We start from the raw sequence: 101,389 nt of genomic DNA, 5'->3' as shown, positions 1-101,389 counted from the left end.
TCAATTAAGCTTTAACAAATTTATTTTTTATTAGTTTAGTAAAGAGAAATCCTTATTTACTTTTTTTTTATTAATATTTTTACTAAAAGTTTTTGAATATTATTAAATATAAATAAAGATATTCAATTAAATCAAATGGCATACTTTAAATTAATACAAGGGTCATGAGACCAAAATGAAGTCACCACTATCCTATCAATAAAGTTTCACATATCTAAGATGCGTTCTTTTGTAAATAATGATAATATTATCAAAGTTTTATACATTTTTTTATTCATCCCAGGTTTTTCAAACCGGGTTTCAAATCAGGTTTAACTTCTGGTTAGAGTTAAACCATTTAACATCCCTAATTAAGGTTTAAAGAAATTTCAGCAGAACTCATGCACTTATATATGTGTACGACTTGTTTACATTTAATTATAAAGAAAATATATTTTTTTTTGTTTGTATTTATTTTTTTTAAAAAAATTCGGTCTTTTAAACCGAAATTTGTTTGTTTGTTTGTTTTTTTTTAGTTTTGTGAACTGAAATATTTTTTTTTTAAATTTTATTTTTGTTTTTTTTTTAAAAAAAATATTTATTTACTTTTTATTTGCGGAATTTTGAACTATTTAGTCTCTAAAAATTTAAATTTTTATAATTGAAGTCTTGAAAATCTATATAAGAAATTTAGCATTGGCAAAAAAAATCTTCATTTTTGTATATTATTTTACTAAATACTTTGTTTGTTTGTTTACGCTTTAAATATATTTGAAATAAATTACATTTAAAATATTTAAAATGATTTGTCCAAATCCTAAAAATGTCTGTAAGCCTATGACATTGAGACTGAACCAATTAAAGGTAATGTGTTACTCATTCTCCTTACCTTGTAAGTTTAAATAAATAACTTATGTTCCCTAACTAGTAGTAGTATTTTATCGGGGCTTTTCCGCTATTCCTTTGTACTACTGGGATACCTTCGTTTATTCAAACATTATTATTTATAAGGCCATAATTTTCAATAATCAAATATGAAAGAAATTTATGCTCAGTAATGTAGTTGAGAGAATAACCATGCATCGATACTTAACAGCAGAAGAACAAGTTTATTAGTCGATAAAGCTACTAATACTGGATCAATCGGTGTGAAGAGTATTGTTTATGCAAAGAATGTAAGTAGCCTAAAGGATTCACCTTTTCGGTATCAATGTAAACATAAATAGATGGAGAAGACATTTACCTAAAAACTCAAATATCACAACAAATTTATTTTATTACAATTGAAATAAAATAAAAGTTTGATTAGTCTTGCATAAATATGGTATTATCAAAATGGGTATATATGGGTGGTTTATCTCAATTTTGCAAAAAATAATAAAAGATGAATAATCTTAGTAGTTAAGAATAAAAAGAATAAAATACTTGAAATTTATTATTGTCCAATCTATCAAACGTGACTATGGATATTTTAATATTAAAACATAAACCAACTATGATTATTGGTTATTCGACTATTCGTTGGGATATTACAAAAATAATGGAATTTATATTCGTATTTCGATGAACTTATGGGAATACTGATGTTATTGTCAAGCCTTCATGTTATTTAAATCTTAGGTTAATACATACCGACAGTTATTTTGGTCATATTTAACACTAAACTTCTTTCCTTTTATAATTATTATGTATCTGTTTTATATTTTAATTGATTTTCGTTTTCTCGTCATTCATGGTCGTATGGAAAAATTAATTTTCACTTATCTAATTATTATTATTATTATCGAGTGCTTTCATGCAACAGTACTTTTCGTTTTCCATTTTTTAAAATGATTTATTTAACATTATAATGCAAAAATTTTTATATTTTGTTGTTGACGCAGGTTGGTCAGAATTACTGATAATTTCCTTATTTATTTAAAATTAAAATTTAACGCACATAATTTTAGTTTAATTTAGTTCATATAAATTCATAATAACATTAATTAAATTCAAAAGTACCATTATACTATAATGAGTAATACAAGTACTGTAAATGGTAATGAATTTGTTTTTTGAAGTTCCATTTTGGGCGTAACGTAAAAATATTTCATGCAATAATTAAAAATCCAAATATGAATTTTTAAAATTTTAATACCTTCGGTATTTCCTTTCTTTTAGTGGATAGAAGTTCCTGTTGGAATTTTATATTGCTTTCTTTAGATCAGTGAAATGATATCGAGATAGTACTAAATCAAAAATATCTAAATAAATAAAATAATCCGTTATTCTATTAATAATACGAGTTATCACTTATCGATTTATCGAGCCACAAAAAACTTCAGTTCCATAAAGACAATAATGTTTCAGCATAAGATTCTTTGCAAGTAAATATAAATAAATGAATTTTTCGTCGGTAACTTTTGTTAGAATTATATACAAAAGGGTAACTTTTAATACAGAAAGTAATACAGCAATAACTTATAGGTCGAAATTAGGAAGATTACTATAGAGTTAAAAAGTATTATATAACTACTATCTCATTGTAATCGCTAATTACAATCGGATGATTCCGTGATCGGGATAATCCGGGATACAATGCACGTTTCTTTTCTTGGCGTCCAATCATTATATATCAGTACCGTGCGTAGAATGAACCAAAATACGTAGAGCCAATAGAAATATGCGTGCCGATCGATTTTTTAACCAAATATTTGGAAATTACCGAAATATTACCGAATTAGTAGAAAGTTTAAGCGGGATAACGAAATTTATTTATTTTATTTTTTTTACGTTCATTCTCTATTCTAAGCCTTGTGGCTACAAAATCAAATTACGTGCAACATATACTATAAACCACTTTTTCCTGCTATGCATGGATCCCATGTGTACAACATTAATAGTACTAGTAGCTTTGATTCAGTTTTATGTCTGTAATATTTGTTTATTATTTATTTAACAAAATTCTTTATAACACAGAAAAATATGGATCTTATATTTATTTAACAAAATTCTTTTTCTGGAATTCCCCCGAAACATTAAATTAAGGATGTTCATAGAACACAGAAAAATACGGATCTTACGATATATATTGTATCGATTTTATTTGATCGGCAAACCGGGTATAACATTTTTACAGAGCTTACGTAATTAAATGATTTCCTTCAGCAATATATAATTTTGTCGTACTTTATTTAAATTCATTTTTTCACCTTTCTTGATAAAAACGCAAAAAACAGCCACGTAAATTTTCCAAACTATTCGAAATATTAATTTGAACTCAATTGTGTGTGTGAACAAAAAAAAAATAATAAATTAAATAATAAAGCGTTTCTAGCTTATATTGTAACAGTTGAAAATCAAAAAAAAAAAAATTTATAATTTCGTATCTCGCTTATCGTATCTTACTATTTCCGAGACGCGTGTAATAAATTTTTTAAATTTTGTGCTGCGATAAATTCATGAAAATGAAGCACGACATCTTAGATACAATATTCTTTTCGCTGCTCATGTAATGTGATGCGGATTTCTGTGAAACTTTTAGATATCAAGATAAGATGGATTAAATAGATCAACATAGATATTAGCTAAAACGTAGTATTTGCTACTAAAAAAGGGTAAGTATAAAGTATAAAATAAATATCAAAGTACAAGAATTAATCAAAAACTGAGTAATTTTAGTCGCATTTTCGGAAAATCTTATTTTTGACAAATGAAATAATCGAATTTGGAAATCTTTGGAAATTATTAATCATTATTTGCGTATTGTTTATTCATTCAATATTCACATGTAAAAAAATGCGATCAAAATGCGATTACTTCGTGGGCATTCTTGACGTTAAAAAAAATCTATTATTTCAATGGTTTCATGGGCATTATTCCTAAAGATTGTTTTTTTCAAAGTTAATATAGTTAATGTAGTTTAATGTAAATATTTTCAGAGATAATTACGTAATTTCGCATTTTATACATTATGTATTAAGATTATCCCTATTACTGGTTTCAGAAATTTTCGTGCACTACTACTTGTGTGTCATGCAAGAGGCAAATCTTATTAAATAATCGTTGCAATGTTACACCTTTTTTAATATCACACCAGATTTATTTGTCCTATAAACGGCGATAAAACAATATGAAGTACGAACTTATTGTATTCAAATAAACTAATTAAATTGATTAAACCTTTTTTTTTTTCCTGACAAAGCTGATATAAATAAATGCTTTATGATAGAAAAAAAAATAATAAAAATAATAATAAAAGCAAACTTTTACCAAAAACTAATAAAAGAAAAAAATAAAGCTGGAGGTCATGCGTTTGTTCGATCCGACCCTCGAGTCTCAGGATTTCACTATAAATAGTGCACCATATGGAAATTGTCCAGAATGTAAAAGGCAACGAACTTCCGCTGCATGGTGCAAAAATTGCGATATTGCAAATTTGAAAGGAAAATTTAATAGTTGGACCAGCGGAAACTCTATGATAGATGAATTCATCCAGTACACTCAATTAAATACAAACGATAATACGTACCTTGAGTGGATTGATTTTAATCAATTCAATTTAGTTAAGAATACTAATAAACGAGGTGTTTTTAGCTCAATTTATTCCGCAATATGGATGGAAGGCCCAAGCTGGATTCTGGACGAAGAAGCTGAAGTATGGACTCGTAACGGTCCAGTCAAAGTCATCCTAAAACGATTAGATAATTCTCAGAACATAAATCAAGAGTTCGTAAATCAAGTAAGTGTGTAAATAAAAACGCCAAATGGCTGAAAATTTTCATTATTGGTCAAACTTAATTATAAATTTAATTGGCTAAGAATTTGTTTAACCAAAAGTTATATAGATATTATAAATGCCTGCAAAGTAGATCACTTGCAGATTATTTTGGCATGACTAAAGATCCGACATCGTGTTACATGTTCGTCATGAGATATTATGAAAATGGGAATTTATATTCGTATCTTGATGAATCCACAAGAGTCCTTTGCTGGAGAGATATTATAGATCTATTATGGACCATATCAGCTGGTCTTAATTTTATTCATGAACGCGATCTTACTCATGGAAATTTACACGGAGGGAACATACTGGTTGAGGATAGCGAAATGGATTCAATAGATGCTAAAATTGCAGACACAGGATTACACGGTCGGGTTGATAAACAAATATCTAAACAAATTTACGGCGTAATACCTTTTGTTGCTCCTGAAATCTTTAATGGATACACATTAACTAAAGAGTCTGACATATACAGCTTCGGCATGATCATGTGGATGTTATCAGCTGGTGTACGCCCTTATTGTGATAGACCTCATGATTCACAACTTATACAAGAGATTTGTTCAGGAACCAGACCGAATATAGTTAGTGGAACTCCACCTGTTTTCACCAAATTAATGTTACAATGTTTAGATGCTGATCCATCCAATAGACCGACAGCATCTCAACTTTGCGAATGTTTAGGAAATTGGGTCACAACAATATGCGACGATCCTGATCCATCGGATTTATCCAATCAATTTAACGTTGCCGAAGAAATTAAATTCTCAAGCTTAGAACAATTGCACTTTAACACTTTACCATGTCATGAAAGAGCTATCTATTATAGTCGACTGTTAAATATTTCGGAACTTTAAAAAGGAATACATCGTAGTACAAATTTATCTTTAGCATAAATAGAATATTAAAATCGTTAATAAATTGAGGAGGAAAAGAATATGCCTTGATTGAAAAATATTATTTCGTAATCCGTTCAACCGCCGATTCGTTACACCAGAGATTCCTTTTCTAAAATTCGTTTTATTCTTTTTTTTTCGTTTTATCATTATTCATAAAAATCACAAAGTCACAACTTAAATCGTAATTTTAACATTTATGGTAAATCTTATTTTGGGTGTTGTTATGAAATTAATTATGTATTTCTCACCTTTAAGGATCTTTAACACAAAAATTAAGATTAATTTGATAATTTTCGGTCTCATCAATTAAAACTTTAAGTTAATTATCCCTATAAAAAATTTTTATTCAGCACACTCCGATTTTTTTCCGAATGTTTTGAAAATGTTCCGAATATTACTGAAAATATTCTGATTATATTGCGAATGTTGTTTTAGTCAAATTTTAGGAATTTAACATAAATGAAAATTTCTAGAAATATTCCGAAAATAATCCAGTTTTATATTTAAATTGAAAATACTTCGGAAAACAATTTCATGTAGATCACTTAATAAATTAGTTAAATTAAAAAGTTTATCAATATAAGTGGACGCGTTTAAAAACATGTATATAAGTTTAAAAAACGCGTTTAGTTTTAATCTATAGAAAAAATAAGCTCGCAATAAATGATCATTGAAGTATAAAAGTATAAATAAAAGCGTATCTTTGCTTTTTAGAACTTAATTCTTATTATTTTTTTTTAATATTACTACTACAATAATATTTATAAAATATTCAAAAAAATAAAAAAATTAACATATTAACAGTAAATATAAAATTATAACAGTAAGCAATATTATTTGAGTAGTAGTTCGAGGATAAAGATTTATTGAAATTTTTAAATATTCTGAATTTACCATAATATTACTTTTATTTAGATATTATAACAAATTTAGAATAAGCTGCTATGATATGATGATCGCCAACTCCAACGCCTATTTCTACTGTTATACCATCAAATACTCCTACAGCAGACATTATAATTAAATACAAAAAATGTTTCAAATATAAGATTAGTGATAAAATTATATTAGTAATATTAATAATACGGTAATTGTTAGTTTCCACGTGGTTTAATACAAAATCCTATTACCAAAGAAGAATGAAAAAATGAAATGACCAAAAGAGGACTGGAAAGATTTTCTCTATTTATCATATGATACATATTGGACTTATCGGGCAAGTATTAATTTTACATTTTGAGAAGTCTTCGTGATAACTGAAGCTAAGTGCTATTTGTGAAAAAGGAAAATATGCATCAGAACAAACTTTGGGTAAAATTCAAAATGTCATTAATAATGTAAGTTATATATTTATATCATCCATATTCTTAAACCTAACTAACTTTCTAAACTGTTATTTAGTTTAAAACCAATTTTCCAACATTTCCTATTGACTTTGTTTTGCAAAAAATGACTGAAATATCATTGGAAATTAGGGTAATTATTTAGTAATACGTTATTATTATGTACAATTTTATCTGATATTAATATAAATTTTATAGCTGAAACTGATGAACGCAAGAGAAAAGTTAAAGAAGCTCATTTACAAGGTATTGATCCACCTTCCAAACGAAAAAATATCACTCCCCTAATCTAAAACTCAAGAAAACAAGGCCAAATTCACGAGCACCAATTCCTGATAAATCATCATCAAGTATTGATATTAATGTCCAATTGTCCTCACCCGAAGTTATTAAGGAGAAATCTGCATCAATTCCTTCTAAACAATTATTGAAGCATCTTCAAATGTAATTCTTACTGAAAGAAGAGCTGATGTTCAATTAGTAACTTCACAAATACAAGGATTCAAGAAATTCCGGTAAATTTATTTTTTGTTAGTGTTTATAATATTTATAATATTACAATTTATAATTTAATAAATATAGGAGGCAATAAAAGTTCAACTATAATGACGAGATCAAGTTCAACAAAAGAAAAAAACAACTAATAACCAAATTGCTACTCGCAAAAATCAAAGAAAGCAAAAAGATAGAATATTATTATTCATATACTCATAGATAAGTACTTTCAGATAATATCTAGAAAATATAAATATAAATAAAAAGTACTTGTAATCTGTAATATTCAATAAATTTTTTTTCTGAGTACTTTCGGATAATATATATTGTAAAACATCTGACAATATTCCGGTTACATTCATAAAATTTACCGAGCAATTTCGGGTAAAATCTGTAATTATCATTCCGAAAAGTGATCACTTTCCGTAGTAAAATCGGAAAATAAAAATCGGAAAATTTTCGGAATACATAAACCAGATAAAAATCGGAATACATCCAAAAAAAATTTTTTATAGGGTATTTAACGAAAAACGGAAAAGTTCCGCGTTATAATATGAATAACAGATGTATGAAATAAACATTTTTATGTCCTATATATCATATGTCAAAAATTTAAATATAAAAAATATAAAAAAAAATAAGTCGATAACAAATTTAATTTATTCAGTTACCATACCCTATAAAAAATTTTTCAGAGAAATGATCACATGCCTAAGTTTCTTCGGAATAAAAACTAGGAAAATGATCATTTATCGGAGTTTTTCCAGAAGATTTTTATAGGGACAACTGAAGTCTAGAACAGAAGTTTATAGACTGGGAACGGGTCAGTTTGAGAAAATTAATGAAAATTAATTTCGATCATAATGATTTTTTTATTTTTATTTTTATTTTTAAAATATAGACACGACGGGAACTTTACAAAATAAAGGTAAAACATAAACTAAAAGTCTAATAAAACCTAAACTACATGGAAAGTCCAACCACCCGAGAGTGATCGTCCTGCTCGTTATTTATGAACTAAATAACATTAAGCATGACCAATGTCGTGACGAACTAAAGAAAAATAAGACAACCCTAAAAAAAAAAATTAATAAGATCCATATTTTACTTTCGGCATTTAAGCCGCCACCTGTCAATAGTACTGTTATAAGTGGAGTGATTCACACTATTCTAAATTGTTTTGAAAGTATGCATGTAAATACACATTAACATAGAAATTTGAGGTAGATGTATAATGTGTAGATGCATGAAAATATAAAAGGAACTATCCTAATAAAAAGTGACTCATTATAAAAATAATAAAAAAAAGAAAAAAATAAAAGACTAAAAAAATTATTTAGTACTAGGACCAGCGACCGGGGAGTCAAATGAGGAACCGTTTGCATGCCAAGGTCTTTTGATATATGTATGTTGTAAGGAAGGTCTGATATGACTGTAAGTATAATAAAAGGATTGCAATATACTATCAAAAAAACAGGCATTGATAGTAAAGCATCTAGATATATACAGAAAATATCTAAGTATAAACAGTAAATATACCAAATTTTGAAATAGCAGTTATTTTAAAATCTAGTATATTTTCTATTACATCTGAATATTTTCAGTCATACCTGTATATTTTCTGGATTTTTTTTCTATAAAGACATATAGGAATGTTATGACACATGATATCATATAGTAATTTATATTTCATGCTAATATAATTAAAGGTATCACCAGTGGTAATTATCACTACCAGTAATCTTACCACTTTAATTTTGGCGAAAAATTACAAATTGGTTAAATACTGGTTTATAATTTTGGCTAAAGTTAAAAATACTAATCAACAAATAGTATATTAACAAGAATTTTGCTAACTTTCTCTCTGGGAGATGTCACCTAGGTGACATCACCTGTACTAAAAAATAACTATTATAACTGGAAATTTTATTTTTAAAATGACATCATCAAATTTAATAACTCCAGCGAACCCAAACCTTATCCTAATCCTAACACCTAACCATAATCCTAATCCTAACCCTAATCCTAACCCTAACCCTAACCCTAACCCAATCCCTAACCCTAACTCTAACCCTAACTAATCTACATGATTTAATTTTACGTAGGTGATGTTACCTGGGTTAAATCACATGGGGAGAAAACTAGTCTTATACTATTAACAAATATTGATTTTAATGTTAACTATAATAACAAAAAACAAAGTAAAAAAATTAAAAATTAAAATTCTGGCATTTTTCTAAAAATGATAAAATTATCTGAAAAACAGCTTTCTAATTTAATATTCATCTTATAAAATTCAAAAAATTAGACTGGTGAAAACACTAGTGGTAATATTTTGATATTCTCTAAAATTAATACTTATTTTGTACGTTAAAAAAAAAATAAAGTTAATATTGGTTAACTTATTGAAAAAACAGAAATTTAAAAATTATTATCAAACTTGCTTTCTAATATGGTTCTCATAAAATTTACATATATTTAAATATTTAAATTTAACTTATCTTTTATTAATAAGTTACATCTTGATGTTATAATTAAAAAAATAAAAAAAGTTGGCTCAATGAAATTTTTTTATATTAAAAAAAAAAATATTAAAATAAATAGAATAAAGCTTAAAAAATAAAAGTTTACAAAGTGGGTTTAAAAATCTCATATACTATTGATTCAAATTTTAAAGATACGATTGAAGATAAAGAATCATACGAATAATTACTTATAATTAATGAACATCTAAAAGAAACGAAATATTCTATAATCTTTTTTGAAACGAGAATAATCTATATACATATTATAATCTTTTTATATATTATATCATAAAACAAATTTTTTATCATAACCTTATATATTCATGAAGAAAACGAAAAAGTTTGAATATAATCATTGTCGTCGAATTAGATTTTCTTTTTGCAAGGAATTTCAAATCGTCATTATGACGAAATGTTAATTAATTCAGGAAAATACAAGAGTCTGCTCGTATAAAAAGCTTGGGGATGGATTTTTTGTTGTTGAAATTTATTTTGCTCTGAATCTGAGAATTTTTTCTCTTCAGCAATATTAAATTGGTCAGATAATTCAGATGGTTCTGGGTCATCACAAATAGCAATTGTCCAGCTTCCTAATAATTCAGACAATTTAGATGCAGTAGGACGTTTTGTAGGATCAGGATGCCAACATTGTGTCATTAATTGAATATAAACTTTTGGAGTTCCATCAATAATTTCAGGGCGAAGACCAAAGCAAATTTCATTAGCTAATCTGAGATCATGCGGTCTATCGCACCATGGACGAGTACCCGCGGAAAGAGTCCACATAATAATTCCAAAACTATAAATATCCGAAGCCATCGTTGGTAGATTTCCCTTCAAGACTTCAGGAGCAACATAAGGAAGAACTCCATATATTTTATTGGTACCTTTTTTGTCAATTGGACCATGTAATCCTACATCCGCGATACATATATTGACTGAGCCTAGTTCATTTTCAACCAATAAATTACCTCCATGAAGATACCCATGAATTAATCCATTTTCGTGAATATTTTCAATCCCACCCGATATCCCCCAAAGCATATCTACAATATCTCTCCAACACAGCATTCCTTGTGCTTTATCAAGATATGAATGCAAATCTCCATTCTCATAATATCTCATTACGAACATGTAGTTTGAAGTAAGATCTTTTGTAATTCCATAACAATCTGCAGTATTTCCGCTTTGTAAGCTTCGATGAGATTCATAAAGCTATAAAAAATTATGTAAATTAAAATAAACTCATAAAATTCAAATATTCAATGATAAATAAAACACTTTAAAACTATATATTACTTGTTTAAAATATTCTTCACTAATATTTTGTGAATTGTTAAGTCTCTTAAGAGCAACTTTTACAGGTCCATTACGTGTCCATTTTTCAGCTTCTTCATCCCATACCCATCTAGGACCTTCCATCCAAACTGCTGAAAAAATTGTGCTAAATGCGCCTCCTTTATTTGTGTCTTCCATGAGATCAAATTGGTCGAAATTAACATATTCCAAGTAATCCACACTTTCATTCGCGTGCAACTGTGTGTGTTTAATAAAATTATCCATATTAATATTTCCACTCGTCCAGTTTTTAAAATTATTTTTTAGAGCATTAATTTCACAATCTTTACACCATCCAACGCTACTTCGTTCCTTCCCACAATCTAAACATTTTCCAAAGTCAATATTCGACTTTGTTTTTGACTCATTCTTAATAAAATCCATATAATCTTCCCCATTTTCATTTTGTCGAGAAGACATATTTAGGCATTCTAAAAAAAAAAAAAATTTGGTAAGTTACACAAGCCATTAAAAAATTGATTTATAAATGGTTTGTTTGTATATTCAATTCGCGTCCGCTTCACACTCATATGTATATTTATAGTGAAATATTACTCCTGAGAGGATCTACAGATCCATCTTATCTATATGACCAAGTTATTGGGTGAATATTATATCATCCGAGATTGCTTTGCATCTCAGCCCTTACCAAATAACTAAAATATACAGTGTACATCGGGTGTGTCACCAAATATCACGTGGTGCTGCGAGAGCGGACAAAGTACAGACTTGACTTAATATCGTATTAAACATATGAGGGGTTAAGTCAATCACATTTACGTTATGCACGGAAGTTATTTCCATCACGCAAGATGAAAATACAAACAAACCAATTTTATTTCTTAAACACAAACTTATCGGAAATTAAATGGAAAACTTACAATTAACAAAAATGTTTAGTTTTTTTTTTTAATGGAAGAGGACAGAGGAGTTCAGCTCTGAGCTTAATGGATAATTTTTAGCTACTTTTATATGTTTTTTAAGCCTTCACTGTTAGTGACACATGCAAGTTTAATTAAATTAATCACGCTGTTGTTTTGTTGATCATACGTGCGTAACAAAGATCGATAAATTTCTTCTAAATTTTGTTCCAAAATTTGTCTCTTTAACTTTCCAAAAAAAAAGAAAAAATTTACGTTTAATTAATAGTGGTAATGGTATAATAAATACTTTTGCTGTTTTCAATGTTTTCAATAAAAAAAAATTATCAAAAATTTTTTTTTTTTAAGTTGTAGACTATTAAAACGAAATCTGTAGGATTTAAAATCATATATTAATATGATCAGCATCCGTAATAGTGCATTTCATATGAGTGAAGCATTCTAGCGAAGGTTGTAATGGGGTGAGTGCTTAAAAATTGTTATGTGCAGGAATCTTCAAACTGTCAAAAAATCATCACCATAGAATTAACTACTTTTTTTTAAACAGGTATATAAATTGTATTATTTTGTGTTACTAACTTTAAAATAATCTATCAACTATCACGCGATTACGTCAAAAAATTCTCATGAAGTTCACGTGAACTTAACTAATTGATGAACGAATGATATTTTTAAATTGGCACATGCAAAGAAAAAAAAAATTCTTTTTTCGATATTCATTCTAATTAATTAAATGCAAGAGTTTATTGGTGAAAGAATCATTGTAATAAAATTTAGAACGATAAACAAGATTAATTAGCATGTTATAATTGAAAAATTAGATTAGATGATTTTTGTTTCATGAATGAATACGAAGGTAACTATTTCTGACAAATATTGCATTAAAATTAACGTTATGTCGCGTAATAGAAATTAAGTGATAAGTAAATATATAAATATTTTTCATTCATACTTTCAATAAATAGGTCAAATAGTTGACCTGTTTGTCGTTTCGAATATTTTCGACCTATTAATAGAATCTTTCAAATAATAAACTTTGTGAAAATTATCTGAGGACAGCATTTCAAGCAACGGAAGTGAATCTTTGATTAGAATCACGACAAATTTGATTCATTCGCTTTAAATGCTAGACTTAATGAAACTCAGTCTTCACATTTTCATACTGAAAACAACGAAATCTGTATTAGATAATCTGTAAAATTATTTAGGAATACTTAAACTTTATTATATGAAAAAACATTTGAATCTATTTTTCATATGACATCAGGCATGGAAAATTGTATTCATTACATGAAACAATTATCTTATTATCTTCATTTTTAATGAAATACCGTAAAGCCCTTCATAAAGCTAAAACAAAATATATGCGTTGTTTCATAATAATATAAATCGATAAAAGATTCATAAATTAATCTTATATTTTTATCCAAATTAATTTAATTTGTATATGTGTTACTATTTATGGTTATAATGATTTTCCAAAAAAAGTTACACCATAAGAACAAAGAAAAATTATTTCTTTGTTTAATAAAGAATTTAAATATGTAATTAATTTATCAGTAATTAATTATTCATCATTTGACCTACCCATTTCGTTTAACAACACTATAATTAAATTCGAGATTATTCTTATTCAGCATGTAATTTATATAGATGTATCATTCAAGTAGATAATATTAAATGAGTAAAAAACCAACAATAATAATCAGCTTAATTGTTTTATTTATGGTAAGTTATAATTGGAAATCAAAGGAATTTTCTTGAATTTTTTGATTCTTTTTTTTCTATATTTGAAAGTCAAATATCAATTGGTATATTATTAATACACCATTCACGTATTGTACAATTTGATTTTGATTCAGCCACATAAGCCGTATGAATAAACAGGCCGGTTAAATAAATTAGCCGTATATTTAATCAAATTAATACTTTTTTGAATAAATGAATTGTTTTAAAAATTTTCTTACAAATGTTTGGCGTAGAGGTTGGAACCGATTAACGTTAATCGATTAATTAATCGGTTAAGGCGGTTAATCGGTTAGAAGTATCAAAAAACGGTTAATCGACTAAATTAACCGACTAAATTAACCGATTAATTAACCGATTAATTTAGTCGGTTAAAATACTATGCAGATCATTTTCTCAAATTAAATGATTTTTTATCCCGAAATTTATAGATCGGGATATTTATTTGTTCACGTGAAGATATTCTGTATAGATGATTGGGATGATTGGTAACACAATATGCAAAATATTATGGAACCTGAAACGGAACAAATTATAATAGTTTCAAATTTTAATTGGTTTCATAATTCTATCAATTATTAATTTTAAAAATAATAAATATAAAAAATATAGCAATGGATTATTAAAATAATCAAATCAATATTGCTTAACTATATATAGTATAATCGAAAACGTTTGATTCACGATTTTATTAAAAGGGTATGTCGATCATTATTTATTTGATAAACGCAATGTTATTGATTAGATTCACATTTTTTTGTAAAAAAAAAAATTATCTGCAAAAGAAAATTCTAAATATTTCATTTTAATTAATTACAGTCACATTAAACTTATAGTTATGATGAATAATCTAATTTGAAAAAAGATACGATTATAGAAAATTTGATCTCCAAACAAAATTAATAATACTTGGATGAAGAAATTGTTTAAGTGTAGAAGTTTTTTATATTTACGATCAACATATTGCTGCTATGCTTCTAGCTTCCCCTATAAATTTATTTCTTGTTATGTAATAACTTACGCAATTGTGGACATGTGTTCCGCAAGTTCGAAGTTTTTTTGTAAATTTTTTTTTTAAAAAAACACTATTCATGAAATATAATCTCCCATCTACAAATCTGTGAATTCGCAGCCCAAAGAAATTTTAGAATTTTTTATATTAACCGGCCGGTTAATTAACCTATGTCCCTTGGCTAACCGGTTAAGGTTTTTACCAACTTCTAATTTGAACTCAGCTAAGTTGCCAAATGTTGGGTAAATAAATAAATAAATCAGTAAGTAAATAAAGCAAATCATAGCCTTTTCGTGCTTATTATGTAAAAGACAAAATTTATAAGCTTATCGATTTATCTCCGAGCCGTATTGAGATATGCACGCCATTTTTTTGTTTATCTGATGTGCATTGTACAACAAAATTCAGTTTTTTACTTTTTTTTACTTTCACTGAAACGTAATACCTTTGTTTACAGAATTTTTTTTATATAAACTCTGATGTTTCTTAAAAATTGCTTCCATCTAAGTACAATATGGATAATATGGATAATAATTTATGTTATGATAGACAACTATTTACCATGAATTATTCTCAACCTACCTCAACCCATTCTTACAACTCTTTCAATATGACAACTAACGAATCACTTGATTTTTCTATCGATATTGCCGCAGCTCAACCAATTACGCAACATCAAGTATCTTCGTTAGGAAATGTGATGAATATTTCTGATTCATCATGTAATACTTATAATGCAACAAATCAAGTTACTATGCAATATCAACAGACTTTGCCAGTTATGAGTTATTTAAAATTTTATCATTTCTATGTTAATATTTTTTATCTCGTAACTTGTAAAATTATTTTACAAGAAGATTCTTCTTTTAACAATCATGATCGTTACAGTCACGAGTTCTTTTATAAACATCCAAACTATCCTTCCACAAGATATCATGTTACTTGCAAATCACTTCCAAACTGTTTAGTAGAAAATATTTTAAATGATGAAATTTGTGGAATGAATTTTGATGTCGAATTATTATCATTAAATCAAAAGTTCAATCTTGAACAAAGCTTGAAACTAAAACTCTTCCATCGAATGCATTGTAATAGAAATACAAATTCATTTTATAATGGCGTTGTGGATCATGAAATGATAACACAACTCGTTTCAGTAGCAGACATGTAAGATTACAATGATAGTAATTGTTCAAGCAAAGATCATACTCACCAAGATACAATTGGGTTGAAAGATAATGTCATTCATTCACAACAAGACGATTTCAATACTTTTGCACTTCAGCAAAATAATTTCGAAACCACTCATTAATTTAAATTTTATTATACTTGTATATTTACTTAGAAATATGCTATCCACCCCTAAAAAATTACGTAATAAATGTCATGATCTTTATTGCAATACAAATTATTTGCTTTACTAAAACCATCGGTAAATTATGGTAAGAAAAATTGGCCTAGATTAAAAAATGTTCCTAATTCTTTTAATTCATTTTAACACCGGTTATTATAACTTTCTAATTTCGTTTTTTCGTTTCGTCATATATATGAGGAATCACAAACTTAGTTTTATCGTAATATTGTTATTTAGAGTGTCGTTTATATGTAATTAATTATGGATTTATAAGATTTTAACATAAAAATCAATTAAGCTTTAACATACTGTATTTATACAAAATTTATTACATTAAAAGTTAAATCTATTATTTTATATTACAGTATTAGATTTTGGCGAATCCTTATTTGCTTTTTTTTGAACTTTGTATTAACTTAATTCATGCAAATTTAATAAAGATATTCAAATGACATCAATTTACAAGGGGCAAGGTTACACATGTTAAGAGTCATGAGATTGAACTGAAGTCTCATATACAACATATCAAACTGCGTACAGCAAAAATTATTTTTTTTATCTCTTAATTTCCCCTTTTTTTATTTAGTAACAACAGCCAGAAATATACGCATTTTTTATTTTTGTAATAAAATTAGTGATAAAAATTTTGTAACTTTTAAGGTATTTTAAAGAGCAGATACAGTTTATTTAAAAAAAAATTATTTACCAATCACTTATAGGAGACCTTACTTTCCTTTCGATTTATATTACTAATCAATTATATAATTGTGTTCAACCAAGAAATGGTTTTTATTTACTATAAAGAGACTCTTTTTTTAAAAAAAAATGATTCTTAAAAAAATAAATTAAAGGCTTACGCAAAAAAAATCAAGTTAAAAAACTGGATTATAATCCTGAATTTTCGTCTCGTTCACTGAGCCCTTCTGGGTCTCAAGATGAATCTCAATCTTATGGTAATTGTTCAGAATGTAAACAAAAACGAACTGCAGTAGCATGATGTAAAAATTGCGATATAGCAATTTTTAAAGAAAATCTTTGTAGCTGGACCAGCGGAAATTCTATAATTGATGAATTTATAAGGGATACTCAATTAAATGCTAATGAAAAGACGAACTATCTCGAATGGATTGAATTTGATCAATTTGATTTAGTTGAGAATATTAATAAACGAGGTGCCTTCAGTTCAATTTATTCGGCCGTTTGGATGGAAGGTCCAAGGTGGAATTTAGATGAAGAAGCCGAAACATGGAATCGTTATGGCCCAATTAAGGTTATATTGAAACGTTTATGAGCCTTAAATTTATAAATCAAGTAAGTACATATAACATTAATTAACGAATTTTGAGGTTTCCGCAACAGACCGCAAGCCAATCACGAAATTGATTATATTCATAAGTCCGGATATAGCCTTTTATATCTAAGAATAAATTTTAAATTATGCCCAGATAGTAATTAAATTGTAATTGGTGTACTCCGGATCTGTAGAGATCGGCACGCATATACTATAATATATATTAGCTAATATTTTGGGGGGTTAAGCAAAATCTTACGAAACACAAAATTAAACATTTTTATTGGTTAAAATTATATTTATAATTGGATATTATTGGTTAAAAAAAAGATCTTACTTGGGTGGGGGTATGAAACTAATATTAGCTAATATATGACGCTGCCCTTTGCACTACGTATCTTTTCAGGGCCAAAATTACTACGTAATTCTACGCAAACTCGGATTTGACTCACTTAGTGATCGACATTCTGATCATTTAAGTGCCGTATGCATTATGAACGCCTCCGAATTATCCGGAATCATCCGATTGTAAAGGTCTTCTCATTTCTACTTACAATAAGATAAAGTTATTATTTATTATAAATTAATTACGGTTAATTACTTTTTAACGTAATCCTCCTGTTTACTAATGTGACTATATAGGTTATTGCTGTATTACTTTATTACCCTTTTGCATATAATTCCGGCAAAAGTCATAATAATTGCCGAACGAATAATCTGACGAAAATTCATTCATAAATATTTACTTGCAAAAGAATCTTGTGCTAAAATTTATCTTGTCTTTATTGGAACTGAGGGTTGTTATGGCTCGATAAATTGATAAGTGATAACTCGTATTATTAATAAATATACGAAAACGTAACGGATTATCTTATTTATTTTAATTTCTTTAGATATTTTTGATTTAGTACTATCTCGATATCATTTCACTGACGGACTGACCGTATTGATGGAAATATAAATATATGAGAATTCCAATAGGAACTTCTATCTCACTAAGAAGAAATGAGATATCAAAGATATTAAGAATTATATTTGAATTTGTAATTGTTGCATGAAATGTTTTCCGTTACACCAACTCTAACTGAAACTTCCAAAAACAAATTCATTACCATTTACAGTATGCATCAATGGTACTTTTGAATTTATTATGAACCAGATTAAACTCAAATTAAATTTCCAAGCTCAATAGTTTTTATAGTTGAACAATTAATGTATGATATCTACAATAAGGGACTCCCAAGATAAATTCTTATTTCATAACTTATAATGAACATGCAACATGATGTCGAATCTTTAGTTATGTCAAAACAATCTGCAAAGAAATTATTGACAAAATTTTTATAACCAAAATAAAAATTCTCAACCATTAGTGTTTATTTAAAATTAGGCGGCTGTTATTCGTCACGTAATGTTATACCGGAGAAAAATTACGTTATTTATTAATACCGGATTTATTAGAAATTTACCAGAAAATCCAGTAAAATTAGAATAGATTTTTCACGCTGTAATTTACAGTATCCGAAGCACGTGTATACAGTCCAACTCGCTTTACAACGAATTTTGATTTAACGAATTTCTTAATATAGCGAACCTTCGGTGTTGTACCAATTTTATCATATAAAAAAATCATGTTATACCGAAGATTATTAGTAAAATGCTGTATACCGATTAACGAAGTCTATAACCAGTATATAATTTAATATAACGAAGATATTTTGTGTGACATGCGTTATCCATAATACAAGTATTATACAATTTACCGCAATATACAAAATTTTCCTGAGTTATACCAGATTTTTATATCATGTTAACGAATTTTCTTATAACGAAGGCCTGATTTGCTAAACCACTCACTTCGTTATAAAGCGAGTAGACTGTACTCCGTTGCAACTTGCGTTCACTAAAAACTACGATAATGGTTACAATTTTCGTACAAGTATAGTGCTGATCGTCTGTAACAGGTAAACATTATTAATTGAAGTAATTTGTAACTGAAAACTTTACCAACTTGAGTATAGAACCATGCTTCTCTTTGTCATTTATTAAAGTTGAAGTTTTACTTATTATTTATATATATATATATATATATATTTTCTTTTCTCTCAAATATAAAATGAACCAAGAGAAATACGCACTTCTTTCTCGTCCTACACAAAATCATAATACATTGAATTCATCAGAAATTGATATAAGTCCTGAAACTCCACTTCTACCACAAAACCAGCGTCATCATGGTACTGGACCAGTTTTAAGTGAAATAAAGATACCGTTAGAAATTTCGATTATATTTACGTGATGTACTATTACGTTTTTTTACAGTTTATCTTTATCCTTGTATTTCTTTTCCCTTTTTTGACTATTTTTAAATATAAAGCTATACCCGATTCAAATGATTAAATTTGATCCTAGATCTTATATGACTCCAATAGATAATGATTTTGGTGAATTCAATGTATTATTAGATGGTCACTTACATACAAAATTTTCTGATGGTCGAATGAACCCCGAGCAATTATTAAAATGGGCAATAGGTAAAAATATATTTATTTAATGGATTTCTTTCTTTTAAAAATTTAAAAAAATTACAAAATATTTTCTATTTCGATAATTAATAAATAGCTAATGGATATAATGCTATAATTGTAAGTGATCACAATAATATTGAAGGTGTTTCAGAAGCCCCCAAAAAAAATAAATTTAATTCTTAATTATATTAAAATAAATTCGTTTAACTAATTATTAATAACATTAACCTTTTTTTTATTAGAATAGTTCCTGTCAGCTCCATATGCAGTTTATTGGTATAAATGAACGGTAGATGTTTCTCCAGATTTTCCTTCAGATGAAAGGTTAGAAGAAATAATAAATCATGTTCATAAATTAGGTGGTTTGGTATCTGTAAATCATATTCCATGGAGTAACAGTACTGAATGGGGACAAGTTGGAGATCATCCTTCAAGAGAGAAACTTCGAGATATGATACTCGTTATTTAATTAGAATCTGGATTTGTGTAATAATTGTAGTAATTTTATTAATTTAAAAATATGATATTCTTTATAATAGGGAGTTGATGGACTCGAAGTAGTAATCAATGGATATACATTTTAACTGGCAAACATCATATTTGTTCGTATAATAAAATAATATGTTAATACTTACAGGATCAGATAGTATACATTCTCCAGCAAAGAGAACAAGTTTTTTTTATTTGATGCAACAGGAATAAGACCCAAAGAAGAACTCAGCTTATTATAATTTGTTGCCAATCACTTTACTAGCAGATTATTGGACATCATTTTATTCTAAAAGTAAAGAAATGTATTGTTTCAATATACTTTTTGTCATCAAAGAAAATTTCTCTGGTGTCTACATGTTATGAAATTGGAAGAATTTTGTTTATTAAAGGATATGAATAATTTCTATGTGGAAATTAAAAATGGTAATATAGGGAGAAATGAAAATGAAGAAGAAAGGCAAGTCGATTTAGTTGATATCTAGATTTTTTTTTAATTATAGTTGTCTAATTTTTATGTATCTTAAAATAATTTACTAAAAAAAAATCTTTTTTTTTTTTCATCGTAATCAATTACGATGAGATAAGCGTCGCTGTACTTATGCTTTTTTTAATGCCGAATGGTAAGTTTAGAAATTATGTAATGATTACTCATTTTATTTTTAATATTATTTTATAAACAGTATGTATATAGCCAAATTTATAGTCACCTTATCGTTAGTTCTTTTTTATATTTTAAATAAACTGAAACTGCAATTTAAAATATTTAAAAGATAAAAAAATTTTATTAATCTTGAAATAGTAATAAAATGAAAACCTAAATAACAAACTGTAAGATTCATTATGATAAAAAAAAGAATATTTTCTTTCTTAATATATAAAAATAATTAATATCCTCAATTATAAATAATTTAATTTCTCATTCAAAATAGCAATTTTTTTTAATTTTAAGAAAATTTATCTTAGCATTAAAAAATCAATAATATTTTCATATGATTTAAAATTAAAATGTTTTTAAAAAATAAATAAAAATAGTAATAAAATTATTTATTTTTTTTTAATAATTCTATTTTATTATTTGTTTACAGGATTTTATTTTTAATTTTTAATTATTTTTTTTTACTATAAACTTTACGATTTTGGGGGGTATATTTGTATCTTATAATAAATAATATGATTCAAATAAACTATTAGAGAAATTTCATCCCTAAAAAATTTATCATGAACAGTTAAGAAAAATAGGTATAAGTTTAATATAACTAAATTTAGATAAATAACCTAAAATTATTTGTTAAATTTGATTTACCCCTGGCTCAGGGGAGGTACACAATCTTTCTTCAATGATTCTAAAATTCATTGTTTTATTACTATCGGGGCAATTCCTATACATGCGGTTTAAAAAAGTGAATTAATTATTAATTATGATTCTTTTTAATGGGAAGCCAAAGAATTATCTATAAAAAAAATTACTAAAAATATGACACGTATTTCAAAGATCCAGATTTCGGCCGATCATTAAATACGATCTCGATTTTTTCATATTCTTTACGGAAAACTAATTGATTTCAATGATTTCAATGTCAAATTACTTTTAGTTTAAACTTCATAAGTTAAAATAAGTCTTACATAAATGTAAATGAAAACTAATATTACTGCGATATAAGAATGAGCTTTTACCTAAAATGTTATTTCTAACTTTTTAACTACTAAATAAAATAAATCTATTATAATTAATTTAAAGCAATGATTGCAATTCTGTGCATGGCAGTAAAATTCTGTAAAAGGAAAAATTATAACGAATCAAAATTTTACCTTCCATATACCAACAAATTTATTGTTATATAACAAATTACGGCATCAATTATTAATTGTTAAGCCCGATATTAATAATATTAATAATGTTAGTTACATAATAATCCTTTTACTACTTGTTGATTTATCAGAATTCTCTTAAATTATAATTATGTATGAAGCAAATTTTTTTATTTAAACACTCGTTTTTCAAAAATAATTTGGTAAGTACAAATTTTTAGAAAATTTGAGCCGACCAATCGTGTTTTACTCCGCAGTAGATTAGAATTTATTTTTTACATAGATTTTTTAATTTTAAAACATAAAATAAGTATGATTATTCGTATCTTGACGAATTTATGGGAATACTTTTCTGAAGGGATATTGTAGAGATTTTAATGTACAATTATTTTGTTCACAATTAACGCTAAACTTTCCTTTAATATTTATAATATACTTGTTTATATTTAAATTAATTTGCGTTTTCTCGTCATTCATGTTTGTATGGAAAATTATTTTTCACTTATCGTTATTATTACTTTTATCGAATACTACTTATATGTAACATTAAAATTGATTTATATACTGTATATAAGCCGACACAATTTTCGTTTCCTATTTTTTAAAACGATACTTTGACGCAAATATTATTTAATATTCGTTTGAAATTTTATTTACATATTGATTTTTTTTTAGAAACAAATTGGCAACTATTCTTTATCATGTGCAACAAATTATTTATTATTTTGCATTACTCCTTGGTTTCTCACCCTTTTTTTAAAAACCTGTATATTTGCTTGTTGATCGGATGATTTTTCCGGCTCCCCCCCCCCTAAATAAATTAAAGGGATTTGTTTTTACCCTATTATTAAGCAAATTACGTAATGTGATCGCCAAGAAATGGTTTTTTAAATGGATTATAATCCCGAATCTTCGTTTCGTTCACTGAACCCTTCTGGGTCTCAAGATGAATCTCAATCTTATGGTAATTGTTCAGAATGTAAACAAAAACGAACCGCAGTAGCATGGTGTAAAAATTGCGATATAGCAATTTTTAAAGAAAATTTTTGTAGCTGGACTAGCGGAAATTCTATAATATGTAATAATACAAATGTAAAAATTACTGATTAAACCTATATCATTACTAAATTTGAAATAATTCATATAAATTTAATTCTTCATTTAACTACTTTAATATTATCGTACATTAAAAATAAATATTATTTGCGTATTGTTTAAAAAACAACCTTGTTCATTCAATATTCACATGTAAAAATGCGATAAAAATGCGATTACTTCGTGCAGTTCGTGGCATTCTTGATGTTAAAAAAAATCTATTATTCCACATGGTTTCACGGGCATTATTCCTAAAGATAGTTTTTTCAAAGTTAATGTAGTTAATGTAGTTTAATGTAAAATATTTTCAGAGGTAATTACGTAATTCCGCATGTCTACATTATGTACTAAGATAATCCCGTTCACAGAAATTTCGGCACATACGTACATGTAAAAGGTAAATCTTGTTAATAATGTGTCCAACCATTAAAATTTTTGTTTGATCCGAATTTTACTTAATCCGGCTTGAACAATAGAGAATAGATACTCATTGTTAGTCCAAGGAATGATTTTTGATTATTTGTTTTACGTATAAATTCTATACGATTGAGGATGTTGGGCTTTTAGAGCCTTCTTTTATATTTTTTTTTTTCGAAGAAAAAAAAAATATCTGTAAGAGCAATTTTTACCGAAAAAAGAAAATAAAAGAAAAAAACAAAGCTGGAGGTCGTGCGTTTGTTTGACTCGACCTCTGGGTCTCGGGATTCTGCTATAAATAGTGCAAATAATAAAGCTCTATCATACGGAAGTTGTTCGGATTGTAAAAGGCAGCGAACTTCTGCTTCTTGGTGCAAAAATTGTGATATTGCAAATTTGAAAGAAAAATTTCATAGTTGGACCAGTGGAAACTCTATGATAGATGAATTCATCCAATATACTCAATTAAAAGCAAACGACAGCACAGACTACCTTGAATGGATTGAATTTGATCAATTCGATCTGATTGAGAATACTAATAAACGAGGCGCTTTTAGTTCGATTTATTCTGCAATATGGATGGAAGGACCTACTTGGAATTTGGACGAAGAAGCTAAAGTATGGACTAGTAATGGTCCAATTAAGGTCATATTAAAACGATTGGATAATTCCCAGAACATAAATCAAGATTTCGTAAATCAAGTAAGTATGTAAATAAAAAACGCCAAATGGCTGAAAATTTAAATTAAAGTTTATTAGTTTTATTGGGCTAAATATTTTTTTAATCAAAAAAGTTATACAGATATTGTAAGTGTTTGCAAAGCGGTTCACTTGCAGATTATTTCGGTATTACTAAAGATCTGACATCGTGTTACATGTTCGTTATGAGATATTATGAAAAAGGAAATTTATATTCGTATCTTGACGAATCCATGGGAATCCTTTGCTGGAGAGATATTGTAGATATTTTATGGGCTATATCAGCTGGTCTTAATTTTATTCATGAACGTGGTCTCATCCACGGGCATTTACATGGAGGGAACGTACTGGTTGAGAATGAAATGTATTCGATAGATACTAAAATTACAGACACAGGATTACACGGTCCTGTTGATAAACAAATATCTTCTAAACAAATTTACGGCGTAATACCTTTCATTGCTCCCGAAATCTTTAATGGATACACATTAACCAAAGAGTCTGACATATATAGCTTCGGCATGATCATGTGGATGTTATCAGCTGGTGTACGCCCTTATTGTAATAGACCTCATGATTCACAACTTATACAAGAGATTTGCTCAGGAACCAGACCGAGTATAGTCAGTGGAACTCCACCTGTTTTCGCTAGATTAATGTTACAATGTTTAGATGCTGATCCGTTCAATAGACCAACAGCATCTCAACTTTACGAACGTTTAGGAAATTGGGTCACAGCAATATGCGACGATCCTGATCCGTCGGATTTATCTAATCAATTTGACATTGCTGAAAAAATTAAATTCTCAAATTTAGAACAGTTACATTTTAGCATTTTACCGTGTCATGAGAGAGCCATCTATTACAGTCGACCATTAAATTTTTCGGAACCATTTCTTTACGAAAAAATATAAAAAAGGAACATATTGTATATCGCAACATGAATCGCTATTATCGTTTATTTTTTTTTGCATAAATGGAAATACTAAAATCGTTAGTAAAATCGCGGGTAAGAAAAAAATTGGCTTAGATTGACATCCTAATTCGGTTTTACGCCGATTCGTTACACTATAAATTCCTTTCCCAAAATTCGTTTTATTCTTTTCATCATCGTTCATGAAGAATCACACACAAACTTAAATCGTAATTTCAACATTTATAGCAAATGTTTATTTATATCGAGTGTTGTTATGTAATTAACTATGTAATTTCTCACCATTTTTTTAAGATTTTTAACACAACCAACAATTAAGATTAATTTGACAATTTTTATTCACGTTAAATAAAATAACAATACATTCTCTAAACCGAATTGTTTGAAAAGTTTCCGCGAATAACAGTTGTGTGAAATAAATATTCTTGTGTCCTATATATGTCAAAATTTTAAATATGAAAATGTAAAATACGTGTCCTACAAAAAGTTTTTTATGCTAAAACGGGCTCATTGGCTGTTATAGGAGTGGGAATATTAACACAAAGTTAATCTGTCAAAAATTATTTATCTCAAACAAAAACAATGGTATTTTAAACCTATTGTTATATTGAATGCACTATCTTGCTTTATTGCTTTAATAAAAATAGATTAATGTTTCGATAATCTTTGCTAATCTTGCTACTTTAAATAGTTATGGTTAACGTTTTTATATATGGATAAATCTAATTGTAACAACCTGTTACGCGTCTTATTTGTAACAACCCAATTTTATCCAATTAAAATTTAAGATCAGGTGTAATTGTAAACAAAAACAAAAGATCAGTCGTGTAACTAAGACAAAAGAATTTTTTAAAAAATTTCAAGAAACTGCTTATAACTTAAAATTTTGTCTATGAAACTGTCTTAAGTACATTAAGTAAAAGTTTTCCAAATTAAATTTTGCATATAAAAATTTTATTTGTGAAACACATATTAAATTTATTATTAAAAAAAAATAAAAAAAGGATGTTACAAATAAAATATGTAACAGGCTGTTACAAATACATTTTTTCTTTATATATTTATAGTATTCTATCAAAGTTATAGTTAATAGGTGCTCTTATTGTATATTTAGTATGTTATTTAAAAATAATAATAACAAGATGATGAGATAATCATGCGCGTAATTTAATAAATATGATGTTAAAAAGTTATTTTGTATGCTATCATTTAAACTTATTTTGATCATATTCGTACTAAAACTTTAGTACTAATGGACACCGACACGTTTACTATAAGATTAATATGCAAATAAGTTGTTTAGAATATGGTTTTTGCAAATAACTACACGCTACATTAATGCGTAAGAATATGTGTAAATAAAAAATCTACTTAAATTATATTATTTATCTTTACAAAATTTTTTAAGGGCGGGTGTTGAATGTGCACGAGTTATTAATGACATTTTCAAGGCGCTTCCTAAGTTTTAAGATAGTTGTTTACTAATGAATAATAGTGAAATATATTCTCGTTTCAACACTTTTTACGAGGGGAGACATAAATAGACGGTATTTTTAACCCGAATGTCAACAGAGGCATCCATACCAAATCTACGCGAGGCCATCAAATATAGTCCATACCGAGACGGGTTGTTTATTTTGGAATTATTTGGATTAGAAAATTATTAAAATTAAAAACACAGTATAATATATAAAATCAAACAAAAATGTCATAAAATTATTGTTAGTAGTTATAGTTTTAGCATAGTATATTAGTTTAGTATTAGTATAGTTTAAGTATTAATTTTTATTAGTACTTCCATAAATAATATGGAGTTAGTAGATATATTTATACTATGTATTCCTTTTAATTTATAATATGAACCTGTTTACATTGAGATAAATAAAAGAATGCGCGTTACTAACATTACTAACAAAAAAAAAAATTATATTTATATATTATATAATCCAGTTGCTTACAGCTACTAACTAATCTTAACATTCTGCAGGTTAACTAGTACAAGCTTCAGGGGTTATTTGATGTGCATGCGCTTAACAGCTATTAATAAGCAATTTCTTATTGCTTATTCACGAAATCCGAAGCATTATAATCACATGATTATCTATAATCAACGTGTTACACCTGATCCTAATAAAATTGGCCATAAACGTGAGTTTGCCTTATAGTCCAATCACAAAAAAATTTGCCTTTAAATAAGCGACGTCAAACTATTTTATTGTCCGGATTCCGAAATGTTAGCGAAGGACATTCTGCTTAGACGATTTTGTCTACCATCCGCTGACGTCGCTTTTTCCTATTTTTGACTCCTTTTTTTTTGTATTTTATTGTGTTACATATCATCATATCTATTTTTCATAATTTCTTTTTTGAAATAAAAAATTTTATTCCGTGTTTTTTTTATTACATGTTAATTCCGAAAATGTATCATATTCACGGAGTTTTTACAGAAATTATGGTTAAAAGAATAAAGAATAAAGGAATACGCTCCCCAAAAAGAAGTCCATCATTAACTAGCATTCCCTTTAAACAACCAATTATAATATCAAAAAATTGTAAGAAACCAGAAATGAGTTTCATAGGGACGACCATATACTATAGCGAAATAACGATGTTCTTGAAAGACATATTCGTACTTTGATTAGAAAATTTTCGCAGTATAATTGTGACTACAAAGCTGTGGGAAGGCGGCTAGATGAGCTTGGTTATAAAGTAGTTTACCAAAACATAATGCTTACTGGGAAGATGGAAATTTTAGTAAGAAAATGACTCAAGCGGCTTGTAAAGAATTCCTTCAAGAAAATGTAGTCATTAAATAGCCTAAAAAACTATGGTATTTTAAACATAATATAGAAAAAACGATTACCACGAAATCCTGATGAATTGCAATAGTATATGATCGAAAAATGGAAGAGTTTTTTGGTTGATCAATGAAAAACGTATCAGCTTTTGATTGAAAGGATTCTTTATTAATCTATTATACATCATCAACAGTTCTCAACAAAATCAAGCTTCGGTCCTCCTACATTCTCAAATTATTTTTCATCCGCTAACGGAAAGTCTACTTGTAGGAATTTTCTCAAGAAACAGCATATATCGAATAAGCATTTAATTCACCATACCTTCGGATAAATATAAGTTAAAGGATGATGAAAGTAAGTGAAATCTATTTTTCATATTGAAGTAAATATTTATAATTATTAGATAAAAGTTTGACGAAATTATAATAAATGAATGTGATGCAATCATTGCTAAAAAAAAAGAATTTTCAATTACATTAAAGAAACAAAGAAAACAACACAAGGAATATTTATATCTTTAGGTAGCAGTACGTCGTACTGTAAACTTAAGTATGATTAAGATAAGATAGTAATACGTTCTACTGTAAAGTCTAACTATTTCACTAGTAGGATGAGTAAATCTGACGCGTGTTCTCTTTAAAAAAGATGATGAAGTCATGACAGTTGGGGTGTACCATCGACTAATTAGTAAATCAAAACTTACAGTATGTAAAGTATCATAAAAGTTTATTATTAGAGATTTTTTTTTGCGATCATTATAATTTATAGTAATCCCTGTTAAATTCACACGTCCATAACTCTATATTCTACTTATTGTTTCATTCCAAATTCTGTAAGAACGCTCCAAATAGCTGTTTTTTTTTCATATGATACTTCCCTTTTCAAGAAAAAATAATTAATTCAAGCCTTTTTAGCTTTTTTTAGATACTTCTCAATAAGAAAAAAAATGTTTTTCTTTAGTATTTTCAAAAAAAAAGCGAGGTATTACGTTGTTCTGTGTATTTGTCTAGGTCCAATTAACGTACGGATCAGGATCGTCACAAATTAGTTCGTAGATCCAGAGAAAACAAGTTGAAATTCCACTGACCGATCCTGACCGATCTCTTCTATAAGTTTCGACTTATGAGGTTTATTACATTAAAGGCTGATAACATCTCAAAGCTGTGAATATCAGATTCTTTGGTTAATACATGTCCGTTAAAGAATTGAAAAATACCGTATAACACTGACTATAGTATCCCGCGGGTCTTTTACAATTTATCCGATCTAAAATTGAATAATACCCGTGGGTACCTTGAAATTATTAGCAAATTTATATTTGAATCTTGACGAATCTACGGGAATCCTTCGTTGAAGATATTATAGACATATTATTGCTAATATCGACTGATCTTAATTTTATTCCGTCTCGTTTACGAACATTTCAATGATATTTCATTGTACCATCTAGCCATTACATGGAAGAAACATATTAGTTAAGGAAACTGGATTGCATGAGTCTGGACAAATTTTGACGTATTACCGTATACCCCATATCAATTGTTAGTTAAAAGATTAAATTTTTATTATCCATCAAATGAAATTTTGTCATATTTTTATTTAGGAAACAAAATAACAAAAAGGTTGTAAAACGTAATCACTAATTGTTTTATAATTTTATAATTTATTTTTATTTTTTTCACAGACTTCAAATTTAAAAAAACGCCTAGTTATACAATAACAAGGTAAGACGTTTAAAACTTACCAATTTGAGTATAGAACCTTTCGTTTATTAAAATGAAGTTTATACAGTCAAATGTACTAAGAAACTCAAATTTATAGTTACTAGCTTTTTTATCGTTATTTCCTTTATTTAAATAAACTCGATCATCTTTAAAATGGTAACAAAAAGAAAAACTCTAAAATTTTTACGACTTTTTTTTTATTAAATAATAATAATAATAATAATAATATGCGCGTAATTCTAACTTATTTAAATAAATTAAAGTAACCACTGCTGACCAGTGGTTCATTTAGTAAAATTATTCCATATATTGGAACTTTCTTGATAATCTTAACTTTTACTTTTCTACATGTATGTTGAAAAAAAAAAAATACAATTTCTACGCAGTTTAATATGGAGTATGAGGCTTACTATTTATTTTCTTCTTGATATTTAAGTAAAATGATTTACAGTATCATTTGATTTTGAATAACTTTATATAAATTTCAAAACTTAAAGCAATCATAAAATGTTAAATAAAATTACAATCTTAATTCATAATTAATTACGTAATAACATTCGAGAAACATAACTTATAACTAATATATTACGATGAAATTAAGTTTGTGATTCCTCATATATTATGATAACGAAAAAAACGAAGTTAGAAAAAGAAAATTCAGTAATAATAATCAGCGTTAAAAATGGATTAAAAGAATAGAAACCTAATTTTTTTTTTAAATCTAGACCAATTTTTTCTTGTCATAATTTTACTACCGATTTTAGTAAAAGTAGTATATATTGTATTTTTTTTAAAAGCGAATACGAATATAGATAATAATCAAATTGTTCTCTGCATTCGAGATCAATCTAATATCTATATCTATATAATAATTGTTTTGTGCGTAACCGTAACGTGTTACCTGTGTCACTTGTTACATAGCGTGTTATTAATTGGCTTAGCTACGTCTCGCTTTTTTTTTACATGTAACGAAATTAGGCATTTGAGTAATTGAGTTATATGTATATATACCGTTGCAAAAGCAACGGGTTAACGGCTAGTATAAATATAATAAAATTTTGAATTAATGAGTGGTTTCGAAATTATTTTGCTGAAGTACAAAAGTATTGAAATCATCTTGTTGTGAATGAATGACATTATCCTTCAAGTCTTCAACCCAATTGTATCTTGGTGAGTATGATCATTGAATGAAAAAATGGATCTAAAATAAATTACGCGAGAATTTATATTTTATTTAGTAAAATTACTTTGTAAACATTAATAAAAGCGGAGAAAATGTACTCTTTAGACATGATTCTCACAATTGCTAATTAGAGAAATTAGAAATGTTTAATTTATTTCATAACAATACATGTATTCTTTAATATTTCATTTTCTGGATTTGTAAAAATAAAATTTTAGGTATGTTTAATTCTAGATATCATTTTCGTAAGTGTAACGTGATTTAGTTCGTCACATGGTTTACTACAAGGGATTCTGGTTCTGTACTGCGATCCTATAAAAAAAATTCCCAAAAAATTTTTAGTTGTAATAAAAATTCCTTTAAGAATGTTCACTAATTTGTCTAGATTTAAACAGAAAAAATTGTTTCTTGTTTATTTTACTGTAAACAAAAAAAAATTTTTTGTTCATCATAAATTCGTTAGTTCGCTCTTAAGTTAAACAAAAAAATCATGTCATTGTTGACAAATCAGTTAATCATATATAGTATATCATACCAGCTTACTAATTTACCAAAAAGAGAATTTTTTTTGATCGGTCTTATTAGACCGATCGGTTCTAATCGGTCCGGTCGGTCCGGACCGGTCCGTTAACACCGGCTACAAAAACGTAATGTATATAAAACACTAGAAATTGTAATTTTTCTTTAATTTTAATTACCATGCAATTAATAGATTTGATTCATTTGTTTACAAAATTAATCATTTTAGCTTAATTCAGAATTTTACGTCCGTAAAATTTAAGTTTATTATATATTTAATAAAATTCTTTTTCTGGATTTCCCAAAACCTTCTTTGTGATTTAAGGTTGTTCAGAACACAGAAAAATACGGACTTATGACATATACACTGATTACTGTACTTCATTTTATATTCATTTTTCATCTTTTTTGATAAAAACACAATAAACAGCCACGTAATCTTCTAAAAAAAAATCGAAATATTAATTTGAACTTAATTGCGTTGTATAAACAAAATAAATAAATAAATAAAGCATTGCCTTTTCATGATAGCTTGTAATATAACTATAACAGCTGTAAGATCATAAAGAAGAATAAATCCTATAATAATATTATTATTATATGCGTGTAATAAATTTTAAATTTTATGCTACGATAAATTTACACATCTTAGATAAAATATTCTTTTTTTTTTTCCACTGCTCATATAATGTGATGATATAATGTGATGCGAATTTCTGTGAAATTTTAAGATACCAAGATAAGATGGCGATGATTATCAAGAACAAAAAAAAAATAGATTTTTAGATATTGCTACTAAAAAGGCTAGGCTAGGGGTAAATATAAATTAAATAGACATCAAAGAACAAGAGTTAATCATAAACTAAATTATTTTAGTCGTATTTTTAATCATCAAATTTGGGAAATCGATTAAAAGAAAGGCTTTTAAAAGTTTATTAATATAGTTAATGTAAAATATTTTCAGAAGTAATTACGTAATTTAGCATTTATACATTATTAACTCATGCACTTATATATAATACAAGAAGTTAACGCAGCAGTAACACAAATAGATCAGCAGAATAGTTTCCTTTATTAAAACGCGCCTTATTTTATTTCGGTTTTGTAAAAAGTTTATTTCAAAAATTTATGATAGAAAAGCAGAATAAAAAAAAAAGGAAAACAAAACCGATAATATATTTCATTTTTTTTTGATCAATAACTGTTCTGATCTGAAAATGCAAACTGTAATTCGTTAAATTTTTTTCAAATTATTATCAATCTTTAGCATGAATAAGTAGTAACTTATACTAAAATCGATAAGGTTAGGCAAATGACACGGATCGTTACACCGAAAATATGTCTCCTTGTTTTTTTCTTAGTGTATTTTTCTTTTTTCAAATTATTCATATGATATCTGTAATTTTTTCTTTTTTATATATATAATGATAAAACCAAAAATCGTATCCTGAGAGAATATATACAAATATTTTTTTTTCTTTATTCTCCATTTCATTTTTACATAATAGATAAATCTTCGAGTAGTAATACTGTATTTATATTTTAAGTAACTATTCTCGTATGGATGAAAATTTACAACAATCGTTTATTTATAATAATTCCGGCATTGAAACTGATGAATCATTTGATTTTTCTACCGCAATTCAACAAACTACGCAAAGTCAAGAATCTTCAATAACGTCTCATAGAAATATGACCGGCATGTCAAATACATCATATAACTTTGCTACTTTCGATGTAGCAGCACATACTATGCAGTATCAGCAGATTTTACCGAGTTTAAATTATTTAAAGTTTTATTATTTTTTGCCAAGTGATGTCAATTTTTATCTTGTAATTTGTAAAATCATTTTACAAGATTCTTTTAATGATCATAGTAATCATTATGATCATGAATTTTTTTACCAGCATCCAAGTAATCCCTCTATAGGATATCATGTTACTTGTAAATTACTTTCATACCCATTGGTAGAAAACATTTTGAATAATGAAGTTTGTGGAATGAATTTTGATACAAAACCATTGTCTTTAGATCAAAAATTCAATCTTGAACAAAACTTGAAACAAAAACTTTTCTATCGAATGATCTGTGATAGAAACACAAATGATGTTGGGAATAATGAAATGATAACACAAACCGTTTCATCAATGGCAGACAATCAAAATTATAATGATAGTGATTTTTCAAGCAATGAACATATTACTCACCAAGATACAAATGGACTGCCAACAAGAAGATTTCAATAATTTTAAGCTTCAACAAAATAATTTCATATAAATTCGTATTACGTATTATAAGCACAATATATAATTGGCTTTTAAGTAAAATTATGGTAAGAAAAAATTGGCATAGATTAAAAAGAAAAGAATTTTCCAATCCTTTTAACCTAATTATAACGTTAATTATTATAACCGAGTTTTTTTTTTCTAACTTCGTTTTTTTTCGTTGAGGAATCACAAACTTAATTCATCGTAATGTACTAGTAAATATTTTTTAGAGTGCTGTTATGTAACTAATTATGAATTTCTAAAATTTTAACACAAAATTCAATTAAGCTTTAACAAATTTTATTATTTTATTAGTTTAACAAGAAATCCTTATTTATCTTTTTTTTTTATTAATATTTTTACTAAGATTAAGTTTTAAATATTACTAATTATCCATACAAATTTAAATAAAGATATTCAATGACATACTATGAATCATTATCTAGGGGGTAAATGATCATAACATATCAATAAAAGTTTCACAAAATATTCCATCCCATTTTATAAGATGCAAAAAAATGAATATTGCGTTGAACGCTTGAAGGAGATAGCAAGATGTGGTAAGAGAGAACGGAATTATAAATATATTTTCTTTCAACTGTTATGTTACAGGCACGAAAAAGAAATGCTTTATTTTTTTTATCCAATTGTTTCAAATTTTTTTTTTAGAACTAGATGTAGCAGGCATGTTTTATCTTACCGATTGTTTTGTTTTATCAAATGTTCTAATATCTAATAATAAAATTTTTTTTGTAAATAATCACAGGTTGATCCCAAACAAAACCGAACTAGTTTAATTATATCCCAAGTTTCAGAATTTCATTGTTCATACATTTACGTGTAACATTGCTATAATTTATAAAGAAAATATTAAATTGATTTTTTTTTCCTTTGGAAAGTTTATTGTTTTTTTTTCATTTTTGTGAGTTGAAATGTTTTTTTTTCGGTTTTTTGAGCCGAAGAATATTTTGAAAAGTTTCTTAATATTTTATTTTCTAGGCGGATGCATCATAATATATTCAAATCATTTTATTTACAAAAACCTTAGAGATGATTGTCTAAATGTTCACGCCTGAAAAATACAATCAATTTTTATATTTTTAAATTTACAAAAAGAGAATTTTTTTTATTTTTTTATTTGTGGAATTATCCATATAAGGAATTTATTTAAAATGACTAAATGACAACTTCAAATGGCATTTGATCGAATGTGAAATGCCTTTACCTTATAAGTTTAAATGTTCTATAAATAGTATTTTATCGGAGTTATTTTTTTGTACTATTGGAGTACTACATCGATGGATTATGCATAAATTTTCAATAATCAAATATGTAATGTAGATGAGAAAATAACCATGCATAGATACTTGACGGAAGAACAAGTTTACAATCAAAATTAAAGAACGATGTGAAGAGTATTGTGATGTAAAGAATGTAAGCAGCTTAAAGCATGATTAAATACATAATTATTATGTTAGTACAATAAACTACTAAGTTTTATAAATAAATAACTCATACGGTGTCCCAAGTACTTTTATAACTATTCTAGTTAGTTCATAACTTCATATGATAAATAAGATAAATTACTGTAAATGGGTTTTTTAAGGGTTTGTTGTGCCGATGAGCGTTTCTTGTTGGAATTCTTTATCGAGATAGTACTAAATCAAAAATATCTAAAGAAAATAATCCGTTACGTTTTCGTATATTTAATAATATGAGTTATCATCAATTTATCGAGCCATAACTCAGTTTCATATAGACAAGATATATTTCAGCACAAGATTCTTTGAAAGTAAATATAAATAAATGAATTTTTCGTCTGTGACTTTTGTTAGAATTATATGCAAAAGGGTAATTTTTAATACAGAAAGTAATACAGCAATAACCCATATACAGTAGTCACACTGATAAACGGGTTGGAATAGGGCCCCTGAATACGCCACAGTTTTATTAATGAACTTCCGCGGACAAAGGTCATTTCCGTACAAATCCGTACGTTAAACTTCAGGCCTTATATTTATCTGTACACTGAACTTTTTTTTAATAATCATATTTCAGAAACTTCATAAAAATTTTTTATATTACTTTGAATATTTGAAATTTCTTGACTATTTTTTTTTTTTGATTTCATCAATGCTTCATTTCTAACTATGTTAGCATTTTTGAACGAATTTGAATTACTTCATTTGCCGAGATTCATATTTATGATTAAATTAATTGACAAAAAAACGATAAAAAGTATATTTATATGTACGTCAAACCCCTAATTCGGGAGTAAATCTGTACGCGGAGGTAAAAATTTATTGTAAATTTGTACGTGGAGGCAATTTTTATTGTAAATCATTGTTTACTAAACTTCGGCAATCAGATGATTCCGTAATCGGGATAATCCGGGATACACTGCACGTTCATTATGTCCAATCATTATATAGATCACTAATATCAGTACCCGAGCAATATCGTAACATTATAGAATGAACCAAAATATGTGTAGATCCTTCATTTTTTGATAATTCCAGGCGGAATTACGTGATTTTTGCCCTGAAAAGATGCGTAGAGCTAATATTAATATGCGTGCTGATCTTTTTTTACCTATTGTTCGGAGTCTTGGGACCAAATATTTGGAAATTACCAAAATATTACCGAATTTTTCTGTAGAAGCGGGATAAGATTTTATTTTTTTTTACGTTCATTCTCTATTCTAGGCCTTGTGGCTAATTACGTGCAACATATACTATAAAACACATTTTCTTGCTATGCAGATAATATATTGGATCCCACTCATGTGTACAACATTAATAATTTTAGCTTGATACGTTAAGTTTATTATGTATTTAATAAAATTCTTTATCTGGAATTCCCCAAAACCTTTTCTAATTTAAATTAAGGTTGTTCATAGAACACAGAAAAATACGACATACATTATATATGTATCGGTCGGCAAACCTGGAATATGTTAACATTTTTAGAGTTTACGCAATTCATTATTTTCCCGATAACAACTAAGGCTCCGAACTCCGAAGTATTATCCTTAAGTAAAATTCAATAATATAATTTTGACGTACTTTATTTTAAATTCATTTTTTCACCTTTTTGATAAAAACACAAATAACAGCCACTTAAAATTCCCAAAAATTCGAAATATTAATTTTAACTCAATTGTGTTGTGCAAACAAAAAAAAAATAAACGATAAATCAGTGATGCGAATTTATGTGAAACTTTTAGACATCAAGATAAGATGGAAAAAAAATAGATTTAACATAGATATTAGTTAAAACGTACTAAAAGAAGGGTAAGTACTATAAAGTATAAAATAAACATCAAAGTACAAGAATTAATCAAAAACTGAATAATTTTAGTCACATATTTTCGGAAAATCTTATTTTTGACAACTGAAATAATCGAATTTGGAAATCTTTGGAAATTATTAATCATTATTTGCGTTATTGTTTAAAAAAACCTTCAGTTGTTCATTCAATATAACGTAATGCGTAATGTAAAATATTTTCAGAGGTAATTACGTAATTTCGCATTTTATACATTATGTATTAAGATTATCCCTATTACTGGTTTCAGAAATTTTCGTGCACTACTACTTGTGTGTCATGCAAGAGGCAAATCTTATTAAATAATCGTTGCAATGTTACACCTTTTTTAATATCACACCAGATTTATTTGTCCTATAAACGGCGATAAAACAATATGAAGTACGAACTTATTGTATTCAAATAAACTAATTAAATTGATTAAACCTTTTTTTTTCTGGCAAAGCAACTAATAAATCTGATATAAATGCTATATGATTGAAGCAAGATGTCGCGGCTTTCAGAGCCTCTCTTATATATATACATATATATTTCGAAAGAAAAAAAAATAATTGTATAAAGCAATTTTTTTTAAAAAAAAAGAAAATAAAATAAAAAAACAAAGCTGAAGGTCATGCATTTATTCGATCCGACCCTCGAATCTCAGGATTTCACTATAAATAGTGCACCATATGGAAATTGTCCAGATTGTAGAAGGCAACGAACTTCCGCTGCATGGTGTAAAAATTGCAATATTGCAAATTTGAAAGGAAAATTTAATAGTTGGACCAGCGGAAACTCTATGATAGATGAATTCATTCAGTACACTCAATTAAATGCAAACGATAATACGTACCTTGAGTGGATTGATTTTAATCAATTCAATTTAGTTAAGAATACTAATAAACGAGGTGTTTTTAGCTCAATTTATTCCGCAATATGGATGGAAGGCCCAATCTGGATTCTGGACGAAGAAGCTGAAGTATGGACTCGTGATGGTCCAGTCAAAGTCATCCTAAAACGATTAGATAATTCTCAGAACATAAATCAAGATTTCGTAAATCAAGTAAGTGTGTAAATAAAAACGCCAAATGGCTGAAAATTTTTATTATTGGTCAAACTTAATTATAAATTTAATTGGCTAAAAATTTGTTTAACCAAAAGTTATATAGATATTATAAATGCCTGCAAAGTAGATCACTTGCAGATTATTTTGGCATGACTAAAGATCCGACATCGTGTTACATGTTCGTCATGAGATATTATGAAAATGGGAATTTATATTCGTATCTTGATGAATCCACGAGAATCCTTTACTGGAGAGATATTGTAGATCTATTATGGGCCATATCAGCTGGTCTTAATTTTATTCATGAACGCGATCTTACTCATGGAAATTTACACGGGGGGAACATACTGGTTGAGGATAGCGAAATGGATTCAATAGATGCTAAAATTGCGGACACAGGATTACACGGTCCTGTTGATGAACAAATATCTTCTATACAAATTTACGGCGTAATACCTTTTGTTGCTCCTGAAGTCTTTAATGGATATACATTAACTAAAGAGTCTGACATATACAGTTTCGGCATGATCATGTGGATGCTATCAGCTGGTATACGCCCTTATTGTGATAGACCTCATGATTCACAACTTATACAAGAGATTTGTTCAGGAACCAGACCGAATATAGTCAGTGGAACTCCACCTGTTTTCACTAGATTAATGTTACAATGTTTAGATACTGATCCATCCAATAGACCGACAGCATCTCAACTTTGCGAATGTTTAGGAAATTGGGTCACAACAATATGCGACGATCCTTATCCATCGGATTTATCCAATCAATTTAACGTTGCCGAAGAAATTAAATTCTCAAGCTTAGAACAATTGCATTTTAACACTTTACCATGTCATGAAAGAGCTATCTATTATAGTCGACTGTTAAATATTTCGGAACTTTAAGAAGGAATACATCGTAGTACAAATTTAAATAGAATATTAAAATCGTTAATAAAATTGAGGGTAGGAAAAGAATATGCCTTGATCGAAAAATATTATTTCGTAATCCGTTTAACCGCCGATTCGTTATACCAGAAATTTCTTTCTAAAATTCGTTTTATTATTTTTTTTCGTTTTATCATTATACTCAGCTCAACAATGCGCAAGTTGCTTTGAGATGAAGAATATAAGAATTTTGGTTATTTTTAGTTAAATATAAACGTTTTGAGTAGAAAATGTATTAAGATTTTTTGACTTTTTTTTGACAAAATAATTATGGACAAAGTGTTTGCCTCGCGGGTGCGTCATTAAAAATCTTTGCAGAATCACAAAGTCACAACTTAAATCGTAATTTTAACATTTATGGTAAATATTATATTGGGTGTTGTTATGAAATTAATTATGTATTTCTCACCTCTAAGGATCTTTAACACAAAGATTAAGATTAATTTGACAATTTTCGGTCACATCAATTAAAACTTAAGTTAAATTGTTAACATTTCTATGTCCTATATATCATATGTCAAAAATTTAAATATAAAAAATATAAAAAAAAAAATAAGTCGACATAACAAATTTAATTTATTCAGAAAAATGATCATATTTCTGAGTTTCTTCAGAAGGAAAATTATCATTTATCAGAGTTTTTTCCAGAATTTTTTTATAGGGATAAGTTCTTTTGATAATATTGAATGAACTATCTTGCTTTTATTGTTTTAATAAAAATAGATTGAAGTTTCGATTATCTTTGTTAATCTTTACTATTTTTAAATAGTTAAAGAGTTTAACGTTTTTTATATATTCATAGTATTTATCAAAGTTATAATTGAGAGGTGTTCTTTATTAATATATATTTAGCATGATATTTAATAATATCAAGATGATGAATGAGATGATGAGATAATAATGCGTGTAATTTTTAGACATGATGTTAAATGATGATACAGCCGTTTGGCATTTTATATATTTCCGTTAAACATATTTTAATCACATCCGTACTAAAACTTAAATGGCTACATTAAATGTGCATAATCGATAAGAATAGATTTTCATGTGTAAATAATGTATAGTTATCTACTTATATTATATTATTTATATTATATTATTTATATTATATAATCATTTTGTTTATACAGTCAACTAATCTTAATTTATCATCTGATGATTTGACAGGTTATGTAGTACAAACTGTAGGGTTAGGGAATATGCAGCTAATAAGTCGTCTAACGTGTAAATTATCCAATCAATTTTAAAATGACGGTTGTTAAAAATCCTTGTTTACAAAATAAGCGATTCCAAGCTATTTTTTTTTAAAAGAAATTCATCATTAACTGTTATAATATCAAGACATGATGCACAGAAGAGGCAATAGTCGGCCAAACAAAATATGAATCATTAACATGTTCTTAAACGGCATATTTGTTAAAATAATTTCAATATATTTACGTACTTTGGCTAGAAAATTGTCAAATGTACCTTACAAAGCTGTGAGAAGGCGACTAAATTAATGAGCTTGGTTATAAAATGTTTTACCAATTGGGACACTAATGTTTATTATGGCAGTTCAGATGGGTTCAAAAATCAATTAAATAACTGTTAGAAAATTACATTAGTTGTCATGAAATAGCGTTCCAGTTATTTGAGAATACAATTAAACAATGATATAAGGGTTTTAAACCAATTCGGCCTCTTCCTAAAATCGACAAAAAATCTTGACATGGGAAAAAATATTTGTTTTGCCTTACACAAATTATAGATTCAAAATATTAAGTCGAAATTTGCAGAATGTTTTGGATAAGATAGAAATTTCAATATATAAATCCTGTCGAGATGTTAAACATAATGTAGAAAAACGATCATTATGAAATACTAATGAATTACAACAATATATGTGAGAGACAATCCTAGAGTTTTTTGAAAACTGATATCAGTTTTAATTGGAGTAAAAGGATTCCTTATTAATTTTATAAAATTATATCAATGAAAGGTAAGTTTTCGAGTTTTATTGCCCGCATTGTATATGAAAACTTTTATTCAGTTCATATTAAATATTAATTTTATAGATTTAAAAGATGGTATAGACATCAATAATATACTAGTAGGATTTTCTCAGTAAGAAACAACATACTATGTCAAAAAGTAAAAATTTTTTATCGTATTGAATTAATTAATGATACGATACGATAAACGTTGTGGAACTTTGCAGCTATGCTTTTTAATGCTAAATGTTAAGCTTAAAGAGATTACGTAATGTTTACTCATTTCTTTCTTCTTTCTCAAATTGGTCTAAAAAATAATTTTTATATATATCATATAAGTTATAACATTGCGGCGGATTTATGAAATTTGGCAAAAACCCTGCGCCCTCGGGAATTAAAATTGATTTACAGAAACATTAACTGGAAAAATTGGTTAGATAATGGGAAAATTGGTTAGACGCAAGATTTGGGATACAAAAAAATTTTTTAGAGCTCATTTTTGACTGTTCACTAACTTGAATAGAAATTTGGTGACTAAAATACTGTTAAATATTTATTTAATTTGACATGACGGACAAATTTTGGGGTATTTCATAAATCCGCTATGATGATACGGTTAAATGTACTAAGAAACTCAAATTTATAATTACGTAAACTTTTTATCGATAGTTTCTTTATTTTAAATAAACTCAATCAGCTATTTAAGTTAAAGTCTTCCAAAAACTTTTACGACTTTTTATTAAAAATAAAACAATATAATAATCACAAATTTTAAAAATTTTTTTATGGGGGTGTTACGCTATGATCACACTAAATTGAAACCAGCGATAATATTTTCTATTTCTTTATTTTTAATAGAATCTATTTAATATTTTATTGATAGTGTACTTACTGTATTGGATTCATTTTGATAGTAAAGGTCCATATGAAAAAGATGATCAACGCTACATATTATTTATCTAATATTGTTTGGATCCTGAATAAATCATTTAAAGCTATATACTAACAATACGCTCAATGTTTATCATGATCATCAAATCGATCTTTAGATCAGCTACTTTATTTTTTTGATCGGCGGAGGCATCAATATAAATAATATATATGTACTGATCTCATCATATCATATCCACATACATACGTGTCGCATTTAGTAATAATGCATTGTATTTAAATTAAATTTTCAAGACGTCATCTCGTAGATGATTATCGTTTTTTTTTATGATCGTTGATTTTTTCCTAAAAAAAAAAATAATTAAAATTAAAAATAAAATCCTGTAAATAAATAATAAAATAGAATTATTATATTTGAATAAAAAAAAAATAAATAATTTTATTACTATTTTTATTTATTTTAAAAATTTTAATTTTAATCATATGAAATATTATTGATTTTTTACTGTTAAGATAAATTTCTTAAGATTAAAAAAAATTGCTATTTTGGATGAGAAATTAAATTATTTATAATTGAGGATATTAATTATTTTATATATTAAGAAAGAAAATATTCTTTTTTTTATCATAATGAAACTTACAGTTTGTTATTTGGGGGTTTTCATTTTATTACTATTTCAAGACTAATAAATTTTTTTATCCTTTATTAAATATTTTAAATTGCTGATTCAGTTTATTTAAAAATATGAAAAAGAACTAACGCACGAAAAGGCGACTATGAATTTGGCTGTATACTGTCTATAAAATAATATTAAAAATAAAAATGAGTAATCATTACATAATTTCTAAACTTATCATTCGACATTAAAAAAGCATAATCTCATCGTATCACTAATCAATTGATTATGATTAAAAAAAAAAGATTTCTCTTTAGTATGAAATTATTTTAAGATACATAAAAATTAGACAACTATAATTAAAAAAAAATCTAGATATCAACTAAATCGACTTGCCTTTCTTCTTCATTTTCATTTCTCCCTATATTACCATTTTTAATTTCCGCATAGAAATTATTCATATCCTTTAATAAACAAAATTCTTCCAATTTCATAACATGTAGACACCAGAGAAATTTTCTTTGATGACAAAAAGTATATTGAAACAATACATTTCTTTACTTCAGAATAAAATGATGTCCAATAATCTGCTAGTAAAGTGATTGGCAACAAATTATAATAAACTTTGGATAAACTCTTGATCTCATTCCTGTTGCATCAAATAAAAAAAACTTGTTCTCTTTGCTGGAGAATGTATATCCATTGATTACTACTTCGAGTCCATCAACTCCCTATTATAATAAATATCATATTTTTAAATTAATAAATTTACTACAATTATTACACAAATCCAGATTCTAATTAAATAACGAGTAACATATCTCGAAGTTTCTTTCATGAAGGATGATCTGTCAACGTTCCAACTTGATATCCCCATTCAGTACTATTACTCCATGGAATATGATTTATAGATACCAACCCACCTAATTTATGAACATAATTTATTATTCTTCTAACCTTTCATCTGAAGAAAAATCTGGAAAATCATCTAGTACCGTTTCATTTATACCAATAAACTGCATATTGGAGTCGACAGGAACTATTTAAATAAAAAAAAGGTTAATGTTATTAATAATTAGTTAAATGAATTTATTTTAATATAATTAAAATTAATTAAGAATTAATTTTATTCTTTTTTTACCTATATTCCATTACTGGCATTACAGTGACCGAATCATTAATTATATTTTGCACGTGAAATTCTTTGGGCTACTAAAGCACCTTCAATGTTATTATGATCACTTACAATTATAGCATTACATTCATTAGCTATTTATTAATTATCGAAGTAGAAAATATTTAAAATTTTTTTTTTAAATTTAAGAATTAAATAAATATATTTTTACCTATTGCCCATTTTAATAATGTACTCGGAGTTCATTCGACTATCAGAAAATTTTGAAAATCATTATCTATTGGAGTCATATAAGATCTAGGATCAAATCTCCGATTAAATTCAATATCAGAATAATCATTTGAATCGGGTATAGCTTTATATTTAAAAATAGTCAAAAAAGTGAAAAGAAATACAAGGATAAGGATAAACTGTGAAAAACGTAATAGTACATCACGTAAATATAATCGAATTTTTAACGGTATCTTCATTTCACTTAAAACTGGTCCAATACCACCACTCAACCGATGACGCTGGTTTTGTGGAGGTGAAGAAGTTGTTGGTAGAAGTGGAGTTTCAGGACTTATGTCAATTCCTGATGAGTCCAATGTATTATAATTTTGTGTAGGACGAGAAAGAAGTGCATTTTCCTCCTGGTCCATTTATATTTGAGAGAAAAAATAAGTAAAACTTCACCTTTACGAAAATAAAGCCATTATCGTAGTTTTAAAATATAATAGTGAACTAGTTACTGCCCGTTGCAGTTACACGTGACTTCTGATACTCTATTCTAATTTTACTGGATTTTCTGGTAAATTCTAATAATCCGGTATTAAATTTTTTTCCGGACGAATAACAGCTGCCTAATTTTAAATAAACACTAATGGCCGAGAATTTTTATTTTGGTTATAAAATTTTGTCAATAATTTCTTTGCAAATTGTTTTGGCTTAACTAAAGATTCGACATCATGTTGCATGCTTATTATAAGATATGAAATGGGATTTATCTTGGGGAGTCCCGTATTGTAGATATCATGCATTAATTGTTCAAAATTTAATTTGAGTATTTGAGTTTAAATCTGGTTCATATAAATTTGTTATAGCATTATTTAAATTGAAAAGTACCATTGATGCATACTGTAAATGGTAATGAATTTGTTTTTTTGGAAGGTTCAGTTAGAGTTGGCGTAACGGAAAATATTTCATGCGACAATTACAAATTCAAATATAATTTTTAATATCTTTGATACTTCATCTCTTTTTAGTGGAATAGAAGTCCTTTTGGAATTCTCATATATTTATATTTCTATCAATACAGCCAGTGAAATGATATCGAGATAGTACTAAATCAAAAATATCTAAAGAAGTTAAAATAAATAAGATAATCCGTTACGTTTTCGTATACATATTTATTAATAATACGAGTTATCACTTATCAATTTATCGAGCCACAACAAACTTCGTTCCGTAAAGACAAGATAAATTTCAGCACAAGATTCTTTTGCAAGTAAATATTTATGAATGAATTTTCGTCAGATTATTCGGCGGAATTAGCGGAATTATATGCAAAAGGGTAAATAATGTAATACAGCAATAACCTATAGTCACATTAGTAAACGGGAGGATTACCATTATAGAGTTAAGTATTTAACCGTAATTAATTTACATTAAATAATAACTTTATCTTATTGTAAGCAGAAACGATGATTCGGGATAATTCGGAATACATTGCACGTCTCTTGGCATGATCGACATTCCGTGGTCGTGTAGATCATTCCTTTTTTGATAATTCCGGGCGGCATTACGTAATTTTGGCCCTGAAAAGGTACGTAGATCTCTTGTTACTCGGGTAAATATTACCAAATTTCGGTAAGTTTAAGCAGGATAACAAATTATTTTTTTTTCCTCGAAAGCGGATACTGGATACAAAATCAAATTACGTGCAACATATACTATAAAACACATGTTTTCTTAACTATGCAGATAATAAATTGGCATTTGTGTACAGCATTAATAATTTTAGCTGTGATCCCTGTCGCACTAAGTGTCACCCATGATCACCTTCATACTAATTTTTAAAAATTGCAAGTGATTAGCTGTTTATAAATGACCGGGAATCTTCGTTTACTTATTTCCCGGGCCCCATATAGATAGCCGGGAAATTACTAATTTTAGTTTATATTTAATGAGTGACACGCTCCAAGGAATTACCCATTTATTTCATGTGAAGGGGCCTATTATTCCCCCATGAAATAAAAATACTAATATTTAAGTTTTTTATGTATCTAATAAATTCTTTTTTCGGAGTTCCCCGAAAACCTTTATAAGTTAAATTAAGGTTGTTCATAGAACACAGAAAAATACGACATATAACTTCGATCGGCAAACCGGAATATATTAACATTTTTAGGGAGAGTTTACGCAATTCACCGATAACAATTAAGGCTCCGAAGTATTATCCTTAAGTAAAATTCAATCATATAATTTTGACGTACTTTATTTTTTCACCTTTTTGATAAAAACACAAAAAACAGCCACGTAAAATTGCCAAAAATTCGAAACATTAATTTTAACTCAATTGTGTTGTGTAAACAAAAAAAAAAGAAAAAATAAATAAATAATAAATCATTGCCTTTTCATGCTAGCTTGTAATGTAACAGTTGAAAAATCAAAAGAAAAAAATTATAATTCGTATCTCTTATCGCTATTTCCGAGACGCGTGTAATAAATTTTTAAATTTTGTGCTGCGATAAATTACTCGACATTTTAAATACAATATTCTTTTTTCTCTCGTTGCTCATGTAATGTGATGCGGATTTCTGTGAAACTTCAAGATATCAAGATAAGATGGCGATGATTATCAAGAAAAAAAAATAGATTTAGATATAATAAAACGTTTCGAATTTTAAGTGTTTTGCTACCTAAAAAAATGGTAAACATAAAGTATTAAATAAACAACAACAAGAATTAATCATAAGCTAAATAATTTTAGTAACGTATTTTCGGAAATCTTTTATTTTTGACAACTAAAATAGTCGAATTTGGAGATCTTTGGAAATTGATTAATCATTATTTGCGTTATTGTTTAAAAAACCTTGTTCATTCAATATTCGCATGTAAAAAGTGCGATCAAAATGCGATTACCTCGTGGCATTCTTGACGTTAAAAAAATGTTGCTATTTCACATGGTTTCATGGGCATTATTCCTAAAGATAGTTTTTTCGTAGTTAAAGTAGTTAATGTAAAATATTTTCAGAGGCAATTACGTAATTTCGCATTTATACATTATGTATTAAGATTATCCCAATTACAGGTTTCAGAAATTTCGCCAGCACTCATGCACTTATATGTCATGCAAGAAGCAAATCTCGTTGCAATGTTACACCTTTAAAGATTTTTTTTTATTATTATTACATACACCCTTTAGATTTATTTGTCATAATTATAGAAATCTTATTTAAACTGCGATAAAAAACAATATGAAATACAGACTTATTGTACTCAAATAAACTAATTAAATTGATCAAACTTTTTTTTTCTGGCAAAGCAGCTAACATATCTAATATAAATGCTTTATGATAGAATGTCGCGGCTTCCAGAGCCACCCTTTTATTATTTTTTTTTTCGGAGAAAAAAAAATAATAAAAGCAAATTTTCCAAAAAAGCAAATAAAAGAAAAAGCAAATAAGCTGGAGGTCGTGCGTTTGTCAGAACCGGCCTCCGGGTCTCGGGATTTCGCTATAAATAGTGCAAATAATAAAGCTCTATCATATGGAAATTGTCCAGATTGTAAAAGCCAACGAACTTCCACTGCATGGTGTAAAATTTGCGATATTTCAAATTTGAAAGGAAAATTTTATAGTTGGACCAGCGGAAACTCTATGATAGATGAATTCATCCAGTACACTCAATTAAATGCAAATGACAGTACGGACTACCTTGAGTGGATTGATTTTAATCAATTCGACTTAGTTGAGAATACTAATAAACGAGGTGCTTTTAGCTCAATTTATTCTGCAATATGGATGGAAGGCCCAAGTTGGAATTTGGACGAAGAAACCGAAGTATGGACTCGTAATGGTCTAACTAAAGTCATCCTAAAGCGATTTGATAATTCCCAGAACATAAATCAAGAGTTCGTAAATCAAGTAAGTATATAAATAAAAACGCCAAATGGCTGAAAATTTTTATTATTGGTCAAACTTAACTGTAAATCTAATTGGCACAATTTGGGCTAAAAATTTGTTTAACCAAAAAGTTATATAGATATTATAAATGTTTACAAAGTGGATCACTTGCAGATTATTTTGGCATGACTAAAGATCTGACATCGGGTTACATGTTCGTTATGAGATATTATGAAAATGGAAATTTATATTCGTATCTTGACGAATCCATGGGAGTCCTTTGCTGGAGAGATATCGTAGATATGTTATGGGCAATATCAGCTGGTCTTAATTTTATTCATGAACGTGATCTCATTCATGGAAATTTGCACGGAGGGAATATACTAGTTGAGAACGAAATGGATTCAATAGATACTAAAATTGCAGACACAGGATTACACGGTCATGTTGATAATCAAATATCTTCTAAACAAATTTACGGCGTAATACCATTCGTTGCTCCCGAAATCTTAAATGGATATACACTAACCAAAGAGTCTGATATATACAGCTTCGGTATGATTATGTGGATGCTATCAGCTGGTGTACGCCCTTATTGTGATAGACCTCATGATTCACAACTTATACAAGAGATTTGTTCAGGAACCAGACCGAACATAGTCAGTGGAACTCCACCTATTTTCACTAAATTAATGTTGCAGTGTTTGGATGCTGATCCATCCAATAGACCAGCAGCATCACAGCTTTGCGAATATTTAGGAAATTGGTTTATAGCAATTTGTGATGACCCTGATCCATCCGAATTATCAAATCAATTCAATGCCGCAGAAGAAGCTAAATTCGCAAATAGAGATAAATTAAGATTTAATATTATACTGCGTCATGAAAATGCCATTTATTTTAGTCGCCCGTTATTACATTCCATATATTAATATTATATACTGGAAAATATATTAAAATCATTGTCTAATTTTATTCGAGTAGTTGTTCAGGAACCGGACCAAATATAGTTAGCGGAACTCTACCTGTTTTCGCTAGATTAATGTTACAATATTTGATGCTGATTCATCCAATAGACCAACAGCATCTCAACTTTACGAATGCTTAGGAAATTGGGTCACAGCAATATGCGACGATCCTGATCCATCCGAATTATCAAATCAATTTGATATTGCTGAAGAAATTAAATTCTCAAATTTAGAACAATTACATTTTAACATTTTACCATGTCATGAAAAAGCTATATACTACTGTCGACCATTAAGTTTTTCGGAACTTTTTTATATGGAAAAATGTAAAAGGGGATCGTTTATCGTATCGCGAATTCGTTATCATTCATCTTTTGCATGAATACAGATACTGTCGTTAGTAAAATTACGGTAAGAGAAAATTGGCCTTTATCGAAAATACCTTTATTTCCGTTTAACACCGGTTCGTTATATGTAAATTCCTTTTCTTTGTTCCTCCAAATTTCGTTTTATTCGTTTCTTTTTTCGTTTTGTCATCATTCGTGAAAATCACAAAATCACAAACTAAATCGTAATATTAATATTAACATTTATGGTAAATTCTCTTCGAACGTTTTTATGTAATTAATTATGTAATCCACACAATTTTTTAAGAATCTTCAACAAAAATTTAATTAAGATTAATTTGACAACTTTTCGTTCACGCCGAATAAAAATCAAAATTTAAATCTATTTTTAACTGAAAATGGAAAAGGTCCGCGTTTTACTAAAAACTATATCAATTTACTCATTTTTATCAAGAGTATCAATCTAAGCTAATTGTAGGAATATACGTATTATCTGTGATACAATAAGATTAACATAATCTGTTTATATCTCAAAAGACAATGTTATCTTATCCCATATTGTTATCATTGATAATATTTAATGAGCTATCCTGCTTTTATTATTTTAATAAAAATATATTAAAGTTTCGATTATCTTTGTTAATCTTTACTATTTTAAATAGTTAAAAAGTTTAGTTATAATTAGCATGATATTACTAATAATAACAAGATGATAATTAAGATGAGATAATAATGCGCGTAATTTTTATAGATATGATGTTAAATGGTGTTAAATGATGATACAGCAGTTTGGTCTTGATAATTTATATATTCCCATTAGACGTATTTTAATCACAACCGTACTAAACTTTAACGGCATATTAAATATTTATATTATTTATGTTATATAATCATTTGTAGTATAAACTTCAGGGTTATCTGATATGCATGTGTCAGTCACGGGATATATTTTTTTCTTTTTTTTATTTTTATTTATTATTTATTATTAGTTTATTTTTAGTTATGTTACATAGAGATATTTTTAGTTATTTAACGATTAGATAAAATCGGAAGCTTAGCGGTGGGAAAGTGGCTGACGGAATTAAAGGTGGCTTAATAGACAAATACGACCAATCGCCACATTTGGCCGGGAGGTGCGTGAGATTGGCCGGGTGGCAAATCTGTTCGATAGTCAGATTCGCACCAGATTTTTAACGATTTAAAAAGGACCGATGGGTGAGGAGTAGTTTTGAGCAGTTCGTGTAGGTTGTATTTTCAAAAGATAGATATACAGATATCACAGAGCGCCGATAGAGGCAGTAATATCGTATTTTGTTCAAGTGTTAATAAACCCGCCTGTTTGTTTCCGATTTATTACAACTCGTTTGTTTCTTTAAAGTGTTTATTATCTTTTATTGACCTTTTGTTACATATTGTTTTATTACTTATACACCATTTAAGTCCGATTATAAACAGATTAATATATACACGTTTCACTTCGTTATCATTTATTTATCAATTGCTTATTGTTTGCACATGCATTAACCGATTTGCTTTAACGCCTGATATCTAATGAACGTCATATTACCCTGTCATTTGTTAACCGATCCTTATATTTCTTTCTGTTACCTGACCGAACGCCAAAAACCGGTGGTAACACATGCGCAGTTTTTTTTTTAAAAGTTCAACTCATAAATTTTTATAATAAAAAAGATATAAAAACGCGAGTTACAACAATAAAGATCTAGCTAACTAGTTACTAAATAGTTGTGGGGGGAAGATTTAATTGCTCTACGAGGCTATCTAAGTCCCACTGCCGACCCATAACAACTTTCACCCACCTATCCGATGGACTACCGGAAGACATATCAACCTTAATAGCGTTATAACTAACAACTACTACTCCTTAAAATAACTACACTACTACTAATAAATTAAATTCTATAAATTTACCATAAGAAAAATAACAAAGCTGATATGCATGCGCATAACAGATAACAGTAATAAGTAGTAAGTTTTCTAAAATTTATCTTATTATCCCTTAATCATGACAAATACAGTAAATGGTATGAGGTTGGGGACGCATTTATTTCACCGAAAATCGTCTCACCGACAATCAACTTACCGACAGTCATTTCACCGACAGGGTCGTTTCACCTACAGTTGTTTTACCGACGATCATTTCACCGACAGGATCATTTCACTGACAACTAAAAATATCAGTAAAAAATACAAAAAAAAATAGCATTATAAACAATTTATTTATTTATTTTATTTTATTTTATGGATAGTAAGGAGAATTACAATGAAAATCACATCACTATTCTAACGAATAACTTCAGTTTGTCCAAATCAATATGGAGCGGACCCTTACTAGAAAAAAGAAAAAAGAAAAAAACTATTCAGGGCTCCGACCAAGCCTGAATAGACAAGAACAAGAAAGGTTCAGGATAATCTAGTAGTAGGTTGTGACAACGATTTGTAAAAAACTACTATACATAAAACAATCACGTAAATGATCCGTATTTTTCTTTCAAACCTAATGGTTGCCACCTGTAAATACTGTCAGAGGTGGAGTGGTTCACTCTATTCTAAATTGTTAAAAGGTTTAATTTAATCTACTATAAAAGGTATAAAATGACTCCTATGGATGAAATATAAAAAATATTACGTTAATAACGAAATATCTAAAAAAAAAAATAAACATGATTAACCATTGTTAATCCTTATTGCTAGAACCAGACTCCCCATTTTTTTACAATAAAAAACCATTGAATATTAAATTAATAATTGTGGCTATGTTATCGAATTACGGTAAAAGATTAAAATTCGGTGAAATGATTTTCGGTGAAATATACCGAACCCATGAGGTTGTGCCATCGTAGGCGTAATGGAAAAATATGCAAAGTTCAAATATAAATTTTTAATACCTTTGATATATCTATTCTTTTTAGTGGATAGAAGTTCTTGTTAGAATTCTTGTATTTTTAATATTCCAATTAATACTTTTTTTAGGTCAGCGAAATGATATCGAGATGGTACTAAAACAAAAATATTTAAAGGAATTTAAATAAAAAAAAGATAATCCGTTACGTTTTCGTATATTTGTTAATAATACGAGAGTCACATTAAATTCAGTTCCATAAAAACAGGATAAATTTTATAAATTTAAATTTCATAATATACTAACACAAGATTCTTATATAAGTAATGATGAATTTGTCGGAATTATATGAATAGGGTGCTTAATTATAACTTTTAATACAGTAAAGTAATGCATTGGTAAAACAGGCTGGAAAAATATTTAACCGTAATTAGTAATTTATAATCTAATATAACTTTATCTTATTGTAAGTAACAATGAGTCATGAGAGAAACTTTACAATTGGATGATTCCGTAACGGGATAATCCGAGATATACTGCACCGTTTTCTTTGTTACGAAGTTCTCAGAACTTCGATCGAAGCAATGTAGGGACCATTACGTTGCATGATTTGCTAAATCATTGCCACCGGATGGTATGCGAAGGGTAAATTGTATTAATTAGTAGTTAAAAATATATTTCCCAAATTCAAAATAATAATAATAAAATAAAAATTTTAGGAAAGAAATTAAATTTTAGGTAAATAAATTCAAAACCTATTTATGTGAAAACAAAATTATAATCGAACCAATAAAAATCAAATAGAATTAATTAAAATAAGAAGAACGAATTAAATTAATTCTTTCCAAAAGAATAATAGAACCAATTAAATTAAAAATCAGATGGATTAATAAAATAAAATTTCCCCAAAAATTGGATTTAGGTCTTCCTGACCGCTTCGTTGTCAGAATAACCTTTTGTACACATGTGATCTACATTACTAAAATAAGAAAGTAATTCCTTAGTAGTTAACATCATCCCGGAAAAAGAATCTTATTACTAAAATAAATTCTCCAATAGTTTAAGGTCATTTCGGATCGCAGTAAATTTAAAAATTAAATATAATACTGCGCCAAAATTAATCAAATAACGTGTAGATCCTCCCTTTTTTGATGATAGCAAGTGATATGTATAATTCGGGCCTTTGTAGCCACAAGACTTATTTCCGAGGTGAACGTAAAAAAGAATAAAATTAAATTTCGTTATCCCGTTTAAACTTTCTACATATTTAATTTGGAATCATTTCTTTAATTTTAATTATTATGCAATTAATAGATTGGAATGTGATAATTTTAGCTTGATTCAGAATTTTACGTCTGTAATACTATTTAATTAATAAAATTCTTTTTCTGGAATTCCCGAAATCTTTTTGTGACTTAAGGTTGTCCATTTTTTACAGGGCTAATTATTTTCCAGAGAACAATCCTGAATCCTGCCTGATCTACTGCAAGAAAATTTAATCATATAATTTTGACATACTTCACTTTATCATATCAATTTTTCATCTCTTTTGATAAATTGCCATGTAAAATTCCCCCCAAAAATTCTAAATATTAATCTGAACTCAATCGTATTGTGTAAACAAAAATAAATAAATAAATAAATATACTGTATTGCCTTTCGTGCTAGCTTTTAATGTAACAGTTGATAATCATAAAGAAAAAAAAGCTTATAATATTATATCTCACTTATCGCATTTGCTATCTGCAATGTGATGCGAATCTACTCTGTGAAACTTTAAATAATTTTAGTCATGTATTTTCGGAAAGTCTTATATTTTTGACTATTGAAATAGTCGAATTTGGAAATCTTTGGAAATTGATTAATCATTATTTGCGTTATTGTTTAAAAAACCTTGTTCATTCAATATTCACATGCAAAAAATGCGATCAAAATGCGATTACCTCGTGGGCATTCTTGACGTTAAAAAAATCTATTATTTCACATGGTTTCATGGGCATTATTCCTAAAGATAGTTTTTTTCAAAGTTAATGTAGTTAATGTAGTTTAATGTAAAATATTTTCAGAAGTAATTACGTAATTTCGTGTATTAAGACTATCCTAATTACAGAAATTTTCGCCAAAACTCATGCACTTATGTGTATGCACAAATGTACATCTTTAAATAATCATTGCAATGTTACCTTTTAAGATTTTTTTATTCCACCTTTTTAAGATTTTTATTTGGTCCTATAATTATCGAAATTTTATTTAATAAAACAATATGAAGTAGGACTTATTGTATTCTATGAGCAGATATTTTTATGCCAGAAGTCCACTATCTTCAGCGGGGGATCTGCTGTTTTTTGGCAGGTCCTCCGCTATTTTGCAGCAGTGACACAAATAGATCAGCAAAAAAGTTTCCTTTAATACAACTAATTAAGAATAAATATCTAATTTAATAAAAAAAAACGCCAAATGGCTTGTCGGTTGATATTTGCTCGAGATATAAGAAATAAAGTTTAAAAGTTTATTCCAAAATTTAAAAATCTTATGATAAAAAAGCAGACTGAAAAAAAAGGAAAACAAAAACGATAATATAATTTCTTTTTTTTTGATCAGTGATCTGAAAATGCAAACTGCAATTCGTCGGATTAATTTCAAATTATTATCAATCTTTATCATGAATAAGTAGTAACTTATACTAAAATCGATAAGGTTAGGCAAATGACACCCGGAAATGATTTTTCTTTTTCAAATTATTCATATCTATAAATTTTTCTTTTTTATATATATAACGATAAAACCAAAAAATCGTATCCTGGAGGATATATACAAATATTTTTTTTCTTTATTCTCCATTTCATTTTTACATAAGGCCACACAAATTCGAATTTTCGGTTCACTTCACCCGGCCGGGTCACTTTTTCAAATTTCAATAAAAAAAAGTTTATATATAAAAAATTTATCATGTGATCAGAACGTAATTTTATTGGCGGGTAAGTTTATCACGCGGCTGAGAACTTCTAGAGCGAAAATAAATTCCTCCCTTTTAAAAGTCAACCAATCAAATGTCACAATTTTATATATAAACTTTTTTTACTAATAAACAATAAACCCCGGGTCCCCGGGTCGATTTTAAATTTCAATGTTACGTGAACCGAAAAATTGAATTTGTGTGGCCTAATAGATAAATCTTCGAGTAGTAATACTGTATTTATATTTAAGAGATATAATTAACTGTTCTCATTATTTCATATAAAGACAATATGAATAATATGGATGAAAATTTACGACAATCGTTTATTTATAATAATTCCATTGAAACTGATGAATCATTTGATTTTTCTACCGCAATTCAACAAACTACGCAAAGTCAAGAATCTTCAATAACGTCTCATGGAAATATGACTGATATATCATGTAACTTTACTACTTTCGATATAGCAACGCATACTATGCAACAACAAGTATTAAACTATTTAAAGTTTTATTATTTTTCGCCAAATGATGTCAATTTTTATCTTGTAATTTGTAAAATCATTTTACAAGATACTTTTAATGACCATAATCATTATGATCATGAATTTTTTTACCAGCATCCAAGTTATCCCTCTATAAGATATCATGTTACTTGTAAATTACTTTCATACTCATTAGTAGAAACCATTTTGAATAATGAAGTGTGTGGAATGAATTTTGATACAAACCCGTTGTCTTTAGATCAAAAATTCAATCTTGAACATAACTTGAAACAAAAACTTTTCTATCGAATGATCTGTGATAGAAACACAAATGACGTCGGGAATAATGAAATGATAACACAAACCGTTTCATCAATGGCAGACAATCAAAATTATAATGATAGTGATTTTTCAAGCAATGAACATATTACTCACCAAGATACAAATGGACTGCCAACAAGAAGATTTCAATAATTTTAAGCTTCAACAAAATAATTTCATATAAATTCGTATTACGTCGGTATTATAAGCACAATATATAATTGGCTTTTGCTAAAATCATTAAGTAAAATTATGGTAGGAAAAAATTGGCATAGATTAAAAGAAAAATATTTTCCAATTCTTTTAACCCATTTTAACGCTGATTATTATAACCGAATTTCTTTTTTTAACTACGTTTTTTTTCGTTGTCATCATACATGAGGAATCACAAACTGAATTTCATCGTAATGTACTAGTAAATATTTCTCGAGTGTTGTTATATAACTAATTATGAATTTCTAAAATTTTAACACAAAATTCAATTAAGCTTTAACAAATTTTATTATTTTATTAGTTTAACAAGAAATCCTTATTCACTTTTTTTTTTTATTAATATTTTTACTAAGATTGCTTTAAGTTTTTGAATATTATTAAATATACATACAAATTTTAAATATATATTCAATTAAAATAATTACAATCAAATGAACTGTAAACCAATATCTAGGACTCCCATAAAAATATTTTTTAATTGAATAATAGACTAACAAAATAACCGTGTTTATACGTTGCACGTGATTAGATTTTAAACAATATCTACTTTTGAGAGTAAACGCAAAAAAAATAAAAAAAAAAAGAATTTGTTTGAACTTCTTAATCCATGAAATACAAATTAAAAATGATATATCGGCAATTTCCGAATTGTGAAACTAAACCTACTAGAAACATCTAAAATGTTCTATTCATAGAACTTCATAACGTAAACAAAATAATTAAAATGTGTATAATCGTAGTTCCGATGAAATTTCTGAACCCTGAGATAATCCTAATTAGGGATGTGTAAATAGGTTAACTACCGATTAACTGTTCAATGCTCAAATTTATGTCTAACCAGAAGCTAAAACCTGGATTGAAACTGGTTTGAAAATTAACTTTTTTATTTGAGGACGAATTAAAATTTAAAACGTGACCGTCCATATGATCAACAATAATTATGATAGACCAATTAAAATAACAATTTTAGATCACATGACATGATTTATTATATGTGTAACGTAAGATTTTTGTCACTAGCTACATGTCTATTAAACTGACGTTACGTAATATGTCATATATGTCACCGCACTAATAAATCCATTAACTGATTAAGTATTAACATTGATAACGTGGTGTAACGACACGATTTCTGATTTTCTTTATATTCATGTATATTCTTACTAAATCATTGACATTTATGTTAATAATATAAAGTAAAAGAATAAAAAAAAGTTATAAGCTGAATGTTTCGCAAATTCTCCCTCTCTACAGTTCACCCTCGCTATGGTGAATCTCATGGGCTGAAGATTAAAATTCGTTATAATGAGAAATTCACTATACTGGGGATCATTTTATTATATATAAAAAAAATCTGTACCTGAACTTTTCTTCATTATAGCAAGTTATTCACTATATAAAAATTCGCTATAGAGAAAGTGATCATATTTGAGTAAGGAAAATTTTTCTCCAGAGTTGCCAGAGTTGCATGGCCAAAACTTTTTAATTATAGAAACTAATATATAAAACCTTAACATAATTTATTTGAATATTTAAGATCTGTGAATATAACAATCATTTACAATATAATTGGTAATATTGAATTTAAATTGCCAGCAATTTATATTTTATAATTTTACTTACCAATTATGATATGTTAATATAATTTATATAATATATTTACAAAGTTAATCAAAAAGCTGACTATGAATAATTATAGGCGGTAAACTCAAAATACTACTACTTCCTACAACTATTTCCATTCCACGTCCTGAGTTAACCTTAAACAGCAATTTCTGATTTTCTGTTGCTTTGCTTTCCTTCTTGATATTATTGGTTGAATCCTTAATACAACAACTGTCCATAATACTTCTAATCGTTGATGGTATTGGAGTATCTATAAGGAATCGCAATTAAAGACATACGATTAATATTTTAATAATTTATTATTTAACCTTATTTTTATTTTATAATTTTTGCTTACAAATTATAATCTTTGTACTTAAATAGTTAACATCTAGAAAATTAAATATATAAAAATATTAATGAATTTATTATTTTCCTGAAAAACTCTTCTACAAAGTTTTCGAAAATTTACCAGATAAAATTCGACCATAGGTAAATTTCGGATTTATTTGTTTTGTCATAGATTGTAATCTAAAAGATCTGTCCTCTTCTGCAGCCTTAAATCCATATCTATCTTTACGATTTCCTTTAATTATTGAATTTGAAAAACTCCAAATTCTTTTATATACATCTTCCATATTAGGCCGTAAATTCGGATCTTCGTGCCAGCAATCTTGCATAAGTTTAGCAAAGGCTGGTGGTGTACCTTCAACTATATTTGGTCTCTTTCCTTTAATAATTTCAAGTTCAAGAGCTATATCTCGTATCATGTCAGAGAATGGTGTACGACAAGATGTTAATTCCCAAAGTATAATTCCAAAAGAATATACATCTGCAGCTTTTGAATATAATTTTTGTCGATGCACTTCAGGTGCAATATATTCGAATCTTCCGTAAACTTGATTCCTCGTTTGACTTGCTTCCTCTTTCAAACATAATCCTAAGTCCGCAATCCAAGTCCATGTGATTCCATAACATGTCACGTGATTCAGGATATTACCACTATGAAGGTCACAATGAATAAGCTCCTAGCAAAAATAAAATAAAATGCTCATTGGTAAATTTAGCAGTTAAAAATAATGAACAATATCTTTACAATTTATCTAAAACTTACTTTTCTATGGAGTTCTCTAAGAGCTTTAGCGATATCACGGGATAAACGAAGGATACGTTCCCATGTCAATTCTTGTTGATGCTTTTTAATATAAGAAGCCAAATCACCTGGAGATGAAAGAAAAGTTCGAATCAAATTGATGCAATATATAGATCACTTTAAATCGGGATAAGTTACCTTCATTTGCAAAGTTAGTAACCATCATATAATTTCCCGTATCCGGATTGCGAGTGACACCAAAGCAATGAACTATTCTCTTTATACCAACGCAAATTGAATGATACTCAACCTAAAAATTTTTTTATTGATAAAGTTAACAAAAATTAACTTTTTATTTTAATATTAAATAAATTTTATTCATACTTCTTTGAAGAATTCTTCACGTCTTTTAGTGATAATATCACACTTAAGAGTTTTAAGCGCAATCTTTCTTGGACCATAAGCAACCCATTGCATTTTCTCATCATCCCATTTCCATCTTGGACCTTCAATCCATGTGGCAGAATATACAATTCCGAATCCACCTTCACTAATTTTCTTAATATCTGTAAATTTTTCGTAAGGGATCCATTCAATATAATTCGTATGACTATCAGCATTTAATTGATTTTTCCTTATAATCTTATCTAATTCTTGATGTCCGCTACTCCAATTTGGAAAATCATCTTGAAGTCGTTTTATATCACATACAACACACCAATTAAAAGTGGATTCATACTTCTTTTTACAAACTTTGCACGAGTCACCTTTAGGATATTCATAAATTTCTTCTGTATTTGTATTTTCGTTACTAATAACTTTAATATCGTCGGGATTTAATTGAGAAGATAATGTTTTATCAAGGTACATTTCTTCAGAAGTAAGAGCGTGAAATAAAGCAAAAGCAAGCTCTCTCGTAAATCCGATTCTCATCAGTACAGCAAGTTGAATAAATAAAGGAAGAATTAACCGATTTTGACGAAAAACAAATCTCCATCTAACTAATTTCGTCAGGAATTTCACATTTTTAAGTATTTTAAAAATACTTAACAAAATTAGAGGATTATGATAATTGCAAGCCGGCATTTAGAATTAACGATTGTCTTTGTTAGTTCTCGCTTGTTTTCAAGCCATTTAAGAAATTGAAAAAGAAAAAAATAATTAGCAGGTGAATAAAATTCTCATGAAAAAAAAAAATAAAGTAAAATTACTAACCTTTATATATATATTAGATTGTCAACTATACTACGTGATACATGAAAAAATGGGAGTTACGTGTGACAAATGAATAAGTTAACCTGAAAATCATTAATTTCTAATTTGGTAAGTTATGAAAGTAATTTCTTTTGATTCGTTCATTTTTGTCTTACCATCACGCCAGAAATTTCTATTAAATAATTTTTAGTAAACCAAGATTTACATGGAAAATAACCTAAATTTACGTACAATATGAACAAAAATGGGTGAATATTAACTAACTGGGCTTAGTTAACTCAAGGAATTTTAAAAAAGAAAACATAATAAGAAACAATACAAAAAAAAAATATGAAGAATTAGAAAAATAATTAGAGAAAAATAATCGAAGGATATGGAACGATGTACGGGTAAAGTTTATTGTAACTTATATTATCTGTTATATAATAAAAAAAATTAAGTGTTTAATAATGAAATCTGATATGTATTTATTAAGAAAAATAGGGAGTAACCGTTAAGATATAAATTACATAATCAATAAAAACATGAAGTCTAGAAAATAAGAAAAACACAGATTATCATTCTAGATTTCAACTATACTAATTAAGGTTTAATTTTGGTGATCATTATTTTCAAAAAAGTAAAATTCGTAAAATTTCCACTTCTTTTTTTTTTTGACAAGCGCCACTTCTACGATAATGATACGATGAATAATTTACGAATTTATTATATAAATGCCATTTAAATTACAATTCTGGAAGTCACACAATTATAATCCGAAAAAAATATGCCATTTATGAAATTACTTAGTATTTTTTTGGATAAAAAATTCCACGTGAGTGATACCGTTGTACCATCTAAATAGGAAGGGTTGGGGAAAGCATTTGTGACACTGGGATTTTTAAGAAATCTATTCGTCCTATCAAAAATTCTTTTTCCGCCAAATTTAAAAAGGTTTAGATTGAAATATTTTCAAGCTTAAAAAGTTTATAATCATTTATATGAGTACGATTGCTACGATACACTCACCTGATGTCACGATAATATAAACAAACTTTCATCGGGATATTTCATCTATATAACATATGACCGGTAGTGATAACATTTGGTCATTATTGGTCATTTAAAACATAATAATATGATATTATACAAGATTGAGTTATTAAATGAAAAAAGTTTTTAGAATGGTGACCGGTGACTTCTTTATTATTCCTTGTTAGATTGTTAAACAAGTAGGTCGTCGATTATTTTTTTGGATACCAAATGTAAATCAACAAATATGTAAAATCGCCAAATTTATAATATAAATTTTCTTTTTTGGATTGTGTTGAATAGATTGAATAAAGAGAATAAACCGAAAAATACTTCAGAATAATCATATTTTTTTCTTATGTACAATAATTAAAAGTGAGAATGTCCAAATGATATTCGGGACGTCCACATATTCTCAAGTTTACCGCGACATTATCTTTTAGTGCTACATACTGTAGATTCTCGGTCCTATAGGGTCTTACAAATAAGTTATATTAAATATGTGCCACTAAAAAAATTCGAATAATCAGTGTCAGTATGTGTAACATTACAAACAATTCGCTTAATCCTTAGAATAAAGTTTCATTATTTTGTTTTTTTGTCATTAATATGTTAATTACAAAGTATTCCGGTCCTAGCTATCACAAAGGGACTTCCTAAGAAGTGCACCCTGTAGAAACTTTTATTATTCATCGTTCCACACCAACCCGCAGCAATAACTAGTATTCACGAGCTACACTATATGCTCCAACCCTCGTATAGCCCTATAAAAAATTTTTATCCGAATATTTCCATATTTCTCCGTAGCTTTCGTAAAAATTCCGTGAAAATGATACATTCACGGATATCCGTTGAAAATTTCCATGATTTAAGGCTGTAAATTCCATGAAAATGATACATTCACGGAAAAAACATGGAAATATAAACACGGATCAACATTTTTACAGGGCACCAAAAAAAAAATTACCAACCAGTTCCACTATGAGACTGCAACAAAGCTGGTACCCACAGGCTTACAAGGTAAGTATACTATGCTCCTGCCCATGCATAGCATCATGCTTCTCCAACGTACCAAAAATAAGGGAAATGTTTACATCTACATATTTCTTTAGATAGTTAAGCGTGATGACAAAAAAAGAATATAATAAATGAGTATTAGGGAGAGAAGTAGGAAAGGAGAAAAGGAGGGAGAGAAAGGATAAGGGAAGTGAAAAAGGGAGAAGAGGAAGCGAGAGTGGGAACAAAAGGAAGAAAAGAAGAGCGAGAAGAGCGAAAAAGAGAGAGAGGGAATAAAGGGAAGGGAAAGTAGAGAGAAAGAGAGAGGAAGAAAGGGAGGTAAAAAAGTCAGTTTTTCATTCCCGATTTCCTACATCAATAGGCTGCTTATTAGCGATTTCCGGAGAATTCTTGCAGAAATCTCAATTACTTAAGTAGATTCCTTATAAAAAAAGCATTACACAAACCTTTCATAGAACAATTAATAATAATTATTTTTATCTAATAATGCAGGAAAATCTCCGGTGATCAATGTCAATTTTCTTTTTTTAAGGGGTGGTTAGTTGTGTAAACGGTGGCGATCAGGAGATAATTATAATTTTTCACAGGAGTTAGCTGAACGTTTACAATTGAATATAAAGTAACAAAGGATAAATGAGATAATGAAGGATCGAATCATTAGAACGGTTATTTATTAAAGGTATTTTTAAATTTCAAAAAATTGAATCGTAAATGACAAAATACTCTACAAATATGGTAGGCCATTAGGTACATTAGAAAATAAATAAAAAAAGTAATAGAAAATTGGAATTTTTATAAAAAAATCTCTTTTTGATATTAGACAATAAACTCGCTTTTATTTTATAATTTTTATACTATAGCACAGGTTCTATTTCATTCGATTAGATATTTTATTTTTTGTGATTTTGTCTATAATTGAAACAGCGTTAAAAGCTATTTAAAATTCTATCACCATATTACTCATTGATCGATCTTTTACATGTAAGTGAAAAATACCCGCCTAATAATTCAAATTTCAAACGATTTAAGATCTGGTCAATTTGCATAAATTGTTATGGGAGCTTTTGCAAATAATCCTCCTTTTCAAATGCATGACAGCTAATACATAATTCCCTCGACTTTTCCCATTATTTTCTATCATTTGATCAAATTTTTTGCGATGATCCCAGAGTTACCAAAAAACAAACTTCTCAATTTTGGAAATACCTTCTCGGCTAATTCTGATGCAGAAGCTTGATCTCGTCGATTGGGATCTTCCCTATAATCTTCCTGGAAGGATATTCAAGATTCCATTCGGTAAATTCTAATAAATTTAAATTCGTTAGCACTCCTAATATACCAAGTGATGAAGTTTTACATCTTCTCTCTCTGATAAAGTTACACAAGTTAACGTTCTCGCCTGTTCTTTAAGAACTATTATAATGGACTTCCAGGCTTTTTTAACATTAAGACATTCTAATCCTTTTTGAACATCATTTAGCCTGTTAGCATAACCCTCGTCCACAATCAATTTCAAGAATTTTTATTTTCTTGCAGAGTTTTGCGAGCAACTTGATATTTCCTTTATATAAATCATCATCATCAACTAACACTTTTATATTAATTATTCCTTTAACACCTTTTAGATTTTTTCTTTTAAATCAGATCTGATGAAGTCGATTGTTCATCAATTGAAGTTTAAATGAGTTAAATTACCGCACACTTTTATAACGAACCAATACTTATTTTATCTTTAATTTTACGTAGCACTCACTGGCCAACTACAATATCTAATTAATTATAATATGTACTCAATTCTCTTAATCCATTATTGTTCTTCGAAGAAAAATAATAATCTATCAATCAAAATCCATTTTTTTTTTGTGGACATCAAGTTCCAGTTCAATTGAAATTTTCCATAAGACTCGGACACCAAATATAAGACCACCCTTACAAATAAGAATGAATATAGATATTTTATACCATTATTAAGATATTCAAAAACTTCCTTAGGTATTTCAGGAGAAGGTCTAGTTTTTTTCAGTTCAATGATAATCTGCTATTTATAATTATTATTGCGATTATCATGATAGGCTGAGGCGCTGCGTGAATTTCACATTCACGCGACGAATAGATTTCAACAACAATAACATGTGGTACGTTTGTCTTACATCGGCAAAATTAGGATGTTATCAGTTTATCGATTTTTAATAGAATGATCGTCTTAACTAAATTTATACGATAAAATTCATCTATATAAAGTAAAATGGAAATTACTCCGAAACTCGAACCTTTTTTTGAGGGTTGGTAGACTTGTTCTCCTCTCCTTGTCGAATTCCAAACTTTCTTTTTTTTTGTCCTTACGGTTTTTTAAGGTATTTTTAATAAAAAAATTTCTTTATACAATGAAACACTCAGAAATATGCATGTTTTATGCAAAACAAATTATTTGCATTTGATTATAAATTATTTTTCTAACTAACGTATTTATTGCATTGCATATTAATTTTACTTAGGAATCGACAAGTTTGTTAAAAAAAAATAATTTTTTTTATAAATAAATAAATAATAAGATATATTTATAAAGGACATTTCGTTTTTCTTTACCGATTCGACTAATCACCTTTAACTCAAAAAATGCCGCTTTCCCAACGTAAATTATCATCAACCAACCATCCTTTACCCGAAAAAAATTTTGCCGAAGAAATAGTTTCTTTGGTAGCTAACCTTGATCCCGAAAAATCTGATGACGAATTTGATCCAAACGAATCATTATTCTTTCCAAAAACTTGGGTTACAAATACCAAGGTTTCTTTAACTTGTACTTTTTGGGAACTTCCCAGTTGGTTACAAGATAATAAAGATATCATTCGAGGTTATCGTCGTCCAACATTTTCGTATTTAAAGTGTGCACAATCCTTATTTTATCTTCACAATGAAAGTGGTAAGTCGAAGTTAAAACTCGAGTGTTGACTTATTGCTAAAGAAACATACTAAATTTCATTTCTTGCGTTTTTAATCAAGTTAATATTTGGTCTCACCTTATTGGTGCATTGCTTTTTGCTACCTATTCATTCGCTACATATTTTTATTTTGTAAATTATACAACTTTGAATCAGGTGGATTTAATTGCATTTTATTGTTTTATGGCTGGCGCAATGATTTGTCTCGGATTGTCGTCAGCTTTTCATACCCTTTGTTGCCATTCGGAAAAGGTAATGTTTGCTCACATTCACTAATAATTATTCAATAAGTTAATATTAAAAATAGAATTTTTTTGTTTCTCATAGGTTTGTGCGAATTGGAATAGATGCGATTATGTTGGTATTGTTGCCTTGATTTTGTAAGTCAAGATTCGTTTAAAGTCTTTAAAAATGGTTGACTCAGAATTTTTATGTTAATAACAAGTATATTTTATTTTTTAGTGGATCTATTTGCCCAATAATATATTATGGTACGTTCTTGTTTTAATATTCTTATTTTATTTCCTTATCTTTAGATTAAATGATTTTCTTTTAAAAAAAAATCTAGGATTTTATTGTCATAAAATCTGGAAAATCGTTTACTTTTCAATGATATTTATATTTGGAACTGCAACGGTATGTACTTTGCATATATGTGTGAATGTGTATGTTTATTAGTATGGTATAAAAAATTCTTCTAAAATTATATTTGTATTATCATATAGATTTCTGTAGCAGTTGCTCTTAGGTTTAGAAAACCAGAATTTAGGTGGTTTAGGACCGGGTTATTTATCGCATTAGGCGGAAGTACATTTTTCCCAGTCCTGCATGCCATTATATTATATGGGGTGAATAATTATATATTATATGTTTTTGATTTATTAACTTTGTGGATTTGCAAAAATATTTACGTTTTATGAATTATTCTTGTAGGTTCATTTAAGTTTTGATGTTATTGCTCTTAAGTCGTTATTGATAACAGGCGTACTATACGTTGTTGGTGCATTAATTTACGGTGCAAGGTATGTGAATAATTTTTTTATCAAAGAATTTAAATAAAGATTTTTCATTAAAAATCTCAATTCTTTTTATTAGAATACCTGAAAGATTGTTTCCTGGAACATTTGACATATGGGTTAGTATTATTTATTGAATTTAATCGTTTATTTTTTTTACAAGTGATTAATAATTTATGCCTATTTTTATTTTTTATTTTTTTTTAGGGATCATCTCATCAAATTTTTCATTTCTTTGTTGTAACAGCAGCATTAAATCATTATTATGGAATTATTCATGTTATGTCATATTGGCATAGCGAAAATTATGAATGTAAATTAAAAATTGATGAGATGAAACCCACTACGGCCGGGTTATCAGGGTTATTTATTTTTAGTAATTAGGTAGTATTTTTTTTTTTAAAAAAAAGAATTAATTAATTTAAAAAAATTAAAATGTATTGTATTACAAAAAAAGATAGAATAATATTTTATAGAAAAAAAAAACAAAATAAAATGGTTTTATTCCATTAATATTTAATTAGAGAAAAAATAAAAATTTGAAAATTTTCATTTACTTTTATTCTTTTATATATACAGGTGATGAAAAGTTTCTTATCAATAAATTAAAAATAACGAGATATAATTAACCATCATGTACTTTTTTCAAGATACTTAATCCACTTATTTTAAGATAGATCGAGTTTGCTAGCTAGCCAAGAAAAAATTAAATTTAAGGAAGGGATATGTAGTTGATGTTGATACTCGTATCACTGAAAACCAAAGCTCGGAAGCTCGCTACTAAGTAAATACTTATGAACGGAGAATCGTAAATTTATTAACGACACAAACGTATGATCTTTCATAAGAAGGACGATGATTAATTATTGACCATTTTAAAGGAATTTACCAGAGGGCATCATGTATATTACGAACTTAAGATTATGTACGAATGATTTATAAAAAAAAATTCTTGAGAGAAAAAAAGGACACTTTATTATTACAATACGTTTATTAATTTCAATGAAAGGTCGTTTTATTTATACAACAATCTAAGTAAAAATTATTTACAGTATATATAGACCTATAGACCTAGAAATTCTACTCAAGATTAAGGGCGAGTGTTGTCAGTGGAACTCCACCTGTTTTCGTTAGATCAATATTATCATGTTGAAATCTACCAAGCAACGAACGATATTACGTGGTAAAATACGAAATAGAAGATGAAGATCATGCAGGCAAATTTTTTTTTCTTAATTCTACTATTTGCTTTGTTTCTTTGTTAATTATGTAATTATGTTATAATCCTTGTAAATCAATATCAAATAGTGTGTAATGAGTCGACGGATTTAGTAAAGGAAACAAATAGACAAAGAATTAAATCCATTAATATTACTAACAATCTTCAAGAAAGAAATATCACTTCGAGTATTTTACATTGAATTCGTTAAATTAAATTCAGATGAATCATGTTTGTAATGATGGTCTGCAAGTGGATTAACACATAATAGCATTAATGTGACAAAAACAGATGAGTTTCATCGACAATACTTGATCTTGATCCCGAGCAGATCTTTGAATTACAATAAAATAAACCAGTATTGATAATTTGATTTCTTATACAAAGCTATGATCAACTTATTTATTTTCGAGATAATTGTTTATCACCAGGTCCATGTAATCCAATATCTTCGATTAGATCTCGTTCATGAATAAAGTTAAGACCATTCACAACAAATGAGCTATATCACATTCCTATAATACTTCTCAAAACAAAGATTCGTCAGGATACGAATATGAATTTTCAAATTCATCCAGTATATCGCGTAAAATTGAGTTGAAAAGCATTTAGTTGAATATATATCAATTCAAAACTTCATCATGTTACGCTATTCTTTTCATTTTCCATTTATCAGTCATTTCTTCCGGGATCCGGAGAAATCCGGAGATCGGTTTAGTGAAAGGGACAGAATATCCCAAAAATTTTTTTTTTGGAAAAAAAAAATAATGATGATATTTTATGAAGAGAGCGCGAACGCGCTAGATTATCGGTTTAAATAAATGTTTTAACAATAGAATAAATTTAATCATATTGTATTTTACAAAAAAAAAAAAGTTTAGATAATTTTTTTGTTCATTAACAAATATACTGAAGTAGTTTTTTAGAGTAGAGGCACTACAGCCATTACCGAAATTAAGTAATTTCATAAGACTATCTTTCAGTAATCACAAGTCGATGTACATCTTAACAAAATTATCGAAAGATAAATTCATGTGAAATAATATGGATTTATATTTTTTTTTGCAACATATTTTTCATGTGAATATTCGTGATAAATATTCATACAAGTTTTGACGAAACGTTCTTTGTATTTCGAATAATTTTATAAATAACAGAATAGTCATTCATTTTATGTAACAACTTAAGTAGCTTATTAATTCACATCTACTTTACGTGTTTAAAGCGAAATGATGTTATTCTGATCATATTTTTGCTTATAAAAAAAAATATTTAACGTGCTGATCAAACTGGAGTAACATGTAGCAATGTAACATGTCTATCCACTATATTTTACAATAAAGAACGAATTGTCTTTTTTACATTAATTTGATCTAGATCTTTTTGATCATTTCCTGGAGCTGTTGGCCGAATTGATCAACAAACTGGGTCTGATGACTCATCCAATCAGTATACTTATACACGCGCAGAGCACAAGATTTGATGCTTAATTGAAGTGTGATGAACGCATAGTACATTTATTAAAATATCATGCGCTCGCCCACTTACCTAATTACTATTATTCATTATTTTAAGAGAAATATTTCTCATGCTATTTTAGTTAGAAGTTAGTTATCTATATGAATGCGTATCACCCCTAAAAAAAAGAAATGATTTTGGTCCCCCGAGATTTCCTGCATTATTAGATAAAATTAAGCGAATTCTGGAGAAATTGTTCTTCTATGAAAGATTTGTGTAACGCTTTTTTTATAAGAAATCTACTTAAATAATTGAGATTTCTGCAAGAATCCCCGGAAATTGCCTATTAATGCAGGAAAATCTCCGGGGATCTCAAAATTTGAAAAGAACTGGGGTGATATGCGCTACGCAGGAGTTCATACTATTTTGATAAAAGCGATAAAAGCGATAAATTCACGATAAATTATAATTATAAATTAAAAGTGATTTAGAGTATGGTGTATATACAGTATATAAATTGAATGATTTATTTCATATAACGCGACAGACGTCCCATGGGAATATGACTGATATGTCTAATACGTGATGTAACTTTGCTACTTTTGATGTAGCAACACATACTATGCAATACCAGCAAATTTTACAAGTTTTAAATCATTTAAAGTTTTACTACTTTTTACCAAATGATATCAATTTTTATCTAGCAATTCGTCATTTTCAAGATTCTTTTAATGATTATAATCATTATGTTCATGAATTTCTTTACCAGCATCCAAGTGAAGTGTGTAAAATATAAAATTATTGTCTTTAGCCCAAAAGTTCAATCTTAAACAAAGCTTGAAATAAAAACTTCATAATGACGTTGGAAATCATGAATGATAACACAAACTGCAAACAATCAAAATTATAATAATTATAATGATAGTGATTTGCCAAGAAATGATCAATCACCATAATTTCGTATAGATCGATTAGAGATACAATTTGATTATTATTTGTATAAATTCGTATTGCGTATTATCCGACCTTAGTGTAAAAAAAAAACAAAATATTTATTCGGCTTTTACTAAAATCATTAGTAAATTATGGTAAGAAAAAATTGGCCTAGATTAAAAAGAAAAATATTTTCCAATTCTTTTAACCCATCTTAACGCTGATTATTATGCTACGATTCGAATTTGTTTGAAATTTTTAGTACCTTTAATAAATAATAAATAATTTATTATAGAAAACCTCCTTTCATATCGCTTATATCTATCACCACTTGGGTATCAGGACATTTTGCCGAAAGCCATTTCGCCGAAGCCATTTCGCCGAAAGGACGTTTTGCCGAAACCTTGGGAAATCTTCGTTTCTTACATAGGTAGTATTAATTGCAACATTTGTAAATCCTACAATTTCACAAATAATTCTTAAAAGTTGATAATTGGAAAAATTTAAAAAATTTAGAAATTTTTTTTTACAAAATAAACTGTTAGCCTTAAAATAGGAATAATTTTTATTTTTTTATATCATTAATATATGTTAAATTGTATATAAATATAAATTTTGAGCCTTCTGGTTCACACTTTATTAATAAGAAATCGCAAGACATTTTTACTAAAATTTTGTTAATTAACATAATTAACAATTACTTTTCCAGAATTATGAATATCCAGAAGTCCACTTGCAATTTGTTGTAATTTATCAATTTTTGAATAATAATCTAATTTTTTATTCATATATATAGTAATTTCTCAAATTTCCATCTTCACAGTATTGTAAAACCATCATATAATCTTACATGAATTACGAATTAAGGTTCATGATGAGATTAATAAATAAATAAAAAAAAAATTTTATTTTTATGATTACACGATTTAATAATTTTATAAAATTGATATTTCTCATTTTCGGCGAAATGTCTTTCGGCGAAATGGATGATTCGGCGAAATAGCTTCGGTGAAACATCCCTTCGGCGAAACGTCTCTTCGGCGAAACATCCCTTCGGCGAAATATACCTTCGGCGAAATGGCTTCGGCAAAGTGGGTTTCGGCGAAATGGCTTTCGGCAAAACGTACCGTAACCCCTGTACGGTTACTGTACTTGTGTTCCCTAATTTTCGTCATCATTCTCCTCTTCATCTCCTTAATCATTATTTCCATTATGATTATGATTCCATTTATCCTTTGTTATTACTTCATTTCTCAATTGTAGATGTTCATGTGAAAAATTTATATTAAGTAGAATTTAACCTAATAATTAATTGCCCGGAGGTAAAACTAAAATTTGCGATTTCATTGTATAACGTCACGTGAGGAGACGAGAAATTCACGTGATTGGTCATTTTTCATAGTAGACATATATAGTCCTCCGGATAATAAACGGTACTACAACTTAACGAACTTTAGATATAGGTTCTTTTTTGAAATAAACATACTAATGTTTTACTCTTTTCCGAAGAATATTATATGTAACCCGAGTAAAATTGACTTTGATTAATATTTGATGAAACAAAAAAAAAAATTTTTGATGTAATTAGTAGATTAGTAATTATTATCGGATTTTTTTGCTATTGTTACTCTATATCTAAAAAGAAAATTTATTACAGCAGTATGTAAGTATATATATCAGCACGCGACGAGACAAAATTATTATCACAACGAAATTACATTTAATCTGAGTAAATGATTATTATCATGATATAAATACTAAATCATGTTTATAACCCTAGATTTTTTGTTTAGAACTAAATGCATTTTTGAAACCTCCAATGATTCTGATATGCCCTTTGTAACTTCCATAATTTTTCTACTAAAATATAAGCATCAGACCCTAAATCAGTATCCAATTTTTGATAGCTTTGTTGTGGAAGAAAAAAAATTTTTCATTTATTACGTAAAATTATCGTAATGTTAATATAAGATTAAGTTTCTCAATAACGACTGAATGTGTATCTTTGCGTTCCCACATTTTTCTTTTTGTATTAATAATTTAATGGACGTCTGAATAAATGATTTTCTATTCGTGACATTGCTATGCGTCTTGGTTATGCAGAGATATGTTTGGGATTCGAGATATGCTAAAATATAGCTTGGAAAAATAATAATCCAACAGAGTTAGCAAATATTTTACTAAATAATCTTGAGTATTGCTAAATATCACCGTTGGTGATTGTCACCTTACCAGGATTAGGAGATTTAGCTTTCAAATTAATGATTTAATGATTAATGAACTAAACCTTTGAATTATAATTTAATAATTGTATTTATATCCCTGTAAAAACTCCGTAAAAATGAGCCTTTCACGGATCCATTCACAGAAAATGTAAATAAATCGATAAATTCCGTGATATAAGGTTATTAATTTCGGAAACATGGAATATAAAAAACGGATCGACTTTTTTACAGGGTACTATATATATATATTAATTGTCTGATCTTAATTAAGGATAACTTTCGAAGTTAATGTAAATAATGTAGTTGATGTCTATAATTGGCGATTAAGAATAATGCTCATGAAACCCGTGAAATGAAATAGTATTTATTCTATAAAATATTTTCATGAGTCAATTATGTAATTTCGCATATATATATTATCTGTGTTGCGTTAAGATTACCTCTAATTACAAGTTGCACCATACAGTAACTGAAGATATTTATTTTTCTATAATTAACAAGAAATAGTATTCAAATAGGTTACTATGGAATGACAACACAATATAGCTATGATTGTATTGTTTCAAAGAAACTACTGATATAAATGTTGTGTTTACAATACATGGACACGGCAAGCGTTCTCTTTTAAATATTTTTTCCAAAAATTTGATATATATAATACGTTGCAATTTTCAAAAAATAAAAAGCAAATAAAAGAAAATAATCTGGAGGTCTGTAAAATATTTATCCGTAATTTCTGTAAAATCTCCGTGAATACATTTACGGAAAATAACTAAAAATCTAAGCAACTTGAATAATTTTCATGTTTCGAGAATATATTTACGGAAATACGGAATAAAAAAAACCACGGAATAAACTTGTCCAACCCGGCTTCCGGGTCTCGGAATTCCGTTATAAATAATACAAATATGTACAAATAATGAAGTTCTATAATATGGAAGTTTTCGGATTGACAAGAGACTACTGACTGCATGGTGCAAAAATCGAGATATTGCAAATTTAAAAGGAAAATTTCATAATTGGACTAATATAATAGCATGTTATTCAACAAAATCAAACAATTAATTATTAATGTTGATTTAATTGAGAGCATTAATAATAAACAATAATAATGGTGCTTATTCCGCAGTAACGCTGGTCATTTGAAACTACCCGACAAAAATTTAGCTATCACGTGACCAATTTTGTAGATCATTCCCAAAAATGGCAAGCAGATTTAACAAAAAAATAAAAAAATAAGAATAAAACACAATATAAACGCCATAAATTTTTTAAACTTACATAGTATGTGTATTTTTGAACGCTCTACAAATTTACCTAGACGATAAAAATACGTTTTAAATATAAAATTTTGACTTTTTATGTGATAATTCGTAAAATAATTAATTTTACAAATTTCTGTATTCAAAACCTACCTTTATTGCCTAAGTAAACTTGCGATCAAGCAAATTTAGGCATAGTTTACGAATTTTAAAATTAGAAAATGTCTGTAGTAAGTTTTATTCAAAAAAAATAATAACAATAAATTTTTTCGTTAAATCTGCTTACCATTTTTGGGAAAGATCGACAAATAAATTGGTCACGTGATCGCTAAATTTTTGTCGGTGCCACTGGGGTAGTTGGTCATTTGATCACGTATTCGCGCATAACTCTGCCGTCGGTGTCTAAGAAATATCAATATGCTTGATTCCTTTATTATTTTATTGATCTTCGTAATATATTGGTTTTTTCCACACTTAAATAAAATAAAACAAATAGAATAAAAAGTTTTTTACTTATTTTAACGACATTTAATTCAATAAATTTATTAAATTCTGATGGTTAATTCGTGATCCGCAAATTAAGTAGATCGAAAATCGGGGTAATTATATAATAGCGCAGAATCTGACGTCATGGCAACCCAAAGTACTAATCGTTAAAATATAATATAAAAACTAAGTTTATTGCCATCAAATTATGTTATTTGGCTTACTTTTTGTTGAAAGTCCGGTAAATTTTTTGAGCACTATAAATGACTTACTTATAGGCTTAAAGGTAAAAAATGCCTTATTTTTAACGTTGCGAATAGAAAAGTTATTTCTAATTATTGAAAATTTTACCGGACTTCTAGTAAAAAGTTAGTCAAATGGTATAATTTTATGCTAATGGTTTTAGTTTTTACATCATATTTAAAAAATTCATACTTTAATTTGCCGCGTCTTCAGATTCCGCGCTATTATATATTACTATATATAACTTAACCCCGGTTTTTAATAATTAAATTCTCTACTTTTTACGCGGATCACGAATTAAGTATTATTATCGTTTAGCTTTTTTGGTTCATATTGAGAGTTAAAAAGTTTATGTATTAGTTTTAAAAAAAATTATATGTAAAAGTTTATTATATAAAAGTTTAAAAAGTTTATATAAAATGTATAAATAAGTTAAATAAGTTTATTTTAAGAGATTGTTTTATTTTTTTATTCTACTAACTTAAATTATCGTATGATCATATATGGATTATTGTATGTCTGCATAAAATAAATGGATAAGATGTTCAATATGAACCTATGTGGCTAAATGATAATTACATATTATAAAACATATAAAAAGAATAAAAGTAAAATTACATGCTGCAGAGTTAATATTGTTAAGAAAAATCTCACTAGGGTGTATGCCGAAACGCTTCCATTTGTCGTAATGCCGGAAGTTTATCCAATACCAAAAGTATACAGAATAGAACCCAAGGTAATTAGTAGTATTAAGGTCCCGCATTATTGCTTGTTCAAAACATTCAAATGCGGTTGAAAGACTAGTAAAGATTTAAATTAAGGAATATTCTCATATAAATTTAAGATATAGAAATACCAAAATTCACCCTTACCCGATCGATCGGCAAAATGATTGGATTAAATGTTTGACATATTTGCTAGTTTATTCATCACTAAATTATCAGGCAGTCTGATGACTATCACTCAATCACTGATCAAATTCGTTAAAGATTTTTACGTAATACAGTATACGTTCATTAACGCTAATTGACTATTCATTCATTAATCGTTATAATTATCATGTTTGTGGATCAGACAATACTGCTTTATATAACAGCAGTTGTATGGCAAAAAATAATTGATTATGATTTCTATATTGTTATTAATATTGAGTTCATATATACATGCATAATCATATGTTCGCTACAATAAGAAAATAAATCTCGATATAATAATAAGTGTATTGCTAAATATCACCAGTGGTGATGTTCACCAATGGTGAATTTATGATGTAATGCCGGCCAGTGTTTTATTAGATTTGTAATTCCGGCCAAAAGCATATCATAATGCTGGTATAATAATACCTATTGATATTATAATTTGGAAGTTGGAATAGAGAAGAATTTTATGACATTTCCACCACAACTGTCCAATTCAGGTCGTAATAATATTTTTTTTTTTTCTTGATCAGATTTAAAATCTCTGCCAAAATGAATTCGATCTCCGTTTTTTATTTTATAATGTCAAAATCCACAGTATTCTAATATTATTACGTAATAGTGTAATAGACTTTTTCACAGAGAGCAACCTAATTAAGATTGTCCCAGGTTTCAGAAATTTCATCAGGACTCGGGACTCATGCACTTGTATGTGTAACATTACATTATAATGCAGTCGTTATGAAGTTCTATTAATAGAACATTTTTGATGTAATGAATTAAAGTTTCACAATTCGGAAATTGCCGATTAGTGTTTGGAATCGAATATATTCGAATACACTCGAGTATTCATTTAAATTTATAAAGTGTATTCGAATAATATTCGAATAAGTTAAATTTCCTTTTATAGTAATGATTTACATAATTTTTAGCCTGAATTATGATTTTAACTCAGTTAAATTTAAGGATTTAATGCCCAATTAGAATTTTAACTATACTATATCTGGCTAAATGAATACTCGAATAACCACTATGCTTATTCGAATACTCGAATATACTCGAGTTATTCGAATAACTGTTACATGATTCCAAACACTATTGCCGATATATCATTTTTAATTTGTATTCCATGGAAAATAATGATTAAGAAGTTTATTTTTTATTTTTTTTTTGCGTTTACCCTCTTTGCCAATTGTTTTGTTTTAAAATCTAATCATGTGCAACGTATAAACACATGTTAGTCTATTATTCAATAAAAAATATTTTTATGGGAATTTCATCAGAGCATAAATATTTAATAAATGTCCATAAATTCCCACGTAGATTCATTTTTTTTTATTAACTTTTCATAATAAAAAAGTTTTTTTTTCTCTGCAAGAGGCTGGAATTTTACATATTTACGCAACCAGCCACATTCGAAATATTAATTTGAACTGGATAAAAAAAAATAAAACATTTATTTTTCGTGCATGTAATGCAATATCCTAGATATTGATTTACAGTTCATTTGATTTTAATTATTAGTTGAATATCTATTTAAATTTTGTATGTATATTTAATAATATTCAAAACTTAAAGCAATCTTAGTAAAAATATTAATAAGAAAGATGTAAATAAGAATTTCTCGTTAAACTAATAAAATAATAAAGTTTGTTAAAGCTTAATTGAATTTTGTGTTAAAATCTTAGAAATTCATAATTAGTTATATAACAACACTCGAGAAATATTTACTAGTACATTACGATGAAATTCAGTTTGTGATTCCTCATGTATGATGACAACGAAAAAAAACGTAGTTAGAAAAAGAAATTCGGTTATAATAATCAGCGTTAAAATGGGTTAAAGGAATTGGAAAATATTTTTCTTTTAATCTATGCAAATTTTTTCTTACCATAATTTTACTTAATGATTTTAGCAAAAGCCAATTATATTGTGTTTATAATACGTATACGAATTTATATGAAATTATTTTGTCGAAGCTCAAAATTATTGAAATATTCTTGTTGCCAGCCCATTTGTATCTTGGTGAGTAATATGTTCATTACTTGAAAAATCACTATCATTATAATTTTGATTGCCTGCCATTGATGAAACGGTTTGTGTTATCATTTCATTATTCCCAACGTCATTTGTGCTTCTATCACAGATCATTCGGTAGAAAAGTTTATGTTTCAAGTTATGTTCAAGATTGAATTTTTTTGGTCTAAAGACAATAATTCTGTATCAAAATTTATTCCACACATTTCATTATTCAAAATGTTTTCTACTAGTGAGTATGAAAGTAACTTACAAGAAACATGATATCTTATAGTGGGATAACTTGGATGCTGGTAAAAAAATTCATGATCATAATGATTATGATCATTAAAAGAATCTTGTAAAATGATTTTACAAATTACAAGATAAAAATTGACATCATTAGGTGAAAAGTAATAAAATTTTAAATAATTTAAAACTTGTAAAATCTGCTGATGTTGCATAGTATGTGCTGCTACATCGATCACATTTCCATGGGACGTTATTGAAGATTCTTGACTTTGCGTAGTTTGTTGAATTGTGGTAGAAAAATCAAATGATTCACCAGTTTCAATGCTGGTATTATTATAAATAAGCGATTGCTGTAAATTTTCATCCATATTATTCATATTATTTTTATGTGAAATAGTGAGAACAGTTAAATGGAGAATAAAGAAAAAAAATTTTTTTTGGAAAAAAAAAATCCAGATATAAATAATTTGAAAAAATATTTTATACACTTTAATTGAAAAAAAAAACAAGGAGAAATATTTCCGGTGTAACGAACCGGCGTTAAGCGGAATTAAATAATTGGGAAATGATGTTTTCTACCTAGACTAATTATTTACTTACCCGTAATTCTATTATCGATTTTAGTATAGGTTACTATATATTCATACGAAAAATTAATAATAATTGAAATAAACCCGACGAATTGCAGCTTGCCTTTTCAAATCAAAAAAAGGAATATTTATCGCTTGTTTTCCTTTTTTTTTTAGTCTGCTTTTCTATCATAAGATTTTTAAATTTTTAAACTTTATTTCTTAGATCACGAGAGATATTAGAAGGGATACGTCATATGTAATAGTCATCCGCTTTGTAAAAGTTATTGGCCGACCGAAATAAAATAAACAAGCCATTTGGCGTTTTTTTTTATTAAAATTTGATATAATTAAACTTTAGATATTTATTTTACGTCATTTGGCACGTTTGCCAAAGGAAACATTTTGCTGATCTAATTGTATAATAATCACCTAAGTATAGAAATGTCTATCATAGAATACAATAAGTCCTACTTCATATTGTTTTATCGCTCCGGTTTAAATAAAATTTCGATAATTATAGGACCAAATAAAAATCTTAAAAAGGTGAAATAAAAAAAATCTTAAAAGGTGTAAATTTTAAAAAGATATACCTATTACATAAGCGTGAAATTTCTGAAACCTGTAATTTGGATATATCTCTAGTACTTATTCTCCACGACTCCGCGTGCACAAAGTCGATCTTTAACAGTTCACCTGCATATTAATAATCTTAATACATAATGTAAAAATGCGAAGTTACGTAATTACTCTGAAAATATTAACTTTGAAAAACCCTATCTTTAGAATGAATGCCCATGAAACCATGTGAAAAAACCATCGCATTTTGATCACGTGAATATTGAATTATGCAAATCGATTTCCAAATTCGATTATAAAAATTTGACTAGTTTACGATTAATTCTTCTTTGATGTTACTTTATATTTACCCTTTTTTTAGTAGCAAAACACTTAAAATTCGGACGTTTTAATTAATCTATCTAAAATCTATTTTTTTTCTTGATAATCATCGCCATTAAAGTTTCACAGAGCAATGTCAAATTTAAAAATTCATTTCACGCGTCTTGGAGATAGCATGCTAGCACGAAAAGGCAATGTATTTATTTATTTATTTATTTATTTTTGTTTACACAATACGATTGAGTTCAAATTAATATTTAGAATTTTTTTGGGAATTTTACATAAAAGTTTATCAAAAAAGATGAAAAATTGATATAAAATGAAGTACGTCAAAATTATACTTTAGGTCCGGACGAAAATCTGATCTTAAAAAGTCCTATCCAATAGAATTTCAGAAATGATAAGATTTATAACAAATATGCCGATATGCTACTGAATATACCAATATTTATTAAAAATTCTAAAATGTACCATGTAACAATGAGTGGTATTTTAACAGCTCAGATGGCACGTTTGTTCTGTATTTATTCTGTATTTACTAATTTACAGCATTATTTAAAATTTTTGTAAATATACAGTATTAAGTCTTTAGTATATAGTTTTGAATTGATGCAACACTAATAAGATAATTTTATATTATTTGACAATAAAAGAATTAATGAAAAAAAGCATTAAGAATTCTTCTAAAATTTCATTTGGGTACAAAAAAAAACATACTCTTGTTATTATTAAATTATAAAAATAAATGAAATTTCATTTTTATGCAACAAAATTTATAAATAATTTAGCCCAAGACCAGATCCTGGGATCAGGTCCAGGTCTGGACTTAATAAAACCTAAATTCTAGGACTCATTCTCTTAGGACCTGGTCCTCCATTCAATAGGACTTATCACACGACTTAGTATATTTTTCGTCCTGAGCATTTTAAAGTAAAATTTTAATCTATTTGATCGATTTAATTAATAAGACAACTAGACTTTTTAAAAAAGAATTATTGAGCATTCTTTTTATCAAAAACTGTAAAATGATCAACGTTCGTATCTTTTTCAACTGGTAAGACCTTTCTTTCTAAATACAATTTAAATGATTTAATTATTTGTTGTCATGTTTATGAAAATACAAAAAAGATTACTTTGTTTCGTGGTAATACTAAAAAGGAAAAAATATTATAGGTACTATATTTTATTAGGTGATTTCGTACCGTAATTGGAGAAAGCAATACCGGCTAAAGTTTCATACCTAAAAAACAACAAAGCACAATATCGTAACAAAATACACAAGAACAAATAAATAACACCTCAAAGCACAATACCGTAACAAATACACAAGAACATACCGTAACCAAATAAATAACACCTGCACGCGATTATAGTGAAATATTTGTCATAATGTATCGTATGTGAAACCTATTTGTCACGCCCTTATATAGTCTTTTTCGAGTATTCAGTCGGTTTATGATAGTCGAGTCAATTGACTTGGTCGATCAAGAACGAGGTTTTTTTTATTGGTAACTTAATTTGTAGCAGTCGATCCAAAAAGTTAAGTTCGTCCATATTAGCTTTATGTAGACGTTGTTTTTTTATCTAAATTGGACCACTGGTTGCTTTGTTCTTAGTTTTATATGTTTTTACTAGTACTTGACAATAGAAAGTTAAAAATTACACTTTTTTTTTGAGATCTCAATAAAAATTTTAAATATTTTTATTTAAACTGTCTAAAAATAGCATTTTCTTCTTTTATTGTATATTATTTTTATGTATTTAATAAAATTTCATATAGTTTTGAGGTATTTCAAAGCCGATCAAGTTTTTTAAAGATAGCTTTGACAAATATTGTATTTTCACATGATTATTGCCGATCTTTCATCTTAAACATGGGTTATTAGTTATTGTTGATCAGCCTGTGTAACCTATGAGCAGTGATGTGCATTTGTACTTCCAATGACATAAAAATTTGGTTGGAAGCTTCCAATCCAAATGGTTTTATTAGAAAATTATGCTTCCAATCTTTCCAAAGGTGCTTCCAATAGTGCTTCCAATATTCCAAGAGCACATCACTGCCTATGAGTTGGCCCCCGTTTATTTATCTAACCCCTAGTTACGAGACAAATTTGAAAGGAAGATTTCATAATTGAACTAATATCATGGTATTCAACAAAATCAAATGATTAATACCGATGAGTGTATTAATGTTGATTAGTTGAGACTTGAGAGCACTTAATAATAAACAATAATAATAATAAACGAGGTGCTATCAGGTCTATTTGTTCTACAGTAACGCTGGCCGTTTGATCACGTGTTCGTGCATAACTCTGCATAACTCCGGCCAAATCTGTCCGGCAAATGTCCTAACCAATAATATTTGTGTAATAATGCTAAGAAATATCAATCAATATGCTTGATTTGATACCCCTTTATTCTTCGTAATATATTGATTTTTTTCACACTTAAATAAAATGAAACGCAATTTAAAAAATTAGGATTAAATTTAATAAATTTGTTAAATTCTGATAGTTTAAGTATTATTATAAACATATAAAAGAATAAAAAGTAAAAATAGAGTTACCTTCAAAACATTCAAATGCAGTTGAAAGGCTAGTAAAGCTTTAGCCATGAAAAAAAAATTAATATAGTACTAGTAGCATAAACGGTTAAGATTTTACGTAATACAATATACGTTCATTAACCGTTAATTGACTTAATTGTTATAATTACCATGTTGTGGATCAGAACAATACTGCTGTTGTATGGCAAAATTTTAAAGGACCGTCCAAACTGGCCACTAATTATAAAGTAAATAATTAATTATGATTTCTATATTGTTATTAATATTGAGTTCATATATGCATGCATAATCGTAATGTTCGCTAATAAAATCTCGATATAAACTTTTATAATAATACCTATAGATATTACTTTACTATCAATATATGTTTTTTTGATAGTATATTACCCTATAAAAAAAGAAAATTCAGAATTTGTCCTGAAAAGTATGGAAAATATCCAGAAATTTTCGGAAACAGTCATGTTTTGGAACACTTTCCAGATGTACAAATTCCAGACATTTTCTTGACACTCCAGAATTTGTCCAGAATTTGTCCAGAATTGAGCGTCCAGAAAATGTTCCAAAATATGACTGTTTCCAAATATTTTCCGGATGCACGGAAAATTTCTGGACATTTTCCATACTTTTCAGGACAAATTCTGAATTTTCTTTTTTATAGGGTTACAATTCTTTTATTATATTATTATCATGGATTTTGATATGGTTGTGAAGATATCATGCATAAGGTTGCTTGCCGAAACCTAGGGGTTTAGGCAAGATGGCATTTCGCCGAAAAGCGAAATTCTGCCGAAACTATATTAAAGTTATATTAAAAAACTGGCGAAACTTTGGAGAAAGATGAAACTGCCGAAACTTATTATAAATGCTGAAACTGCCGAAACTCTGCCAAAACTATAATAAATCTATAGTAACTAATCGAAGGATTTTGAAGAGGTTTAGACAAGCAACCTTAATCATACATAACAATATGGTTATTGACGCAGTATTTTACATGGCTAACTCATAATATTAATATATTTCATTACAAAAGAATATTTGTCATACATTACATAATTATTGATTTTTTCATTTTAAATTAAATTAATTAATTAGTCATTTTAATATATATGTTAATATTATATTAAGCATATCAAATATTATTACAATATTCATATTAAATTTACATCAAATAAAGCATTACATAAAGCATTACACTAAGTATACTATATTCATTACTTTATCTTAAAAATTAGTCTATGAAATTTGAGATGCAATAACTCATGAACAATCTGCCTATTCTATACGAAACTCTATAGTTACCTAGTTTGCGATCAGTGCTTCTATACAAGCCTAAAATCGCAAAAAATGGATAATTAGATCCTGAGATATTTGTATTCATAGTCGGCCAAAAAAGTGCTAATTTCCAAAATCAACTACCCCAGCGTACCCTACAAAAATGTCATGAAACGGCCAGCATTAAGAAATTAATAAATTAACTATGTGACAAATAATGAGTGACAAATAGGATTTTACATCTCGAAAAAAATTCAGTCCCCAAATACTTATGAAAAATGGAAATAAGGAAGGGTGTGACGTATGTGACAAAAACAGTCACGTAATTTTTTCATGACATTTTTGTAGGATTATTTATTTATTTATTTATTTAATTTCTTAAAAAGTAGCTAGTAAACTAAGTCTATTACAAATAAAAGTAAAAGGTATTTACATATTAGAAAAAACTAATATTGTATAGATCTCAGGCTTCATCCCATATAGGACCTACTCTTTGAACGAGAGTATTCAAAAAATTAGAACTATGCTAATTAATCAAATAGGGAAGGGGAAAATAAAAAAAATAATAATTTGCATATTCTAAAACTTAATTCGTGATCCGTCTCCGAACCAGTGAAAACTACTAATAAATTTCGGGGAACTAGTTTTACAAATTAATTATAACTTAAATGGCTTTTGAGCTGATTCGCGCAGAATTTTTTTTTTTTTAAGTGTTATATAATAATGTTCTGGGTATATTGAATGATAAATTTGCATCGTCAAATATTAATATCACAAGTTTGATCAACATATACTTGCCATTTAAGGCTACGTTATTATACAAATTGGCGATATTGCCTAAAAAGTAACCAGCCAAATTTGTATTACAACCCGGCTGAAAAATAGTGTAACCAATTGCTTAAAACCGAGGGAATCAGGATCCATCAAAAATTTTTACATTGAACGATTAGTTAAAAAATTTTTTCTTTAGCGACGCTGGATTCCGGCCTTTAAAAATGCCATAATTATTCAATACAAGAGGTGTGACAATCACAAAATTGATATTTTTTTATTAAAATGTTATTTATTTGCTGGTAAATAATTTATTTAAAGGTTATAAATAAGAAAAAACAAAAAAAAAGTATTAAAATTATTTATTTCTATTAAACACAGGTCGTACTATATTGAGTGGTGTATCTAGTAATTTTGCAGTTCTTCTAAACTACTTTTCTCTAATAATTTGTAAGTTCATTTCACATTTCCTGTGTGCTATATCTATTGCTCTTATCTGAATTTCCCACTAAATTAATTAGCAAAATAATTTCCCAAAATGTATTAGTAGATTTCACTGGTTTGGAGACGGATCACGAATTAAGTTAACTAAATTAGATTAATTTACGCAAAACATCTATAATTTCCACCAAGACTTTAGATCACAATGCTTTATGGGACTTGTTTTTCTTATGCTTTTTCAGCTTGTCAGACTTTATCTCTTCTGGTTTCTTTTTTGAATTCTTAGAATTCTGTTAATTTTTGTTAGTTGATTGACTTCCTGAAGTTCATTGGTTCTTGTTGATATCATTTATCACATGACTTTGTCAGTTACATCAGAGGTTCATATCAATTCTAAGATAGCTGATCCCAAATGAATTGATTATCTAATGCGTTCTATATATCAACCCATTTTCAAAATAACCAATAAGTTTATGTTTACCCTGAACTGTTTGAATGATTTTAAAATTTTTCAATCCTTTAATTGTAGAAATGAAAGTGTGTGGATGATGATTTATCCATAAGGCTGCTAGTGTCATAAAATCTAAAATTTTTCTAATCATAGCTTAGAATTTCTCACATTGTTTTCATTCTTTGAAAGTCCACCTTGCTGGAAACTATCTTACTGGTATCCCCCTAAATCTGTTATTTACGCTGGGTTTTCATTAACTTTGAACTGCCGTGTGAACTAAATGAAGGTATTTAATTCTATCTTCAAACGAACCATCTGATATTTTCTTTGTTATTTCATTTGAATTAAAATAGGTTTTTCTTACAGAGTTAACTGTTGCAAAATATGTTCTGCTATTCAGAATACTGGGATATCATATACCAATATGTCTCTGACTCGCAATATATCATTATTGGCTGATATATGACTTGTAAATTTAGTGTTCTGCAAAAGATTTGGTCAAATTAAATTGATTTGGATTTGATTTGATTTAATAATTTTTGATTCACAAATCAAATCTGAATCAAATCCAAATCAAATTCAAATCAAATTTGAGTCAAATTACTAAATCAAATTGAATTAATTTGAATTATTTAAATTAAATTCAAATCAAATTCAGATTGAATCAAATCAAATTGAATCAAATTTCAAATCAAATCAAATTAATTCAAATTATTCAAATTGGATTTAAATCAAGTTTGAATCAAATCAAATCAAATTAAATCAAATCACAAATTAGATTTGAATGATTTGATCAAGTTTAGATTCAATTTGATTCAAATTTGATTCAAATTGAATCAATTCCAAACCTAACTAAATTCGATTTGATTCAATCTATGTGGAACACTACCTGTAATAACTTAATTAATGAGATTTTTATTTGACTTCTTATTTTTATTCAAAGACTTTGTCAAATTGGTTGTACTTTCTCCAGTATTTATTTAGCCTGCAACTGAAGCTTAGCAATTTCTGATTATACAATTATTTCAATTGGTGTGATTTCCATATCAGAAAAATTGATATATGATTGAGATTCAGAGGCTTTCATAATCAGCTAATTCATATTAAAATCTTGATCTTCAGAAGAATGATTGTCATCATCAAATGTTTTCATTATTTCATCAATTTCATCTGAATCTACATCAGAAGTAATTATAGAATCACATTGGGGTTTTTTAGACTTTTTTTTTTTTATTTTTTTTAAACTTTTTGCTTGATTTTTCTGATAGTTTTACCATATGATCATCTAGTGCTTCTCACCTTCATTATGTCTGTAAAGTAGTTTTTGTCATATCAAAACCATCTATAGCAGGACACATAGCAATATGAAGAAAAAATGTAAAACTTTCTGAAGATATTTCATAATGCAGAGCCCTTTTTTTCAACTGTTTATATCTGTATCCTTTAGACTAAAATTAGCATGTAATATATTATGTTAAACTTCTATATCTTGGTTGGTAAAGAATAAAGTATATAGACTTTTACAATACTGCATAAAGTGGTAATATACAGTATATCAAAAAATGAGGAGGGAACTCTTCCCGCTGATCATTCGGACCAAAAATTTCAGGACGAAAAAATGGCAGAAGAGTTCAAAAGTGCTTATGGAAATTTATTAATTTACGCATTTCAACATCACCAACTGTATATTCAGTCTTTTCTGAGCATTTTGATATGGAGTTTAGACGAAGTTTGCTAGAAGGTCTCAAATTTTTTCAACCAAAAATTTATTTCTCACTGTCAACTTAATGGTAATGATCCAAAAATGCCAAGGAGGGCTGGGTGTTGCTCCAAATAAAATTTTGCCAGTGGGCGATAATAGAGGCTTGGAAAAATAAAAAGAAGTAGGCCTTTGGATATTGAAGAAGTTTTTGGATAGCTCTTGGAAATATTGGTTTCTTGGGAATTTTTCATCGCAAAATTTTTCGTCGGCGCAGCAAAAATTTTAGCACGTGGATGGATATAAAAGTAGTAACAGAAGATTCAGTGAGAAACCAATTGGATTGCAAGGAAATGAGGTGATTTACTTGGGAACAAATTGCGGCAACAAATTTAGCCGAGGAAGAGATCAGCCATATCTGCAGTAATCACGTGAGAGAAGAGATGATGATTCTAGTTTTGACTTGGACGGTAGCAATGTAAATAAATGTAGACAAACACTTGTTTTGTTCAAAGAAATACAAAAAGCTAACGTTAGGCAAGTCATGTGAATGGAAAAGGGAACTATGGAGAATGGGAAAGGTAAAAGGTAACTATGGAGAACACGCTTTTCGGGAAGAAGGACGCTCCACTGCGGGGCCTAGCCAACTCTACGGGGGAAAATGCTCTTTTTGGGAAGATGAACGTTTCATTGTGGGGTCTAGCCAACTCTGCGGTGACTGCTTGTATGTTTTGAAAGAGTGAGTCAGATTAGATAGGGTGTTAGGAAGACGTTTTAGTTTGGTTTTGAATCAGAGTAGTTTTTGTCATTTTGTTTTTCTTTTGAGAAGTGTGAAATGCGTAAGGAAGGAGGTTGTTATTAATAAAGTATCTATATGTGGGGAGTTCGATGAAGTTTAACATTGGCGCAAACTCTTGGTTAAAAATTTGTCAAACCAGGCGTAAAAATAGCTAGTGTTAAATTTTACATGTTCTTTTGTTTTATTGAGTTTAGTTTTAGTGTTTCTTGTTGTATGTTTTTGTTTTGTTTGTGTTTTTGTAGATAGATACTTTATTAGCAGATGCATCGTCGTAACGAACATGATGCACTGTTTCAGCGATCATCATGTTATTAATAAAGTTAAACGTTTAAAAAAAAAAAAAAAAAAGTAATATACAGTATATATATATCTATATATCTTATATCTTATCTTATATATTAAAAAACACTGCAATCACGTGGGCGTTATGTTTAGATTAACCATATAAATAAGTCATTTGAATTGTGTAACCCTACTCCTATTCGTCGCTACTGTTACACAAGACCAAAAAAGGGAAATTTTATTTCTGGCAAAAAACTGAAATTTTGGGTTACACAGAATTCCATAAAAGGAAATTTACAGTTACGCGGATTTCCAAAAAAGGAAATTTTATCTTCTGTTACTTTTCAGAGAAATTAAAAAAATTGTGTTGCTCAAATTTCCCAAAAAGGAAATTCTTTGCAGATCTTTTAATTCTGGCCGGAATTATGCCATTTTAATACATATTAACCGTTGTCGTAGACAACGGGTATTTCTAAAAAATTCAGATTTATCGCCTGATCCAATAGGAATCTTATTTTTGGCTATTTGTATTTTTCTACTATTTTCCATATATATATATATATATAGATAAAAAACTTGAGTAAAAAATTTTTATTTTTACTGCGGAATTGTTATGTTTTTTAGGAATTTGGTTCTTTTTTTTTTACATTTTTGTGCATTTAAACAATTTGCATACACTTTATCACATGTATATTTTATTTTTTATTTTTAGAAAACAGAAAAGCGAAACGGTAGATTCAATTACGCGGACAACATAAAATGAGTCTATAAGTAATTCTATCACTACACGTCAAGCCACCCCGAAGCGTGACGAATTCTGTCCTTTATGGATATAGGTGAACACGAGTCAGAACCAAGAACTTTCCCAAGAACACCCGCCTAATAGCACTAACAAAACCGTAAAAAAATAAAAATAAACTATCTAATGTCAAAGACATATTTAAGAAAACTATTTTGTAAAATAGAAAATAAATCTATATTATTGAACCCTATATTATCCCTATAAGTAGTCCAATATCCTGAATGTAGATAATTACTTGTCGTCCAGCGAATATGGGCGTGATTATTATAAAAGCCACCGTCCCTATAATAAGGAGTTGTGGCAACGTGTCGATGGTTATAGTGTCGACGTGGAGATGAATTGTGAGCAGAAACGTCTGGAGCAGGAGGAGGAGGAGCTCTTTTCTTTTGTCGTTGTCTATAAAATCTCTTTTTGTTTTTGGTAATGAATAGAGTACTTTCCCATTGTTTAATTAAGGAAGTACGACGTGTCCAAATAAGTATATCAATTGAAGACATCAAGGTCGAAAAAAATTTCAAAAATAAAGAAAATCGTAATTTTTTATCTTTAATATAAATATAAAAAATTTTTGTGAGGTCACTCGGGACCAAATGGTGTATAAGTAAATATCCTGGATGTGATTGTGGTAAAACACCATCAAAGGTCGCATTAAAAAGAGAAGAACTACGTATAGTATCATCCAAATCAAAATTTTCATCTTTGGTATTCGTTATAATAAGTTCATGTAAATCATGAGCAGCTTGTATTAATATACTATTGATTTGACTTGAGTGTTCCTTGCACAAGCCCATGTGTATATTATCATCGTGAGCATTAGCGCATTCAATATATGGTATACTGCCAAGAGGGTATAGACGAGGGTAATTATGTTGTTATATATCAATCGTTGGATATATGAAATTACATTTTTTAATTCTGTTTCCTTGTTGTTTAGAAAGTTTGGTGCTACACGGAGCATCCTGATCATTAGAATTTAACCATTCTTTGGTGAAAGTCCAATCTATATCACCATCTATAATTTGTTGCTTGATAGGAGATAGTGCTTTATTATTGACCATCGAATTGAATATTAAAGGTTGAATAACATTATCCGCCTATTTTCTAACGTTGCGATCAACAACATGTAAGCGATTCCAAGAAATAAAACCTAAGCTCTGTTTAGAAAAAAATTTATGATTAACAATAATAGGCTCAATAATATGAGCACCAGCTTTTGCTAGTAGGTCTGCTTCATCATTATAAGGGTTGTTACTATGGTCGGAAACTTTATGTAAGGTGACCAAAAGGTGTTTTTCACTAATTAAGAGAAAAATTAAATCCCATACTAAAAAATTTGGTTGCTTCAATTTTTGTCGTGGACTAACAATGCCTGATTGCATGCGCGTGTTAAAAATATTAATACAGTTGGCTGAATCAGTGTAAATATTGATTCTATAATTAAAAGGAGATACAATAAGTGCCGTGAGTATACCCATACTTTCACTTTTGGAAGAGGAAGGGAAAAAGACAGTAGATCCTTTGAAATTGACTCGCGGTATAAAAGGTTGAACCTGGGTCCATCCATATCCACTAATACTATGGGTTGTACCAATATGCTGGACGGAACCATCTGTATAAAATGTTAATAAATTTTCTAATTCTAGTTTTTTGGCACAAGATTTTAATTCTATTTTAAGATCTGGGTGACAAATTAAAGCGTGGTCAATATGGTTATCTATATTATTCGAAGGTAAAGAAGTATATGGTGTAAGAGTAACGTCCAAAGGACGTTGTGAAGGATTATTTAAAGGAGATTTATCTATTTTTGTAAAATGTTCATACGCAATATGTCTAAGAGTATGGAAAGGTTTCGTAGCTACGACGAAAATTTGATGATTATAAAATTCTAAAAGCGATTTATATTCAGAAGAGGATTTTTTAAAAATATTAAACAACAATAATTTTTGTGTTCTTATTGCAATAACGCATGTTGGACGAGTGTCGTGTGGATAATAGGAGTGTAAGAGGCAGCCCTTGCACGCAACAAGTCCAAGTAGTTGTTTTTTAGGTGTTAAATTATTATCATAATGGGTTTGTTGGGGTATAAAATGTTGTAAATAAGAAATAGAAGTTGAATGATCTGTGTCTTGTGATAAAGTTTTACCAAAAATTACTTGTTTTTGTACATTATTCCAATGTATTGACCATTGTGATTTAGGTGTCGTAATAGCTGGCATAGTTGGAGGGGATTTGTGTGTTCTACTAATGTCGCACACAACATCGTTAAGAGGGTGGATTAAACGTAAATTATTACTAAGTACATAATTGTCCGTTAATTTCTTATACCACGCCGAGATTGGACCGCTGTAATTGTTGTTATTATTTCTTTTTACATCAGGCCATGAAAGTAAGTAATTTCCATCTGATGAAACGACTTGATCCATATAAATAATATTTTTGGCTTTTAGAGATTGGATGTCAGCGATAGAAAGATCTGACATATAATCTCGTATAGGGGTATTACCTCCTAAAATGTTAATATCAAATGTGAAATTAATTGAAAATCCATAATGATTAAGCAAACCTAACGCTTTAGTTAGGTAGGTAGGCTTTGCGATATGGTCTATATATGTGTTAATGTTGGACGGAATAGTAGGATACCAGATCTCTGACAGCGTGTTGTATACTTTCTGAATCGCTATTTCTCGAAGAACCGGTGTATTAAAAAGTGCACCTAAAATGTTAAGTTGTGATTTCATTTGTATATCAAAAAAATTATTAATAGATTGAAACATATGATTATAAATAATATTATCCGCCGTATTCGACGGAAGGTTCAAACGTTGTTTGAATAATCTTTTTAATGGTCCCATTAAAGACTGACATTGTTTTAAATTAAGGATCGTATGTTGGAAAATATATTCCAATTTTGGTATAACTATTTTGTTAATAATATATTGTATATGGTGATGTGTCAATTTTTTGTTTTTCATAATATTGTAATGAGCCATCACTATTTGTTTGCCCTTTTGTATCATTTGTGTGTGTTTATCTAATGCATTGATATATAAGCCTAAAATACGTTCGCCTTTATTGCGAAACGTGATGGGCGCTTCATATGGTCGGTTGTTGATTGTAAGGATGATATTCGATTGTTTGATGGAGCGGTCATTTGTTAAAATTTTATATTTGTCCATATTAACTTTAATATTATTAAGATCGTAAAAGGAATTGGCTATTGATAATTTTTCTTCAATTTGTGATTGTGAAGAGCCAAACCACGTAGTGTCGTCTAAATAGCCCACTACAGAGATATCAAAAGTATGAATGATATCATTATCTTTGTGTTGACAATTTTTCTTTTGTGTCGCAAAGGTAGAGTAATGCAAATGGGTCAATTGATTGATACGATGAAATATCGGATCGTAATATATGTTCCATAGGAGTGGTGAAATAACTTCACCTTGGTCGATGCCTTGGAGAACTGTATAAGATGGCAACAAACCATTCGTGGTTATGATTTCATTATATCTGTCTGTGAACAAATTAAGAAAAAAAGTAGTGATTATATCAGGAATTTTTAGACGTTCTAGCGCCAACTTCAATAATCGTAAATCAACGCGATCGTATGCTTTTGATAAATCTTGTAATACGATCCAGATGGGTTTTTTCTTAATACGAGCGTGTTCTATTAGATGTTGTATAATCATGAGTGATTCTAAAGTTGATTGCCCCAAGACGCCCGCTTTATTGTTAAATTGTAAAATTGGGTGTTTAGAAAGCGTATGGTTTAACCTTGTTGAAATAATGTTGACTAATAATTTCCTGGGGGTTTCCAAGAGAGTGATAGGCCTTGTATTGGTTAATTTGCAATTCCAATCGTGTGGTTTTAGTATCAGAAAAAGTAAAGCGTGTTTCCAGTTATCTGGAATCACTTTAAGTGTTATACAGGCGTTAAATATTGTAACGAGGATCTTTAAAGTATCCTCATATAAATGTATGATGTCTTCGTATGTGATTTTGGAAGGACCTGGTGCTTTGTTGTTATTCAATTTTTTGAAAATGGAGGAAAGGTCCATTAAAGTGATCGGTTCAACTAAATTATTCCACCATTCTTCTTTGATGTTCTGTAAAGTAGGATCATAATGATCTTTCCAATCTTGTGGTAGGGAATCTAAATTCCTAATATCCTTTTCATTTGGAGGCCCCGCTTGATGTTGGAAATGTTTGACGGCTTCTTTTTCTATAATTTCTGGGTTGTTAGTAAATATATAGTCACCTTTGTCGTCAACAAATGAAAGTCTATCAAGCACAATGCGACGTGGTTTACGATTTAAAATGGAATTAATCATTTTGGTTTGATCATGTTGTAAGTTGTCATTACGTTCTATAACATAAGAACTTATTTTGTCTGAAAGATATTTATCATACACAGATTTGTAAGCGGTCTTCATTGTATGATATAATCGGTAAATTTCATCCTTTGTTGATACAAAATTATCAGGAGTGACAGTTGATGGTAAAATAATTGATAAATTGTTGAAGTCTAATAAGACTTTAAGGCGAGGGAGGTATTTCATCCATCCTTCGTAATAGGTGTCTCATATATATTGTGGAATGTTGTGTATAGTTGTTAATGTGGGTGTGAAATTTAATTTAAAACGGATTTTGATATGTTTCAAATTTAAGAACTGTTTCACTTGATATAAAAGAATCACGTGATTATTCATCTGTCGTAATTCAAGGGGCAAATCTGGGTTTGATGATGTGTTTGAGTTGATAGATTTTTGTGGTATAATATCCTCTTTGAGTTCGATTAATGTCTTCTCGAAGAGATCCCATTGCTTTATCACATGTATATGTATGAATAAATGTTAATCCTATTCTATGGCCATCCTTAACCTGATCCACCGGTCCAGATGCTTATTCTGGACCAGTCAACTTTTGATTGGCTAATCAGCCCTTTTATTACATAACTCCGGCATAATTTATTTTATCTCTTACTCTTTCTATCTTTCACTCTTTCTCTATTCTTTTTTGTGGTATGTTGGTACTTAGTATTTCATATTTCATTTCAGTTTGTATATTTTAATTTTAATTGTATTTATTGTAGTTTTATGATAATACTAAATGTTTTTTATTTTCTTTTTGAAGAGTTTTATGATATATTGATATTATTCTGGAAATCAAGTGTTTTTTTTTTAAGTTTTGGGGTTAAGCAAAGTTGTTCAAAAAAGGTTGTAAATTACACATTTATAACAAAACTTTTAAAGCTAATATAATACTATTACTTTGTACTTTTGTTTTGATATTAACGTTAAAATAATTTTAATAATAAAATTACAGTAAAAAATAATGTAAAGACCTTTTTTATAAAGTTATATATGCAATTTTACTTATTTATTAATAAAGTTTAATAAAATGCATACCAAAATACAAATTTTAAATAACATATTACTTTAAAACGGTAGTATTAAATGCTTTAAAAAAAGGCATTTCGTAACTTTTTTTTTAAAAAAAACGCGAATTGTTTTTTTTTCCAAGACAAATGTTACACAAAACAATCTCATCCAATTAGATTTGCTGGTCCAGGATAAGCATCTGGACCGTGGCCCAGGATAAGGATGCTCCTATTCTATATACACTAACACGTGATCACTTTACAATTGTGTTACATTTGAAAGTGTGTGCAAATTGTTTTGAATGCCATTTTTGTAGGATATGCTTGAGTAAATCTCCAAATCAAACTACGCCACAAATCACGTGATTTTTTGATATGCGAATTTTAAGCTTTAAATGCATGAAGTCAAAGAAACTTTAATTCAATTCTTCTTTTTTTTCATCTTCCTTCTTCCTTTTACTTTTTTTTCTGTCTCCCTTTCTTCCAGGACCCAGAAATATATATAAAAGGGTCAGGTTTGAGTTTGCGTATTTTGAACTAAAAAATCATGAAAATCTTTCCTTTTTTAGATAATTTTTGATAATTCCAGTCAGAATATTATTTCCTATTATAGTAACCGACTGACATTATCATAATTCCGGCCCTGAAAAAATGCGTACAGCTCATAGTAAAAAATTTTTTCATCACCTGACCCCTATATATATATTTCTGGGTCCTTTTCTTCCCTTTCTTTACCCTACTAGTCAAAATAAGAATATTCGACCTTTTAGCAATTTGGCCTATATTCAGCCAAAATTAAAATTATTCAATCTCAATTAGTAATATTCTGTTTGTGTATTATTATTTTTTTGTTACACATACCAGATACAGATAATCCTATCTATTATCTGATCTTTTTTTAAAAAAACTTTTTTCTCTCGTTCCCCTTTCCTTTTCGCTTCCTCTTTCCTTTCCCTTTTCCCTTTCCTTCGCCTTCGTCTTTCTTTTAAAAATCTGAATATTTTATATTTTTTAGGCAGTTCTTTCATTCTCTCTTTCAATCTGGGACGCAAAATCTTGGTAAGTTTTTCAGTTTTTTTTCTTTAATTGTTACAAACAGCTAATAGTTCGTTCTCTTTTTTTTTCAGGTGGTTCTTTCAAATATGGGATTTTGGTAAGGAAATTTTAGTTTTTTCTTTTCTTTATTTTAATTCTTTTTGTGAAATGTTCACTAACGTTTCATTTTCTTTCATTTAAATGGCCAGAAGATGCTTAGAAATTTGGTGGAAAACAAACTTCTCTTTAATTTCTCTAATGAAACGTTCACCACCAACATTTCATTTTTTTTTAGGCGGCCAGAAGTCTCTTTGGATCGGCAAGTAAAAACGAAGGTTTTGTCTTTATTTTCATTTTATTATTTTTTTTAATGAACTTTAATAACAATTCGTTTTTCCGTTTTTAGGCAGTATGGCTCTTATGGACGCAGGATTTTGGTGAGTGTATTGTTTTTTAATTTCTTTATTATATCTTTAAAGGTTACTAATTTCTTTTTTTTTCTTTTTTTTTAGACGACCTGAATGTGTTGTACAGGTAAGTTTCTAGAAAATACATTTTTTAACTTTTTTTTGTTTTTTTTTTGTAGGGAAATCAACTCCAATATGAGTACCGGAATCCAGTTAAATTTCGAAAAAAAAAATTGAAACTTGAAAATGAAAGTTTTTTTAAACTTTTTTTCTTGTTTTTTGTAGGGACTTCGACTCAGAGACTGGCAGTTCACTGAGAAATGGATAAACATTATACACTACTATGCCTCAAACATCAAGCGTCAATCCGAGATATTTTACTTAAACACGCCAACCATTCTAGCTAATTTATTAATTGATAACGCTTCAAATACTCTTACTTTTGACTTAGTTGAACGTGTCAACAAATTAGATTTATTCTCCGGTTACACTTACCGTTGACTCAAGCACATTCTTGATTTCTATTAATCTTCAATTTGATCCCAGTAGAACTCACGTCTATTTTTACAATTACATTGGACAAGAACGTACGCGTACTCCATTGATATTACAATTATTTCATCATTTCAAACGTTGGGGAAAATCAATTGGAGTTAATAAACGAAAAAAACGCAACTATCATTAAATTTACCGCTCGTCACACGATAGATAACCGGGATCTCTCAATCACGCTCAAGCCAACACAATTGACCAAGGCACATTTCGCACGCCAGAAAGCACACTCCATATTATAAAATTAATCCTCGTTTGGACCAAACTGCTCATATCCGATGGACCTCTTCTAATTTCTTAGGTGCATGACAATCTCATAAGGATATATTAGTACTTTTTGAAAATATAGATTTAATAGATATTTCCTTTTAATTCTGTTTTAGTTCTTTTATTATTAGATAGTTTCTTTTTTTCTTGATGTTTATAATGGCTTTTAAACCTATAAAAATTAACATTGCTTAAACGAACTAAATAAATTCTTATCTATAAAATAATATACAGATAGTGTGAAACAAAAAAAATTGACTCGTCAATAATGAATTAATTCTGATTATTCGAAAGCTTAAAACAGAGCTTTTTACTAATATAATATTTAATAAATTAATAGGAATCCTTTACCATTTCTCTCAATTAAGCTGATATGAGTGATATCGTTTTCTCATTGATCGAGTTTAACCAAAAAACTCTTTAAGAAGTTTCTCCTACCCTTTAATCATATAATCTTTTTCTACGTTATGTTTGACGAAAAGATCTGAAACAAACATTTTCTTGAAAAATTTTTTTTGCAAGCCGACTCGTAGCTAGTTGTTGTCTTATTGAAATTTCCATCTTCTCCCAATCATTCTTCAAACTACTACAGAATTCAACATAAAATTTTGCATCTGTCATTTGTATAAAACGAAGCAAACATGTTGTTACATTAAAAAAAAAATACACTCCATGTCAAGATTTTTTTGTCGATTTTCAGTTGATCTAAAATCCTTATATAAATATTTAATTGTTTTCCTAAATAACTGAAACGCTGTTTCAACGTAATTCTCTCACGGTTAATTAAATGATTTTTATACCATTCGATACGTTTTGCTTTGAAATACTGTAAGCATTGGTGTCCCAATTTTATAGCCAAGCTCCTTTAGCCGCCTTCTCACAACTTTGTAAGGCACATTTGACAATTTTCTAGCCAAAGTACGTAAATATAGTGAATTATTTTAACGAATATGCCGTTTAAGGACATGTTAATGATTCGTATTTTGTTTGGCCGACTATTTCCTCTTCTGTGCATCATGCCTTAATATTATAACAGTTATGATGAATTTCTTTTTTTTTAAAAAAAATAGCTTGGAGTCGCTTATTTTGTAAACAAGAATTTTAAACAAACGAAACGACAGAAAACAATAGTATGATGATCAATGATTGGATAATTTACACTTTACTACAATTTAGACGACATTAGCTTGTTATGCATATCAGATAACCCCTGAAGTTTGTACTACATATACTAACATAACCTGTCAATGTTAAATTAAGATTAGTTGTAGTGAACAACTATATAAACAAAATGATTATATAATATAAATAATATCAGATATAATATAAATAATATAATATAAGTAGATAACTCCTACATTATTTACACATGAAAATCTATTCTTATCGATTATGCACATTTAATGTAGCCATTAAAGTTTTAGTACGTATATGATTAAAATATGCTTAACGGAAATATAAAAAGGCCAAACGGCTGTATCATCATTTAACATCATTTAACATCATATCTATAAAATTACGCGCATTATTATCTCATCATCTTATTCATCATATTGATATTATTAAATATTATGCTAAATATATATTATATATTAAGAACACCTCTTAATTATAACTTTGATTGATACTATGATACTATGAATATATAAAAAACGTTAAACTTTTTAAGTATTTAAAAATAGTAAAGATTAACAGATAATCGAAACTTTAATCTATTTTTATTAAAACAATAAAGCAAGATAGTTCATTCAATATTATCAATGATAACAATATGGGCTAAGATAACATTGTCTTTTGAAGATATAAAATAAACAGATTATGTTATTGTATCACAGATAATATTCCCACGTTTTTATTTTGACGTATATTCATACAATTTAGCATAGATTGATACTCTTGATAAAAATGAGTAAATTGATATAGTTTTTAGTAAAACGCGGAACTTTTCCATTTTCAGTTAAAAATAGATTTAAATTTTGATTTTTATTCGGCGTGAACGAAAAGTTGTCAAATTAATCTTAATTAATTTTTGTTGAAAATTCTTAAAAAATTGTGTGGAATACATAATTAATTACATAACAACACCCGAAGAGAATTTACCATAAATGTTAATATTAATATTACGATTTTAGTTTGTGATTTTGTGATATTTCACGAACGAAAAAATAAACGAATAAAACGAAATTCGGAGGAACAAAGGAAAGGAATTTCCGGTATAACGAACCGGCGTTAAACGGAAATAAAGGTATTTTCGATAAAGGCCAATTTTCTCTTACCGTAATTTTACTAACGACAGTATTTGTATTCATGCAAAAGATGAATGATAAACGAATTTGCGATACGATAAACGATCTCTTTTTACATTTTTCCATATAGAAAAGGTTCCGAAAAATTTAATGGTCGACTGTAGTATATAGCTTTTTCATGACATGGTAAAATGTTAAAATGTAATTGTTCTAAATTTGAAAATTTAATTTCTTCAGCAATGTCAAATTGATTTGATAATTCGGATGGATCAGGATCGTCGCATATTGCCGTGACCCAATTTCCTAAGCATTCGTAAAGTTGAGATGCTGTTGGTCTATTGGATGAATCAGCATCTAAACATTGTAACATTAATCTAGCGAAAACAGGCGGAGTTCCACTGACTATATTCGGTCTGGTTCCTGAACAAATCTCTTGTATAAGTTGTGAATCATGAGGTCTATCACAATAAGGGCGTACACCAGCTGATAACATCCACATGATCATGCCGAAGCTATATATGTCAGACTCTTTAGTTAATGTATACCCATTAAATATTTCAGGAGCAACGAAAGGTATAACTCCGTAAATTTGTTTATAAGATGTTTGTTTGTCAACATGACCGTGTATTCCCGTGTCTGCAATTTTAGTATCTATTGAATCCATTTCGTTCTCAACTAGTATATTCCCTCCGTGCAAATTTCCATGAATGAGATCACGTTCATGAATAAAATTAAGACCAGCTGATATTGCCCATAACATATCTACGATATCTCTCCAGCAAAGGACTCCCATGGATTCGTCAAGATACGAATATAAATTTCCATTTTCATAATATCTCATAACGAACATGTAACACGATGTCGGATCTTTAGTCATGCCAAAATAATCTGCAAGTGATCCACTTTGTAAACATTTATAATATCTATATAACTTTTTGGTTAAACAAATTTTTAGCCCAAATTATGCCAATTAGATTTATAATTAAGTTTGACCAATAATAAAAATTTTCAGCCATTTGGCGTTTTTATTTACATACTTACTTGATTTACGAACTCTTGATTTATGTTCTGGGAATTATCTAATCGCTTTAGGATGACTTTAATTGGACCATTACGAGTCCATACTTCAGCTTCTTCGTCCAGATTCCAACTTGGGCCTTCCATCCATATTGCAGAATAAATTGAGCTAGAAGCACCTCGTTTATTAGTATTCTCAACTAAATCGAATTGATTAAAATCAATCCACTCAAGGTAGTCCGTACTGTCATTTGCATTTAATTGAGTATACTGAATGAATTCATCTATCATAGAGTTTCCGCTGGTCCAACTATAAAATTTTCCTTTCAAATTTGAAATATCGCAAATTTTACACCATGCAGCGGAAGTTCGTTGACTTCTACAATCTGGACAATTCCCATATGATAGAGCTTTATTATTTGCACTATTTATAGCGAAATCCCGAGACCCGGAGGCCGGGTCTGACAAACGCACGACCTCCAGCTTATTTGCTTTTTCTTTTATTTGCTTTTTTGGAAAATTTGCTTTTATTATTTTTTTTTCTCCGAAAAAAAAATAATAAAAGGGGGGCTCTGGAAGCCGCGACATTCTATCATAAAGCATTTATATTAGATATGTTAGCAGAAAAAAAAAAGTTTGATTAGTTTATTTGAGTACAATAAGTCTGTATTTCATATTGTTTTTTATCGCAGTTTAAATAAGATTTCTATAATTATGACAAATAAATCTAAAGGGTGTATGTAATAATAATAAAAAAAATCTTTAAAGGTGTAACATTGCAACGAGATTTGCTTCTTGCATGACATATAAGTGCATGAGTTCTGGCGAAATTTCTGAAACCTGTAATTGGGATAATCTTAATACATAATGTATAAATGCGAAATTACGTAATTGCCTCTGAAAATATTTTACATTAACTACTTTAACTACGAAAAAACTATCTTTAGGAATAATGCCCATGAAACCATGTGAAATAGCAACATTTTTTTAACGTCAAGAATGCCACGAGGTAATCGCATTTTGATCGCATTTTTACATGTGAATATTGAATGAACAAGGTTTTTTAAACAATAACGCAATTAATGATTAATCAATTTCCAAAGATTTCCAAATTCGACTATTTCAGTTGTCAAAAATAAAAGATTTTCCGAAAATACGTAACTAAAATTATTTAGCTTATGATTAATTCTTGTTCTTTATTGTTTATTTAATACTTTATGTTTACCATTTTTTAGGTAGCAAAAGCACTTAAAATTCGAAACGTTTTTAATTTATTATATCAATCTATTTTTTTTTTTTGATAATCATCGCCATCTTGATATCTTGAAGTTTCACAGAAATTCGCATCACATTACATGAGCAGCGAGAAAAAAAAGAATATTGTATCTAAGATGTCGTGTAAATTTATCGCAGCACAAAATTTTAAAAATTTATTACACGCGTCTCGGAAATAGCGATAAGCGAGATACGAAATTATAATTTTTTCTTTTGATTTTTCAACTGTTACATTACAAGCTAGCACGAAAGGCAATTATTTATTATTTATTTATTTATTTATTTTTTTTTGTTTACATAACACAATTGAGTTAAAATTAATGTTTCGAATTTTTGGGAATTTTACGTGGCTGTTTTTTGTGTTTTTATCAAAAAGGTGAAAAAATAAAGTATGTCAAAATTATATTATTGAATTTTACTTAAGGATAATACTTCGGAGCATTAATTGTTATCAGTGAATTGCGTAAACCTTATATGTCGTATTTTTCTGTGTTCTATGAACAACCTTAATTTAATTTATAAAGGTTTCGGGAAATTCCAGAAAAAGAATTTTATTAGATACATAATAAACTTAAATATTAGTATTATTTATTTCATGGGGGAATAATAGGGTTTTTCCCCCTTCCCATGAAAAAAATGGGTAATCCCCTGGAGCGTGTCACTCATTAACTATTTTACGGCTGATTTCATAATGTACGGGACACTTAGCAAATTTTAAAGAACTCGGAAATATTCGGTAAAGCTCACAATAGGATAAAATTATACCACCATTCTCGGAATAGTACTCCAAAATTAGCGTATAATTTTTATTTTATATATCAAGCTTTACCGAATACTTCCGAGTTCTTTAAAATTTGTTAAGTGTCCCGTACATTATGAAATCAGCTGTAAACTAAAAGTAGTAATTTCCCGGCTATCTATATGGGGCCCGGGAAATAAGTAAACGAAGATTCCCGGTCATTTACAAACTCAGCTAATCACTCGCAATTTTTAAAAATTAGTATGAGGTGATCATGGGTGACACTTAGTGCGACAGGGGATTACAGACGAATCAAGCTAAAATTATTAATGCTGTACACAAATGCCAATTTATTATCTGCATAGTTAAGAAACATGTGTTTTATAGTATATGTTGCACGTAATTTGATTTTGTATCCACAAGATTTAGAGTATCCGCTTTCGAGGAAAAAAAAAATAATTTGTTATCCTGCTTAAGCATACCGAAATTTGGTAATATTCCAAATATTTGATATCGGGACCCACGCATACACTATTAGCTCTATGTATCTTTTCAGGGCCAAAATTTCGTAATGCCGCCTGGAATTATCAAAAAAGGAATGATCTACACGACTCACTTGATCGAATTTCGATCATTTTGGCCAAAATTAACGCCAAAATGATCGACACTCCGATCATCAAGTGAGCTAAATCCGTGAACGCCAAGGAACGTGCAATGCATTCCGA

At 28.1% G+C, this 101,389-nt stretch overlaps 20 protein-coding genes across 21 annotated transcripts; 13 read left to right on the top strand and 7 right to left on the bottom strand.

Annotated features, from left to right (window-relative positions):
* Nucleotides 1-4,267: 4,267 nt before the first annotated feature.
* Nucleotides 4,268-5,598, top strand: OCT59_028176 (uncharacterized protein; the record flags this gene model as incomplete). Its single annotated transcript, XM_025329189.2, has 2 exons — nucleotides 4,268-4,699; nucleotides 4,798-5,598. The coding sequence occupies 2 exons, from the start codon at nucleotides 4,268-4,270 to the stop codon at nucleotides 5,596-5,598; spliced, it is 1,233 nt and encodes a 410-aa protein (XP_025187954.2).
* A 1,332-nt stretch (nucleotides 5,599-6,930) lies between these two features.
* On the top strand, nucleotides 6,931-7,431 carry OCT59_028175 (uncharacterized protein; the record flags this gene model as incomplete). Its single annotated transcript, XM_066147119.1, has 4 exons — nucleotides 6,931-6,951; nucleotides 7,042-7,116; nucleotides 7,182-7,229; nucleotides 7,285-7,431. 4 exons carry the CDS (start codon nucleotides 6,931-6,933, stop codon nucleotides 7,429-7,431), a joined length of 291 nt encoding a protein of 96 aa, XP_065993865.1.
* A 2,974-nt stretch (nucleotides 7,432-10,405) lies between these two features.
* On the bottom strand, nucleotides 10,406-11,761 carry OCT59_028174 (uncharacterized protein; the record flags this gene model as incomplete). The annotated part of the gene is made up of 2 exons (XM_025313165.2): nucleotides 10,406-11,218; nucleotides 11,303-11,761. The coding sequence occupies 2 exons, from the start codon at nucleotides 11,759-11,761 to the stop codon at nucleotides 10,406-10,408; spliced, it is 1,272 nt and encodes a 423-aa protein (XP_025187952.2).
* A 3,733-nt stretch (nucleotides 11,762-15,494) lies between these two features.
* OCT59_028173 (uncharacterized protein) lies at nucleotides 15,495-16,151 on the top strand (the record flags this gene model as incomplete). Its single annotated transcript, XM_066147118.1, has 1 exon — nucleotides 15,495-16,151. The coding sequence occupies one exon, from the start codon at nucleotides 15,495-15,497 to the stop codon at nucleotides 16,149-16,151; it is 657 nt and encodes a 218-aa protein (XP_065993864.1).
* A 631-nt stretch (nucleotides 16,152-16,782) lies between these two features.
* On the top strand, nucleotides 16,783-17,625 carry OCT59_028172 (uncharacterized protein; the record flags this gene model as incomplete). The annotated part of the gene is made up of 3 exons (XM_066147117.1): nucleotides 16,783-16,816; nucleotides 17,186-17,287; nucleotides 17,351-17,625. The coding sequence occupies 3 exons, from the start codon at nucleotides 16,783-16,785 to the stop codon at nucleotides 17,623-17,625; spliced, it is 411 nt and encodes a 136-aa protein (XP_065993863.1).
* Nucleotides 17,626-19,741: 2,116 nt separating this feature from the next.
* OCT59_028171 (uncharacterized protein) lies at nucleotides 19,742-20,622 on the top strand (the record flags this gene model as incomplete). Its single annotated transcript, XM_025331422.2, has 4 exons — nucleotides 19,742-19,896; nucleotides 20,038-20,159; nucleotides 20,248-20,295; nucleotides 20,447-20,622. 4 exons carry the CDS (start codon nucleotides 19,742-19,744, stop codon nucleotides 20,620-20,622), a joined length of 501 nt encoding a protein of 166 aa, XP_025187950.2.
* A 2,723-nt stretch (nucleotides 20,623-23,345) lies between these two features.
* OCT59_028170 (uncharacterized protein) lies at nucleotides 23,346-23,564 on the top strand (the record flags this gene model as incomplete). The annotated part of the gene is made up of 1 exon (XM_066147116.1): nucleotides 23,346-23,564. One exon carries the CDS (start codon nucleotides 23,346-23,348, stop codon nucleotides 23,562-23,564), a length of 219 nt encoding a protein of 72 aa, XP_065993862.1.
* An 837-nt stretch (nucleotides 23,565-24,401) lies between these two features.
* OCT59_028169 (uncharacterized protein) lies at nucleotides 24,402-25,579 on the top strand (the record flags this gene model as incomplete). The annotated part of the gene is made up of 2 exons (XM_066147115.1): nucleotides 24,402-24,668; nucleotides 24,761-25,579. 2 exons carry the CDS (start codon nucleotides 24,402-24,404, stop codon nucleotides 25,577-25,579), a joined length of 1,086 nt encoding a protein of 361 aa, XP_065993861.1.
* A 7,804-nt stretch (nucleotides 25,580-33,383) lies between these two features.
* OCT59_028168 (uncharacterized protein) lies at nucleotides 33,384-34,070 on the top strand (the record flags this gene model as incomplete). Its single annotated transcript, XM_025324093.1, has 1 exon — nucleotides 33,384-34,070. The coding sequence occupies one exon, from the start codon at nucleotides 33,384-33,386 to the stop codon at nucleotides 34,068-34,070; it is 687 nt and encodes a 228-aa protein (XP_025187948.1).
* A 3,961-nt stretch (nucleotides 34,071-38,031) lies between these two features.
* On the top strand, nucleotides 38,032-39,365 carry OCT59_028167 (uncharacterized protein; the record flags this gene model as incomplete). Its single annotated transcript, XM_025309935.2, has 2 exons — nucleotides 38,032-38,463; nucleotides 38,562-39,365. The coding sequence occupies 2 exons, from the start codon at nucleotides 38,032-38,034 to the stop codon at nucleotides 39,363-39,365; spliced, it is 1,236 nt and encodes a 411-aa protein (XP_025187947.2).
* A 4,900-nt stretch (nucleotides 39,366-44,265) lies between these two features.
* OCT59_028166 (uncharacterized protein) lies at nucleotides 44,266-44,664 on the bottom strand (the record flags this gene model as incomplete). The annotated part of the gene is made up of 1 exon (XM_025324091.1): nucleotides 44,266-44,664. The coding sequence occupies one exon, from the start codon at nucleotides 44,662-44,664 to the stop codon at nucleotides 44,266-44,268; it is 399 nt and encodes a 132-aa protein (XP_025187945.1).
* A 2,913-nt stretch (nucleotides 44,665-47,577) lies between these two features.
* On the top strand, nucleotides 47,578-49,479 carry OCT59_028165 (uncharacterized protein; the record flags this gene model as incomplete). Its single annotated transcript, XM_066147113.1, has 3 exons — nucleotides 47,578-48,150; nucleotides 48,261-49,039; nucleotides 49,206-49,479. The coding sequence occupies 3 exons, from the start codon at nucleotides 47,578-47,580 to the stop codon at nucleotides 49,477-49,479; spliced, it is 1,626 nt and encodes a 541-aa protein (XP_065993860.1).
* A 6,076-nt stretch (nucleotides 49,480-55,555) lies between these two features.
* OCT59_028164 (uncharacterized protein) lies at nucleotides 55,556-56,224 on the top strand (the record flags this gene model as incomplete). The annotated part of the gene is made up of 1 exon (XM_066147112.1): nucleotides 55,556-56,224. The coding sequence occupies one exon, from the start codon at nucleotides 55,556-55,558 to the stop codon at nucleotides 56,222-56,224; it is 669 nt and encodes a 222-aa protein (XP_065993859.1).
* Nucleotides 56,225-57,951: 1,727 nt separating this feature from the next.
* On the bottom strand, nucleotides 57,952-60,068 carry OCT59_028163 (uncharacterized protein; the record flags this gene model as incomplete). The annotated part of the gene is made up of 6 exons (XM_025313162.2): nucleotides 57,952-58,160; nucleotides 58,248-58,280; nucleotides 58,362-58,917; nucleotides 59,004-59,110; nucleotides 59,181-59,292; nucleotides 59,367-60,068. 6 exons carry the CDS (start codon nucleotides 60,066-60,068, stop codon nucleotides 57,952-57,954), a joined length of 1,719 nt encoding a protein of 572 aa, XP_025187942.1.
* Nucleotides 60,069-64,841: 4,773 nt separating this feature from the next.
* On the top strand, nucleotides 64,842-66,692 carry OCT59_028162 (uncharacterized protein; the record flags this gene model as incomplete). The annotated part of the gene is made up of 9 exons (XM_025313161.2): nucleotides 64,842-65,148; nucleotides 65,229-65,419; nucleotides 65,495-65,547; nucleotides 65,630-65,658; nucleotides 65,736-65,803; nucleotides 65,893-66,015; nucleotides 66,101-66,189; nucleotides 66,263-66,302; nucleotides 66,391-66,692. 9 exons carry the CDS (start codon nucleotides 64,842-64,844, stop codon nucleotides 66,565-66,567), a joined length of 1,077 nt encoding a protein of 358 aa, XP_025187941.1. The 3' UTR covers nucleotides 66,568-66,692.
* A 10,405-nt stretch (nucleotides 66,693-77,097) lies between these two features.
* Nucleotides 77,098-77,571, bottom strand: OCT59_028161 (uncharacterized protein; the record flags this gene model as incomplete). Its single annotated transcript, XM_025331421.2, has 1 exon — nucleotides 77,098-77,571. One exon carries the CDS (start codon nucleotides 77,569-77,571, stop codon nucleotides 77,098-77,100), a length of 474 nt encoding a protein of 157 aa, XP_025187940.2.
* A 10,291-nt stretch (nucleotides 77,572-87,862) lies between these two features.
* Nucleotides 87,863-88,804, bottom strand: OCT59_028160 (uncharacterized protein; the record flags this gene model as incomplete). Its single annotated transcript, XM_066147111.1, has 2 exons — nucleotides 87,863-88,485; nucleotides 88,651-88,804. The coding sequence occupies 2 exons, from the start codon at nucleotides 88,802-88,804 to the stop codon at nucleotides 87,863-87,865; spliced, it is 777 nt and encodes a 258-aa protein (XP_065993858.1).
* Nucleotides 88,805-89,529: 725 nt separating this feature from the next.
* OCT59_028159 (uncharacterized protein) lies at nucleotides 89,530-92,305 on the bottom strand (the record flags this gene model as incomplete). 2 transcript variants are annotated; one of them, XM_066147109.1, is made up of 3 exons in its annotated part: nucleotides 89,530-89,544; nucleotides 89,900-91,029; nucleotides 91,405-92,305. In XM_066147109.1, the coding sequence occupies 3 exons, from the start codon at nucleotides 92,303-92,305 to the stop codon at nucleotides 89,530-89,532; spliced, it is 2,046 nt and encodes a 681-aa protein (XP_065993856.1). The 2 variants fall into 2 exon arrangements, with proteins under 2 accessions (XP_065993856.1, XP_065993857.1); XM_066147110.1 differs by lacking the exons at nucleotides 89,530-89,544; nucleotides 89,900-91,029 and having other exon boundaries at nucleotides 91,500-91,577; nucleotides 91,661-92,305.
* Nucleotides 92,306-93,446: 1,141 nt separating this feature from the next.
* OCT59_028158 (uncharacterized protein) lies at nucleotides 93,447-94,896 on the top strand (the record flags this gene model as incomplete). The annotated part of the gene is made up of 8 exons (XM_066147108.1): nucleotides 93,447-93,454; nucleotides 94,142-94,185; nucleotides 94,254-94,279; nucleotides 94,371-94,496; nucleotides 94,568-94,598; nucleotides 94,674-94,695; nucleotides 94,748-94,780; nucleotides 94,854-94,896. The coding sequence occupies 8 exons, from the start codon at nucleotides 93,447-93,449 to the stop codon at nucleotides 94,894-94,896; spliced, it is 333 nt and encodes a 110-aa protein (XP_065993855.1).
* Nucleotides 94,897-97,339: 2,443 nt separating this feature from the next.
* Nucleotides 97,340-99,253, bottom strand: OCT59_028157 (uncharacterized protein; the record flags this gene model as incomplete). Its single annotated transcript, XM_025313160.2, has 2 exons — nucleotides 97,340-98,564; nucleotides 98,675-99,253. 2 exons carry the CDS (start codon nucleotides 99,251-99,253, stop codon nucleotides 97,746-97,748), a joined length of 1,398 nt encoding a protein of 465 aa, XP_025187939.2. The 3' UTR covers nucleotides 97,340-97,745.
* Between the last annotated feature and the right edge of the window lie 2,136 nt (nucleotides 99,254-101,389).

The sequence above is a fragment of the Rhizophagus irregularis genome, chromosome 8 (assembly GCF_026210795.1).
Source record: "Rhizophagus irregularis chromosome 8, complete sequence".
In the NCBI taxonomy this organism is placed as follows: domain Eukaryota; kingdom Fungi; phylum Glomeromycota; class Glomeromycetes; order Glomerales; family Glomeraceae; genus Rhizophagus; species Rhizophagus irregularis.
This window is presented reverse-complemented; position numbering and strand designations above follow the sequence as displayed.